The sequence below is a fragment of the Dipodomys spectabilis genome, unplaced genomic scaffold (assembly GCF_019054845.1).
Source record: "Dipodomys spectabilis isolate Male_0828 unplaced genomic scaffold, ASM1905484v1 ptg000039l, whole genome shotgun sequence".
Lineage (NCBI taxonomy): Eukaryota > Metazoa > Chordata > Mammalia > Rodentia > Heteromyidae > Dipodomys > Dipodomys spectabilis.
This window is the reverse complement of record NW_024870716.1, coordinates 2114360-2258538: the sequence shown is the minus strand read 5'-3', so window position 1 is coordinate 2258538 and position 144179 is coordinate 2114360. Positions and strand designations below refer to the sequence as shown.

At 42.0% G+C, this 144179-nt stretch overlaps 3 protein-coding genes across 8 annotated transcripts; 1 reads left to right on the top strand and 2 right to left on the bottom strand.

Moving 5' to 3' along the window:
* Positions 1-27679: 27679 nt before the first annotated feature.
* Senp1 (SUMO specific peptidase 1) lies at positions 27680-85915 on the bottom strand. Of its 3 annotated transcripts, XM_042677449.1 has the most exons (19): positions 85193-85758; positions 81202-81249; positions 80018-80148; positions 78885-78969; positions 77462-77503; positions 69484-69643; positions 65934-66105; positions 55106-55209; positions 54738-55024; positions 53698-53752; positions 51638-51676; positions 49945-50029; positions 49594-49749; positions 47230-47361; positions 34481-34684; positions 32532-32611; positions 31668-31752; positions 31043-31138; positions 27680-29213 (listed from the first exon to the last, which is right to left on the bottom strand). In XM_042677449.1, exons 1-19 carry the CDS (start codon positions 85242-85244, stop codon positions 29151-29153), a joined length of 2076 nt encoding a protein of 691 aa, XP_042533383.1. In that variant the 5' UTR covers positions 85245-85758; the 3' UTR covers positions 27680-29150. The 3 variants fall into 3 exon arrangements, with proteins under 3 accessions (XP_042533383.1, XP_042533385.1, XP_042533384.1); XM_042677451.1 differs by lacking the exons at positions 77462-77503; positions 85193-85758 and adding an exon at positions 85838-85915; XM_042677450.1 differs by lacking the exon at positions 77462-77503 and having other exon boundaries at positions 85193-85757.
* Pfkm (phosphofructokinase, muscle) lies at positions 85119-130245 on the top strand. 3 transcript variants are annotated; one of them, XM_042677446.1, is made up of 25 exons: positions 85143-85210; positions 87488-87578; positions 88155-88277; positions 103014-103106; positions 110950-111023; positions 112361-112438; positions 114019-114208; positions 114429-114594; positions 115858-115902; positions 116327-116435; positions 116573-116668; positions 117017-117109; positions 118003-118128; positions 119419-119483; positions 119905-119968; positions 121399-121548; positions 121978-122048; positions 122862-122949; positions 123032-123184; positions 124482-124646; positions 126576-126637; positions 126861-126972; positions 129164-129263; positions 129345-129450; positions 129704-130245. In XM_042677446.1, the coding sequence occupies exons 1-25, from the start codon at positions 85202-85204 to the stop codon at positions 129846-129848; spliced, it is 2574 nt and encodes an 857-aa protein (XP_042533380.1). In that variant the 5' UTR covers positions 85143-85201; the 3' UTR covers positions 129849-130245. The 3 variants fall into 3 exon arrangements, with proteins under 3 accessions (XP_042533382.1, XP_042533380.1, XP_042533381.1); XM_042677448.1 differs by lacking the exons at positions 87488-87578; positions 88155-88277 and having other exon boundaries at positions 85119-85210; XM_042677447.1 differs by lacking the exons at positions 85143-85210; positions 87488-87578; positions 88155-88277 and adding an exon at positions 98391-98487.
* Positions 130246-134282: 4037 nt separating this feature from the next.
* On the bottom strand, positions 134283-143496 carry Asb8 (ankyrin repeat and SOCS box containing 8). Of its 2 annotated transcripts, none has more exons than XM_042677675.1 (4): positions 143414-143496; positions 139703-139866; positions 137909-138013; positions 134283-136101 (listed from the first exon to the last, which is right to left on the bottom strand). In XM_042677675.1, exons 2-4 carry the CDS (start codon positions 139829-139831, stop codon positions 135469-135471), a joined length of 867 nt encoding a protein of 288 aa, XP_042533609.1. In that variant the 5' UTR covers positions 139832-139866; positions 143414-143496; the 3' UTR covers positions 134283-135468. The 2 variants fall into 2 exon arrangements, with proteins under 2 accessions (XP_042533609.1, XP_042533610.1); XM_042677676.1 differs by having other exon boundaries at positions 139703-139862; positions 143414-143487.
* Between the last annotated feature and the right edge of the window lie 683 nt (positions 143497-144179).

Here is a 144179-nt window from a genome sequence, read left to right as displayed (position 1 = left end):
ATAGTCTTTGCTATTCAGGAGACTGCGATCTGAGGATACTGGATCAAAACCAGAGTAGGCAGAAAAGGCCTTGAGACTCTTATTTCCAACTAATAAGCAGAAGATCTGGGAATGGAGCTGTGGCTCAAGTGATAGAGTGTTATCCTTGAGGAAAAAAAAGCAAACAAAAAAACAGTGTTTCATGACTAGGGAATTTGTTGGCATATTCCCTCCTTCATCCTCATCCCTATCCTCTATGCTCAGCGTAGAGAGAAGGACTAGAGTGTCCAAAGCCATCTTTGTCCAGATTGAGATTCTGCTTAATCTCCCACCAGGAGCTACCAAGTGTGGGGAAGTAGTCACCCAAGGCTCTTGGCTTTCTATCCCAACCTCAGATGAAGCCCCCATTTCCTAGGGGAGCTTTGAAGCAAGGGGCTAGGCCTACGCTATTGAGTTGTGTTTGGAATTGAGAATTCACAAATTCCAAACCCTGATCCCAAAGCAAACCTTTCCTCTAGCCCAGGTGGTTGTACCCATCTCCCTCCAACAGCTTCTCAGGTCCTGGGCTGCCAAGCCGGAGGCTTTGAAAACCAGCTTGTTGTTTGAGTTGTGAAAGCACCAATGTCTGCAGTGTTTGTCCTACGGAGAAGGGCCATATTTTCTCCCTTCCAAATGCAAACTCCGAAGATGCTCCATGGGTTTTTCTTCAGACTTTCCACAGGAAACATAAATAAGGAAGAAAAATGACTGTAGGTGCTGAGACCTGAAGCGGAATTTCAACCTTGAAGGAACTGCGGCTAACAAGCCCTGCTCTGTACCAGGGAAGTCTTCGAGAGCCTGAGTTTGGCATTCCTTTCCTTTGAGCAGCCTCAAAGGGTTCAGAGGCCTGGACTACTTCATAGGTCAAACTCCTGGCCAGGACTTTCCATTCAATGGGTAGCCCATGGTTGGATTCATGGCTAGGACATTCCTTAGCTAGGGTTTTCTCTGTCTTTTATCTCTCTTATTGTGTTCGAGTAGAACAAACTGGTCCATCCCTTAGGTTGGCCCAATACTGTGAGACAGTTGCCAAGTAGAGCATGGAAATGTGGACAAGGACTCTTGTAGAGCCTGAGGTCTGCGGTTGGCCATCCCTCTGCCCTCATCTCCATCTTGAAAGGACACTCTAATCTATTTGTCTCTGCCTTTATAGAGCTTGTGAGCAACACCAGAGCAGGCATAAGGCAGTGTTGAGTGGTGACAGCTGTGATCCAGAATCATAGGTTACAGTTGGCTAATGAACTGCCTCCAATTGGGAATTTACAAATTATATGTTTACAGATCAACTAAGTTCAGTTCCAAGAAATACAAGGCTAAAGTCAGTATTGCTAGTTCCAGGTGGTAAGAATACAACATGCTGATAGATCTGTTATGAGCTATGTATTGAGTGAATACTAAGGTCCTAATCTGAATGCTTGAAAGCCCCTACTTCTGTCCCTGGACATCTGAGAACTTCTTGGAGTATTTTCCTTTGTGACATCTTGCCTTTAGATAGGCTTGTTAGATAGGCCTTATTAAGGCCTATCTATCTCAACAAGCACCAACTCTGCTTAAAAAAAAACGAACAAACATGGGGAGGGAAAGGATGGTAGGGGAAAAACAAAGGAGAGGTAACAATGCTCTATAGGAAATGTACTTATTACCTTACTCATGTAACTGTAACCCTCTGTACAGTATCTTTACAATAATATCTATATATAGTAAATAAAAAACAAAGAAACAGCTGGGTGCCAGTGGCTTATGTCAACAATCCTAGCTTCTCAGGAAGCTGAGATATGGGGATCCTGGTTCAAAGCCAGCCTGGGCAGGAAAAGCCCATGAGACTCTTCAATTAACCACCAAAAAGCCAGAAGTAGAGCTCAAGTGGTAGAGTGTTAGTGTTGAGCAAATAAAGCTCAGGGACAGTGCCCAGGCCCTGAGTTAAAGTCCCAGGACTGGTACAAAAACAATAGCACAAAAGCAAAACATTATCTACCCATGTCACCCTTATGCTAAGACAATTAAACAAAGTTGGTAAGGATCAGAGTGACACAGTAGAAGGTGCCAGGGTATAATAGGCTCCAGCCATGGGTTCTACCATCATACAGATTTGAGCTCAAAGGGCAAACTAGCTGCTTTTATTTAATTGCTAGGTGACAATGCGAGAATGGCACAGTTCTAGTACGATTGAGTGTTCGTCTTCTGAAATGCTTAACTTGAAAGTGTTTTCAATTTTTGTAAATATTTGCATATACATCATGAACTATCTTGGGGAAAGGACCCAGGTCGGAAAAACAAAAACAAAACTCAGGCTAGTGGCTCAAACCTGTAAGCCTAGCTACTCAAGTGGCTGAGATCACAGGTTCAAAGTTTAAAGCCAACCCAGGCAGAAAAGTCCTTTGACACTCTTGTCTCCAATTAACCACCAAAACACTGGAAGTGGAGCTGTGGCTTAAGTAGTAAAGCACTGGTCTTGAGAGAGAAAAAACTAAGCCAGGCGCCGGTGGCTCAGGCCTATAATCCTAGCTACTCAAGAGGCTGAGAGCTGAGGATCATGGTTTTAAGCCAGACCACGCAGGAAAGTCCTTGAGACTCTTATCTCCAATAAACCACTAGAAAACCAGAAGTGGTGCCTGGCTCAAGCGATAGAGTGCTCGCCTTAAGCTGAACAGTGCAGGGACAGCGCCCAAGCCCCAGAGTTCAAGACCCACAACTGACAAAAAAAAACAAAAGCAAAAACAAAAAACCCCAAACAAAAGGATAGTGCCCATGACCAGAGTTCAAGCCCCAGTACAGGCCTGTACACACATGCACACACACACACACTTCATAGGTATTTTACACAAACAATTTAACGATGTTTTTGTCTGTGTTAGGAATTGAATCCAGGTCCTTAAGCCCCTAAGTGACACCACCAGCTCCTTGGAGGTAATTTTATACATCTCCATTTTATAAACTGCAAGTACATTTTGATGGAGATCTGTCACACAAGGTCAGATGTAGGAGGCTAGGGATATTAAACCTGTAGCTATTTTTTTTCCTTTTTGTTTTGTTTGTTTTAGTTTCTATCCCTACCTTTTGAAGTGCCTGTGCGGATTAAGACAGAATAGGAAGAACTTAGAACAGCGGGCAAGCCCTCTGCACTCGCAATTGACAGCTGTTCTAATTATGGTAAAAAGACTAAGGGGAAAGGGGGGTCTGGGAGGGGCAGTGTAGGAGGAGTATGAGAGGGGAAGGGGGAGCATGGGAGGAGCCTGACCCGTACACAATTGCCTCTCACCCAACTCTACCTCTGGGAGCCTGGGACAGCACAGCTCCCAGTCCAGAAAGATGGCTTGGATGTTGTTTATTAAGAAACTGCAGTTCCAGCACGGGCTCCACATGCTGCCTCAACTCTCACCAAGGCCTCAGTCACTTTCCCAGGGGGCCCACCCAAGTCTCACACCCATCAGGGTCCTCTACTGTGTCTTGTTTACTGATAACCATCCCTACTCTCCTGGGCTCCTTCCTTCCCCTGGCACTGAGTGATTTTCTGACCTGCCTTTTCCAAGTCTGTGATCTTCTCTTCAATGACATCACTTGGGCTGAGAGAGCAAGGGCTGTGTCACAAGGCACCTTTTCCAGAGTGCAGATTTAAAATCCTGGGTCATTTTAGTCTCATCCCAGGGACTGGAATGTCTCATTTTAATTAGGGTAAGATAGAAGAGAACAAAAGGAAACTACTAGGACCTAGATTGTCCTTGGATCTGACAGGTAGATCCAAGAACATGGTCCTTTGGATCAGTCCTTCTTTTTTCTTTTTTTTTTGGGGGGGGGGGGGGTTCGGTCATGGGGCCTGAACTCTGGGCCTGGGTGCTGTCCCTCAGCTCTTCAACTCAAGGCTAGTGCTCTACCACTTGAGCCACAGTGCCACTTCCGGCTTTTTTTTTTCTGCTTATGTGGTGCTGAGGAATCGAACCCAGGGCCTCATGCATGCAAGGCAAGCGCTCTACCACTGAGCCACCTTCCCAGCCCGGATCAGTCCTTCTTACCCCGTGCTGCTTCCACATCTGATGAACCCACACCCTTGTTTTGATCTAAATGAGGAAGCCTTATCCCCTGGCTGTCCAGGAAGCTGGGCTAACTCCATGTCCCAAAGATCCAATGATTTGTCCTGGCTTAGTTGGCCATAGTTCTGTTTCTTACCTGTGTGCACCAGCTAGACTCATTCTCCTAAAACACTGAGCTCCCTGCCTACAAAAGAGAGAAGGCAACTCCTTGGATCAGCCCTCAAGGTCCTGCTCAGCCAAGCCTTCCCAACTCTACGCTGGGTTGGCCTCTCCATCAGGCCTGGGGCTAGCAGCTTTCCTCTCTTTGGCTCTGCCATGTTCAGACTGCTCTGTGGGGTGTCAGTTGCCCAATGCCTTCTCATCTTAACTCTCCAGCTCCACCTCCATAGGTTGGACAGCACTGTACGTGTATGAGATCAGTTTAGAGTGGTATGCTGACTACTGCATACCAGTCCTGTCTGTTATACACTTGCCTCCTGCATGATAGCAGATGATAGCAGCAAGTGAAGGGTGAAGTTGTGTCTTTGCTGAACTTAGAGTTCAGCTCTTGCCATAAGTAGCCTTTCAGTGGCTCGTTTTCCAGGGCATAGGCATAGGTCTCTTACCAATATTGTTGATTACTTGGGAAGACCTTAGTGTCTGTTTTCTATATATGTTTTCTCTCTCTCTCTCTCTTTCTCTCTCTCTCTCTCTCTCCTCTCTCTCTCTCCTGTCTCTCTTTCTTTCTGTTCTGAGACCTGGATTCTTTGGTGGTGGTGGGGCTTGAGCTCAGGGGGGGTCCAGTCGTGGGGCCTGAACTCTGGGCCTGGGCGCTGTCCCTCAGCTCTTCAGCTCAAGGCTAGTGCTCTACCATTTGAGCCACAGCACCAGTTCTGGCTTTTTTCTTGTTGCTTATGTGGTACTGGGGAATCGAACCCAGGGCCTCAGGCATGCAAGGCAAGCGCTCTACCACTGAGCCACCTTCCCAGCCCTGAGACCAAATTTTTTTTTTTTTTTTTGGTGGGGTCCAGTCATGGGTCCCGAACTCTGGGCCTGGGCACTGTCCCTCAGCTCTTCAGCTCAAGGCTAGCGCTCTACCACTTGAGCCACAGCACCACTTCCGGCTTTTTTCTTTTTGCTTATGTGGTACTGAGGAATCGAACCCAGGGTCTCATGCATGCAAGGCAAGCGCTCTACCACTGAGCTACCTTCCCAGCCCCAAGATGGGGATTCTTGATCTGATGCTTTCACTCATTAGCTGATGCTCTATCAACCTGATCCATGCCACCAAGCCCTCCACCTATGTTCTCTTGATCAGAGGCTCCAGAAAGCCAGAGATTAGAGTTCCTTTCTATGTCTAAGGACTTAAAGAACATTCAAGGCCATCCCATAATTTGTTCTTCTCTAGACACAGAGAAGTTATGTTTGGTCCCCAGGTCTCTTTCTGGAGTTGTGGCTTCTTCCATCAAGTTTGGTCAAATAGCCAACGTCTTACCAAAAGCCAGCATGGCTGGAGAATGTAGTACATAGACCTTCCACTGTATGGGGCCAGAGATGGTTTCTAGGGTCAGACAAGGATGTCTGTTCTGAGAGTATCTGCATGGACAGACTCAAGAGAGACCAACACATACCCAGTGTCTCCCTGTGTCCAGGGACTGGTTAGGTATGCCCTATAAGTTACAGGCCCTAGGAAGTGGTGCTGTGGCTCAAGAGCACTCACCTTGAGCTGAAGCGCTGAGGGACAGCCGTCCAGGCCCAGAGTACAAGCCCCATGACCAACAACAACAACAACAACCACAACAAAAAGGAATGGAAGTTACAGGCCCTGTTTTTTCTTCTTTCTTTCTTTCTTTCTTCCTTTCTTTTTTTTTCTTTCTTTCTTTCTTTCCTCTTCTTCTCTTCCCCTTCCCCTCCTTTTCCTCCCCCCTCCTTCTTCTTTTTTCTCTTCTCCTTATGCTGGTTCTAGAGCCTGAACGCAGGGCCTGGGCACTGTCCATTAGTTTTTTGTTTTTTGTTTTTTTTCCACTCAAGATTTTGCTCTACCATCTGAGGCACACCCCTACTCCCCACTTTTTGGTAGTTTTTAATTGGAGATGAGTCTCATGAACTTTCCTGCCTGGGTTGCCTTTGAACCACGATCCTCAGAACTCAGTCTCCTGAGCAGCTAGGATTACAGCCATGAGCCACCAGCACCCAGCTTGGGCCCTGCTTCTTGGTCTTGCCCTCTCCAGCCCTTGTCCAGGTGGCTATAAAGTGTAGGGGTTAGGATACATTCTCTGGCTACAGCCTGTGGCCACCCTAGATGATGCCAGAGGAAAACCAGGCCTGGCTTGTGAGCATTCCTTCCCCCAACCCCCAGCCCAGCTCTCAATCTTTTCTGAAAGAAATGTTGTTCCCTCCCTTCCCCCTTGCCACATTCCCTTCCTCTCACAGAGGCCTGGTCCCCCAGGCTGCAGTCCAGCAGTCTCTTTTCCAGCAGACTTCCCGTGCACATGGCTTTGTTAGCTAGCTCATTAGCAGTGACAGAAAGGCGAGGGGCAGCACAGGGAAGCATTCCAGGTGTCACTTAAGAGGGGCCGCAGGAAGAAAAGGCCATTAAACCCTAAGTAAGGTCAGCCCCCCCCCCAAACAAAAAATAATAAACTGAGACTGAGAGAGGGTGAGAGTTAGCTGGAGAATTAGGGGAGGGGAGAGCCGACATTGCCTAAATCTCAGAGAACTCCAAAGGCAAGGTCAGACCACCTCTTGTTATGTGAACTGCTAAGAATGGGTGCTGGGCCCAGGACTCATGGAATCCCAGCATCTCAGCACAGGCTCTCCCAAGTGTGGATGTGTGGGTGAGGACTCAGCTAAAGTCCTAAGGAGTGGGGGTACGGGGGGAAGCAAGGCTCAAGCATGCCAGGCACTAGGCTTAGCAACACTTATCTGCCATCTTTGAGTAGTTCTGTGACATATGTATTCTTAGCTCCAACAGAAGGAAACATAGATCTCTGAATGTATTATGTGGGTGGGGGCGGGGGCAGAGGGAGAGTTTCTCTGACTCTTAGAGATACACTAGATGTCTACCTACGGATGAGAGTTAGAGCTTCTGAACCTGGGACACATTCTTTCATCCCAAAATTAGTCTTTTTTTTTTTTAAGTGGAATGTGTATTGAAGCTGAGGCCACACATTGAACCTCGCCTCTGTTGAAGGGGAATGAGTTGTGAATGTCTGGTATCTGGAATTTGCTATCCCTGCCCTGCCGTTGGCCAAGCCTCAGTGGTGAATAAGACTAGCTGAAGGAGACCGAGGACAGTGGCAGGTCTGTGTAGGATTCTCAGTGTTGCTCCAGGGATCTCTGTTTGCTTTCTGCTGGGCAGGAACCCACAAGGGCCATGTATTTTTGTCATGCTTGATGAGGAATGTACATGATTTATGAAGTCTTTTTTTTTTTTTTTAGACTTGAGGCTGCCTCATAAAGGAGCTTTGAGAAGTCTATAGCAAACCTGGTTATGAAAAGCCTTCCTTTTTGGGGGCAACAAGGTGTTGCTGACTGCCTGTGCTCAGAAGGATTAGTTAGGAACCCTGTGTGCCCCATCTGAGATCTGGACAGCTGGAGATCTCACGAAACTACATGTGCGTCTGTGCCTTGTTCTTCATCCATTCTTGGGGATCCTGCCTTCCACACTTTCTTAACTAAAAATCCTCTCCTTCAAGAAACATGCCCCAGACAGGTACTGGTAGCTCACACCTGTAGTCTTAGCTACTAGGAGGCTGAGATCTGAAGACTGAAGTTCAACACCAATCAGGTACAAAAACCTATGACACTCTTATTTCAAAATAACCACCTAAAAATCCAGAAGTAGAGCAGTGGCTCAGTGGTAGCCTGCTAACCTTGAGGGAGAAAGTTAAGGGATGAAGCTTGCAGGCCCCAAGCTCAAGCTCCAGTACTGGTACACATATGATAAAGAAAGAAACATACCCCCAAGAGATCTTAGAGTCCTGGATGACTTGACTTCAAAGACCTTATAAGCTTTCTGGACAATCACTTGATTCCATCTAGTCTATTTTTCTAACTGAAAAATGAGCATCAAGTTCTGTGTGTGTGTGTGTGTGTGTGTGTGTGTGTGTGTGTGTGTGTGTGTGTGTGTGTGTGTGCTGGTACTCTAGGACTTGAACTCAGGGCCTAGGTACTCTCTCTCTCTCTCTCAGCTTTTTCACGCAAGGCTAATGCTCTACTACAGCAGCCACAGCTCCACTTCTAAATTCTGCTGGTTAATTGGAGGTAAGTCTCACAGACTTTTCTGTCCAGGCCGACTTTGAATTGAGATTCTCAGATCTCAGCCTCCTAAGTAGCTAGGATTACAGGCATAAGCTACTAGCTGAACATCCAGGTCTTGTAATACTGGATTTAGTCGATACCTTTCCAACCAAGTAGAAAGCTCTTGGAGCTCTGTGTCATTTGTTTATTCCTGTCTCTCTAGCACCTAACACAGTGCCTGGCATACAGTGGCAGATAGTACATGGCAACTTGTAGAATTGAATTCTACTATATTGAGTGAATGGAGAATATGGGAAGTGTGTTTGCAAGCGGGCACTTGGGGGGCAGTTAGAAAATCTGGGTTATGTCTGTATATGAATCTGATACCTCCATAGACATAGGACCAGAGACCCTGGCCCAACTTAGGAAGTCCCACGGGTTTCAGCAATCTCCTCCTCCCCTTGCTTGGGACCCCAGAAGACCTCAGTCAGTCACTGCCCGGGCACCCCTCCCCCAACCCCAACACTGGCCTTTGAGAGCTGCGCCTGCGCGCGTAGGCAGCCCCTCTGGGGCGGTGGGCGTCCTTATGCCGGCTGAGCCAGGCTGGGCCTCTCTCCAGGGAAGGGGCTGAGGGGTGTGAAGGATTGGTGTGTGTGTGACTTTGTTTATTTTCTCTGAAGGATCCTGCCTGAGCCCTGCTATAAAAATAACCTGCCTGGAAACCTCATCTCTGAGGGGGAGAAAGAAGCTTTTGTATCCAGGGAAGTGGCTCTAACGGGCTCCCAGTGCCTGCCTTGCCCTGCCATCAAGGAGGGGCGGCTAAGGTGAGGAGGGCCAGGGCTGGAGCCAGGGAGAGGGCTTCGGGAAGCGGGACCTGCAAGCTGGGAAGGCAGCTCCCAAGCCTCTCAGCCCTGGCCCCCAGGGGCCTCTCACAGGCTAACTGGACCCAAAAGGAAGGCAGAGGGGGCGGGGGGGGGGGGGGGGGGGGGGGCCGGGAAAGAACCCATCAAGAGAGAAAAATAGAGGTTAAGAGTATCAAGAGAGACAAAGAAGTTAGGGGCCAGTGGCTCACACCTGTAATCCTAGCTACTCAGGAGGCTGAGATCTGAGGATCTTGGTTCAAAGCCAGCCTGAGGAAGGAAAGTCCATGAAAGGCTATCTCCAATTATTATCTCCAATGGGGTATAAAAACAAAACAAAACAAAAAGCTGGAAGTGGAACTGTGGCTCAAGTGGTAGAGTTCTAGCCTTAAGCAAAATAGCTCAGGGACTACCCAGGGACTTAGTTCAAACCCAGAAATGACACAAAGGAAAGAGAGGAAAGAGAGACAGACAAGAGACAGAGACAGAGAGAGAGATCAAGAGGCGGAGGAAAACCAAACCCCACAGTTGTGGGGAAGATGGAACAGAGAATGAAGTCCAAGGAGAGAAGACAAAGAGATGTCCATCTACAGAGACATGGGGGTGTCTCAAGAGAGAGAACATCTCTATCGATCTAGCCAAAGATTTTGGTTCAATTCCTAGGACCATTGTCTCCACTACTGAGGGAGAATGCAGGGAAGTGCAGGTGGGCCTAGTCACCTGCTGTTTCTGCTTTTCTGCTCTGTTCAGCTCTACTGAGTGGTTCAGGCTATGACAGAAAAGACAAAGGTCCCCAACCTTCTGCCAGGCCCTGGCTAGGCATGAGGTACAGGCCCAACCCAGCACAGTGGCAAAGAAGAATCTATATTCTCCTATACTGCCATTAGACTCAAAAAGCCTATGTTCAAATCCCGAGTTCTGCTGTTCAGCTGGGTGCTTTTTAAAGAATGGTTTAGTATTCATTATTATTATCAAAGTAATGTACAGTTACATAAATCAGGTAAAGAGTACATTTTTTTTTTTGGGAGGGGATCCGGTTGTGGGGCCTGAACTCTGGGTCTGGGTGCTGTCCCTCAGCTCTTCAGCTCAAGGCTAGCACTCTACCACTTGAGCCACAGCGCCACTACCGGCTTTTTTTTTTCTTTTTGCTTATGTGGTGCTGAGGAATCGAACCCAGGGCCTCAGGCATGCAAGGCAAGCACTCTACCACTGAGCCACCTTCCCAGCCCCAAGAGTACATTTCTTTTTGGGCAGTTTTTACCTCCCATCCCCACCCACAAGTTGTGTAGTTCATTTTCCACATAGTGTCCAGTGAGAACCACTGCTGCATTTGTTCATTCTTTATCCCTCTATTTCTGTGCCTCCCTTACCCCTCAAACACAGATAAATGAGAAAACAAGACAAAAAGAAAGGAAAACTAAAACAGCAACAAAAGCTAACTGGATGATTTTGAACAAACCATTCTTCTTTTCTAGTCTGTTTTTCTTCTTATTTATTTATTTTTGGCAGTCCTGGGATTTGAACTTAGGGCCTCATGCTTGCTAGCAGACTCCACTGAGCCATTCCTCAAGCTTGGTTTTTCCATGGGCTATTTTTAGTATTAAGGTCTCACTTCCCACCTGGGCATGTTCCCGAGCCACAGCCACTATTCACCTAATTTAGGCTTCCTGTTGTTGCTGTGGTCACAGGCATGTCCAGCTTAACCTCTGTGGAGATGAAATCTTGTGGACTTTTCTTTTGGCCCCAAGCCACAATCCTCTCATTCTCAGCCTCCCAAGAAACTAGGATTCCTATCTGTGTGAGCCCCTAGCACTCAGCTCCAGGCTGGTTTTCTTATCTGGAAACCATAAATAATGAATCTCCCTTCCAACCTTCCTGGGATGTTGAGCAGGGTTATGATAAAGTATCTAAATGGGCCAGGTCACCAGGGCAAAGAAGGAAAGAAGTAAATGGTCCATTTGGACACATTTCCTTAGGTACTGGTGAAGGGCTGGTGCTGACCCATCAGTCTTAGGAACCAGAACTACTCATGCCTTGGACAGCTGCAGGACAGGTTCTTTGTGCTACAGCAAGGCCAGAGAGAAGTACACATAATCACCATCTGAAGAGGTTCCACCATTAACTATATATAAAGCTCTTTGCTTATGGAACTCTGCCATAGTTTTGTGAGGTTTGTGTTTGTGCGCGCGTGTGCATGTGCCCACACACACACATGCATGTGTTTCCTTTTTGTTGTTGTTGATTATGGGACTTGACTCAGGGCTTCTGTGCTGTCCCTGAGCTCTTATTCTCAAGGCTGCACCCTACCACTTAGAACCACAGCACCACTTCTGGCTTTTGAGTGGTTCATTGGCGATTAGAGTCTTACGGGGACATCCAACCAGATCCTCAGCTGTCAGCCTCCTTAGTAGCTAGGATTACAGGTGTGAGCCACCAGTGCCCAGCCTTTTTCTTTTTCTTTTTTTTTAAATGCTGATGTTAGGGCTTGAACTCAGGGCCAGAGTACTATCCCTTAGCTTTTCTACTCGAGTGATGCTCTAACACTTGAGCCAAGCTTCGCTTATGGTTTTTCTGTTTTGTTTTTATTGCTTATTTGGAGATAGAGTTTCGTGAACTTTCCTGCCAGGCTAGCATTGATCCAGAATTGTCAGGTCTCAACCTCCTTAGTAGCTAGCATTCTAAGCATGAGTCACTGATGCTTGGCTTTGCCCATAGTTCTTCATCACCAACAGTGAACCATAATTCTCCATGGAATTGAATTACCTAGAGTCAGAGATTAGTTGGCAAGGTGTCATTCAAGGTGCTACTAAAATTTCTGTCTTGAAGAGAAGCTTATTTTTCATTGAGAGACAGAGGGATCCACTGAAGGTAGCATACTCTCTGTTCTGGAGATTGGAGATGGTGTTAGAGTGACACAGATCAAAGGGGAGAAAGGAGATGGGATTCAGGATAATGTAAAGCTGTGTTGGAAGAAAGAAATTAAAACATTGAAGCTATAAAGAAAGTTGCCTTGGGGATAAAAATCCACTGCATTGAAGATGATGAACATTTTCTTTGTCACTGCAGTGGGGAGAGGTCTGAGGGGCTGCCCATGCCATTATCAAGAGCAAGATCCCAAAGACTGAGCAGAAGCTCAAGAGAGAAAGAAACAGGGAGAGAGGGTGTAGTAGCATGGCTGCTGAGAAACAGAAAGCATTTGTCTCGGGTCAACGGAGCAACTAGGATTGGATAAATAGGTAAAGAAAATGTGGTATATACCCACAATGGAATATTATTCAACCACAAGAGAAGAATAAAAATCCTATCACTTGCGATAATGTGGATGGAACTATAGGTCATTATGTTCATTGAAATAAGCCAGACACAGAAAGACAAATACCACATGCTCTCACGCTTTGTGAAAGCTAAAAATGCCAATTTTCATATCAGAAAGTAGAATGGTGGTCACTAGAGACTAGGAAAAGGGGTTAGAGGAGGTAGAAATTAACTAATGGATACTGAAATACAGTTAAATAAAAGGAGTTCATTCTAGTGTTCTACAGCACAGTGGAGGAAGTCAAAATAACTAGAAAACAATCTGAAGTTTCCCAGCACACATAAGTGATAGAGATGCAAATGCTAATTATTCTAATTAAGCCACTACACATTGTAGACATGTACTGAATCAACCTACCATACCCCATATATATGTATATATATACACACACATATATTCTACTGTACTCATATATATATGCACATACATATATAGATCCTGCATATATATCCTGCTGTACCCCATATTTATACATATGTCTTGCTGTATTTGTATATATACACACATACATACACATATATATTCTACACATACACATATATATATATCCTACTGTATCCTGTATATATGTACATATATATATATATATATATATATATATATACGTATATTCTACACATGTGGATGGAACTATAGGCCATTATGTTAATTAAAATAAGCCAAACACAGAAAGGCAGATACCATATGTTCTCACTCATTTGTGAAAGCTGAAAATGCTGATATATATCCTACTATATCCACATATATATATACACACATATATATATACATATATATCCTATGATACCCATATATATACATATAATCATACACATATTACATATATATTTATACACATACATATATCTACATACACAAATATATTGCTCCAAACTTGCCCTCAGCAAAGCATTTAAAAATTGTTTCATGGTGTGTATTCAGGGCACCAATAATGATAGTAGTTAATAAAAATGGATTGACATTCACTGTGTATAGGAACTCTCTGTACAATGCATGCATCGCCTCAGTAAACACTGAAGAATGTCCTTTGTAGATGACACTGTGGTTGCTTCCCTGAGCATCTGCCATACACTACCCTCATGGTACAGCAAACTGCAATTTGAAGAAAAGTTGACCACAAATTCATAGGCAGTCTGTGGGTTATCAATCAAAGTTCTAAGATCACAGATAGGCTCTAAGAGAAGAGGGATCTGGACCAATCAGGTTTATTCCATTATCCATGCCAGACATTTTTTCAGATGGGCTTATATAGGAAAAAACTTAGGGAAGAAAACAGCTCTCTTTCCTTTCATTTTGTGCCAGTATTAGAACTTGAACTGACTGCTGTCCCTTAGCTCTTTCACTCAAGGCTGCAAGTCTACCACTTGACCACAGCTTCACTTCTAGCTTTTTGGTGGTTAATTGGAGAGAAGGTCTCATGGACTTCTCTGCCCCACCTGGCTTCAAACCACAGTCCTCAGATCTCAGTGTCCTGAGTAGCTAGGATTACAGGTGTGAGCCACCAGTGCCTGCTTTCTCTTTCCTCGTCATGCAAGCCTATCATGTGTGCAGGTACAAGGTCTGGAAGTACCAGGAGTCTTTTGGGATTACAGCCACCCTGAGTTGAACCAACAAACTAGAAAAAGCCAAGGGAATCACAGAGAATAATCAGCTCAAATTATTCAGGTCTGTGAATTAATAAAAATCCATTATTGTTTAAGTTGGTTGGGTTGGGTTTGAATTTTTGTCATTTGAAACTGAAATTATCTAAACTGATACAGAATAAGAGGCCTGGGGACATTAAATAATTTGTGTAAAGTGAGTGAGCTGGGATCCACCACTGTTCTGATAGAAGCATTGTTCAAGCCAATGTTGGTGCAGGCTGCCTGAGCACCAGCTCTGTGCATCATGGCTCTTCAGGTTATCTCAATGCACCATTATCACAGAAGGTAGAAACTACCAGATGAGAGGATGGAGCTAAAACAGAGATAGTAGCATGTCCACCATCATGTAGCTTTTAAGTAAGTGAATTTGTATTTGAAGCCAGGTCTCTATGTGAAGACACTGTGTGAGATCAGGGTGTGGGACTTCATAATCTGGTAGTCACAGGTTGCCTAAAAGTGATCTGGAATATTCTATGCCACTCCCATTGAGGACAAACTGCTTTCAAAGTTTTTGTTGTTGTTTTGGTTTGGTTTTGGTTTTTTATGCCAATCCTGGGGCTTGAACTCAGTGCTATCCCTAGACTTTTTTGCTCAAGGCTAGCATTCTACCACTTGAGCCAGAGCTCTACTTTCAGCTTTTTTTTTTTTTTTTGGTGGTTAATTGGAGATGAGTCTTTATGGACTTTCCTGCTCAGGCTGGCTTCAAACTGCCATCTTCAGATCTCAGCCTCTTGAGTAGCTAAATTACAGAAGTGACAACAGCACCCAGCTCAATTCCAGTTTTTCTGAGTATTCTAGTCCCTGGTGGAGATTACACAAATAGCTAAGCATTTAAGTGAAGTGGGAAAATGACTTTAGTCCAATATCAGGAAGAATATTTCTATTATTCCAACACCAGAATAGGCTGGAATAATGGGAAGATCTAATATATTATTGGCTGAGGCTAGCAGGCCAGGGCTTGTAGAAACTGCTGTTGCCTAGACATGGCAGATACAGAACAGCAGCCCATTATGCTCCTTACACTGACCCCTCCCTTCTAGGCCTCAGTTTCCCCATTTGCACAGTGGTTTGGGGGCAGGACTGGGGGAAGGCTGAGGTTTTAGCCAGCCCTAACATTCAAACATTCTGGAATTCCAGAGGCAGGAGTCCAGGCTGGCTGAGAGAACAGAGCCATGGCTGTTCAGCCAGCAGGATAGAACAGTGGGGCCCATTGAGCCTGTACAGGTTTTCTGTCACACAAACAGCCATACGGTGCACGCAGGGGAGAGAAATTCATCTGTAGAGCTGGGAAGAGGCCCCGAAAAAAATGCAATGCTCTGGGGCCATCCAAGGAGAGCCAGTTCTCAATTCACAGGCTGCAACAACCCTGTGTCCAATGACAGCCAGAGTATGCTGGGCTTTATTCTGTCATAGCCAGAGGAAGGTGAACACATGGATAATAGTCCTCATGACATCAGGGTGACCAAACAGACCCCTACTAGGTGGGGCTCTTTAAAGTGATTCTGTGCCCCTTGTGGGCCTGCTTGGTTTGGGTTGTGTTTGTAAGAAGCAGTGAGAGATCTTTTAGACATTCATCTTGAGTTCAACTTAAGCCATTATTGTTCATGTGACCAAAAGGGGTTCATTTCCTCAATTTAGATTGCCATTGCCAAGTTTTATGTTCAGAATTGGAGTAAAGAAGTCTGGGGTCTTCATCCCTGGATATCATTCCATTGGACTGTGGAGACCAGTAGGTGGGTAAGATGTCACCATAAAGCTTCCGGTGGTCACTCTGAGGACTTGTCCCTAGCATTTGCTCTAGTGATGATTAAGGTTGATGTACCAATATTGGAGCTGGAACTAAGGGCCTGGGCGTAATCTATTAGCTATTTTTGCTCAAGGCTGGCACTCTATCACTTGCTCTATTGCTCCTCTTGTGGTTTTTTTGTTGGTTCATTGGACAAAAGAATCTTTCGGACTTTCCTGCCCTGGCTGGCCTTGAACTTCGATCCTCAGGATCTCAGATCCTGAATAGCTAGGATTACCAGTGTGAGCCATTTGTGCCTGGCCTGAGGTGGTTCTGATAGTGCTCTTTGACATCTGCAGTCCTGTTTGCCACCATTGTAATCTGCTAGAGTAACTAGTAACACTACACACATAAATAATAGGTAACTATTGTGTCCATCTTAGAGGAGACACTGTGGGTACAGAGAAGACAAGCCTGAGGCATCTCATTTAGCAAGTGATGGCTCTGAGGATTGAAGTCAAGCCCTTAGTCCAAAATTCTGTATTCTTTTTCTATAGCACACTGCCCATCTCTTCACTCCTATTTTGGGGGGGCCATTAGAAAATTGACTTTTCCATTGTGTTTCTCCTCATATTTGAGTACAATGTAGATCTTTACAAGTACTAAGCTTTGAAAAGACTGCTATTCAAATAAACCATGTATAGTCAGGTGTTTGGTGGTTCATGCCTATAACCCTAGCTATTCAGGAACTGAGGAACATGGTTTTAAGCCAGCCTTGGCAGGAAAATCGGTGAGACTCTTATCACCAATTTAAAAAGAAAAGCTGGAAGTGGAGCTGTGGCTCAAGTGATAGAGCACCAGCTTTGAATTAAAAAGCTAAGAGACAGTGCCCCAGCCCATGAGTTTAAGCCCCAGTACAGAGAGACACACACAAATTTAAAGCAATTTATTTATTTATTTAGTCAGTTGTGGGCCTTGAACTCAGCTCTCAGCCCTCAGCTCTTCAGCTCAAGGCTAGCAGTCTACCACTTGAGCTACAGCACTACTTTCAGTTTTCTAGTGGTTTGTTGGAGATAAGTTTTACGGACTTTCCTGCCCGGGCTGGATTTGAACTGCAATCCTCAGATCTTAGCCTCCTGAGTAGCTAGGATTACAGGAGTGAGCCACCGGCTCTTTAAAGCATTTATATTAGCAAAAGTATAAAAGAAGTTCAAGTTCAGGCTTGCCACAATGGTTATTTGATTCTTTAAAAAAAAAATCAAACATTGAAAATTAAATTATTAACTTTTTAGGTCACATCCCTGCCTTTGTGGTAACTTTTAAGTAGTTTCTAGCTTGTGTTTGGATCATCCAACCTTGGCATTTCTCACCAGAACACCCCCCACTCCCCCCCCCCACCCCGCCTCTGCCCCTAGCCTGGGCCCACCCTCCGCATCCAGCTCCCTTTGGCCACTTTAATCTGCACTTAAAAGTTTCTGGGATTGACTATGAAATTGGTCTAGCCTGGCAGGGTAAGAAGAACGCCTGTGTTAGAGCAAGAATAGACACCAGGGCAAATAGATATGTTTCTTGAGAGGGGTCCAGGGAAGCAAGAGGAAACCCATCTGTTTCAGAACAGGTTTGTACATACTCATCCTTTTTTTGTTGCTGTTGGTTGCAGGGCTTGAATTCCGGATTGGGCACTGTCCCTGAGCCTGTTTGTGCTCAAGACACTTGAGCTATAGCACCACTTCCAGTTTTTGAGTGGTTAACTGAAGATAAGAGTCTCACAGGGACTTTTTTGCCCAGGCTGGCTTTGAACCATGATCCTCAGATCTCTGCCTCCTGAGTAGTTAGGATTATAGGTGTGAGCCACCAGCACCTGGCTTGTACTCATTCCTACAAAGACAGGATGGTAATCATGAAAAGGAGGTCACAGAAATCAAGGCTCTTTCTGAATTATAAACCATATTCTTTCCAAATGCTATATACCCACTATCCCTATCCTTTGGAAGAAGACATACCCCAAATCCAGAAGGGACAAGGCAAAGAAATAGGAAAAGAATAGAATCCTGGAAGGGTCTAGGATAGACTAAGGAGAATTGAAGAATTTCTACTTTCTGGTGGAGTTGGTGCCATCTTAGAGAACTCCTCAGGGTCAGGGGTGGGGTTCCTTCTAGGCTCCAGTCAAAGGGGAGGATTGAAATTATGTTCAGGGCATCTTCTGAGGAGATTGTTCAAGGGTTATCTTTGATGGGTTAAAGGTTGGATCCAAAGAGACTTAAGAAGCCAGATGTTGGTGGCTCATGTCTGACAGCTACTGAGGAGGCTGAGATCTAAGGATTGTGGTACAAAGTCAGGGCAGGAAAGTCTTTAAGACTCCAATAAACTTCCAAAAAATTGGAAATGGAGCTGTGACTCAAGTGGAAAGCACTAGCCTTGAACTAAAAAGAAAAGCTCAGGGACAGGACCCAGGTCCTGAGTTTTTAAGCCCCAGGACTGGCACAAATAAAAAAGATTAAGAAAGGCACAGCCCAAGCAAGAGCTATGATGCTTGTGGTGGTGAAGAGTTAAAGGAGTTTGAGTGTGCTGCTGTGTGTATGTGTGCACGCACACATGCTTTAACTGCATGTGCAAAGATGCACGTCGCTCACGTGTGCCTTGATTGGACAGGATCTGGACTGAGGGCAGCCTAGGAGAGCAGTGCCACCACTCTCCTGGTAATGAATGGGCCTCTGTCTGCAAGGCTGTGTGAGCCTCTGTGTGTGCAGGTCCTATTAACTCCCCCTCAGCTACATGTGGAAAGGGGAGGAGAGGCCCAGAGAAGTCCAGAGCACTGGGAATCCTGATTTCAGAAGAAAGGTGAAGATACAGAAAACATCACACAGACTCCCAACTCACATATGGAATAATACATACACACTTGTACACACACACACACACACACTGCTCCAACTCTTCATGTCCTATCCTAACCAACTTATTCTTAACCCTACTGTCAACCTCGTTATCCAACTGGGCATCTTTGTGGTGGCGGGGGAAGGGGAGGAGAAATTTCAGCTAATGTCCTAGGACAGGTTTTAGCAAGCAAAACCCCTGCTGTCCATGTTAGTTTTGTACTATAGGTTTCTGATGCCTGTGACTGTAGGTGCAGCTGCTTTCCCCTGCCTCACCTGTAGTTTCTGCTGTGCACATTTGTACATCCACCTAGCCAACAGGCCTCACTTTGTACCATGGTGCCCACGACAGACAGGTTGGCTCAAGTCCTGTCCAGGGCTCTACATGCCTGCTCCCCCTTTCCTGTTCTCTCTGGGCCCCTGTTACCCTTGGCTGTGGTTTGTTTAACGGAGTGACTCCTGTCTGGGAGCAACCCAGAGCTCAGGACACAGAGAGACAGTTGTCCAGGTTTGCTATTTTTTTCACCCAGGGAGCCAAACCACACTGATGGGCTCAGAGGCCTGGCTGGACGCCTTCTTCATTCCTGCTTCCATTCCCCTGGTTGGCCCCAATTACCAATTGCCTTTGGTTCAGGACTTCTAGTTAACTTTCTGGGAGACCTCTTGGATTGGATACCTGTCTCCCACATAAGGGGAGAAGGGAGATCTGAGTTCTGAGGAAGTGGTGGAAGCAGAGAGAGGACCTGGGGACAAGATGACAGGTCACAGGGACTAACACCATACCATAACTTCCCTGTAGCTCCAGTGGCTGGTGCATAGCGGGTCCTATAAGAATAAGTGAGGAAGCGGTTGAATAGATAGCTGGATGGAGGGACAAATAAATACTTGTAGGTCCATAATGAATTCTGATAACAATTGAACCCGAGGCCCTGGCCTCAGCATCGGGAAGATTTCTGTCAAGGAAGCATAATCCCTAGACATTGGTGCTCACATCTGTAATCCTAGCTATTCAGGAGGCTGAGATTGGAGAATCATGGTTTGAAACAAGCCCAGATAGACAAATCCAAGAGACTTATCTCCTACTAACTAACCAAGAGCCAGAAGTGGAGGTGTGACTCAAATGGCAGCATACCAGCTTTGAGCGGGAAAAAGCCAAGCAAGAGTGCAAGGCACTGATTTCAAGCCCAAGTACACGTACACACACACACACACACACAAATTGTAACCATCTCAGGTCTTTAAGACTCCCTGGAGGTCTGGAGTTGGGTGAAATTGGCCTTTTCTTCATCCTTGTATCTACTTCCCAAGGACCCCTCTTGGAAAGGAAGGTATACCCACCAGAAAAGGCCCTGTGTAGCTTTTGAGCAAAGCAGCAATGAGCTCAAGTGACATGAGAGATAACCTGAAATCTCAGTTCATCCCAGATGCGACTCGGCCTGCTAGGGTGCAAGATCCCACGCGTGGAACCAATGAGGACATTGTAAGCTGGGACTACACAGCAGTGCCATGTGCAGGAGATGGAGAAAGTTTTCTAATCTCGAACTCAGGGGCCTGGCCTATTGTAAGTAGGCACTTAGGGTTGATTGAATGACTAAAATATTTTTATGCCCTTTTCTCTCCAGCTGACCCATCAGATGCCTTTTTCCAAGGAGTAGATAAGACCCTCTGGAGAACTGGAAGTAGAAATAAAGAAGGATCAGCAGCACTGCCAAAGGAGAAAGGACCCGTGTGTGACAGTGCATACATGACTTTCCAAGTTCCCCTCGCCACCCCACTTTCCACTCCCCCTCCATCCTCAGTCTACCCCTATCACCCTGGCTGTTGATCCAGAAGATAAGGGTATACTAGGAGACAGAAACACAAAGTTACCCTAGGTATGTGCTGACTTTGACAATCTCAAACATTAGGAAAAGGCCTGTTCCCTTCCTGGGACGCAGGATGGCATAAGGGACCAGGCATGGGATGGGGTTGGGTAGGTCCTCTACCAAGTTGGGAGATGGCTGATGAGAGATAAGCAGTTCCATAGCTGCTAGACTCGAATGGTGCAGTTGGGGGTTTTATACAAGGGTTCTGTTGTCCCTCCCTCAGCCGACCCAAAACCTTCTCTTCAAGAAACCTTCAAGAACTTCTCAGAATCCAAGCACGAGTGGCTCACACTTGTAATCATAGCTACTCAGGAAGCTGAGATCTAAGGATTGCAGTGTGAAGTTAACCCAGGCAGAAAGTCTTTTGAGACTCTTCACTCCACTAAAAATACATAAATAAATCTGGAAATGGAGCTGTGGCTCAAGTGGTAGAATGCTTGTTAACCTTGAGCAAAAAAAAAATTCTCAGGGACAGCACCTACGTTCTGAGTTCAAGCCCCAGGACAGGCAAAAGAAAATAAAGAGAGCTTCTCAGAGAGCCCTTTTCCTGCCTGAAGTAAAATGCAGTCACTAGTCTCTGCAGCAATTACACTTGGGAGAATTCAAATGTGAAACTTCCCTCTGAATTAAATCTGGAAAGTGAAGGGGTTTTGAGGGCCCACAGCAGCATGCCTCTCATTCACTGTGAGTTGAGCCCATTTTCTGAATAGGCACAGGAGAACTGTTGGCTCAGGGCAGCTAGGAAAGGCATCTTGAGCCAAGGGAAAACAATTAGGAGTAATTACCATCAAGAGAGGCCTCCAATGAGGGGCACGGGTGAGAAAGGCCAACTGTTTGTGAGGAAAATGAAAGTGGTAGACTGGTTTTTTGAGGAAGAAACAGAAGAGAGGGTGGAAAAGCTACGTGATATAGGCTTTTTCTTCTCCAGCCAAAGGGGCAGGACCCCTCCCCTTAGCCTCTTGAACAAAATTGGCCTCTAGAGAGTAGAGGGGGCTCTATGTTGGGGTGGGTAGGGGAGGACAGATGGAGGGCCCTGGGCTCTGCATTCTGAGATTCTCAAACCAGAAGGAATGGCAGCGGAAACTCCATACTGAGAAGAGTATGACACAGAGGTGAAGAGAGAAATGTCTCCAGTGGGGGAGGAGTTTCCCCTTCCCTCTACTGTCTGCATCAGTTCTGGAGGCTCTCTCTGGGACCAGCTGGGCCTACTTCCTATCTGCCTAATCACGACTCTCTGTCCTCAGACTTCTAAGTTAGGACTAGGGAACAGAAGGAAAAGAATTTTGCTAATGTGGACAGTTAAGAGCTGGGGATAAAAATGGAAGGTGAAGAGAAAAGATGAAGTGGAATTCCTTATTATCTGCCCTGCCTGAAGAAACCAAGAGAAATGAATTGAAAAGCAGCTAGATCCTACATCTCCCAAAGGAGGATCAAGAATCCATTAAATAAGGACTGTAATCCTACTGGAGAAAAAAGCAGGATGACTAAGTGACCTCTTCAAAAGTCCTCTTCTAGCTGGGTGCTGATCCTGGCTACTGAAGAGGCTGAGATCTGAGGATTGCAGTTTGAAGCTAGCCCAAACTAGAAAGTCTGTGAGACTCTTACTACACACACACACACACACACACACAGAAATGGAGCTGTGGCTCAATTAGTAGAGTGCTAGCCCAAACTAGAAAGTCTGTGAGACTCTTACTACATACACACACACACACACACACACACACACACACACACACAGAAATGGAGCGGTGGCTCAATTAGTAGAGTGCTAACCCAAACTACAAAGTCTGTGAGACTCTTACTACACACACACACACACACACACACACACACACACACACACACACACACACAGAAATGGAGCTGTGGCTCAATTAGTAGAGTGCTAGCCTTGAGCAAAAGCAGCTTAGGGACAGTGCCTAGGCCCTGTGTTCAAGCTCCAGGACCAATATACACACATACACACACACTCACACACATTTAGTGGGACCCATAAAGTCTATATCAGACATTTTCCCTGTGGGCATGAGATAGGGCTTGCCTTGTAGAAGCAACAGATCCAGCACTGGCTTGGAGACCCAGTTGCTATCACTGACAAACAATGCCCACGCTTTCTGATTTTCTCATCTGCAAAGTGGGGATGCTAACCTCTAGATCAGACTTGTGAGGATGAATGAAATAATGCATAAAGTGATATACAACTATTAATATAATTGGAAGATGGCTCTGTGATTCAAAGATTGGGCTGATGAGAAATGGGCATAAGTAGGTATCAAAGTAAATGTTCCTAGGGTTCAAGAAAAGAATCTGGAGGCTGAGGTGGCTCAGTGCATGCATGAGGCCCTGGGTTCAATTCCTCAGCACCACATAAGCAGAAAAAGCTGGAAGTGGCACTGTGGCTCAAGTGATAGAGAGCTAGCCTTGAGTTGAAGAGCTGAGGCCAAAATTCAGGCCCCACGACCCACAAAAAAAAAGTATCTGGAAAGCATTCCTTAAGGAATAGGCATCCACCCTCTTCTCTGCAGAATTTTCTGCAGAACCAAGACCAGAGTAGAGCAACCACCCAGGAGTTATTGGGGGAGAGGCTGATTCTCATGCCCTAATGTAGATCCCTAATCTGAAGGACCATTTGGTGACAGACAGTGCAGACAGAGGCACTGATCAGCTATTTTTAACCACATTTAGGAATTAGGAAAAGAAAAAAAGGTGGCTTGAAGGTTTCTCTCCTCACCCCAACCACTGTCAGATGGAAAAAAAAAAATCTTAACCATGTCTAAAAAAAAATTAGGAGCTCAAACACATCCCCAGAGAGCTCTTCTAACCTAACCATTTCTCCTCCACCGCTGACTTTTCATTAGCTGTGCTTTTAGTGCTCTTGTTATGAATGTGTGGGGCAGTGGGAAGGATTTGAGGAGAAAGGGTTGTGGGTGAGGGGCAAGGAAGACAAGGAGTACAGTTAGCAGTGGGTTGGAATCCAGACTGGTACGCTTGGCCTCAGGAGGGTTCTTTGGCAGGCTCTACAGACTGGTCTGGGTTTTTTTTTTTTTTTATAAAGAGGGGCCAGAAAGCCACAGATTTGCATGTTATTTGCGTTCCAGGCTTTACTTCCAGGTGTGTGGAATGAAATGAATGAATGAACAGTATTCAGACTCCTGATGAAGGGGTGGACTCAGAAATCCAGACGACACTGAAGATCCAATCCCCTGGTCCAGCTCCGATCAGGAGACACAGGCACCGAGAGACAGAACAAACAGTCACAGAGACAGTCTTAGAGAGACAAATATCATGGAGTCCTTTTTACCAGGATCGTTTCCAAAGGAAGGAAGCAAAATCCACAGAATTTATTTTAAATAAGTCAACTTTTTAAAAACTAAGGAGAATCACACATTGAAAGGCAAAAGCAATATCATTCCTGACTTCTGTGACCTGCCATCTTATATTTTCACATTCATTCTGAACTAGGTATTAAGAGTCAACCTTTTTTGTTTTGTTTTATTTGGGGGGGGGGGGGGTAGGTAGGGTAGAGGCGTGGTCCTGGGTCTTGAACTCTGAACCTAGGCTCTGTCCCTGTTTTTGCTCAAGGCTAATGCACTAACATTTGTGCCACCAGCACCACTTCCAGCTTTTTCAGAGTAGTTTAGTGGAGATAAGTTTCACAGACTTTCCTGCTTGGGCTGACCTTGAACTACAATCCTCAGATCTCTGCCTCCTGAGTAGCTAGAACTACAGGCATGAGCCACTGGTGCCCATCTAAGAGTCAGCCTTCTTGATAAGGCATATTATTATTTGGTGTCTCTATCCTCTCAAATCAGAAATCTATAGACTGAAAGACCCTCAGGAAAAGGTAGATTATATTTCCTTGGTCAACCCATCTCTTCTTTCAGAGCTGTCAAATCCTATGCTTAAATCCATGCTTACAAAACACCGAGCCTAGAGATTCCCTGTGGGTTTCAGCTAAGCAAAATATATTTAAAGGCAAAGAGAAAGGGACCCAGCTCAAGGTGTAAGGAATGTAGACCGTCATTGGAAATAAAAAGGATGGAGAAAACAACCAGAACAGGAAGTTGTGGCTAGTGTAAATGAGCATGACATACCTCAAAGCAAAGCACATGGACTGTCAAGCAAAGTGTTTCTCTTTATTTTGGGGCCAGTACTGAGGCTTGAACTCAAAACCTTTAGTCTTGCTTTACTTTTTCACTCAAGGCTGGAGCTCTACCACTTGAGCCACACCTCCACTTCTAGCTTTCTGGTGGTTAACTGAAGATAATAATCTCACAGACTTTCGGGCTCAGGCTGGCTTCAAACCTCAGATCTCAGCCTCCTCAGTAGCTAGGATTACAGCAGCATGAGCCACTGGCACATGGCAATGTATCTCTTTTAAGGACAAAGTAGGGCATGGAGTTTAATCAGAGATGAACCCTTTGGAACCACAGAGGCCGAAGGCTGCCATGAGCAGCCCTTCTTCTTAGCACAATGTTCTAATTAAGAGCAAACCCTACCTCATTCCTGGCAGGCCAGAAAGCAGTAGTTTCATCCTATGATTTGTGAAAAGCACTAAATCATTCATCTGCCTTCAGTAACTCCATGTCTGCATCCATTCCTGATGTAAAAGATGGATGATAGTACAAACACATGCAGTTTTTCTAATATTGTAATTAGTTTCACACTATTCCCTAATAGTAATAAGGACTACAGATGTCCAGATTAGCAATTTTAAGATGTGACCAGGGAAGGCTTTGAGACAGCATTTAGGTATGTGTGCTTAGTAGTTATTTATGAAGGGAGTAAAATGTATGAGGTGCTGAGCTGGGTAAACTTGGGTGCCTGTATGTTCCTCTCCTTTCCCACTTTCCTAGCATTTGTGTTCTGTCAATTATAGGGCTACCTCAAGAAGTCAAGTGATCAAAGGTGACTCCCCAGCTTATAAGGGGGGGGAGGGAAACATGAAGCTCAGTCTATCACACTTAAAACTTAACTCTAAAACTAAACCAGTGTTAACACTGGCCTTCAACTTCAACCCCTACTGTGACAGCATGTCAGGTCTCAATTATAGCTCAGAATCAGGAAGAGTTTGCCAAGACCCAGGCCATGTGGTCCAACTACTCACAGCCCTGGGACTTTTTCCCTTATCTCCCTGACTGGCTGAAGAGGATAGCCTGTATTAAAATTTCCTCAATTTCACCTTTGAACTCAGCACCTCCTGGTTAACTTTTTTCCCAGAGACACATGCATCCGTTATCCCTCATTTTAATAGGTAATCAAAATGCTCTTCTATTCCACAATTTTCCCCCTCCACTGCCAAAGCTGAGAATGGTGGTGACTTATTTTTCATAGGCAGGTGTTAAAAGTTCAGCACAGGTAAACCTTTAGACTGTGAGGAAGGATGCTGCACTTTCCTTGTCCTTTCACAGATTTTGGGATGCATCTGGAGCTGTGGATATGCTGCTCTCAGACAGGGCCCAGCACGTAGCCTATTTGAGTTAACTGGACCTGACAGCCTGAAACCTTTTATGACTTGCTTGGGTATGTGATCTCCCAGAAAGAATGTATGTTGGTCAGTCTTGCATTGATCCACCTAGGTATAGTAGGAGAAAAGCCAAACCCAACATCAGTCATCTATGTTACTGAAAAGACAGTCTTGGAGCTGGAGGGATGGGACATAAGGACCAGAGGCTAGTCTTCCTCACCTTCTCTACCCACTATAGTCTTCCACGGGCCACATAAAGTCAGGTGACATTGGACAGTTTATGGGATGGCATTTGGTGGAAGTGTTTTTGCAGATTGTTTCTACTCCTGGACCACTAGGGGCAAATGGCAGAAGATGCTAGTATGATTACTATGGTGAGAAGTCAGTAGCATACAACAGTATGAAGTACCTCATATATGAAAGGGTGAGTGACAGTTTCCAGGATGCTTACATTCAGTACTGCACAGGACACAGGACACAGGACTCCTAGGAGTGACAGTGGTTCCAGGTGACAAATGTGCAGGACCAGTATGATTTTTCTCTGTCCCAGGTCTAGGAATAATCATCAGGATTGTGGAGTCTGTATCTCCATCAAGTGCTTATCATCCCTCAAGTACTTCTTTTTAGAGGAGGTAGGTGATTGTAAGCACCAAGCACAGAGGTAGTAACAGGCTTATTTAATTTAAAGCAGGTTAAACAAGATACTGATAACATGGAATGCAGAAACATCTTTTCCCCACTTCTGCACTAAAGAAAAGTCTCCAGATACTAGCCTTGTTCTTTCTGGGTAGCTGTCTGGGAAGGATGACCCATTTACACAAGTCTGTACTTGGTTGCCACTGAGCCACCCTGGGGCGCAGCTTGGAATGATGGGGCAGCCTCAGGGTTCCCTGATTCCTACCTTGTACAAAACTGCATTGGAGAAGGGGGCGGGGGCACGTTCAGACAGGCTCAACAATTCCTTGTACATTTTGCAAAGTGCTTTTGTTTCAGGTTTCATTTTCTACTATACATGGCAATAAATATTTGTTGCTTTGGTCTATACAAAAGTCTGAGGAAGAAAGACAGATGTTACCTAAATGAACAAGTAATAAATACAGAGAACTAGCTTGTTAAGAGCTCCCACAGACAATAGTAAGAGAGCCTGAAAAACTCAAGTCTTTTGATTCATTGTCCAAAATGACACTATAATGCCACCTTTCAAGTTGTCACTTAAATACAATAAGTACCAAAAGTCAAACAACATTCCAGAAGCCCATGTAGCAAGTTTGCATACTACAGCTTCCTAAAGAGAATGTGAAAGGTCCCAACAAGTCATACATAGAAAGGGATTTATTTTCTATAGAAAACAGAGGGGGGGAGGGAGAGGGAGAGGGAGAGCCAGAGAGAGAGAAGAGTTAAGGGAGTGAGGAGAGGGAAAGGAGGAAGGAAACAATACTCACACACATGCACGGGAGCACACACATTACACACGAGCATGCATAAGCACACACACACACACACACACACACACACACACACACACACACACACACACACACACACACACACACACACACACACACGGTGGTCTTCCCCCACAAAGCAGGCAGTTATGAAAAAGGCAGGACAACTGGTTGCTAGAGTGGAAACAGTAACATTCAGTTAACAATGGAATAGTTAAAAAAAATAGTTTTCTTTTCAAATTGTAACTTGTGGTAAAACATAGAAAAATGTACTAAACAAGCTTGGTATAAAACAGAGTAGAATTTTCAAATAAGCCCAAGGAGAAAGCACAATGCTGAAAAGGATGGGGTAACAAGGCGAGAGGAGAAAAGATTCATACAAAACTACCCATTACAATACAGAAAAAAGTATAAAATGTTCCTATTTTGGAACTTAAGTACAAAATGACACTGGCATTGGATCATTTCACTATCTAAACCTTAGGAGCTCTCAGAGGGTGGGAGAGATGGTAGAAGAACAAAGGGAACTGCAGTTTTAAATCTCAAGTTGATCAGTCCCAACTCCAACTGTTTTTCAGCTGAAATTTGCATCTCCCTTGATAACTTTTACCCCTAAACCAAAGCTTATCCAGGCCTCAAAATATTCTGTTAGGAATTCCACAAACACCCTACACATAGGGCTGGGACCTCTATGCTAGAATTTGGAAAAATGAAAAATAAATGTACAGGCTAAATGGTGAACACATTCAGTTTTTTTAAAACCATATCCCTGTGAAATATATATATATATCTATATCTTAGATTTTCTGTGGTTAGAAACGTATTTTAAACTAGCCACAAACCAACTAGACCTGCATTCAGCCAATGTTGAAATTTTATACTCAATACTGAGGCCCTTCTTCTTGGTCAGAAGTAGGCAACAGTAAAAGTGGAGTTTTGTTGCTTTGCTGATGCTGACTACTCCCTGGGTGGGTCTTCCCTGTGGCAGGCTGTGAGCATACACTAACTCCCACACTTAAGGAAGGGACTGCTTGCTACTCTGGGGTCTGTCCAGGGCTCCTGTGCTACACCTCAAGATGGGCTGAAGCTAACCATGATAAAAAGACCTTATAAAAAAAAGCAGGTTTTACAAAGGGGCATATAAATAAGAAAGGTCCTAGAGGAAGGGACTCACACATGTGCCCCAAAGTCCAGTTTACTGTCACACTCCTGACTGCACGTGTTGATCACCATGAATGTATACGTGTATGAATATGCTGGTAGGTTTTTGTCCCTAACTGTTGTTCACACCTTTTCCTACTTCTTAGTAAGGCCTAGCAACTAGTGTTGATATGAAACCAAGATTTGTTCCAAGCTTTTCTGTCCCCCAATTAGGGACTCAGTGAGGCTGGAGCCCTTTGAAAACAAGATGGCAGAACTGAAGAAGTAAAAAGCTGTCTCTCTCTTCAGCTTAGGGATGTCCCTCAACCCTTTCACAGCACCAAAGTTTCTTTGCAAAAATAGTATCTGAGATACAAAAGGAAAGGCAGATGTGCTTGTGAATGCATCTCGCCTGGGCCTGGTCCAGGATCATGGGCTTTTCAAGAACAGAGGGTTGGGAGCAGCTGTTTCCAAGGTCTCTGGCTGTAGACAACAAAGGGCTGGTCCCCCATCAAGTCAATGTCTGCTCACTGAGACAGTCTTCACAAGAGCTTTCGGTGCAGGATCTCCCAGACCATCCGCTTCCGGAAGTATGGCATGTGTTGCTGTCGGAACGTAGAGACATCCTTAATTGTCATTTATCTAGGTCCAACATTCTTTTTCTTTCAAGGCTCTCATCTAACAATCTCAGGAATGTTTCTAGTCTTGTGATTTGTTAATTCTTGATTACATAATTCTTTCAATTGCTTTCTTCTACTGCTATTATCCATTGTTTTTGCCTTGGAAGTTACAAGAATCCCTAGACTTGCCCAAATGTCTCTAAGAATTATGAGAATGGTGTTTGATCATTCTATGCCGAACTTTCTCTCCCTCTCTCTCTCCATCTCTCTCTCCCTCCCTCTCTCCCCCTTCCTCCCTCCCTCCCCCCCCCTCTGTTCTTCATTACTAGGGACTGAACTCAGGATCTCACACTTTAGGCAAGTACTCTACCACTTGAGCCACATACCCAGTCCTTTTGCTTTGTTTTTCAGATAAGATCTTGAATAACTTGGCTTGGACTGGTTTCTGACCCCAATCCTCTTCTACCTCCTGCGTAGCTGGGGTTAGAGGGGTATACCACAGCTTGTTTTGAGGTAGGGTCTCACTAAATTTTTTACCTGGTTGCCCTTGACCTTCAATCCTCCTTCCTCTGTCTCCTGTTCAGATTACAAGTGTGTAGTACCATGCCTGCTTTTTGGGGGGTGGGGTGGGGATGGGGGTCAGTCATGGGGCTTGAACTCTGGGCCTGGGCGCTGTCCTTGAGCTCTTCAGCTCAAGGCAAGTGCTCTAACACTTAAGCCACAGTGCCACTTCCAGTTTTCTTGTGGTTAATTGGAGATAAGAGTCTCACTGACTTTCCTGCCTGGGCTGGCTTTGAACCTCATCCTCAGATCTCAGCTTCCTGAGTAGCCAGGATTACAGGCATGAGCCACCAGCGCCCGGCTGGGTTTTTTTTTTTGTTTGTTTTTTTTGCTGTTGTTCTTTGGGTTTGGGGGGATTTTTTTGGTTTTGGGGGGGGGGGGGTTTGGTACCAGTCCTAGGATTTGAACTTAAGGCCTGGGTGCTGTCCCTGAGTTTCTTTTGCTTAAGGGTAGCACTCCACCACTTGAGCTACAGCTACACTTTCGGATAAAGTTAGAGTCTCACAGATTTTCCCCTCTGAGCTGCCTCAGATCTCAACCTCCTTAATTACAGGTGTGAGCCATCAGTGCCCAGCCTATGTTGATGTTTTAAAAGGATATGAGAATGAAGCCTGAAAATGAACAACTTATTTTAGAAGAGTAACTAAAAGAATTTCAAGAGCCAGATCAGTCTTGTCTAGACAAAGGGCTAGAAAAATTCTGGGAAGGCCATTTATTCAAACAGAAGTAGAGAGTCAAGGGGAAACACATCAAAGTAAACTGTACCTGTAGTCTCAATTCACTTTAACCTCTGAAGGATAATGTGTACAGAAATGATCAATCATCAAGACCAATCACTGAGACAAGACTGACCACTGCATCAAGAGAGAGGCAGCATTAACAACACTAGGAAATCAAGGCAGCGCCTATTCCAAACCTGAATCTTAAATCAAGTTCATGGGAATAGGAGAAAATTTAACTATGGTCTTATTTTCAGTCTTGTATGAGATTTGAGGAAGGTAGAGAAGATGGACAAGAATAAGGCTCTGCTTTTAATCAAGATTCCTTTACTATCTTATGTGATATAGTAAGCCAGGATGTGGCCTATTACTATTTTTCTTCTTCTATGACATGTCATACATAGTAACCATCAGCATTGAGACATAATCTAAAAGATGGTAATTGTTAGGGCGGACTCCATAGCAGAGAATGGCAACTATGGACAGGCTAGAGACCAGGTGGTCCCAGGGGCCCCTCCTGAAGGCTCAGCTTACCTGTGTGAAGTTGATTGGTCTGTCTTTGGTAATACAGTCGGCATATTTGCAGGCGAACATTCCACAGTCACTTCCATTCATCTGCTGGGGAATTTCCTGAAAGAACAGCAACAATAAGGTGGCATTTTGCAAGCTTCTTTCCTTCTTAGATTAAAAAGAACTAAAGGACATAAATCTTACATGTTTACCCAAATGTTTCAAGTGTTACCCTGGTCCTTAACTCAGGACAATAGAAGTTAAAAGGAATACACACACACACACACACACACTTTCAATCAGGTCTATACATTTTGTATTAATCTTACTGGAGTATATCTCATTTTCATGCACAAAGATATATAAAAACTGTACCTTCCCCTAAGGGAGAAGACAGCTCAAATCATCAATGTGTTTCCTACTAGAATAAAAAAACAGCAAAATAGCTGGGCACCTAGAGAACTTAGTTCTATGTAAGAAACCCATTATGAATTTTCCCACAAACAGATAAATCAATCTTTCTCACTGAGCCAAACAAAGTGGTTAGCCACTGAAGTCAGGCTAGCAGTAAGACAGAAGATCCTTGGGGATACTTTCCTCCCCACATGGCCTTCTCTTAGGACTTCTAACACATTTCCATGAAAGGTACCTGGCTTTTCTTGCTGAAGAGCTGCCAGCCATTGGTGTCAAACTCTTTTCTCTTCTTGTCAATACTTTCTTGTTTTAAATATTGCCTAAAGGTATTAGAAGAGAATGAAATGAACTGTGAGGAATTCAGATGACAGCTGCCAGCCTAAGAATGGGGCAGGCAATCAGCTGCTGTTCTGAGAAAATACATATTGCTGGGCAGGAAATGATTACACTGCTAAGCTTCACTTGGGCCTGTAGGTCTCTCAAGACTCTCACAATGAAGCCACTCTGTTACCCCACAAGGGACATGATCTCTGCCTCTGATACACAGACCACTTTGACCTTCTTTCTGAGAAACAATTTTTTATTCTTCTCTTGCTATATATAGTTCTTTAGAATTCAACCTAATTGGTACAAGTGATTCCCTAGCAGTACTGAGATGTGCATTTACCACTAGGTAGGCTTGGTTCTCCTGTGTGAAAATTCAGTCGGAATCAATAATGTAATGAGTACAAGCTTCATCTAGAGCACTCTTTTGAGTGCAAACTACTAGAATCACCATTCTGAAGCCTACCTCCTCCTGGTCATCAAAATGATAAAATGAAAAAATGGTGTTTTGAAAACATTTGAGGTTGAATGAAATGATTTCTAACTAGTGATCCTATCTCTATGTTCTGTACTTTCAGTATATGGGTCAGTAACTGCAACCTATAAGGCATATTCTTTATACTGTATCATTATTATTCCTTATTTAGATTTACAATGTTCATTTTTATTCAATAAGATGGTTTTGTTAACCTCTGTTCTATAGGTATCAAACAGAATTTAACAACAGATCCCATACCCAACACCAAACTCAGTTCTGCCACAATCCTCCACTTACAAGAGAATCTTGCAGGCTTCATTGTTTATTCCACCCATAGAATCATAATAGGTAATGCTCTTCTTTCTAAAGTCCACAACCTAGTGATAAGGAAAAAAAAAAGAATCTGTGTTTATAAAGTGAAAAAATTTGTCTGGTTTCTGGTAGCTCATGCCTGTAACCCTAGCTACTCAGGAAGTTGAGATCTGAGGATTGCAATTCAAAGCCAGCCCAGGCAAAAAAAAAAATCCATGAGACTCTTATTTCCAATTAATCCACTAGAAATGAAGCTGCGTCTCAAGTGGTAGAGGTAACCCTGAGCACAAAAGCACAGGGACAGCCCCCTGGCTGAGTTTAAGCACATACAAAAATAAGGTAAAATTAAAAATAGAAATAAAAATAAAGAAAATTGGCCTTGTAGTTTTTAACTTCTCAAGCTCCTGGAACCTTTTCCTGGACTTCCTGAGAAACTGTGAGAGGAACCACATGCTTGTGGCTCACATCTGCAATCCTAGCTACGCGGAAGGCTGAGATCTGAGGACTGCTGATCAAAGCCAGCTTGGGCAGGAAATCCATGAGACTCTTATCTCTAATAAACTACTCAAAAAAAAAAAAAAAGTCAGAAGTGGTGCTGTGGCTCAAGTGGTAGAGTACTAGCCTTAAGTACAAAGAGGCTCAGGGACAGGGCCCAGGTCCTAAATTCAAGCCCTGGGACCAGCAAAAAAAAAAAAATAAGAAAGAGAGGGAAAGAGAGAGAGAGAGAGAGAGAGAGAGAGAAAGAAACAAAGAAAACTGTGATAAGACTGATGGGTACTTTGTATATTATATATTATTACATTCTGCAGAAACAAGGAGAATGAAGGGATTATTTACAGAAAATTATGCTGAGGGCTGATCAATTGGTGAGTCATTACTGGCCTGAAATCTTTTTCAACTGCTCAGTTTCTCCCTCTGCTGGGTGGGCAACAGTAGAAACAGCATTTACTACAGAGAATGTTGAGTACCTTAGATCATTTCTACAATTTCAGAAAGATGGTACAAAGATCCTGGGTTTTCTATTTTTTTCTATTTTATCTTTTTTAATGGCCTTTATTAAAGGACACATAGTAAAGGATTTCATCATGACATTTCTATACATGTGCATAATGTATCATTACTCTTCCTTCTCCCCTCTCCCACTTTTTTTCCCTTTCTGCCTCCCTAAGTCCCCTTTTATTTCTTGGCCTTGATTTAAGTTTTGCTTCTTTGAGAATTACTTTTTGGATTTATGCCTTTTTTAATTAAGTTTTTTAATAGTGAAAATACTGTACAAAAGGGGTTCCAGTTACATGAGCAAGGTAACTGTAATTCAAAACAGAATGTAAAGCAAATTTATTAACACACTGATGTATCCATATTCTAAGACATTAAAAAAAATTCAAATCACCACATATACAAGGCAATTTATGAGTAGACAGAAAAAACAGTCACAGAATCTTAAGTTGGCAACATCATTAAGAAGCCACTTTTCCTCCCCATTCCTTGCCTTGAGACTGGTTAGATAACTTGTAACTCCCGTTTAAATATTTCCAGAAAAGGAAATTCCACAACTTTCTTCAAAGTCAAAGTGTCTCCCTCTCTAGACAGGAAGTTCATTGATCTATCTGATTTTTAGCCAACCTACTACTACTTAACACTACTCTCTCTCTCTCCATCAAGTGAAGATGTACAAATGATACTCATAAATCTTTGTCTTCTATAGTTATGTAATTTCTCTTCTATTTTAACAGTAATGTGTGAAATGGAAAAATGAAATCTGTTGAAATTGTTTTAAGGGGATGGAGAAGGAGGGCAGAGGTAGAAGAGGTAAGTTTATGTGATTACACAGTATGTAGAAGTAGAAATGTCTCAATGAAACTTACTCTATACAACTAATATTAGCTAATAAAAAAATCTTTAAAAATTTTATCAGAAATAAAGGAGGTACTCACAGCTAGACACCAGTGCACACCCAAGTGAATGGGCACTAGAAGAATGTCAACAGAAAATACATCCACTTTCTTTGTCCAACGTTTCACTGCCTGATAACCAGCTGTTTTTAACTTAGTGAAGAAAAATGTGTTAAATGCATGCACACTTGGCAATCCCTTCTCTTTACTTCGTTCCATTAGCATGTTCATATAGAAATTGATGATCTGTAGGAAGAAATTACATATTAGAACACTCAAAATAATGTATTATAGAGGAACAAAGCAGTTGCTGTAATGAATAGAATTATGTTACTGTTTCCAAATCAATTCTATGAAGATCTCAACATCTGATAGCCTCATGTACCTATATCAACTTCTGGTAGGGAAAGGGTTGAGGCAGTAATAGTCAAAACAGGTAAAGATGATAACTATATTATAGACTTGACAATACAAATAGGTCTATGTTTACCAGACTTAAGAGTGTTAAATCAAAAGACTAGAGAAAACTGGGTGCTGGTGGCTCACGCCTGTAATCCTAGCTACTCAAGAGGCTGAGATCTGAGGATTACAGCTCAAAGCCAGCCCCAGCAGGAAAGTCTGTGAAACTCTGGTCTCCAATTATCCACCAGAAAACCAGAAGTGGAGCTATGGCTCAAGTGGTATAGCACTAGTTGAACTGAAGAGCTTGGGGACAGCGTGCAGGCCCAGAGTTCAAGCCCTATGACCAAAAAAAAAAAGGACTAGAGAATAAGAAGGAAGAGGTGCTAGAAAGTGAGGCTTAAGAGAAAAAGGAAGCAAGGAATACCAACAATTAATAAGGCACATTAGCAGTTACTTTAATCTAGTGGGACTATGTGAGCAATCGGTTCCTTAACTCCATTCAATTCCAGTATTAACCAAACCTTAGGTAAGGATTACTTGGTTTTGAACAAAGAGAATATTCTGTTCCACAATTAATGACTGCCTTCTCAGCCTCATTAGCCATACTACAGAGACTTAGTCTTAGGTAGAGTTGACAGAATCAACATTTCATCAATTGTACTCCATACTGACAACAGCTCAGCAATTTCACCTCTGTAGATGCAGACTTGGATGTAGAACAAAAACCCGGATTATGCCATTGCAGGTGGCTCATGCCTGTAATCCTAGCTACTCAGGAGGCTGAGATCTGAGGACTGTGGCTCAAAACCATTTGGGGCAGAAAAGACCCTGTGAGACTCTTATCTCCAATTAACTATTCAAAAACTAGAAGTGGAGCAGTGGCTCAGAGTGGTAGAGTGTTGGCCTTGAGCAAAAGAGCTCAGGGACAATCCCTACACCCTGAGTTCAAGCCCCCTACCGGCAAAAAACAAACAAACAAAAACCCTCTGATTACAAGAGACCTAAAAGTAAAGCTACAAACATGAAGAATAAAGTTCTCCCTCAGAATCTAAAAGCTTAACTTTAATAACAAGTGTGAGAGAAAGATAATGCTTAACAGATAAGTTGGATAATTTTTTTCTGTTAACCAAACAATGTTTTCTCTAATAGTAACTATGTTGTCTCTGTTCCTCTAAGTCCAGGACTTCTTAGTACCAACATCTGAAAGTTATTGTGCCAGAAGTTACTGCATACTTACTTTATGTGGCCAGTGGAAGCCAGGCTAGAGTCTGTCAACTCCAAGGAATGAATGGTCTAACTGAGCCACAGCTTGGAAATATGACTAAGAAAACAGGCACATTTTTCAGAATGCTTTTTGAGGAATGGGAAAATGCCCCTGTCCTTTGACAAATATTTACACACCAGGATGCCAAAGCAGTGAGCTACTGCCCAACAGTAGGCAGCTACATACTGGGTAGGCAGCAGGGAACACCGCCAGGAACACACTGGAGGCATGGTCTAGACTAGAGAAAGGGCCCATAGATGAAGATGCCTAGGTAGCTGGAGGGAAACCGCGCTCACCATGAGGCAGAGCTCTCAGGAGAGGCTAGCTCTGAAGACAGATACTGTTCTGTCTGCAGCTCTGATGTTTGAGCAGTAGGCCCTGCAGGACCCAGAGGACTCAGGCTGTAATTAATTCTATGGCTTGTGTGTGATGGCCAATAGCTAACTGGTGCATAATTATTTTAAATAAGGAAAATCTATGAAAGCACAATTAGAATAGCAAACTTTTCAAATCTAGGTTTTCAGTTTAACTTTGACCAAAGCTAACGGTGCTTAAGATTGCAACTAGTTTGGTGAAAATAGCTACTAATGGAGGTGAATCTGCCCAGGAACACAGATTTCTAGGACATAAAACTATATCCTCTAGTGAGAGAAAATGAGCCAAAAGGAACAGATAAGATTCCTCTGCAGTATGGAAATTCCTCAAAAAACTAAAATAGATCCAGCAATACCACTTTGGGCATTTATACAAAAGAGTGTAAATTAGGACACAATAAATGTACCTACACACCCATGTTCACTGCAGCACCATTCACAACAGAAAAGTTTAGGAGACAGTACAGAGCCTTCACGATCGAAGTAACTGGATCAATAAAATGTGGTATATATGTACAATGGAATTTTACTCATCCATCAGGAAGCATTATATTATATAATTTGCAAGGAAGTGTATGGACCTAGAAAAAATTTTATTAAGTAAGTCTGGCTCAAAGAGACAAAGGGCACATGTTCTCTCCTATGTAGAAATTAGGCTTGAAATATAAACGTACATGAAAACAAACATAGGGCCATATACACGTATACACAAATGGACTGAAAGGGTGGGTTTCCATTGTGTAACTCCTTCTAACAATGAAAAGTTTAACAAGATGAATACCAGATAGCTGAAACAGGTCTTGTCAGGAGGGCAGTTAAAAGGAGGTGGAGCAGATGGAGACAGAAAGGAAGGGTGGGTGAATATAGTCATAATGTCAATGTACATATATGAAAACTGAACTAAAAAGATGAGCCAGGCGACGGTGACTCATGCCTGTAATCCTAGCTACTCAGGAAGCTGAGATCTGAGGATCAAGGTTCAAAGCCAGCCCAGGCAAGAAAGTCTGTGAGACTCTTATCTCCAATAAACCACTAGAAAACTGGAAGTGGTGCTGTGGCTCAAGCAGTAGGGTGCTTGCCTTGAGCTGAAGAGTTGAGGGAACAGTGCCTAGGCCCAGGCATCAAGGCCCACAACCAAAAAAAAGACAAGTAGGTGAGTAGGGCTGGGACAGATAGGAGGGAGGAAGATGGAAGGGGTAACACCCAATCAAGAAGTTTTGTACATATAAATGGACACATTTGAACTGAAACCCCTTTAGACAACAATTTGAAGATAATAATAATTACTCTGGCCTTCTACCTGTCCCACAATATTAGTCATGTAATGAGGCTATCCTCTCAATGCAAGGAGTAAAGTGAACAGGTAGATGACTTGTCAATATGTAAGACAGCGAGGTAGGCCACATAAGTTATATATTTTAATGGGCAAAAAAGGACAAACAGGAAAGAAAAGAAATTAGGTACAGAGATAAAAAGCCATCAAGCACATCAATGCTGAGCAGATATTTTTCTTCTTCAGGTACCTATCAGAAAGGTTATTATTTCTGGTAATACTTTAAGTTGAAAATAAAAGGTGATGTAAATGAGTGTAATATTACATAACTATCTCATTTTTCAGGAGAGACTTCCAGAAACTGAAAAAAATTTCTCTAGACTTATACACACTGAGATCTTGCCCCTACCTTTAGAGAGTCAACTACAAAGCTAAAGACTAATATAAGAAGAACAGAGACCTAGTGATTGGTTATTACAGAATCTGTTTCCTTTGAGATTCCCTCTTCCATTGCTCTGGCCCTCCCTCAAATCACGGTTTCTCTATGGGGAGGGAAATGGCTTCCTCCAAAGTCAACTAGTTAATTAACTCTAGAGTTATTTTCCAATTCCCCAATATCCAAGTAGGAGAGTGTGGTGGCCTCAATAATTAGCCATTATTCTGTCCAAATGAGAAAAACTGCCATAGTTCAGCCAAGAATCAGTCACACCCAAAATAAGCTAGAGTCAGAGAACAAAAAGAATCCTACATGTCATTTCACAGTGGAGGGCTGAGGATGAAGGAAAAGGAAATGAGAGAAGGGATCACAGTGTTCAAGATGAAAGAGAAGCAGTGATGGCCACCACATTTGCTTCTATTTTGTGAAGACAAAATGTCTCCCCTCCCCCACTGGCAACAGTCCTTTCCGAACACAAGATTTTCTTAGCTCCAAGAGATCATAAATTGAAGAGAACTAAAAGTAGACCTGTTTGTTTCACCACCTCACCATCATCTGAAGACTACTGTCAAGGTTGTAGTATACTTGTCAACCTTTCTGGGACACACACTTGCCTGTTTTGCCTTTATGGTTCCTACTGCCTAAGAAGCTGCTTTTTCTGCTCTCTTCACAGTCTTGGCCAAGAGAGTCTACTTGTCTATGCAGTCCTGTTTGAGGGCGGGAGGTTTGTTTTTAGTGTCTTTGTTCTTTTTTTATCTTATTTGAAGAGTTGCCCAGCTGAAGCTGAAAAAAAGGCTGTTCTTTTTAAAGGAAAACCTACAACGTTCTTAAACTAAGGATTCAATCCTTTTGTGCTACCACAATGACATAAATGACTACTGATAACTGTATCTTCTTTCTTGCTCAGCAAACCAGCCAAACTTGTGTTCTTATGCATCTGGAAGTAAACCATTTCCTAGCAATAAAGACTTGCTATTTAACCTTATCATGCTTATTTTGGACCTCTTTATTTAGTTTAAGAAAAAAAAAAAAAAAAAGCTGTTCTGAAAGTCCTGAGCATGACAGTTTTCCTGAGCAGGGACCAAGACAATTCACAATTCTCAGGAGAACAAAAGCCTTTTCCTTTTCCATTTCTTGACCTTTCCATTCTGATTTTTAAATTAAATTTATCTTAATCTTTCCATTTTCATTGTTTGGTGTGGGGGGGAGGGCGCGGGTGTACGTACATGCATGCGTGCATACATGTGTCCTGGGATTTGATCTCAGGGCCTTAGCTTTTTTCTTAGCTTTTTCTAGTGACTCTACTACCTGAGCCACAGCTCTACTTCTAAATTTTTGGTGGTTAATTGGAGATAATACTATCACAAACTTTCCTGCCCAGGCTGTCTTTGAACCATGGTCCTCAGATCTCAGTCTCCTGAGTTAGGCAGGATTACAGGCATGAACCACTGGGGCCTGGCTTCCACTCTAATCTTGAAATTAAATTTATTTTTGGTAACCACTAAACCCAAAAGAATAACCAAACAGTAACTCCTTATTATTATGGTTTAGAAGGTCACTTAATCCTAAAATCTGGATGAACAATATTATGAAAACAAAGAAGGCCAACTTCACTATAAAATAGATTTTTCTCAAATGCAAATTCAAGCAACAAATTGTTAGAATTACTTCTAGAGTTTAAGAGAAAAGCATGCATTACTTTTATGGAAGCATTTATAGGGAATAATTAATAACATAAATCCCTGATTTACCTGGGCTAGTTCTATTAAGAAACACTCTAGCCAGGCACTGGTGGCTCATGCCTATAATCCTAGCTATTAAGGAGGCAAAGATCTGAGGGTCACAGTTCAAAGCCAGCAATGGTAGGAAGGTCTGTGAGACTTAAATTCCAATAACAATCAAAAAAGCAGTAAGTGGAATTGTGCCTTAATTGGTAGAGCATTAGCCTAAAAAGCCCAAGGACAGCACCCAGACCCTGAGGTTCAAACCCCAGCACTGGGATGCACATACATGCACAAGCACGCGCACACGCACACAACACACACACACACTTCAAAGAAGTAAATTAACTATGAGGAAGTCAATGAGTCACTTTTCACTCAAGAGTGTGTAACATGGGAGATCACACATTTACTTGATTAGTTTATCTCATTTTGCTTTATTTGCTGCTTTTTGCAATTGATTTTCATTCCTTAATGAGGATCTGTTTCCAATATTAGGTTGTCTAGTTAAGAATTAATATTTTATGAGCTGTTTCCTCTTTCACCTGAGCAGTACTCAGATTTAATTACATCTTGGATATAGTTATTAAGCTGAGACCAATATCAACTCCTCATTTCTATGAATTTTAAAAACTTTTCATAAGGGAATGAAAAACATATTCAATTATTTTGATTTGTTTTATTCTTAGTAATTTTTTTTTTGGGGGGGGTCCAGTCATGGGGCCTGAACTCTGGGCCTGGGCGCTGTCCCTCAGCTCTTCAGCTCAAGGCTAGTGCTCTACCACTTGAATCACAGCACCACTTCCGGCTTTTGTTTTTTCTGCTTATGTGGTGCTGAGGAATCAAACCCAGGGCCTCATGCATGCAAGGCAAGCGCTCTACCACTGAGTCACCTTCCCAGCCCTCTTAGTAATTTTTATTTTTAATATTACGTCTTTTTTGTGATACTGTGGGTTGAACTCACACTTGCTAGGTAGGCACTCTATCAGATGATCCATCACCCTAACTCTTTTGGCTTTATTTTTAGGATAGTCTCACATTTATGGCCTGCCTGGCCTAGACTAAGATACTATTTACATTCCCATGTAAGTGTAATGACAGATGCATATCACCATAACCAGCTACTGGTTGAGATGGGGGTCTCACAAACTTTTTGCTCACTGACCTCAAACTGATATCTTTATCTACATTTCCAATGTAGTTGGGATTATAGGCATGAGTCACCACACCTAGGCTTGGTTTTGTTTTGAATAGGATGATATTAATTGTACAAAGAGGTTTCATTGTGCTATTTCATTGTGCTATTTCCATACATATATATACTGCAATTGGATTATATTTGCCCTCTCTCTTACTCCACGCCCCTCAACCTGTTCTGTGGCTTGAACTCTGGGCCTGGGTATTGTCCCTGAGCTCCTTTTGCTCAAGGCTAGCACTCTACCACTTGAGACACAGTGCCAATTCGGCTTTTTTTTTTATGATTAGTGAAAATGAGTCTCACAGACTTTCCTGTCTTTGAACTGCAATCCTCAGATCTCAGCCTCCTAAGTACCTAGGATTATAGGTGTGAGCTGCTTGCCCTTCCTTACTTCCTTACACCTACATTCCTCCTCCTCTTTTCCTTTCCACCTTCCTAGCAGTTACCCATTTTACTTTCATGACCTTTATTTCTTTCCCCTAGCTTCCACAAAAGAAAGATAACACGTGATACTTGTCTTTATGGGACTGGCTAATTTCACTTAGCATATTCTCCAGTTCTATCCATTTTCCTGCAAATAATATAATCCATTCTTCTTTATGGCTAAGTTATTTGTTTTCTTCAGGACAACCAGGTTGACTGGGGTAAGGTGGAATCTCAATGTAGTTTGGACTTGCATTTCTCTGATGGTTAAGGATTTTGAACATTTTTCATATATTGGCTATTCTTAAGAACATTTGTCGAAGGGGAAACAAAGGAAGAGGCAACAATGCTTGATAAGAAATGTACTCATTATGGGGCTGGGAAGGTGGCTCAGTGGTAAAGCACTTGCCTTGCATGCCTGAGGCCCTGGGTTTGATTCCTCAGCACCACATAAGCAAAAAGAAAAAAAAGCCAGAAGTGGCACTGTGGCTCCAGTGGTGGAGCGCTAGCCTTGAGCTGAAGAGCTGAGGGACAGCGCCCAGGCCCAGAGTTCAGGCCCCATGACCGGACCCAAAAAAAAAAAAAAAAAAAAAGAATAAGAAATGTACTCATTATCTTGCCCACGTAATTGTAACCCATCTATACGATATTTTCACAATAAAAAAAAAAAGAATACTGTCTCATCTGATTTGTTATCTTTTTTTCTTTTCCTTCCTTGTTTTGGATTTTTAAGAATATCATTTTATCTCTACTAGCTTCAAACTTATTTTTAGTGGTTATTCCAGGATTCACATTATGCTTTCAAACTAACAGTCAATTATCTCATTTAACATTAAACCACTTCATATAGAATGGAATAAAGTAGTAGTAATGCTTTCTTTGCATATTTTTTATGCATTTTAAGTATTTTACTTCTACATGTTACACTCCTACAGTATGTTAGTGCTGTGTTAGTCAACTGTCTTTTAGAAATATCAAAATTTCCATTGCTCTTCAGTCCCAGAATAGATTGATATTTCCATGATACTTTCCTGGAAAGTATGTATGTAGAATTTGTTATATTTCTGACAGTATAGGTCTCCTGATGATGAACCTTATAAGCACTGTTTATCTGAAAGAATAAGGCTATTTCTGAAACAAATTGCTGGGTATAGAATCTATGTTGACAAATCTTTTCTCTTCTTTATTACTTTAAAGATGTAGTTACACTATCTTCTGGCCTATATAGTTTCTAACAAGCTATTATTGTTATCATTCTCCTAGCAAGCCTAATATATCCTTTTACCTCTGGCTATAGTTACTAGTTTTCCCTTTACAACTGTTTTTCAGCAGTATGACTCCTATACATTTTAGTATGGTGTTTCTTCCATTAGAATATACTAAATTTCGTGGATCTGTAGTTTACAGCTTTCCAACTTAAGCTATCTTCTGCCATTGTTTTTAAAAAAGTTTTTTTTTTAATTGCCTATGCTCTGCTTCCCTCGTCTTGCTTAGACTGCCTGGTGCTGTTTCAGAGCTCACTGATGGTCCTTTCCTCAGTCACTTTTCTGTGTTTTTATTTGAAAAGTTTCAATTGCTTTATCTTTGTGTTCACAACTGTTTTTCTTCCAAAGTATCTATTTATATCATCCTAAGTACATATTATTTTTGATTCATTTTTCCTGAACAAATGTATATTTTAATAATGATTTTAACATCTTGCCTGCTTAATTTATCATTTTACTTGTGGGTATTTTTTTTTTTGGCAGTCATGGGGCTTGAACTCTGGGCCTGAATGCTGTCCCTCAGCTTTTCAGCTCAAGGATAATGCTCTACCACTTGAGCCACTGTGTGTCACTTCCCGTTTTCTGGTGGTTTATTGGAGATAAGAGTCTCAGGGACCTTCCTGCCCGGGCTTTGAACCTCGATCCTCAGAGTAGATCCTTCTGAGTAGCTAGGATTATAGGCTTAAGCCACTGGAACCCAGATACTTGTGGGTTTTTTTTTAGTAGCAATTTTTTTGTGATAAATTTCACAAATTTCACAATATTGTGACATAGTGATACTTAGGTAAAGTCACAACACATTCTAATCTTCATGCGACAAATTGTTTTTATTGTGGTCTAGAAAGTTTGTGAATTCTATGAACAGTTATTTCTTCCACATCGAGTGATATGTAATTTTTTTTTTTGAGTCCGGTCGTGGGGCCTAAACTCTGGGCCTGGGCGCTGTCCCTCAGCTCTTCAGCTCAAGGTTAGCGCTCTACCACTTGAGCCACAGCGCCACTTCCGGCTTTTTTCTTTTTGCTTATGTGGTGCTGAGGAATTGATCCCAGGGCCTCAGGCATGCAAGGCAAGCGCTCTACCACTGAGCCACCTTCCCAGCCCTGATATGTAATTTCTTTCCTTTTGCTTAGTGTCAGCTGTTCCCTCTTTCCCGATCCCTCCCTCCGTCCCTCCCTCCCTCCGTCGCTGCCATTGAGTTGCTTGGTTTGTTTTGATTAATGTACTTGTATTTTTAAGTGGTATGATTTTTCTCATAATGTGAATTTTCCTTCCTCTTCATATGTATAGTCATTAAAAATGTTTTTATTAACATGTGTTAACTATACAGTGCTTAATAACTTTTGATTGGATACTGAACATTTTGAGTTTTATGTTGGGTTTTGTTGTTGCTGCTGTTTACTGTATTACTTAAAATTTAAATATAGCCTATGAAATTGACAGGATATACAAAAAAAAGTAGTAATATCTATTTGAAGAAAGAACAGAATTTAAAAGAGGATAAAACTACTTATAAAAGATAGAATTTGGCTCTGGGGAGGTGGCTCAGTGGTAGAGTGCTTGCCTTGCATGCGTGAGGCCCTGGGTTCGATTCCTCAGCACCACATAAGCAGAAAAAGCCGGAAGTGGGGCTGACGCTCAAGTGGAAGAGTGCTAGCCTTGAGCTGAAGAGCTGAGGGACAGTGCCTAGGCCCAGAGTTCAGGCCTCAAAAAAAGAAAAGACAGCATTCACAACTGAGAAAGAGAATTATGTACTTTTACAATGACTAGCAATGCTTTCTTTGTCTTTTTTATGCATTTCAAGTATTTTACTTCCACATTACAATCCTACAGTATGCTTAGTTCTGTTAGTCAACTGTCTTTTAGAAATATCAAAAGATAAAGAACATTTCCATTGCTCTTTAGTCCCATCAGTCAGAATGATATTTCCAATATGTAGCAAAATTTAAGGCTATGCAATATTTCATCAGAATCTTGACTTCTCAAAGGCAATAACTTTGAAAGCCTAACAAGCATAATTCTTTTTTTTTTTGTCAGTCAAGGGGCTTGAACTCTGGGCTTGGGCACTATCCCTAGCTCTTCAGCTCAAGGCAAGCGCTCTACTGCTTGAGCCACAGTGCCACTTCTGGTTTTCTAGTGGTTTTATTGGAGATAAGAGTCTCATGGACTTTCCTGCCAAGGCTGGCTTTGAACTGTGATCCTCAGATCTCAGCCTCCTGAGTAGCTAGGATTACAGGTACGAGCCACTGATGCCCAGCTGCATGATTCTTTTTTTTTATTATTATTTTATTTTTTTAACTTTTTTTTTTTTGGGGGGGGGGGTCCGGTTGTGGGGCCTGAACTCTGGGCCTGGGCTCTGTCCCTCAGCTCTTCAGCTCAAGGCTAGCACTCTACCACTTGAGCTACAGTGCCACTTCTTTTTTCTTTTTGCTTATGTGGTGCTGAGGAATCGAACCCAAGGCCTCAGGCATGCAAGGCAAGTGCTCTACCACTGAGCCACCTTCCCAGCCCCTGCATGATTCTTTTTAAATGGTGCTTTTTAAAATTGTTCTCATCATTACCGAACATGAATTAGCACTACTTTCAAGGTTAACATTCTGAAATCTGAAGAAAAGCACTCTCTACAAAGTTTTTGCTTGCTAAACATCCAGTGATGGGTTCATGGAATAGAAAATACTATGTTTTGATGAATACTGCCTCTGTTAAGGGTTCTTACTGAGGTGGAATTCACAGTGAAGTGCAAGAACTCAGCTCATATCCTACTCACTCCTGCCCTCTAGAAGGTTTTCCCTGCTTTACAACAAGCAAGCTTCAATCTCTTAAAAATAACTTTCTCTCCAGCAGTGGCCGGCAAAAAAAAATAGCAAATGACTAAAGATCAAAAATACCTTATTAATGGATATTTTTGTTTATTCTTTATTTTCATTTTCCTCCTTGATTTGATGAGCCTCCCCTATTATTTGAACCAATGTTATAATATCTGAGGTGCTAAACCCCCCCCATAGTACCAAAACAGATATTCCTTATCATTCTTGGCAAAAGACTATTACTCAGGAAGTGATGAGTTCCTGAAATTTCCTTATAAACTGACCAGTAGTACCAACAATAAGAGCCCCAGAAAAAAAAATATCAACATCTTGAACATAATGTAAGATTCTTTCGTTCTATATACTTGATCCCATTATGGATCAAATTTAAGATTCTAGAACAGCCTGGTACAGTAGATAAGACCCAATGCTTGGATTAGAATCTTGGCTGTGCTACTTAATAGTTACAATATCTTGTAAATTTCTTAACCTTTTTCTTTTTATCTATATAATAGAGATGTTAAACTATAATATCTATTTCCCAGGATACCTATTTACAAGAGTAGAACATATAAACATTTAAAATAACTCTTCATTCTCTGCTTTATGGTGAGAACATCCTTCTGACATAAAACTTCTGACATACAGGCTTTTATAGGCTTAGAAATAAGATTGATCAGTTTAAAAATCATACTGTAATTAATATACTTAATTGGAATTAGGAGGTGCTGGTGGCTCATGCCTATAATCCTAGCTACTGAGGAGGCTGAGATCTGAGGATCACAGTTCAAAGCCAGCTCAGGCAGGAAAATCCATGAGACTTATCTCCAATTAACCCTAGAAAACTGGAAGTGGAGCTGTGGCAAAGTGATACAATGTAAGCCTTGAGAAAAAGAGCTCAGGGATAGTGCCCAGGTCTTGAGTTCAGGCCCCAGGAGTGATAAAAAATAAATAAAAATATCATGATAAAGACTATACTGAGAAATTTATCACTTACAATGCAAGCAGACATAGAATGGGAAATAGAAAAACTGGATTCTTGTATAAAACCCCTAAAGTATTCCTCCATGTTACAAGACAGTTGGCTATTAAATAAAGATAGGAACTGCAAGGCAGATGCTTTCAAAAGAAGATGAATGTCAATGTGCTTTCTCTTCCCTTCAATGCTCAAAGCCTTAATGAAACAAAAACTGAATCCAATAATTCTATACTTTATAGTACATAAAAATCACCTGAAGTTGGCTCAGTGGTAGAGTGCTTGCCTCGCATGCATGAGGCCCTAGGTTTGATTCCTCAGCACCATATAAGCAGAAAAAAGCTGGAAGTGGTGCTGTGGCTCAAGTGGTAGGGTGCTAGCCTTGAGCTGAAGAGCAGAGGGACAGCACCCAGACCCAGAGTTTAGCCTCCACGACCGACAAAAAAAAAAAAAAAAAAAAAAAATCCCCTGAAATACTGATTAGAAAATGTGTATATCTACTATCTTTCCTCATACTTACAAGAAAAGAAGCTTAAAGTGGTAATTCTGATGCAGATCATCTAAGGACTATGTTTTCAGAAACAGTGAACTAGCACCCTTAGTTTCCATTTGATGTTCAACTACTACTTGTATACAAAAATAAGTTCAAGAGTACCTCATCATTGAGCCAATTCAAATGATTTAGAGTTTGAATATCTTTGCGTGTAATGGTCAAACGGAATGCTTCACTGAGAACTTCATCTTGGTTCCCATTACGAAACACACTCTTTATTTCTTTCTCCATTTCCTAAGAAAACAAAAGATGACAAAAATTAAGCCACATGGCTTCAGACAAACCACCAATCTCCAGACTATATTTATCATTAATCAACTGCTTGTCAACTTACAATTAATTTACTTCGAACATTTTGGTTTACATTCCTCCCCAGTAATTTCCCTGATTGATTCCTGCAATTCCATCTAATCCTCCCCTCTCAGATCTTTGTTTTATATTAATTTCTAAGGTATGAAATAACATTTTGCTATTAAATTTCCTAAGACTATGAAAAGAACCTCCTCATGTTTTACATTTCTGGTCTAAATATTTCTTAAGAAACAAAATTTTTCATAGAAGGTAATAATGGAATAAAGGGTAGTTTTTTAAGATACTATTTTCTTAGAAGATTTTACTTTTTAAAAATGTAAATATATGCCAGGCACCTGTGGCTCATGCCTGCAATCCTAGCTACTCAGGAGGCTAAGATTTGAAGATCAAAGTTTGAAGCCAGCCCAGCAGAAAAGACCCCATGAGACTCTTATTTCCAATTAATCACTCAAAAACAGGAAGTGGTGCTGTGGCTCAAGTTGTAGTGTTAGCCTTGAACATAAAGAGGACCAGGGACAGTGCCCAGGCTCTGAGTTCAAGCCCCACAAATGGACAAAAATAATTTTTAAAAATAAAAATAAAAATGTAAATGTACAATTGGAACAACTATAAACTGTGTTATACTCACCAGCCTCAACTACTTTTTTATTGAAGCCAGGACCCAGACCCTTACACATACAATGAAGTACTTATCCAATGAGCTATATTCTAGAGTATGAATTAAGGAACAGATTGTTTAAGTGCACAGACTTCTTTGTAGTTCCCAAATTTTCCACACTGGGTTTTCATTACTTAAACTCAGCTTACTTTCATTACTTAAACAACTCAGCTTACAATTTGGTTATCAAATTACTGTACATGTGAGGCTGGAGTGTAGCTCAACAGTAAAACACTTGCATAGCATGCAATAGTCCCCAGGTTTGATGCTCAGAATAAAAACTTACAGGCTAGACACCATTGACTCATGCCTATAAGCCTAGCTCAAACAGGAGTCTGTGAGACTCTTATATCCAATTAATCACCACCAAAACCCAAAACGCAAAACCCAAAAAGCCAAAAGTGGAACTGTGACTCAAGTAGACTCAAGAGCACTAGCTTTGAGGAAAAAAATCTAAGGAACAGCACCCAGGCCCTGAATTTAAATCCTCAGTACAAGCACCAAAATAATAAAATAAAAAAATTTAAATTCACCTGCCTTAAATAAAAATGCCCATGAAATGAAATATAAATTTATCAAATGCTTTTTTGAGGCAGTTTAAGGCCACTTACAATTTTTTCAGAAATTTTCAACACACATTTTTTTTAATAGGTCATGGGGTTTGATCTCAGGACCTGGGTTCTGTCCCTGAGCTTTTTCACTAGCACTTTACCACTCTGAACCATGGTGCCACTTCTGGCTTTCTCATGGTTAATTAGAGATAAGAGTCTCATGGACTTCGCCGGGCGCTGGTGGCTCACGCCTGTAATCCTAGCTACTCAGGAGGCTGAGATCTGAGGACTGCGGTTCAAAGCCAGCCCGGGCAGGAGAGACTGCGAGACTCCTATCTCCAATAAACCACCAGAAAACCGGAAGTGGTGCTGTAGCTCAAGTGGTAGAGCGCTCGCCTTGAGCTGAAGAGCTGAGGGACAGCGCCCAGGCCCAGAGTTCAAGCCCCACGGCAGACCAAAAAGAAAAAAAAAAAAAAGAGTCTCATGGACTTCCCTACCCAGGCTGGTTTCAAATCTACAATCTCTGACTCATGGGTAGCTAGGATTACAGACATGAGCCACTGGCACCCGGACATTCACTAAGCTTTTAAAATATAGTGAAGGGCTGGGAAGGTGGCTCAGTGGTAGAGTACTTGCCATGCATGTATTAGGCCCTGGGTTCAATTCCTCAGCACCACATATGCAGAAAAAGCTGTAAGTGGCGCTGTGGCTCAAGTGGTAGAGCACTAGCCTTCAGCTGAAGAGCTGAGGGACAATGCCCAGGCGTAGAGTTCAGGCCCCACAACCAACAAAAATAAAATATAGTGAAAATTGCTATGTAATGCATAGACAGAAGTATACAATAAGATCTAAATACCAAGCATTCTGTTCTTTATGTATGAAAATGTCCCACACATTCTTTCTAAACAAGATTTGTTAACATAGGAATTTATAGCATGTACTTACCTCTGTAATTTCAGGAAAATCATCTTCACTATCAGTTAATTTATGACTTTTTTTTTCTGTTTCTTGTGCGATTGTAACAGGGATCTCCTTTTCAAGAGGTACACGAAGATGCAGTTCTATTGAATCATGTACTGAATGTTCTAGTTCCTGTAATCTCTACAGAGAGAACTTCAGAATAAGTAGGATAAAGAAACCCACTATTTGAATAATGTAAACTGATCAGTTCTATCTGGAAAGACTTATCATAAAATACTATGCTACTATACACTCTTGCAATCAAAACAGCAACTATTCAAATCCAGATAATCTTCCAAAATAGGCTCATTTTATAATCTTACTCAATTTTTTTACCTGGTTTTGCAGCTGTAAGGCTAGTGCTTTCTGCTCTTCAATCTGGCGAAATCTTTCCCGTGCTCGAGAATCATAAACACTAGTTCTAGAAAATGAAAAGTAACATAAATACAGACTGCCCTTTTATCATCAGTCACATTATTTCTGTATAGTGAATATTAAATATAAAGAACTCTCATGTAGAAAGTTCAAAATCCTTACACTAATTTATATCTTACCACAATTACATTTTTTTTTTTTTTTTTGGGTCCGGTCGTGGGGCCTGAACTCTGGGCTCAGCTCTTCAGCTCAAGGCTAGTGCTCTACCACTTGAGCCACAGCGCCACTTCCGGCTTTTTTCTTTTTGCTTATGTGGTGCTGAGGAATCGAACCCAGGGCCTTGAGCATGCAAGGCAAGCGCTCTACCACTGAGCCACCTTCCCAGCCCCACAATTACATTTTAAAACAGTAAAACAATGTGGAGCTGCTAAAACTATTATATCATTTTAACTGAAATGATTATCTATATAGATGGGTTGTTCAGTACATACAGACTAGTTTTATAGGAATTTGTCACCTTTTGTTCTTTAATGAGGGATGATTAGGGTGCTTGAATGTAGAGCCTCAGGCTCTTACTCAGATTTTCCTCCTCACAGCTGGCTTTTTACTATTTGAGCCACACTTCTACTTCTGGCTTTCTGCTGGTTAAGTGGAGTAAGTCAGCCAGGACTACCTTTAAACCATTATCTCCAGATCTCAGCTTCCTGAATGATCATTCCTTTTATTTGGTAAATATTATTCTAATTATGGTAAAAAGTAAAACTTCATGATGGCAATCCCCAAATGGAATTGATCTCAAAGAAGATAAAAGATACTAACAAGTTTCTAATTAATATACTGTATATTTTTTTTTTAGGGCCTGGGCACTATCCCTCAGCTCTTCAGGTAGTGCTCTACCACTTGAGCCACAGCACCACTTCTGGCTTTTTCTGCTTATGTGGTACTGAGGAATCGAACCCAGAGCCTCATGCATGCAAGTTAAGCACTCTACCACTGAGCCACCTTCCCAGCCCAATATACTGCATTTTTGTTTTTATTTTTTAATTTTTTATACCTCCCCCATACTTTATTTTTGATAGTTCATTTTTTCAAAGTTACTATGTCCAGATTTGGAAAAGTTGAAGTTCATGCAACTGGGGGAAATGCTTAAAGAGATTTCTTAAAGAGATTTCCAAAATTATTCAATAAGTTAGTTTTTCCAATTGTCATAATAAAGGTATTTATTAATTCTTTTTAGCTTCAACAACTGTTACAGGCTTAATGAACATGCAAATAAAAATATCCCAACCTTAAGAGAATTTTTTTTTTTTTAATTGGTCGTGGGGCCTGAACTCTGGGCCTGGGCATTGTCCTTCAGCTGAAGAGCTGAAGGTCAGAGCTCTACCACTTGAGCCACAGCACCACTTCCACTTTTTTTTGCTTAGTGGTGCTGAGGAATCGAACCCAGGGCCTCATGCATGCAAGGCAAGCACTCTACCACTGAGCCACCTTCCCAGCCCCCCCTTAAGAGAATTTTTAAAACTCAACAACTTAAAAGTACAAATAGAATTTTTACTCTTATAACAACAGACTAAATACAATTAATTGCTTGAGTTCTTCTAACTGAAAAATAAAGTTACTGAGAAGGAAAAAAATACCAAAAACAATAACGTACAGTTCTTTGATCCACAGCTCTGCCTGGAACAAGGTAGGACTGTAGGTAGAAAAAGAAAAATGAGCAGAAGGCTTAGAAAAAATTCAAATATTTTTACCAACAAAAGCAATCATTTAAACAGTTCAAATACTATTAAACACTAAGACTATTTTACTATTAAGACTATTTTACAAGTATAGAATAAAAAGTAACTGGCACAAATAAATTGTAATTGAGAATGAAAAAACAGAAATATGAATCAAATATAGATATATAAATAAAAAAAAAGATGACCCAAACCTCAACTGAAAAATTGTCTAGAATAGTTTCCTATGTGCATGAAAGAATGGCATTATTTGAAAGAGCACATCATTATGAAGATAATACATTAAGCTAGAAAATTACTCTTCCCAATTGGTTCACACTGACTTAATGAAATCTTAGGGATTCTTAAAGAGTCTTTGTCAGTCTGAGTCAAAATATTCAAGTCTGGACTAGTATATGTCTGAGTCAAGCAGAACAGGTCAGATAATGATGTAAGGGAAATGAACCCTAAGATACGTATTCAATGTTTTTTTCTTTCATGCGATTGTTTCTAACACATTTATAAGATTATTTCTTTGTTGCTTTGTATGTCCCTCCCCCACAGTATAACCCCTGCTTTCACTGTATTGGATGTTGGTATAACTTGTGGAGGGGAAGGGAAAAAACAAATTGTTTAAATAGGGATACAGGTGGACCCATTGCAACAATGAGATGTACAAGTCGTTATGTCGAAAACGAACTTGACAACTTTGGTGGGGGGGGATAGGGGGAGGAGGATGGGGGGGGCAGAGGGAGGATGGGAAGGGGAAACAAAGGAGGAGACTACAATGCTTGATAAGAAATGTACTCATTATCTTGCCCCCTCTGTACAGTATTTTCACAATTAAAAAAAAAAAAAAGGCCGGGCACCAATGGCTCCACCAGTGACCTAGCTACTCAGGAGCCTGAAATCTTAGAGGAACTCAGTATGAAGCCAGCCTGGGCAGAAAAGTCCTCAAACCTCCAATTAACTAGCAAAAAGCAGGATTGGAAGTATTGCCCAAGTGCAAGAATGTGAGCTGTGAGCAAGCAAGTGAGCAAGTGAGTTCAAGCCCTGGTATTGGCAAAAATTTACTACCAAAAAACTATATCCAACCAAATGATAGTAGATACTATCACTCCCCATATCAACTTACTAATAATAATAAGCCAATGAGCCAAAGTACAGAAACAACACAACTCTATTCCAAAGGCTAGTCCCATTCATGTGGCTCTTGTGGACAACCCAAGTGAATAATAGAGTCACAAGGCACGGAAATTGTCCTAAAGCTTTTTGTTTTTCTCAACTTTCTTTCTTCGCAAACCCCAAACTAAGGGGTTTTTAGAGATAAAGTCTCAAGGACTTTTCTGCCTGGGCTGGCTTCATTTGACTGCAATCCTCCAAACCTCAGCCACATGAGAGTAGCTAGCCAGTGGAACCCAGATCCATGTTATTCTTGAGTCATCATTAGGAGAAATCTTATGTAAAGGAAAGGCAGATTTCAAACAGAACCACTGATGAACTCTTTCATCTAAGATCAATTTCTTCCAAAAAAGAATACCTAGTTTTGAATACTTCTTGCAAAACATTTTTCTAAGCACTTTACTGCAAGTTATTCTTCACAACAGTAAGGTATTAATATTAGCATTTTATTGTAATCAAACAGATTCAGAACAATAACTTCTCCAAAACCACATGAAGCCTGAAAGAGCCAATATCAAAAACCAAGTCTGACCCCAAAAACCACATAACAGCTGGGCGGCAGTGGCTGAGCCTGAGGATTGAGATCTGAGGATTGAAGTTTGAAGCCAGCCTGGGCAGCAAAGTCTGTAAGACTCTTATCTCCAATTAACCACCAAAAATCCAGAAGCAAAGCTGAGGCTCAAGCAGCAGAGCACCATCCTTGAGCACAAAAGCTCAGGGACAGTACCCAGGCTCTGAGTTCAGCACCAAGACTGGACCAAAATTAAAAAAAGAAAAAAGAAAAAAAAAAAGACTTTTTCCCCCCTAAGTTTACCTGGGAATTAGAGTCTGTGAGTCTTTCACTTTGAGTAAAATCACGGAGTCTGACCCTAACAAAGAAATATAAAAACATTTCATTAATAAAATTCTTTCAAGTTATATTTCCTAGATGCTTTAAGTTCCTGAACTTTGCATTGTATGTGTCCTTCAGCATCCTTCAGCATGCTGTGCTTGCTCCTTGTGCTTCCACTTCCTGGTTCTGGGAATAAGAATGTGCTGAGATTTCTTAAAAGCCTTGAGACCATGATGGGTTTTTTTTGTGTTTTTTTTTGTGTTTTTTGGTTTTTGGTTTTTTTTTTGGGTCCGGTCGTGGAGCCTGAACTCTGGGCCTGGGCACTGTCCCTCAGCTCTTCAGCTCAAGGCTAGCACTCTACCACTTGAGCCACAGTGCCACTTCCGGCTTTTTTCTTTTTGCTTATGTGGTGCTGAGGAATCGAACCCAGGGCCTCATGCATGCAAGGCAAGCGCTCTACCACTGAGTCACCTACCCAGCCCCGACCATGATGTTTTATAAAACTGAATTAGATGAAATGAGGGAAAAAGGAGGAAAAAAGAGAAAAAAGGCACTACAGGTGAAGTCCAAAAGGTAGAAATTTTATCATCCTATCATTTATTTTCTGTGTAAAATACTAATGAAAGAGAGGAATCATCCTCCTAGAGTGCTATGATTGACTATTAAGTGGTAAAATAAATGTAATTAAACAGTGCAAAGTGGTATATTTGTTCCCATCTAGGATCCTCGTATTTCCCATACAATGTATGTTTCTGTCATACAACACATTTTTTTTTAGTAAAAATAAAGCATTACATGCAATTATTTGCATGTAAGAAAAGAAAAAGAAGGGAGGAAAAGAAAAAAGAATTCTTATTTGTAGTTTTTATTTTCTTATAGCATGGGTAACTGAATTATCTGTGTTTTAGTTTCTTATGTGTTAACTAATATTATATTATGTATATATATTACAATGTTGCCTGTAATCGATCCAATAGAGTTCATTGGTTGTTAGGTTTAAAAATAAATGATCTCCTCTTTACCTTCAGATTGTGTATTTGATGCTGGTAAGTTATCTGACTGATGCAGAATCGAGGGTTGATCACCAGGAGGTTGATGGCCAGGATCAGAATCTTTGGATTTAAATGCAACATCTGGGGTATATGACGATAGGGAATATACACTGTGGGACAGCTGTTCTTGGGGAGTTAAAATGCTGGCAGATCCAGATGATGAAGTATCAGAGCCAATGATATAAGATGCACAAGAATTTCCATTTTTAAACAGTGATTCTTTCAATGTATTCTTACTGGAACTAAGACATCGAGACCTAGCAAGAGAAGCAGTTAATTCAATATCAAATAACAAATTACAAAATTAAACTTATTTGAAAGATGCTTTTAAGACTCACAGGTGTAAAGGAAAATGTGTGGTAGGTTTAGCTACGGAGAACTGTTTCCCTGTTACCATCTGTAGAAGCTGTCTGTAGATCTCTCTTTCTTCTTCTTGAACTGTCTATAAAGTTAAAAAAAAAAGTCTTAAATACATCTGATGAGGCAAGTATTTCTCAAATGAGCATCTAGATAGAATACTAAAAACTACTAAAATTCCAGCAGTCCTGAAGATAAAGAAATATGCTTTTTCTTAGACTAGGGGCATGGCTGAAGTGGTAGTGCATCTGTCTAGGAAGCAGGAGGATCTGAGTTCAAACCCTAGTACTAGAAGGGGGGAAAAAAAAGGTACACTGAAGATATTCTAGGAAGTTACTAAATGTATATAAAAGAGGTTGAGTATAGTAAATCCCTAGCTGGGTGCCAGTGGCTCACGCCTTTAATTCTAGCTATTCAGGAAGCTGAGATCTAAGGATTGTGGTTCAAAGCCCAAGCAGGAAAAGTCTATGAAACTCTTATCTCCCATTAAAAACACCAAAAGAACTAGAAATGGAGCTATGGCTCAAGTAGTACAGTGCTAGCTTTGAGTAAAAAAGCTCAGGGACAGTACACAGGTCTGAGTTCAATTTCCAGAACTCGCACACATGCGCACGCGCACACATGCGCACACACACACACACACACACACACACACACACAGTAAATCTAGATAGTATGTTACAGAAAATTATGAAGCATATTTTTAAATAATAGCACAGAGAAACCAAGAGGTCAGAAAGCAATCGTTTTAAAGGTAGGGAATATCTGACTCAAGCTTTATAAGAGCCACATATTGTCTGATACATGATGGGACAGAAATAAATACTGTTTCTCAGCTTCCCGAGGCCTATTAGCCTATGTTGATCATTTCTACCCTTTGCAGAAAAAAGGTGCTTCATCTCTTTAAATGGTAAGTTCTAGAAATAAAACATTTGAAGACTTCTAAATATGAATTCAAACAATCCCTTAAGTCCTAATGCCTATGAGATCTGCAATTTTTATTATCTTCAAATAGCAGTTTCAATTTAACATGTCCACTTATCCATACAATGCATTTTGATCAGTGTCACCCCTTCAATCATTCTTTCCCTTCCCATCGATCCCATCCTCACTCATTTCCTAAACTTTTCAAATTCCATTTTCATGTATGTACACTGAGGAGCATCAGTGTACTCACTATTCTCTCTATTCACGCACACCCACACCCTTCAGAGAAGCATGTTTTCAGCTCCTTGATGCTCATTTTGTTAAACTGTCTATTAATTGGTCCAAGGAGTTGTATCATGAAAACCCATCCATTCTTATAGCATACTTTAGTCAGTTTCATCATGTACATACGTGTAGGGTCCTGTATGTGCTTTCATCTATGTTTCTTTTTTAAACAGAAGTTAGATTTAACTTCCACATTAGAAAGAAAATATGCACCCTTTCTTAGAAATAAATGAGTATTCCAGACAGATGGTTAACAAATGCAAAGCTCTTTGTGCTCAGTGTGTTCAAGTAGTAAGCCAGTATGAATGAAGAGAAGTAGAAAAGAAATAAGCTCCCTTAGCACAGAAGCAGATTGCATAAGGACTTGTGCTCTTGTAAAGCATCTACACAGATCCCTGAAGTAAGGAGCTGTCTTTTAAAATCTCACATACTGTATAATACAACCAGTCCACAAAATAATTTCAAACATTATGCTACTGTTAGAAACATCTTAGACTTTGACCTTTCAATATGTACATAAGTATGTTATGTTGCTTAATGACAACTGTTCGTTAAAAGTAGAATGAGCTGGGAATACAGTTCAGTGGTAAAGCACTTGCCTATCAAACACCAGGCCCTGAGTTTGATTCTCAGTACTATTTAAGAAAAAGAAAATCAGGGCTGGGAAGGTGGCTCATTGGTAGAGCGTTTGCCTTGCATGCATGAGGCCCTGGGTTCGATTCCTCAGCACCACATAAGCAAAAAGAAAGAAGCCGGAAGTGGCGCTGTGGCTCAAGTGGTAGAGCGCTAGCCTTGAGCTGAAGAGCTGAGGGATAGTGCCCAGTCCCAGAGTTCAGGCCCCACGACTGGACCCAAAAAAAAAGAAAGAAGAAGAAAAAGAAAATCAGAAAGAAGTAAGTAACTCAAAGGGAAAATGATACTAAGTATTTTCTTCTTGAATCTTCTGTTGTTGCTGCACAGTCATAACTACATACTCAGCATAATATTAAATACATCTACTAGAATACTTTATTTATTTTTGGTGCCAGTTCTGGGTCTTGAACTCATCAGGCCTGAGCACTCTCCCTCAGCTTTTTTGCTCAAGGCTAGCCACTCTACTACTTGAGCCACAACTCCACCTCCAATTTCCTTTTTTTTCTTTTTTTGTGCTTAATTAAAGAGTCTCCCAAACTTTCCTGCCCAGCCGGCTTCAAACCACAATCCTCAGATCTCAGCCTCCTGAGTAGCAGGATTAGAGGCAGAAGCCACTGTGCCTGCCTCTAGAATACCACCAGGCGCTGGTGGCTCACACCTGTAATCCTAGCTACTTGGAAGGCTGAGCTCTGAGGATCACGGTTCAAAGCCAGCCCGGGCAGGAAAGTCCATGAAACTCTTATCTCCAATAAACCACTAGAAAGCCGGAAGTGGCACTGTAGCTCAAGTGGTAGAGCACTTGCCTTGAGCTGAAGAGCTGAGGGACAGCGTTCAGGCCCAGAGTTCAAGCCCCAAGACCGACAAAAAAAAAAACAGTGAGGCTGACAATTTCCTATGAGAATTGAACATCTGAATGATAAGGAAGAAATAGCTGAACGTTAGGTAGAAGAATGGACCTAAACCCCATTATCTTATGCCTTAGACATTAATATCCAAATGATGATGGTCTCCTTTTCTAGAGATCGTTCATAGTATTTTGACAGCACAAAAATAATTATTAGAAAAGACAATTTCCAGATAGAAATTATATAGTAAAAGGTGCTCAGGAGCTTATTTTTTGCTAAAAAAGCATTCATTTCTTTCTTGGAGGAGGAGGAGCAGGAGAAAAGCTTGGCATTGCTAACTTTTTTGTATTTGGCTTTGCTCTAAGCCAATCATCTTGGGTTACAGGGAAGGACAGTACTAATCAATAACATCTTTGTTTTGGTAGGGTTTTTTTTGCCAGTCTGGGGACTTGAACTCAGGGCCTGGGCACCGTCCCTGAGCTTCTTTTGCTCAAGGAGAGCACTCTGCCACTTAAGCCACAGTGCCACTTCTGGCTTTTTCTGTTTATATGGTACTAAGGAATGGAACCCAGGGCTTCATGTAGGCTAGGCAAGCACTCTACCACTAAGTCACATTCCCAGCCCTTGGTTTTGTTTTTGTTTGTTTACAGCACTGGGGTTTGAACTCAGGCCTTATACTTGCTAAGCAGGTGCCCTTATCACTGAACCACACCTCTAGCTATAATCAATAACATGTTTATGATATGGGACTAAGATATCTCTAAGGAACAATAGAACCTCATCACAACAGACAATCTGCCAAGCAAAAATGACTCGTAACAATCTCCCAGAACCCCTCCCAAAACTAGGACTATGATTCTTTTCACTGGAAAAATACTTTGACCAGGACTGTTTAATAGTTATGCATATCCTCTCCTTCTGGTTTCAGTTCTTTGTAGTTTAAAACCTTTTGCTCAGCCAGGCATTGGCGGCTCATTCCTGTAATCCTGACTACTCTGGAGGCTGAGATCTCTGGTTTGAAGTTCAGAAGCCAGCCCTGGCAGGAAAGTCCATGAGATTCTTATCTCCAATTAACCACCAGAAAACCAGAAGTAGGGCTGTGGCTCAAAGTGACAGACCAATAGCCTTGAGCAAAAGACCTCAGGGACAGCGCTCAGGCTCTGAATTCAAGCCCTATGACTGACAAAAAAAATAGAATAAATAAAACCTTTACCTCATAGCAGTACCTTGAAGACACCTGAAGATGAACTTAGTATTGTCTTTCCATGGCTATTTGTGCCATGTAATAAGCCTCTTTCTCTGCCCTTTGTTACGTCTTTTTTTGTATGTGTGTGTGGTTTTTTTTGTTATGTCTCTATTTAGAATATAGATTGACAAATCCTTAGCCAATCTAACCAAAAGAAAAAGAGAGCAAATCCAAATTAATAAAAATAAGTGAGAATGATACTATAATAGATATCACTGAAATACAAAAAATCTTAGGGAACATTTTGAAAACTTGTATTCCAATCTATTGGAAAATCTATAAGAAATGGATACATTGCCAACATAGAAACTAGAAATAAACAATAAAGAGATTGAAGTAGTAATAAAAAGTATCTTTATTTTTTTAAAAAATGGACTGACTCATTGATGAATTCTTCCCAGGCTGTTAAAGAAAAACTAAAAGTAACGTTTCTCAAACTATTCCATGAAACAGAAAAGAAACGAATGCTTCCAAGGTCATTCTATAAGGTCAATATTACTCTGAAATAAAAACTGGGTAAGTAGGTCTGGGAAGGTGGCTCAGTTGTAGAGTGCTTGCCTTGCATGCATGAGGCTCTGGGTTCAATTCCTCAGCACCATATAAACAGAAAAAGCAGGAAGTGTACTGTGGCTCAAGTGGTACAGCACTAGCCTTGAGCTGAAGAGCTAAAGGACAGTGCCCAGGTCCAGAGTTCAGGACCCAGGACTGACAAAAAAAAAAAAAAAAAAACTGGGTAAGGACATAATAAAAAATGTACAGAAATCGTTCCTTGATGAACAAAGATTAAAAAAAATCCTCAATAAATTATTTGTAAAATTCAACAATACATTTTTAAAAAATCATACTCATGTTATTTTCATTTCAGAGATGCAAATATGTTTCAACATGCATAAATGATTAAATGTGAACAGCTAGTAAACAGAAAAGGACAAAAATCACATAACCTTTCAAAGATGTAGAACAAAATCTCTTGAGAGAATTTCAACATCCCTTCATGATTAAAAACCCTGAAGAAAATAGGAACAGAAGAACATACCTCAACACAATAAAGGCTATTATGTGACAAACCTATAGCCAACATTGTAATACATTGGGGAAAAATCAGGAACAAGGATAGTCTACTCTTTCCACTCTTATTCAATATAGTGCTTGGAACAATAAGGGAAGAAAGAAATAAAAGATATAAAAACAAAAGTAGTAAACTCGCAATCTAAAGCTGTGATAGAGCCAAACACAGGTGGTTCAGGCCTGTAATCCTAGCTACTCAGGAGGCTGAGATCTGAAGACTGTGGTTCAAAGCCAGCCGGGACAGGAAAGTCCAAGAGACTCTTATCTCCAATTAACCACCAAAAAGCTGGAAGTGGTGTTGTAGCTCAAGTGGTAGAGCACTGGCCTTGAGCTGAAGAGCTCAGGGACAGCACCCAGGCTCAGAGTTCAAGCCCCACAACCAACCAAAATAATAAAAATAAATAAAAATGTGATAGTCCTATAATCCTATAGATGCACAACCCGAGAGAGTCTACTAGAAACTCTTAGATTTGATACTTTCACCAAAGAAGTTTCCCACAAAATCAACATTCAAAAAGTTAGCAGATTTTCTATATACCTATGAAGTCTTTGAGAAAAAAGTCAGAATAACATTTTTTAGAAAAAAAGAATACCTAGGAATAAACCTAACAAAAGAAGTGATAGCCTTCTATAATATAAACAATGAAGAAACTGAAGGAAGACTTTAGAAGATGAAAAGACTCCCTACCTATGTTCATGGACTAGCAGATTTGATTCTGTTAAAAATGTCCATATTGCCACAAGTAACTACAGATTCAATAGACTGCCCCATCAAAAACCCGATATTCCTCCCAGAAATAGAAACAAGTAATTCTAATATTCATATGGAAGAATGAAAGACTCTGAATAACCAAAGCTATCCTGAGCCTAAAAGAGTAATGATGGACATACTACAATACTTGATTTCAAAGTAATACTCCAGAGCAGTAGTAACAAAGAGCACATAAACTAGCAAAAAGAAAAACAAACAAGGGCTGGGAAGGTGGCTCAGTGGTAGAGCGCTTGCCTTGCATGCTCAAGGCCCTGGGTTCGATTCCTCAGCACCACATAAGCAAAAAGAAAAAAAAGCCGGAAGTGGCGCTGTGGCTCAAGTGGTAGAGCACTAGCCTTGAGCTGAAGAGCTGAGGGACAGTGCCCAGGCCCAGAGTTCAGGCCCCACGACCAGACCCAAAAAAAAAAAAAAAACAAAAACAAAAACAAAACCAGACATGTAGACCAATGGAATAGAGTAGAAGAGCCAGAAATAAACCTACACAGAAAAAGTCATGAGTCTCAACAAAGGTGCCAAAATAATATACTGGAGAAGAGTGTAACAAATGATTCTGGGAAAACTGGAAAAGCTGAACTATCACTTACCCTGTACAAAAATCAACTCAAAATTATGAACAGACTCTAACAACTTAAGAAATAGCAAGAATTGGCAAATGGCAAATTTGATTCTATCAAATTTCATTTGCATAGCAAGTGAAACAATTATTGTAATGAAAAGATAGCCTACAGAATAGAAAAAAAAAAAACAAAAAAACTTTTGCCCACTACGCATCTGAGAAGAAATTAACTAAAAGAATACTATAAGAATAAGCCAGATAGGGCTGGGAAGATGGCTCAGTGGTAGAGCGCTTGCCTTGCATGCCTGAGGCCCTGGGTTCGATTCCTCAGCACCACATAGCAAAAAGAAAAAAGCTGGAAGTGGCGCTGTGGCTCAAGTGGTAGAGCACTAGCCTTGAGCTGAAGAGCTGAGGGACAGCACCCAGGCCCAGAGTTCAGGCCCCACGACCGGACCCAAAAAAAAAAAGAATAAGCCAGATAATGGTGGCTTACACATGTAATCTTAGCTTCTCAGGAAGCTGAGATCTGGAGGATTGTGATTAGAAAGAAGCCAATCAGGAAAGAAAAGTTAGCTAGACTCCATCTCCAAAATAACCAGCAAAACCAAACAAGCAAACCAAGCAAGCTTAATAAACAAATTAGGAAACTCTCAAAAGAAGATCTATAACATTTAGCTTTGCTGGAAAAACACAGGAAAAGGTAAGTCACTTGAAACTTGTAACACAATTCTATATTATAAACCATCTGGCACTATAAAGCAAAAGAAAACACCTTTCTCTATACATTATTAAATTGCTTTTGAATAAGAAAACTGGGGCAGCTGGATACCAGAGGCGCAGGCCTGTAACTAGCTACTCAGAGAGGCTGAGATCTAAGGATTGTGATTCAAAGCCAGCCTGGGCAGAAAGTCTGTAAGACTCTTATCTCCAATAAATTACCAAAAAACAAACAAACAACAAAAGTAGAGCAGTGGCTCAAGTGGTGGAGTAATGGCCTTGAGCAAAAAATGTTCAGGGACAGTGCCCAGGCCCTGAGTTTAAGCCCCTGGACTGGCCAAAAAAAAAAAAAAGATGGGGGAAAAGGGAAGAATTAACAGGAAAAGCAGCAATAATTGGATAATTTGTGAGAGTTAGCTAATATTACATTTAAAAAACTAATAAAGGACCAATGATGGTTTTTAAAAGTATAAGACAGTAAATATACCAGATTTTATACGTATCAGATTCCTGTAATTTGGTGACATTTTTATAATAAGCACCAGCATAAAACAACTGTAAGATTACAAAAATTTAATAGCAAACACAAAATAAATTTTAGCAAGCTAATAAATTGTTTGACCAGGGCTGGGAAGGTGGCTCAGTGGTAGAGCGCTTGCCTTGCATGCCTAAGGCCTTGGGTTCCATTCCTCAGCACCACATAAGCAAAAAGAAAAAAGCCGGAAGTGGTGCTGTGGCTCAAGTGGTAGAGCACTAGCCTTGAGCTGAAGAGCTGAGGGACAGCGCCCAGGCCCAGAGTTCAGGCCCCACGACCGGACACACACACACACACACACAAAAAGCAAACAAAATAAATTGTTTGACTATATATTATTTCTTTTTTTTCTTTTTTTTTTGGTTGGTCGTGGGGCCTGACCTCTGGGCCTGGGCACTATCCCTCAGCTCTTCAGCTCAAGACTAGCACTCTACCACTTGAGCTACAGCGCCACTTCCGGCTTTTTTCTGCTTATGTGGTACTGAAGAATTGAACCCAGGGCCTCATGCATGCAATGCAAGCATTCTACCACTGAGCCACCTTCCCAGCCCAAATATTGAATATAAATTCTTGGCTAATTTTTTTGTTTTTGGTCGGTCATGGGGCTTGAACTCTGGGCTTGGGCGCTGTCCCTGCGCTCTTCAGCTCAAGGCGAGCGCTCTACCGCTTGAGCCATAGCACCACTTCCTGACTATAAATTATTTTAACTTTATAGTCTCCCTTTCATTTGGTTTAGCATAAATAAATTTCAAGGAAATTAAACATTTCAACAACTTTTTGTTAAGTCCAAAATACTTGGTTTATGAGAAAACACTAAATAAAAATCACTTAAAAAATAAATTAATCACTGTCATCTATTATGACAGTCTATCACCTTCACATGCTAGTAATCTAGTAACTGTAACTGAAAAGAAACAAGTGTTTTTATCATTTAAAGTTCTTTATGGTCACTAACATTTTCTCTTTTCCAAACAGAACTTTATACCTAAATAACTATAATATCAAACAGAAACTTCTGTAATCATGGAAATGTGTTTTATCTGTATTGTACAGTAACCACTAACCACATGTGGCTAATAAATTCTGGAAATGTAACTAATGTAACTGAGAAATTAAAATTTTAAACTCAACTAATTTAAATAATGCTGTGGCAAGTATTTATCCTACTATAGCATAGATCCTCCATATGGCCTTTTGAATCACTCATTTTGTATAGCCATATTTCCAAATTCTTCTTTGAAACTTCTTATCAGACTTCTATAAGTAGCAACATCTTAACCATAACTTTTGCAACATTATATTACTGACGTTCAAAGACAAATCCAGCACTAATTCTTTATCTTCTTTAACATAAACCAAGATATCTTTCTTGGAGCTACTAACACTTCCATGGGAAATCAGTTTTTCCAAATTTTTAAGTTCCCATCAATGAATTCTAGATAAAAGGGGGGAAAAAAAGCCCAAGTATTTTCTCTGCATAACCAGTGATTTCTGAGACTAAATATCTAAGTAATTCACTGAAAGTCTGATGATACAGTTTGTTCTTATATTTTGTTCTATTCATGAATTCTTCTGGAATACATGTGGCCCACTTTTCATAGTAGACTGTAGATCAAAAATCAACTATGGCACAATTCCTGTACTTCATTTCATAGTTTAGATTTAATTCCCAACATCTTTGTACTCTATAGAGGAATTCCAGCTCCATGTCCTCCACTGACCTAGCCTGTGGCCTAGAGGGTTGACTAGGAAAGAAAGATTACTTGGTCAGCCCAATTCCTCAAGCTGGCAGTAGAAATAAAAGGAAAGAGCGCTGGTGTAATCCTAGATACTCAGGAGGCTGAGATCTGAGAACTGTAGTTCAAAGCCAGCCTGGGCAGGAAATCCACGAGACTCTTATCTCCTCCAATAAACCACCAGAAAACCAGAAGTTGGTACTGTGGCTCAAGTGGTAGAGTGTGCACCTTGAGCTGAAGAGCTGAGGGGAAAGGCCCAGGCCCAGAGTTCAAGCCCCAAGATAAGACAAAGAAAGAAAGGAAGGATGGAAGGATGGAAGGAAGGAAGGAAGCAAGCAAGCAAGCAAGCAAGCATACCAAAGGAGACTTCCTCAGAAGAGCTGGGTTCTAGACCTACTTACTAGCTATGTGATCTGATCTTTCTTTCCAAATTTGTAAAATATGAATATTAACTAACCTTTACCTATTTTACTGGGTTGAAAGATCTGAAAAGAATAATACATGTAGAAAAAACACTAGAAACACTAATGTCATTTAAATGTAGGGTCACTATTCTTCATTTACATCTCCATAGCAACCAGTATAAAACTAACTAGCTGTATAATAAATATGCAATTGAAGAGTTACAAACATAGTTCTTTTTTTCTTTTTGTGCCAATCAGGGGTTTGAACTCAGGGCCCTGTCTTTTACATTCAAGGATAGTGTTCTACCACTTGAGCCACCACTCCACTTCTCGCTTTTTGCTGCTTAACTGGAGATAAGAATCTTACAGAGCTTCCTACTCAGGTTGGCTTCCATCCATGATCCTCAGATCTTGATCTCCTATGTAGCTATGACAACAGGTGTGAGCCATTGGTTCCTGGCATAAGCATACTCCTTATTGTGCAAAGTATATGCTATATTATAATGACAAATTTCTTTTTCTTTTAGTTTGCAGAATGAACAAAACTACTCAAGTATCCAAGAATACAGCTTTCAAGAAAGTCTGTGATCTCAAAGAAGATGTTACCAGCAATGAAAAAATATAAATTGTTTAACTGGCTTCTTTTAAATCATTTTTAAAAATTTTTACATTTTCCTCTTTTAGAGAAAAAAACTTCCTGGTAGATGTTCTATCAAATCAACTATGGAAACAAAAACTACATAGTTAACAGTTTTGCTACAGAAACAGGAAGATTCTAAAACCAAAAAAGACAGAGATGTCATTTGATATATAGAAGTCATTCAGTAATACTGAAGATTAAGTAACTGAAGCCATCAGTTGAGTTCAATAGGAATAGAAGACAGTAAAAACAAAACAAAAACAAAACAATAAACCCACATAATACTCAATCCCATTAGAACAGATGGCAGAATTCAAAAAGAAAAAAAACACAACATTATAAACAGAAGATAGATGTAAACATCACAATCAGGGGCAGCAAACCATTTGATAGAGGATAAGAGCCTAATTTTTAATGGCTTCTGATACAGGTTTTCCTTACTTACCTCTTCTGCTGTACTTATATGTCGTCTCTGAGTTTTCTTAGGGCTTAAAAGACTTCGACGACAGGAACCACTCCAAGATGGACTTGACACAGGCTTAATAGGAAAAGATTTTTCATACGCAGATACATGGCAGTGATGGTTTGACTTTCCCGTAAAAGTGTTTGATAATCCACTAAAAAACGTTTTCAAGAAAGACAAAAGATTATTCTAGTGGTAGCTTTCACTGTCTTGAAATAACAAAAACAACATTACCAGTAGAATGATAGGAACCATTTGTGGGAAATATACTAGACATGATACATGGAGTTGCAGCATTATGTTTTGCCAAATCATATAATTATCAGCCACTTACAATCCTATTAAATCCATAATCTAGAATCTTCTTTGGCCAGAAACTATGTAGCAGTATGGTATAACAGAAAGCAAATATGACTAGATTTCTTTGGAAAACCTAGGTTCTATGAATGCTAAACATCTTCTGTTACTCTCCACAGCACTTTCCTCCAAGTTCTTTTGAGGACAAAAAATATGTAAATATTTAAATATGTAAAGGTGAATAAATCTAAAGTTTTGTAATAATCTTTAAAATAAATTTCAAAAATTTTTGAAAGACCAACAGAGGGCAGTCTCCTTCATTAAAACCAACCTGACTACATCAATATTCAGAATTCTTTTGGCCTTCTCTCCTCTTCTAAGGAGCTTTGTCTTTGTCTTTATACTATGTGTGCCCTAGCTAATGAGAAAATTTTGCAAGAAAATATTTTTGAGAATTCAAGCCCCAGTCTTATTTCTAAGGCTTAATAATTTTTATGTGATCTTTTCATCTATCATTACCCAACAAGTTTGCAAAGTTTGAAGTATTACTCATGCTATATGTATTTTCTTTTTCCTCCTCAGGACTAAAAATAGTTATACAGTTGACCAAACCTAAGCTTAATTCCATGATGCTAATTCTTCAAATAATCTCATCTGGTCTAAATTCAAATAAACTGATTAACTCTAGAAAAAAATATTTAAAAAAAAAGCACTCACGCACTCCTTAATTTTTTTTTTTTTTTGTTGGTTGTAGGGTTTGAACTCAGGGGCTGGGTGTTATCCCTGAGCCTTTGTGCTCAAGGCCAGTGCTCTACCACTTGAGCCACAGCACCACTTTCAGCTTTTTCTGTTTATGTAATACTGAGGAATCAAACCCAGAGCTTCATGCATGCTAGGCAAACACTCTACCAACCACTAAGCCATACTCCCAGCCTCTCCTCTTATCCCATTTTAATGAAAAGAGAGGCAATCTACTTCCTTATTTTCTCAGGTTGGGGAAGAGCAGCTAGAATTATTTAGAAAAGATATAATGGATCTTTTACAATGTCTTTGGTACTGTCTCCTAGGTGTGAGGTGGAGTGAATGAGTGTGTGTGTGTGTGTGTGTGTGTAAAAGAGAGAGAGAGAGAGAGAGAAAATGTGCTTTGAAATGAAACATCCTTAAAAAAAAAAAAAAAAAAAGCACACAGTACAAGGGTATCTTGCAATGCCAGAAAACAGAGTGCTACCAAAAGTTAATGAAGTTATATCAAACAAACAGAGCCAAGTTTGAACATTTCCACTGTAAGAATGTGTGCCTTACATGAGGGAAGCTAGGAGGAGGGCACAGAATCAGAGGGAAACAGATGAAAAAAAAATACAGCAGAGCCAGGCACCAGTAGCTCACGCCTGTTATCCTAGTTACTCAGGAGGCTGAGATCTGAGGATCTCAGTTCGTTCAAAGCCAGCGCAGGCAGGAAAAGTCCATGAGACTCTTTCTCCAATAAAACCACCAGAAAACCGGAAGTGGCACTGTGGCCCACTCTTGAGCTGAAGAGCTGAGGAACAGTGCCCAAGCACAGAGCTCAAGTCCCATGACCGAACAAAAAAAAAAAAAAAAAACTACAGCAGAGAAGTCCATCAGCTGCACTGGACATTGATTAAAGTGGACTAAGCAAATCAAGGACAGAGATGGGAGGGAGGGAATAAGAAAGAGAGGGAATAGCTTACACTAAGCAAAAGTAAAGAAATGTTCATATACTCTATTTGGAAGAAACAGTTGTATTGCCAAAGTTTGTAGAGTTCACAAGCTTCATAGACCATGATAATGACAGTTCACCTTGAAAAGGTTAAATGTGTTTGTGACTTTAAGTATTACTATCCCATAATATTGTGAAGTTTATGTAATCACTTAATCTCAATAAAAAAAAGAAAAGAAAAAATATGAGTAACTGTGAGCAAAAAAAAAAAAAAAAAGAATGTGTGCCTTTAAAAAATAACATTGTAGCCAGGCGCCAGCTGCTCATGGCTATAATCCTAAGGAAGCTGAGATCTAGGATCATGGCTCAAAGCCAGCCTGAGCAGGAAAGTCTGTGAGATTTTATCTCCAATAAACCACTAGAAAACCAGAAATGGCACTGTGGCTCAAGCAGTAGAGTGCTCACCTTAAGCTGAAGAGTGCAGGTATAGCACCCAGGCCCAGAGTTCAAGCCACATGACCAAAAAAGAAAAAAAAAGTACTTTATTAACATAATGAACTACCTAAGGTATCATAGGTACATACATACCTAACCAAGGTTAGATACTTGCTAACCAGTATGTATCTTGTAAAGAAATAGGTCCAGAAGCTAGGCACTGGTAACTCACACATATAATCCTAGCTACTCAAGAGGCTGAGATCTGAGGATTATAGTTCAAAGCAGCCCAAGCAAAGTCCATGAGACTTTTATCTCCAATGAGCCACTAGAAAACTAGAAGTGGAGCTGTGGCTCAAAATGATAGAGTGCTAGCCTTGAGCAAAAGAACTAAGGGACAGGGCCCAGGCCCTGAGTTCAAGCCCCATGACTAAGGAAAAAGAAAAGAAATAGGTGAGGCTTATGAACTAGCAATAGGACTCTATTTGCTAACATAAGTAGCTCAGGTCTAATAAAGCAATACATGAGATGCGGCACTGTTTTGCCTTAAATCAGGTCTGCTCATGTGAAAGGCTATAAAATGTGTTTGTTTCTTTCCTACTAAGGTTGCAGAGATTAACTGATTTTTACTTGAAAATTTGTAATAGCCATATATTCTAAAGTGTCCCAGTGTACTTTTATCCACCAAGATTCTCTCTTCTCTAATGTTAAGATTTGACTATCACCATCAGCATCAAGTAAACTAAAAGCTGAAAACATGGGCTGGGAAGGTAGCTCAGTGGTAGAGTGCTTGCCCTGCATGCATGAGGCCCTGGGTTCAATTCCTAAACACCACATAAGCAGAAAAAGCCAGAAGTGGCACTGTAGCTCAAGTGGTAGAGCGCTAGTCTTGAGCTGAAGAGCTGAGGGACAGTACCCAAGCCCCGAGTTCAGGCCCCACAACTGACAAAAAAAAAGGCTGAAAACACACACACACACACACACACACACACACACACACACACACACACGGTTTGAAGTAAAAAAAAAAAAAAAAAGGTACTACTGCTTTAAAATGCCCATCTAGCCATTTTCTATAAAATCTGATGAAGGGCTTGAGAACTAGGCTGACAGAACACGAACCTTGAGGTCTTTCGAGTTTCGAGGTAAAGACTTCTGCTGTTTCTTGATTTCTGTAAAGTTGAGCTTGATGCTGGAGTAGAATTTCTCCACTGACCATTTGCACTCTGACCAAAGGTTCTTAAGTCATCTGCGCCAAGAAAATTGTCTGAGGAAGGGTTATCTAGAAAAAGAACAAAAAAACAAACACACACACACACACACAAAGTTTGAATAAATTAAACAAATAACGATAGCTAGTTCTCTTTATGACTGTAACCATGTCCATCATTGTATTCCAAAGTAATGTGGCATATCACCATGTCTCTCATGGAAGAAAGATCCCAGTCTCAACTGCCAGTAAGATCTGCAGTAAGGGAATGTCTACAAACTATAATTGATTCAGCCATACTAACCTGAAAATTGATGAAGGAGCTGAATCCTGCCACAGCCATGTGCCTTATCTGCATCAATGTGACTCCGTGGTGTCCACCAAAAGTCAACATTTTACCCCAACTATATCTTGCAAGCACTCCCAGGCCTGGGCCTGAAAGAAGGTAGGCCAGACCAGTAAGAAAGCAGGTGGAGGGCCAAGGAGAATTGTAATTCAAATGAACAACAATTATTGCTTAATAAGCAGCTGGTGTCACTTTCTTTTTAGTACCATGTTCCAGACTCAGGGACTCTCTCAAAGGGCACAGATTATGTAATTGCTGCTTAGACTGGCTGGCTTATGGCAGGAATGACCCATTATATACATCTGGTTCAGGGATGATATTCTTCAATGACCTAAATCCATAATCATCAGATATTATCAATACTTCCAGACTGAGGATTATTTGCTTATAATTTGACCTATATGACTTCTGGATTACAAACTGAGGTGACAAACCCTTGTTGAAGTTTCAGCTAGGAGTGATAGATTAATTTCTATAATCTCTTCTATATCAGCAGGATTAGGCAATTTAAAACAGCTCCTCCAATTTAATTTCAAACATTCAGTTATGGAACTGAGGAGCTTCAATGAAAAAACAAGAATGACAATACTCTATTTCCAGGATTTTTGCTGAAAGCTGACAACATTTTTATTGAAGAACATTACCATAGAACTTTGCACAATAGCATTAAAATATTTAATGATGTATTGTTTGATACTCTATACAAAAAGCAAGGCAGCCTTCAAAACAGACAATTTGTTTTCTTAAGGTTCATCAACAAGCCAGGATATTGAGTAAATAAGAGAAAGATAAAAGGCAATAAGGAACGGTCTTAGTTTCCATTAACTTATCAATACATGAACTTAGTCTCATAATTAAACAAGTAGAATGTACTTTCAAAATGAATTACAACTTTCTTCCTTTGTAGTATGTTAATCTGTTAGTATTACTTTAAAGTCAGAGATATAAAACTACAGGAAATGATTATTATCAAAAAGAAAACCATTATCGCTAAATGCAAAGTAATAAGAGATATGTTTGTGTCTCATACATTTTGGGTAAAATTGAATGAGTTATCTAATTAAAGATGTCTGTTTGAGGAAGAAGTGTGTCAAAATGCAAATCACCCTGACAGATGTGAAATTTGAGATGAAGGACAAACCAGAATAGCCATCTCAAAAGGCATTTGACAAGGGCTTCAGTTTTAAAATCAAAGGAAAAGCATGTATCAGTCTGTTTAATTAGAATAAAGGGTTCCATGTCCTCTCAGTGATATATCACTGAACAATTTTCTATTGCTGATGGGATGTAATGCTACAGAGGAACCAATAGGAGGCTGCTGATATTCTTTTTTTTTTGGGGGGGGTCCAGTCATGGGGCCTGAACTCTGGGCCTGGGCGCTGTCCCTCAGCTTTTCAGCTCAAGGCTAGCGCTCTACCACTTGAGCCACAGCACCACTTCCGGCTTTTTCTTTTTTGTTTAAGGTGCTGAGGAATCGAACCCAGGGCCTCATGCATGCAAGGCAAGCTCTCTACCACTGAGCCACCTTCCCAGCCTGCTGATATTCTTTTTAAAGTAATTATTTAACTTGACAATCTGTCATCCGAATTGCAATGCCAGTGAGTTGCTTATGGCTCTCACTTATAATCTTAGCTACCCAGGAGGCTAAAATATCAGAACTGCAGTACAAAGCCAGTCCCAACAGACAAATTTGAGAGATTCTTCTCTCCAATTACCCAATGAAAGGCTGGAAGTGGAGGTATGACTCAACTGGTAGAGTACCAACCACAAGAAAAAATAGCCAATTGAGAAATTAAGGCTCAGAGTTTAAGTCCTAGTACTGGCACCAAAAACAAAAACAAAAAGACAATGCTAGAAATTCTATTATTTATACCAAAACTAGAAGGAAATACATTGAAATTTCAATTATGATTATATTGTAATGATAAAATGATAGGTTTGTGACTATAAATTTTCTCCATGCACAGGCAATATTTTATGGGAATAAAAATTTTTCTATTAAAAAAGAATATGTCAGATTAATCACTTACTACAAAAGTAACTGTCAAATGCACCTGTCAACTTTACAATATATTTAGTTACTTGAACACGAAACTTTAAATATAATAATTTTAACTACTAAATGATATGTTGATAACCTAATTTAACATAGTTTCCAAAGATTTTGATAATGAGCCTAAGCACTACCAAATTCAATTACTTTCACCTTATTCTTTTTTTATTTAGAGTTTTAAAGTGTCTTTTTCTTTACTGGTGCCAGTCCTGAGCTTGAACTCAAGAGCCTAAGTACAATCCCTGAACTTTTTTGCTCAAGGCCAATGCCCATTTGAGCCATTAACTCCATTTCCAGCTTTTTTTGGAGCTAACTGGAGATGAGTCTCACAGATATTCCTGCCCCAGCTGGCTTCAAACTACAATCCTCAGATCTCAGCCTCTGAGATCTGAGCTAGGATTTTAAGCATGAGCCACTGGTACCCTGGTAGAGTTTTAAATTTTTTTTTTCTTTTTACACTGTCCTCTTTATAAAACTGAGAAACTTGAACCTTGGCCATTACTAAGTCATCACAGTGAAAGTGTTGCATTTTGTTTTCTAAAATGTTTTTTAAAAAATCAATTTTTTGTCAGGCACTGGTGGCTAATGACTATAATCCTAGCTACACAAGAGGCTGAAATCTGAGGATAATTGTTTGAAGCCAGCCTGGGCAGGAAAGTCTAGGAGGTGGTGGTGGTGGTGGTAGTGGTTGTAGGGCTTGAATTCAGGGCCTGGGCATGTCCCTGAGCTTTTTCCCTCAAGGCTAGCCCTCTACCACTTTGAACCATTATACCACCTCTGGTTTTCTAGTGGTTAACTGAAGGCAAGAGTCTCATCAACTAGGCTGGCTTTGTACCACGATTCTCAGATCTCAGCCTCCTGAGTAGCTAGTATTACAGGTGTTAGCCACCAACGGCCAAATTCTGTGACACTCATATCCACTAAACTACCAAAAAAGCCAGAAGTAAAGCTGTGGCTCAAATGGTAGAACATTAGCCTTGAGCAAAAGAAGCTAAGGAACACAGCCCAGGCCATGAGTTCAAGCCCCACACTCAGCATCAAAAATTAAATAAATAAAGTTTTTTAATAGTCTAATCTTTTCTTTCCTATTTAAAACATTGTTCTATGGTGGTAATAGTGACAAAACTTGAGGACCTAAGCTTTCTAGACAAAGCACTCTAATACTTGAGTCACATACCCCCAGTCTTTTCAGTGTTTTTTTTTTTTTTTTTTTTGGTCCGGTCATGGGGTCTGAACTCTGGGCCTGGGCACTGTCCCTCAGCTCTTCAGCTCAAGGCTAGCACTCTACCACTTGAGCCACAGCGCCACTTCCGGCTTTTTATTTTTTGCTCATGTGGTAGGCAAGCGCTCTACCACTGAGCCACCTTCCCAGCCCTCTTTTCAGTGTTTAAAAGTAGGGTTTCAAGTCTTGATTAGACCTTCCTCAAACCTTCAACTTCCTATTCTGGCCTCCTAAATAGTTGGGATTACAATCATGTACCACTATACCTGCTTTAATATTCTAATTATGAGTGGACTTGAACATATTTTTAAGGGGCTTGATCTAGAGAGAGATCTAAAAGCAATAAATAAGATTCTAGATTCTAAAATTTAACATTTTAAAATGTTAAGATTTTTTAAATTAAGATTTAAAATGTTTAATATTTAAGGGGCTGGGAAGGTATCTCAGTGGTAGCATGCTTGCTTTGCATGCATGAGGCCCTGGGTTCAATTCCTCAGTACCACATGAACAGAAAAAGCTGCAAGTCAAGTGGTAGAGTGCTAGACTTAGCTGAAGAGCTGAGGGACGATGCCCAGGCCCAGAGTTCAAGCCCCACGACTGGCAAAATAATAATAATAATAATAATTTAACAATTAAGATTAAAAAATTTTTAGATTCTAAAATTTCTAGATTCTAAAATTCTAGATACTTGATTCTGAAAGTTAAGGTTTTCTTGCTCATTTTCCATCTTGCTAGAAGAGATGGTATGGTGAAACAGGAAACAAACACCAAGAGTCTGGATCAAAGGACTAAGAAAGATAAACTAGATAGATCTCCTACTCTAGCCTCTTTTAAGAGGTTAGGCTCAAGGCAACTGACCATAGAAATCAATGTGAGGCTAATTACAAATGACTGTATCTTTTTCTATTTTTGGTAGTAATGAGATACTGCCTTGAGCATGCCAGACTATATCCACAGGAGATAGAATAGATAAAATTCAATAGGACTTGCAATGGGTATAGTAAGGGAAAGTTTTTAAAAGCACACGGTTATCAAGGAGTTTTTATTCTTTTAAATTTTTCTTTAGTACTGGGGATTAAACCCAGGACCTTGTGCATGCTAGCCATGCATTCTACCACTAAGCTATACCTCTAGTTCCCAAAAGACTTTAGTATAGAAATAACTAAACAGATTCTTTTTTTTTTTTTTGGGGGGGGGGGGGGTCCGGTCGTGGGTCCTGAAATCGGCCTGGGCGCTGTCCCTCAGCTCTTCAGCTCAAGGCTAGCGCTCTACCACTTGAGCCACAACGCCACTTCCGGCTTTTTTCTTTTTGCTTATGTGGTGCTGAGCAATCGAACCCAGGGCCTCAGGCATGCAAGGCAAGCGCTCTACCACTGAGCCACCTTCCCAGCCCAGTAAACAGATTCTTGGCCTTCAGAAAGTTCTAAAAATTAGGGAGCAACTTGGGTAATGTAAGGTAAGGCAGAAGCTTGTTTAATTATAAACTAGATGAAATTTGGCATAGAAACAAATCTGATTCCTCTGTCAATCTGAATAGTTTAGAGACCCACTCCACAGTCACAGTTCAGTATGAGTTTACTATTGCATTGTTATTTTTCTCTATTCATTGACATGTATGAAACTGTTCCGAAGAACATTTTTATTTGCCTATGAAGTTCCTAAACTCTTACAAATGTAAAAAAAAAAGAGAGAAAAAAATTAAAATCAAAACAAAGTTTCTAAACTCAAGTGAGAGGTAAACTTTGGTATGAGATTTCTGATACAGGTATCAACTTGGTATAAAGATAATCATCAGAAAACACAACAATCATGTAATTAAGGAGAAAGCGAGGAAACTGGCCTCACATATTGCCACAGACAAGAAAATGAGAATCTAAGGTAATTGATGATCTAGCCCTTGTGAAAATTAAGGTTCTACTAAAATTAAAGTAAAAAGGATTTAAAGATTTAAGTCATGTTATTAGTAATAGCTAAAAATGGCAAAGGTGAAGTGGTACCTAACCAGAGGATACTAAAGCAAACAAAGGCACGGACCTTTTTTCCCCCCCAGTTGGTCATGGGCTTGAAATCAGGGCACAAACCCTATTCCTGAGCTTTTTCACTCAACATTAGTACTCTTTGAGCCACCTTACCATTTCTGGTTTACAGGTGGTTAATTGGAGATAGATAAGAGTCACATGGACTTTCCTTCTCTGGGCTGGCTTCGAACTGCAATCCTCAGATCTCAGCCTCCTAAGTAGCTAGGATTAAAGGCATGAGCTACCAGTGCCCAGGTCAGTACAGACCTATGGTCCCAAGTTATAAACCTCAGGGTTCAAATGCATTTCTGAACATAAAATTCTTATTTTTTTTTTTTTTTTGGGGTCCAGTCGTGGGGCCTGAACTCTAGGCCTGGGCACTGTCCCTCAGCTCTTCAGCTCAAGGCTAGCGCTCTACCACTTGAGCAACAGTGCCACTTCCGGCTTTTTTTCTTTTTGCTTATGTGGTGCTGGGGAATCGAACCCAGGGCCTCATGCATGCAAGGCAAGCACTCTACCACTGAGCCATCTTCCCAGCCATAACTTCCATTTGTCTTTGTGTGTGTGTGTGTGTGTGTGTGTGTGTGTGTCTGTCTGTCTGTCTGTCTGTCTGTCGTGCAGCCTGAACACTGGGCCTAGGATCAGCTCTTCAGCTCAAGGCTAGCACTCTACCACTTGAGCCACAGCACCACTTACGCTTGTAAGTATAATATTGAACATCATTATTATTATATTTATATTAATTTTTTAATTATATTATTTTATTTATATTAATTTTATATTTTTGTTAATAAACTGATACATATGCAGCAAAATGTATACTCATATTTACAGAGATAAATGAACAAAAATACTAACTGCTTCATATTAATTCATTGTAGGCTTTTCCAAGGAATGAATTTAGATTAGGTCAGGTTTTGATGTCAAATTTAAAAAAAAACTGATTTTCAGATTTTTTTCAGGTTTGGGATCACAAAAGGATTATGGATATGCATATTGATTCCATGGATTAGAAATCAACAGTAAACAATAAATATGAAAACAAGCAAACAGATGGAAAACTAAAAGCACAAATTTTGTTATAAAGATTTTATGTATCAAATCCTACAATGTGTACTATGAATATACTCAAGAAAATAAAGTGAGAAGAAATCAAAACGAGTTGAATCTAGGGACTCTGAGTATATTTCTATATAACATGTATTACTGTGTGTGTGTGTGTGTGTGTGTGTGTGTGTGTGTGTGTGTCTGTCTGTCTGTCTGTCTGTCTGTCTGTCTGTCTGCCTGCCTGCCTGCGTGTCTGTCTGTCTGTCTGTCTGTCTGTCTGTCTCTGTCTGTCTCTGTCTCTCTCTCTCACAGGGCTTGAACTTAGGGCCTGGCAGCTGTCCCTGAGATTTTTGCTCAAGGCTAGTGCTCTACCACTTGAGCCACAGCTGCACTTCCAACTTTTTTGCTTGTTATTTGGAGATAAGAGTCTTACAGATTTTGTTCCTCAGGCTGGCTTTGAACTGTGATCCTCAACTCTCAGCTTCCTGAATAACTAGGATTATAGGTATAAGCCATTGGTACACAGCTAAGCAATTATTTTTTAAAATAATTTTTTATTGTGATTGATTACATAAATTTCACAAATTTCACAGTACTGTGAGGTAGTGATACTTAAAGTCACAAACACATTCTAACCTTCATGAGGCAAATTGTCATTATCGTGGTCTATAAGGTTTGTGAATTCTATGAGCTTTGACAATACAACTATTTCTTCCACATCGGGTGGTATGTACATTTCTTTCCTTTTGCTTAGTGTTAGCTATTTCCCCTTTCCCTCTCACCCACTGCTGCCCTTGAGTTGCTTAGTTCGTCTTCATCAATGTCCAATTAAGCAATTACATTTTTAACCTAAAGCAAACATTCTACTTAACTGTAAAATTACATATGAAATTATAAGCAAGAAGTCCAAATTAAAATGGAAATACTAAGCATATGTTTTTTTAACTATTCAGCTGTGCTTTCTCCAGGTTTGATAATGAGTTTTCAAAACAGATTTCAGGCTTTTTGTTCATTAAAAAGGCCTTTTAATGATAGCAGAGATACTTTCTGAGCTAACTGGCTTTAGTATAAATATTATGCACATATTATGCAGAGGCCAGTGGTTCACCCTAAGAAAAGAAATCCTGTGCCCAGGATAGATAAAATGCCACCCACTTAAATCACACTTAAATATAAAATAAATTTAAAAGAATATTATACTAACATCTTTTTAGGGGAGGAGATCTCATCTTGTTGACAAAGAATCCTGAGGAAGCCAAATAACAATGATTATTATTTGCATTTCATATTTTATCATCTTAGTTTATCCTTATAAAAACCTCATTTAGGCAAGCTCAATGGTATTTTGAGCTTTCCAATATTTGTGGCAAAAGAAGTATGAGGAGTGAAAAGATGTGGGAAGACCACTGTCATCTTCCTGAGTCATCCTGACATGAGGCAACAAAATTCTTTCTGAGGGCAGAGGTAGAAAACTGAAAGTCCACTATGGAGCTAGTAGCTCATGCCTGTAATCCTAGCTATTCAGGAGGCTGAGAGCTAAGGATCACGGTTCAAAGCCAGCCTGGGCAGGAAAGTCCATGAAACTCTTAACTCCAGTAAACCACCAGAAAACCACAAATGGCATTGTGGCTCAGTGGTAGAGTGCTAGCCTTGAGCTGAAGAGCTGAGGGACAGTGCCCAGGCCTAGAGTTCAAGCCCCACAACCAACAAAAAAAAAGAAAGAAAGAAAGCTGAAAGTCTAAACACAGGCCAGTGATAGGAACTTCTGTCATGATCACAAGTTAAATATAAGCTCCTGAATATGCAAACATATGGCTGTGGCAGGTGCTAGAGAAAAACATGTAAATATTTCCTGCTTGATAGTAATAGGGCTAAGTTTTGGTAATAAAAATTTTAGGTTTAATTTTTTTCACACAGAATAGAAATAAACTAGCTTTGTAGTTTAAATCAGTAAGAAACAAATATTCTTTATATCACACATATATTAAAAAAATCAAAACAAAAACAAAGCTCTACTGATTTTCAAAATGGCACAATGGACAAATAAGTGTATAGATTCCAAAACTTTTTCACTAAAAATTAGTATTTGGAAGCTGAGTGCCAGTGGTTCATGCCTGTAATCTTAGCTACTCAGGAGGCTGAGAGCTGAGGATTGCAGTGTGAAGCCAGCCCCCGCAGGAAACTCTGCAAGACTCCTATCCACTAAACTACTGAAAAAGGCCAAAGAGGAGCTGTGGCTCAGGTGGTAGAGCACTATCCTCGGGCAAAAGAAACTCAGGGACAGTGCCCAGGATCTGAGTTCAAGTCCCAGGACTGACACAAAAAAAATTAGTATTTGGTTGAAATTAAAACTTTTAAGTATAGCACCCACATATACATAAGAAGCTTATGTACTTCATGAATAAAGTGTCCTTTTGCTTTGACAATGCTTTCCCACACCCCCACCTAGGAATTGAACCCAGGGCCTTGTACATACTAAACTTGTACATACTAAACAAGCTCTCTACTACTGAGAGCTACACCTCCAGCTATGACAATGTTTTCACTACTAGAAACAGCCCAAAACATTTGCTAGGAAGAAATCTGAACAGTAAGTATGTGCCTTGATGACAAGTAATGTATCATACCTGAGTAATAATTGGGAGTATAAGCTGCACTTCTTGTAGAACACGTAAAAGATCGGTCCAAATTTTCTTGCCTGGAAGGTAAAATCTAAACAAAGCAGAAGATTTTTCTTAAAACATATTTTTGGCAATGAAAAGAATAAAAGTTACATAGATTAAGAAATATATATCACCAAGTAAAATTATGGAATATTTCACAACTCAATATATTTACATGTATTACAAATAAGCTACATACTAATAAACTAGATAATCTGATGAAATATTCAGGCTCAAGGGGAAAAATGAAAAATAAAGATCTGCTATATAACCTAATCCAAAAAAAGTTTATCTGAAGGTAAATATATTTTTTATATATCCTATCTGAAGGCCAGTGTCACATGTATTAAAGAGACTGAGAAAAATCTTCATTTTGATTCTTTTGAAAATATTACAGAGATAGCTTTTAACTACAGGTGGTAGAATACCCACGATGAAAACCAGAAATGTAGAAACAGATATTAAATGATAATGGGGGAAGGATGCTACAAGTATTCAATGTCCACTTTGCAATGCTTAAGTATTTTCAAAAGGAAGAGTGACCTCACCCAAATTTCTAATGGCCTTCCACAGAGAAAGCTTTCTTAACAGCCTCTCAATTTAATATGCGTATAACTCAGCAAGGGGATGCTTTTAACATAAAGGTTCAGTGATAAGTGGTAATTTCTGAGATTGTGCATTTCTTCCAAGCTCCCAAGCAACACCAAAGCTGCTCATTCTGGGCTACACCTTGAGTAAACTTTACAGCCCATAAAAATCGCAAAGTGCATATAGGTTTACTTCTCTCCTCAAACTTAATGCTTAGTAAATATAAGGCATTAGTTTAAAAGGATGCTGATCTATTGTTGACAAGTATAATATTTAGAGAAATGATGAAGTTTTCTAAAAAGTATTGCTGTCAAACAATTCATTCCTAGCCTGTGTTAACTTTGTCTTCACTTCAGTATACCAAGCAGAATTCCAAACACTAAGGTCACATGTATGTGTGTGTGTGTGTGTGTGTGTGTGACAGAGAGAGAAAGAGAGAGACATTTAAACTACATCAGATAAAAACTTACAATGGAATAAAATAATTAAGAGAAAAAATTATTCCTAACCTGCTGGTCAGAAAATGAAAGCTGGTCCTCTGGAAAACCTGATTGTGGCCGGAGGTGGGTTTTGAAGCTAGAGTTGTGGTTCACTAAAGTTACTTCTCCAGAATCCATCCTCACCCTGTCAGCAATATCATCTAGAAAAGAGCACAGATTACTTTGAGTCACATAATTCTTGAATAACTTCTTTCCTATGAACCACTGTTTTCACCTAATGATTTCCACAGTCGAATGAAACCCCTCCTTCACAGCTAACCACTGTCAGGAAATTGCAACACATCATTCTTAAAATGTCACTGAAATTGACTAATATCATCTACCTCACAGTTTAAAATTCTTACCAGAATAAAAACAGCTTAAGGTTTAAAAACTTATTGAAATTTCTTCCAAATTAAGCTTTCATGTTTTAATTATTAAAAATTTAATACAAGCTCCACACTGGTAGCTCACACCTATAATCCTGGCTACTCAGGAAGCTGAGATCTGAGGATCACAGTTTGAAACCAACCAAGGCAGAAAAGTCCATGAGACTCTTATCTCCAATTAAGGTCCAAAAAAGCTGGAAGTAGAGCTGTGGCTCAAGGAGAAGAATGCTAGCCTTGAGCAAAAAAGCTCAGAGACAGGACCCAGTCCTTGAGTTCAAATCACAATACTGACAAAGAGAAAGAGAGGAGAGAGCTAGAGAGGAGATAAAGTTTAATATAAAAATAAATTGAAGCTACTGGTGCATTATTGTAATCTCCACATTCAGGAGGCTAAGGCAGGAGGATCAGAAGTTCAAAGCCAGACTGGGTTAAATAGTAAGATCTGCTTTCAAAACAAAACAGGGAAGCTGGGTATAGATATTGATGGTAGTATCTACTTTGTAAGTACTATTAGGTATTCTAGTAAGGGGGCTGGAAATATTAAATGTATTCATTCATCTCAAATACTTAGGGTAAGTACACAATAAACAGGAAAAAAATGTTTGCTTATATATATATGTTTTTTAATACAATAATAAAAAGTTTGATTGCTGTGTTTGTTATATTTCATATTTAAAATTAAGATTTCTCAATATTATCATTATGCATATGTAACTCTTTACAAATATTGGAAATACCAGGGAACACATCTTTTCACTCCAGCTTAACTCAGCATAACTAATCAGACTAACTGAAATGATCAAATGACTTCATAGTCGATCTTACCCATGTCAGGTCTTTTCACATCACTGACTTTAGCAAAGATACAAAGTCCTATAAAAGAAGACACAAAACAGGAGCATTATATAGTGAAACATCCACTTCATATATTCTAGAACAGGAAGTCACTCAGAAGTGACAACTGCATTCTTGGAGAAAATTTAAGGGCAGATGACTTGATAGGAAGAAAAAAATAAAATTGGCCTAAGATACTTTCAAACACTTCTACAAACTGTGCTAAACAGCAATTACAGACAAGTTACGGAATAAGAACACTAGAGCAAGAAATGAGTTGGAGATCCAACCCTTGGGAGACTGAATAATTTGTAGAAAGTCTTTTTTTTGTTTTTTTTGGTCTGGTCATGGGGCCTGAACTCTGGGCCTGGGCACTGTCCCTCAGCTCTTCAGCTCAAGGCTAGCACTCTACCACTTGAGCCACAGCGCCACTTCCAGCTTTTTTTTTTCTGCTTATGTGGTGCTGAGGAATCGAACCCAGGGCCTAATGCATGCAAGGCAAGCACTCTACCACTGAGCCAACTTCCCAGCCCTTTGCAGAAAGTCTTAAAGTTAGTGACTACACTAAAAACATGGCCTAAAATTTCTTCCCAATTCATTGCTTTCCCTATTATCTCACATTAAACCATTTTATAAACAAACCTTATAATGATCTTACTATGTCCACACATCTTACTTAGTAGCCAATATAAAGTTACTGATTTGTTAAGCATTATCAAACAATGTATTGCAGTTGTACAAGGTATTCCTGCCCCCCCCCCCATCACTGTTTAAACTGCTGAGGATACAACCCAGTGACACAGCATTTGCCTAACAACTAAAAGATCTAGGTTCAATTACCATCCATCAACATCTCCCCTACCCACTGCAACCTGCTTTTAAAAAAACAAAGTTCCTTCACCTTACACCATAGCCTTCTCTTTTTTGCAAGGAATATGTTCCAAGCCCCCAGTGGATGCCTAAAACTGCAGATAGTATAGAACTCTGCATATGCACTATTGTTTTTCACCCATACATATGTACCAATATATGGGAGATATATATATATATATATATATATATATATATATATAGCACAGTAAGAGATTAACAATAATGAAATATAATAAGTTATATGAATAGCCTCAATTTCAAAATATGGAATTTTCCACTTAATTAATTTTGAACCACAGTTGACTGTGCATAACTGAAATTGCAAAAGTGAAACCACAGATAGGAGACTTGCCTTACTTTCTTCTCTGATATATCCCCTTTTCCCAGAAAAAAAAGGGGGGAGTCGGGGGGGGGGGGGGGTTGTTTAGACTTAAGTTACCTTGGAATTGAGGCTCAGTTCAAGTTATAGAACACTCTATCAAGCATAAAACGAAGAGAAGAGAAGAGAGAAAAGAAGGAAAAGAGAAAAGGGAAGAGGGGAAAAGAACTAGGTCTATCAATGGGGAGAACTAGAGATAGTAATCATCACACCCATATCTATTCACATCACTATCTTTTTAAAAGATTGAGCACTTCACTAAGTACATTGCAATACTAGGACTTCATTGTATTCAGGAGACTACCTAACAAGAGGATCTCTCTGTGGTCACTCAACAAAGCGCATACACAAAGGAAGGCAGCTGGACTTTTTTTGAGACAGCTATAGATTAAGAATGATTATCTGATTATCCAAGCTTGCCAGGAAAGACCTCCAATGACTTTAAGCTTTAGATCAAATACACTTTCAAATGCTCAACTTAGCACAGGTTTCTATTTGGAAATTCTCCAGGTCATTTTTCCCTTTCTTCTTTCTTTAATAGGGCAGATTTCTTTAGGTTCCAGATTAAGGGGGGATTGGGGGGGGGGGGGGGGAGAACATATCAGTCAATAATTTAGCAGTACTTTTATTTTTTCAACTCATTTTCTAATTGTCATCATTAGCTTCCTTCCTATCTGTCCCTCCCTTCTTTCTTTATATTGAGAATTTTACAAGTCTGATTCCTAGTAAAAGAATCCCAGGGCTGGGAAGGTGGCTGAGTGGTAGAGCACTTGCCTTGCATGCTCGAGGCCCTGGATTCGATTCCTCAGTACCACATAAGCAAAAAGAAAAAAGCCGGAAGTGGCGTTGTGGCTTAAGTGGTAGAGCGCTAGCCTTGAGCTGAAGAGCTGAGGGACAGCGCCCAGGCCCAGAGTTCAGGCCCCACGACCAGACCCCCCCAAAAAAAAGAATCCCAAATTTCTTTGCCTTTTTGAGTGATGTGAAGAGGAAAACAAGCCAGAAATTCAAACAACTTTAAAAACTTTGTTTAGATTTAGAGAGGTTAAATGCAGACAGGGGAAGAACCTTGACTTCCCAGCAAACACAATATATTTCAAACACATTAACATTATTGTTGGTTAACATTAATATCCATTAAATCATTCTCACTTAGGTTCACATGGGCAATTAAAAAAAAATCTCTAGCTAGCCCTGAGAAATCCAGGCTGATTTATGTTTAATCAGACCAAGTATTTTCTCTTACATTAAAAGAAATATATCTAGCCTCTTCCGTGTGCTTAGTTTCTTTTGGCCTTTCTGCAATTGCACTAGAAGGGATTCTTTTTCGAACCCTAAGAATCCATATTAAATGCTGAATCAGGTAACATTCTGCCATCAAATTCTTATAAAGATTAATTTTTTTTCTTTTAAGAAAATTATCTTAATAATGCATTCCTACTATCTGAATATCATTTAATTTATGAAAAGAACACCAGCACTTAGCTATTCATATGAATCTATTCAGTAGATGAACACAACTGAAAATCTGAAAGTGGAGGGAAAAAAGATGACAAAGAATTTTGATTGAACAGAAATACTAAATGTGGTAAAACATTTATCAGCATACACACTGGCAAAGATAAGATTATAAAAGGAAATGTTTAGATGATGATCAAATTACTAGAAAATATATATTGAGAAGCATTGTACAGTTGTATCCAGGACCAACATGTGGTTAGAACCAGCTAGTTATGAGAAAGGTGTGGAAATAATCATGTGAATTACTCTACCCTGAGCTCTGGAAAACAATTATGCATATAATATATAGTTTGTACATCACATGTTTAGAGTTTTCTTTCCTCCACCATGTTAACTCACTCAATTAAACCTTAATACACTTAATGTTCAATGGCCTAAAAGGTATTCTTTCTTGACACATACATTTATTATGCACCTACTAAGTGTGCGGTATTGGGATACAAAGATAAGCAAGAGCTGTTGCTTGCCACTGACCAGTTTAGTTATCCAGACTTAGCAATCCAGACGCATAAATCCAGATGCAGTAAAGCTGGTTAAACTGGTAGATATTGAAGTCACCAGAAGAGAGGACTTCTAAAGCAGTAGTCAAGAATTACATCACAAGTGGCAGAACCTGTTTTTGTATCCATCTACTCCCTCTAGCCTTAACTCACTGTATGGGTGATATGGTGCTCATCATCTTTGCAGTTGGGACAATTAGGTGAAATCAGGTATACATATAAATGAAGCTTCCTTAAAGAAGCCGAGAGGTAAAGGAGGAATGGCTAACTCGAAGGCAGTTAAAGGATCACACTTAAGAAATACAAGGTTTCACTGTCACTTCAAAGTCAGCATCATCTATATTTCAACACGGAGTCGCTAACACAATTTATCTTTATGAAGAATCAAGACTTAGGAGATGATGTGATCTGCTCCATTCAGCATATCCAACGAAGACCTAAAGTCATATTGTTGGCAGCCTACATACACTTTACAAGAATCACCACCACTCCAGTAGGTAGACTCAAGCAGAACCTACCAAACATGAACTGAAATAATGTTTTAACAAGTCTGACTTAAAAGCGATAAAAGAGCAAAGTAAGCCCAAAAGATAGCAGAAATACTGCAGAGACACTGATAAACAGAAATCACCAAGCTCTCAAGACAAGAAAAAGCAGGGTATAGATAGATCGAGAGACCACGTTAGGAGAGACCAAGTCGAGGAGAAATTACCAGGAGGCGATGAGCCAGGTAAGCAAACTGTGGCTGTTAAGGGAGATTTCATAACCCGGGCAAGAGGGAGGGTCCCGACGTCTCTTTCTGGTGGTTGGCACAAGCAATAGGATCACATCTCGGGGAGATAGCACACACAGTAAAGAGTTGGAGACCTGTTTACGTGAGACGCAGAAGTAGTCGAGAACTATCACAGAGGTCTCAAGGAGAGACGAGAGGTTGAAGCAGGTGTGATGGAAAGGTGAACTTCCCGATGAAAACAGCTCTCCCTTTGAGAGAGGGAGACCCTCTCTTGCTCCGGCGGGAAAGTGGCGGGATTCCACCCGGCCTTCCCGCCGACACAGGGCCTGCGGCGGCGGCTGCAATGATAGGGAGATGGTCTCCCGGCAGTCCGGGAGCAAAGAGGCCTGCAGGAACCGCCCGAGGACGCCTCGCTAACGGACACCGGGCTGACGGCGGCCGTCGGGCCGCAGGGGGGAGGGGAGGTGGTCCCGGGGGGGCGGGGCGGAGGAGAAAGCTCAGTCCCCGCAGCGGTCCTCGCTTCCGCCCGGCCTCGTCCAAGTCCCCCGGGCCGGGTCCGACACAACCTCCGGGCCCAAACTCCCTCCATCCTCACCCCTCCCCCAGCTTCCCGCCGCCACTCACCGAACCGGAACCGGCGGCTATGCAAAGGGGGTTTCCGGCCGAGCGCGGGAACGTCAAACCCGGGAACTGCCCGCGAACCGGAACTGCCTTCACGACGCCGGAAGCGAGCTTGGCGGCCTCCGAGGAAGGGCGGGGGGAGGGGAGAAGAGAGGAAGGGGGGGGGCCGGGCGGGAGGTCAAAGGGCAGAGTTGAGACCCCCCCCCCCTCCCCCCCGGGAACGCCTGGCTGGAGTGGTCGCGGCCCGAGGAAACCCGCGGAGCGTTTGAGGCCGTCGTCTAAAGTCCCCGTGTTACCTTTTCCGTCTGAGCCCTTTTCTCTTTCTTGTGCTTGGAACACCGTTAGTGCAACCTTCGTCCTTCACTTTTCTACGTCCCCCCCGGGAAGCTCGGCTCTTGGGCTTTGGTTCCGCACCGCGGGTTCTTAGGGGAGGTTTTTTGTTGTTGTTGTTGTTGGTTTGTTTTCTTGGGTCTTTCCTGATTCTCGGTTTTCTGGATAGCTTTTTCGGCGTCGCTTTACATGTTTAGGAGCCTGTTGCTTCCCGGATAGATTGGAGACCTGAGATCTAAGAGGATCTCAGACTATAGTATGTCTTATTGAGGATCCCAGGACGTGGGGTGCTAATACAGGGTTTGGAGAGAGAAATATGTGAAGACTATAAACCGGTTCAGAGAAAGGATGCAAGTGCAGGGCCATGAAACAAAGTGCTTAACCTGCAGTCTTATATTCTGCAGCACATCATGCTTGGCTATCTGGCAAAAGAGAGAGAGAGAGAGAGAAGAATGGAAGGAGGGAGAGGGAAAGAAAGAAAGGTGTCAGTGGATCACCCCTGTAATCCTAACTACTCTCAGGAGGCTGAGATCTGAGGATCACGGTTCAAAGCTAGCACAGCAGGTTACGGGACTTTCAGCTCCAATTAACTACCAAAAAGCCGGAAATGGAGCTGTGGCTCAAGTAGTAGTGTGTCAGTCTCTAAAAACATGGGAGTTGGAAATAGAAGCAGTGATCTATAATGGGAGCCACCAAAGACCTACCTTTTCTGAAACAGGAGAGGATTCAGGATGCTCAAAGTCCCCCTTCTGTTGTGTCTGGAACCACTATGATTACCTTTAGTCAATACCAGACCTCTCCTCCCTTTTCATTTGCCATAGTAAAGTTGAGGGCCTCAAAAAGGCTAGACATGTGCTCTACCACCCATCTCCAGCCCTATGTCAAACTTTTTAAAGAGAAAATCATGAAAAGAAGCATATTTGTTCATTCAGACTATTATACCAGGCCCCACAACATAACTAGCCCAGACCTGTGACTTGGAGAATGCTTCCAAGTAGGCACTAGATAACAACTACATTCTGAGCTCAGCCATGAGAAAGGAAAAACTCTGGCAGTCCCCAGCCCTTTCCATACCTTCAGCAGCTGGGAAAATGGAGTGCTTGCTTAGTTCAAAGGGATCCTGCCTTGTCAAGTGTATAAAAACGGATTATATATATATATATATATATATATATATATATATATATTACTTCATATGATGATAGTTTCATGTTGACAAGTTCTAAGGCCTAGCAGTAGTGATCATACTTGGTCAATGTCAGTCATTGGAACCTTAATCACTCCACAGATCCATTCATTTGGATTAAACTCTCTTATTTCTAGGAAATAACCATGCATAAAGAGGAGTTTCATCTGCAATTTTTCATGTGCGTGATTCAATCCCGCCGAGTAGTCAGGACTTCTCAGACAACAGGTACTACTATAGAGACAGGGAATGGGTTCTCTCACAAGGGAGCCTCAATATAGGGTGTGAATTTCTAGTGTAACTATAGTCTTTAGGGACTAAATGACCTTGTTCAGTCCATTTCCATTATAAACTCATTGTCACAGAATTATGTCTTTTCCTTGTACAAATGTAGATGAGATGAGGAGGACTTGGGAACTGGGGAGGGGAGATTTGTAGCCCATAAGCTGTTCCTTGGTTTCGACATCCTTAGGAAATTATGCCAACCTCTCTGGGCTCATTTGTAATTAGCACTTCAAAACTTATGAGCTACATCAAGCCTCTTCTTTTGAGGAACAGAAAGAAAAACATACTAGCTTGAAAGTCTGTACTTAGGTGTTCTGCTTTGCCTCTATGTCAAAGGAATAGAATCTTTTGAAGGTAAAATAATTATTGAGAGTAGTCATCACTTTTCTTGATTTTCCCCCACTGCATTTGTTGAAAGGTTTGCATAGCAGAAAGACAGGGAAAATGAAAGTGAGAAAGGAGCACATTCTTTTCCCTGAATCCCCTCCATGAGGGTCACATAAAGCTATTGCTTCTTAGCTGAAGAAGCTTCAACTTCCAGCATGGTCATACCAAAGCCACCATCAAAGAGAGATTCCTGCAAGAGTCTAGAAATTGTGGAGGAACCAAACATCATGGACAGAATACCTGTTTTGAAAACTGGTGAGGAATGAGGGTGAATAAGGGGAAAGAGTATGAAAAGCAGTATTACTAGAAAGTGAAAGTGAAATGTTTATCCATATTATAAATCAAAGTTTGAAATGTGAATTAAAAGAATGCTCTGTGTGTGTGTGTGTGTGTGTGTGTGTGTGTGTGTGTGTGTGTAAGAGAAAGAGGCGAGGGGAAAAGAGAGAGGGAAAGGGAGGGAGGGAAGAAAGGGAGGGAGGGAGGGAAGAAAGGGAAGGAGGGAGGGAGGAGAGAGAAATCTGGGAAATTACAGAAAAGTAATACTTTTCTCTGAAGAATAGTTTAATTTACTCAGTATTTGTTTTAGGTGGTCTTTCTAGTGTTATAATAAAATGCCTATGGCTAGGTAATGTATGAAGAAAAGAATTCATTTAGTTCTCAGTTTGGGTCCAACACCCAAGATTTGGCAGCTCCAGTTGCTTGGCCTCTGGTAAAGGTTCATTTGATTGTGTCATATAATTTCCGGTTGGCATCACGGCAGAAACATGCATGTGTATGTGAGAGAGAGAGAAGGGGGGGGGGGTCACATGGCAAAAAGGAAGCCAGATAGTAGAAAGGGCCCAGATTGGCTATTTTATAGCAAAACTCTCTCACAGGAACTAATTGAGGTCCTGTAGAGACTGCATTAATTCCTTCCATGATCACTGCCTCCAGTGATCTGGTCACCTCCTACTGGGCTCCAGTCTTTCCTACCTCCCTCTCCCTCCTTCTCTCCCTTCCTTTCTCCCTCCCTTCCTTCTCTTCTTCCTTCCTTTCTTCCTTCCTTCCTTCCTTCCTTCCTTCCTTCCTTCCTTCCTTCCTTCCTTCCTTCCTTCCTTCCTTATTTCCTTCCTATAAAGACAAAAAAGTTATTTAACTCGCAGACTTCTCCTAAATGTTTTACCACCCTTTAACATTGCTGCACTTCTAAACTTCTAACACATAAACCCTTAACAGGGAGATCCAGAGTTAATTGGCGCCCTCATACTATAAGCTACCAATATGGCTTAACCTATTATCAGCAACCTTCATATAGAAAAATGTGAAACTTGTCAGGCACTGGTGGCTCATACTTGTAATCTTAGCTACTCAGGAGGCTGAGATCTGAGGATCAAGGTTCAAAGCCAGCCTTGGCCGACAAATCTGCAAGACTTTCACTTTTTTTTTTTTGGTCAGTCGTGGGGCCTGAACTCTGGGTCTGGGCACTGTCCCTCAGCTCTTCAGCTCAAGGCTAGCGCTCGACCACTTGAGCCACAATGCCACTTCCAGCTTTTTCTGCTTATGTGGTGCTGAGGAATCAAACCCAGGAACTCATGCATGTAAGGCAAGCACTCTACCACTGAGCCATTTTCCCGGCCCAAATCTGCAAGACTTTTATCTCCAGATAACAAGCAAAAAGCCAGAAGTGGAGGTACAGCTCATGTGGTACAACATATCCTTGAATGAAAAGCTAAGCAAGCCAGCATTGGTGCCTCATACCTGTAATCCTAGGAGGCTGAGATCTGAGGATCACAGTTCAAAGCCAACCAGAACAAGAAAGTCCATGAGGTTCTTATCTCCAATTAACCACCAGAAAATCAGAAGTAGCTGTGGCTCAAAGTGATAGAATGCTAGCCTTGAGGGAAAAAAAAAGAGCTCAGCAACAGCACCTAGGCCCTGAGTTCAAGCCCCACAACCAACAAAAATTTAAAAAAACAAAAGTAAATAAATAAAAAGCACATTCAATTAGAAAGTGAAAGTTTATACATATTAGAAATCAGAGTTTGATTGGAAGTGGCGCTGTGGCTCAAGTGGTAGAGCACTTGCCTTGAGCTGAAGACCTCAGAGACAGCACACAGACCTAGAGTTCAAGCCCCATGACCAACCTAAAAAAAAAAGTCTAGAAATCAGAGTTTGAAATGTGAATTGAAATATGAATTTAAAAAGTGTGGGTGTGTGAGAGAGAGGGAGAGAGAAGAGGGAGGGAGGGAGGGAGGGAAGATAAATCTGGGAAATTATAGAAAAAATAATATTTTTCTCTGAAGAATAATTTACTCAGTATTTGTTCTAGGTAGTCTTTCTAGTGCTATAACAATTATGGAGCAACTTTGTTACAAAATGACTCTAAATATTGTAAAAATTGACTACAGAAATCCACTTAACTTTCTCTTGCAAGAATTTAGAGTTTCAGAAACACAGCAATATGTTTCTTCTCAAATACATTTTTATATTGGACTACATTTACTGAAAATACTCCTTGGTTCCCATTGTGTGTTCAGTAAAATACTATAAATGGTATGAAGGTTATAAAACACAGTGTGTTGGTTACTCATTGCTGTGGCCAAATGCATGAACAGCATACAGGAGGAAAGGTTGACTTTTTTAAAATCATGATGTCAGACCATCATGGTAGAAAGGCATGGTAGTTTAGAGCTCATCACATTGTGGGAGTGGATAAGAAGAAAGAGACAGAGAAAAGAGAAGGAAGAAGAGGGGAGAGGGAGGGAAGGAGAGAACATTCTTGAGCTTTCTCTCCCATCCCCTTCCCCATGTTGTTACCACCCTTGATCCCCAACCTATTGGATGGTACTTACCAGCATTCAGAGTGAGTCTAACCCCTTAGTTAATCATGTATAGAAATACCCTCACAGACACACCTGGAAGTGGGTTTTCCTCATCTCCATTGTCTATCCAGTCAAACTGATAATGAAGCTTAACCAACACACACATGTGTAAGACAAATCCTCATCATTGTCCAAGTCACAATTTGAAAAGACCTTTGAAATTATTTAGTCCAACTCCTCTGTATTTTCATAAGGAACTTGGCACTAAAAGTGCCTCTTAAGTTAATTAACTAGAGCCAGACTCTAATTAGGCCAATGCCTATAATCCTAGCCCCCCCAATGGGGCTTCTATTCCTCCTTTCTGGCTTCCTTTCTTTCCATTTCCTTAATTCCTCTCACCCTTGACCAATCATTTCTCTCCCTTTCTTCCTCTTTTCCTTCCAAGAAAATTTGTTGCTTACATACTGTGTCCAGGCATTGTACCCAGCAACGGGAATAGATAGTAAACATATGCATTGTTCTCATGAAATTTATTACCTTGTAGCAGAAAGATAATAATCACATTGTTACATGCTTATATACTAGAACAAGTGCTAATATGTTGACAGAAAAATATTATCATGTGATAAGAGTATAAAACAGAGGACTTAATCTGATCCAGAAAACTCAGAAAGGCCTGGGAATGAGTTTTCCATAGCCACCCAAAGTGGGGAGAGCTTTCCAGTAAAGGAGACAATAGGCTTTGAACAGGAAGATGTTTAGCTCATTTGAGTAGAGTGATCCAGGAAGACTTGAGTAGTGGGAAGAATAGCTGCAATAAATGGTAGTGTAACAAAGAGATCATGCAGTGCTTATGCATACAAGACCTGCCGTGTACAGGCGTGTGCTATGGGAAATCAACAGAACAGCTACAAGATCACATTTATATCTTGAAATGATCTTCCTGGCTCTAAATAGAGGATGGATCAAGGGGACAAGAGTAGTTATTTGCTTTAGTGACACTTGATGCAACTGCCTTGCTCTGGTTTTTTATTTCTAATCTGTACAGCCCTACAGAGCATAGTGAGTGACTTGTGTCATCAAACAACAGAGGTAAGCACAAAGCAGTTGATGCAAAACTGCTGGTCTGGTGTCCTGCTGCTGCTGCTTTCTTAGGGTCTCCCTCCAGGGTGTTCTGTTCTTTGATCAAAGTGCAGCTACATATAGAATGTTAAGCCCTAGTCCTTAAGCAAAATGAGATATGTGTTGTTTCTTATTTCACACTTGGCCAGGAAATCTCTGCATCTGTTGCTTTCTCCAATCTCTTGCCCATCCGTATAAACAGCTCTGCCTATAATATGACAAGGCAGCTGTGTGTTTGTGTATAAAGGTTCAACTCAGTATACATCATTTGGTCCTGAAGTGAGTCACAGCAAGAAAGTGATTTGCACAGGCCTCAACCACTAATCCCCTGTACTGGTCACCAGCCTCTGTAAAGACAGGTGGGGTAGGTTGGGCACCAGTAGCTCATGTCTGTAATCTTAGCCACTCAGGAGGCTGGGATCTGAGGATTGAGGTTCAAAGCCAGCCTGGGCAGAAAATTCCATGAGATTCTTTTTTTTTTTTTTTTTTGTCGGTTGTGAACCTTGAACTCTGGGCCTGGGCACTATCCCTCAGCGGTTTTCTGGTAGTTTATTGGAGATAAGAGTTTCATGGAGGGGTTGGGAAGGTGGCTCAGTGCTAGAGCGCTTGCCTTGCATGCCTGAGGCCCTGGGTTGATTCCTCAGCACTACATAAGGAAAAAGAAAAAGCCGGAGGTGGTACTGTGGCTCAAGTGCTAGAGCACTGGCCTTGAGCTGAAGAGCTGAGGGACAGTGCCCAGGCCCAGAGTTCAGGCCCCATGACTAGACCAAAAAAAAAAAAAAGAGTCTCATGGACTTTCCTGCCCGGGCTGGCTTTGAACCACGATCCTCAGATCTCAGCCCCCTGAGTAGTTAGGATTACAGGCGTGAGCCACTGGTGCCTGGCTAAGTCCATGAGATTCTTATCTCTAATTAGCCAGTAAAAGGCTAGAGTGGAGTAATAGAGTACCCATCTTGAGTAAAAAAAAGCTAAGGGATCACACTCAGGCCCTGAGTTATAGCCCCAGCACTAGCACGCAGCGCACATGTGCACATGTGCTTGTGCGCATGTGTTTGCACACACACACACACACACACATACATACATACACACACACACACAAGAATTATCCTCTTGACTGTTTCTTATTGAACTACAAATGGGAGAGCATTCTAAAGGAGTTGTGTCCCACCCCTCTGCTTGCTGTTATATCTTTTCCTTGGAAGATAAGACCTTACTGTCATATTCTTCCCTCCATTTAGGCCATCTGTTTCAGCACTACCCATGCTCCCTGAAGCCTGTTTCATCTTGTGACAAGTGCATTCACACCCAGATGGTTTATGCAAAGTTATCCTAACATTTCCAATGCAGCTGTTATGTAGACATTGTGACTGTGATCTGTGGCCCAAGTTCCTTCCAAGCAGGTATACTTGCTTGTGAAAATATATTTCCTTGAAAACAAAAACAGAAATAAAAACCACATGGCCAGATATAGTGGTCAATGCTGGTATTCCCTGTTACTCAGGAGGTATAGGTAGTTCCAAGCCAGCCTGAGAAAAGTTAGTACCCTGTGTGAAAACAAAACTGAAAACTGGACTGGGAGCCATGGCTCAAATGTATGGCTTAAGTGGTACAACAACTTTCCAGCAAACATGAGGCCTAACACTAAACATAAACTAACAAAAATAAAAACCCTACTGCATTTCTGTGCCCCAACTGCACAATTTCTGATTCACCAAGTCCCATGTAGAACATAAGAATTTTCATTTCTAATCTATTTCCCAATCTTGCTGATTTCACTAGACTGGAGCTGAGATTCATTGACTTTAACTAGGACACTAAGAGAAACTCAAAATGCGTGCACTGATTGACTGATATGGAGCCTATGCAGAAACTGTAATGTTAATGAGTAAAAAAAGTCGCATGTCCCAGCTGGGGTGAAAGGTGGCTTCCCAGTGCAGATAGTGCTTTCATGCCTGCACTTACAGTCTCCTCATGGAACTCATGAGTCCTATCAAAGTGAGAAAGCCAGATAGATACTTGTTTCAATCCAGGAAGAAGCTCATGCCTGATTGCTACAAGAGTTTCACAACAGGGGCTGGGAAGATGGCTCAGTGGTAGAGCACTTGCTTTGCATGCGTGAGGCCCTGGGTTCGATTCCTCAGTGCCGGAAGTGGTGCTGTGGCTCAAGTGGTAGAGCTCTAGCCTTGAGCTGAAGAGCTGAGGGACAGTTCCCAGGCCCAGAGTTCAGGCCCCACAACTGGACCCCTCCCCCCCCCCAAAAAAAAAGTTTTACAACACTAACCTACTAAATCCTTGCAGTCTATTTATTCTAGTGCAAAGGAAATCTTGGGAGTCTTCTGATAGGACACACCTAAATTGTCACTGCCTTGGACACCTTTGCGCTTTTTTTTTTTTGGTGCCAGTCCTGAGGCTTATATTCAGGGCCTGGGCACTGTCCCTGAGCTTTTGTGCTCAAGGCTAGTGCTCTGCTGGCTTTCTGTGGTTCATTGGGTATTAGAGTTTCATGGTCTTTCTTGCCTGGGCTGGCTTCAAACTGTGATCCTTAGAGCTTAGCCTTCTGAATAGTTAGGATTACAAGTGTGATCCATTGGCCCTTTGCATTTGCTATTTTTCCTGAAAGCTGTCACTCCAGAACTCTTCAGAACTCTTCTTAAATGTCATCTACTTGACACAGGTTTTTTGGCCTACTTATTTGAACACCTTTAGCACTCTTCTTTGTCCAGCTTTACTTTTTTCATAGCATTTATCATTGCATTGTTTAACATATGCTTTGCTCACTAGCATGTAAACACCATGAAGATGGAAGCTTTTGTTTATTTGTTTAGGTTTTTTTTTTTGCATTTTATTTTCCAATTTGGAATTCTTCTGGGTAGAAGAGGGCCTCACATGTAATAGCTGCTCAGGATTTTTGAATGGAAACATGAAACCTCTAACGTTACTTGCTTTTCTCTTGGGTTAGGATCACACTTAGGGGATTGCCAAGCTTGCATTCTGAAATGTCCTGTTAATGCAATTACTAACATCATCATCTAACTGATCATCATCTTCTTTATCTTCTCATCACACAGGTCTTAATAAAGATCTTTACCCATCTCAAATCAAGCTATGCTACCATGCTAGTGGTATTAACTGGACTTAATGTCTATACAAGATCTGTTTCATTGCCCTCATCACTCTCAGATTCTGGAGATCATTGTCAAAAGGTCTACTATCTACATAAACTACTCTACAATCTGGGAGTAATATCTAGTTGTTCCTTTATCTGAAGGGTGTTGGCCAAAACTCTGGACATTTTCATTTACCTATCTATAGCATACAGGGCTGTCAGACACCATAGAAGGCAGGTTAAGGTACCCCAGCTTCTCCCCTCCCATGTGCTATGTTATCTAGTGGCTGGAGAATTCTCTCTGAACATCATCTACTTCTTTTTCTCTTCTTCCATAATGGTTATAATTTTTCCTCTATTATTTACCTAGCATGCTATCTTGGAGAACTCTTGGAAGCCTAACAGAACCTTATAAATGTCTTCCTGTGTACTGAGGAGGTTAGCATAAAGAATATACTTTTCATTGCTGGGTACTGAGGCCTGGTATAAGGTGAGATCATATGGCTCTCCTTTGTGTACATTAGTTTTATTTGCCATGCTGAATGTCCAAAGCACAATATTAGGCAGTTGAACATAGAGGAAATGGTAGACTTGAATCTCATAAACTCTTGGCTCCAACTGAGATTGTCTTCTTGTATATTCAACCCTAAAGTTCAAGTCTTCTCCCCCCCCCCCAACCCCCGCCCAATCCCCCTTCACTTCCTCTCTTCCTCTCTTTCCCTGCTAGGTTCAGCTAAACTAAACTTTAAATTCTAGCTGCTAACTTGAACAACTGAAGAAAGTTGAGTATATATTAGTCAAATATTTAGCTTCCTAGCAGTAATTTCTATACTTTGGTCATTGAAGTAGATAATACATCCCCTCATGGGAAGCTTATCAGAGGGATCCAGGATCTCCTGAAATGTGCATTTCAGCTTTCTTGTTTGGAGGAAGCATCCAATTATAGCCTAATTAAACCAAATAATTTTGGTATGAGATGATCACTATTGGCTTATTTTGGTTGCCTTAAAAATTTGTTAGCACCATATTTTTTTATTCCTTTGTGCCAGTCCTGAGGCTTAAACTCTGGGCCTGCACGCTCTCCCTGAGCTCCTTTTTACTCAAGACTAGCACTCTACCACTTGCCACAGCACTACTACTGTCTTTTTCTGAGATTAATTGGAGAAAAGAGTCTCAAGGACTTTCCTGCCCAGGTTGGCTTCAAACCTCAATCCTCACATCTCAGCCTCTGAATAGCTAAGATTACAAGCAGGAGTCATGGGTACACAGCTTGTTAGCACCACCTTTTGTTTGCCTAACTTGCTGCGTCATGCTGGTAGTTTGTGATCTTCTAAGTCTGCTGATCTATGTAGTTTACTCCTGACACTATTAGGCATCCCAATTTTTTTTTTTTTTTTTTTCTTGGGTCCTCTCGTGGGGCCTGAACTCGGGGCCTGGGCGCTGTCTCTCAGCTCTTCAGCTCAAGAGTAGAGCTCTACCACTTGAGCCACAGCACCACTTCCCGCTTTTTGCTTATGTAGTGCTGAGGAATTGAACCCAGGGCCTCAGGCATGCAAGGCAAGTGCTCTACCACTGAGCCACCTTCCCAGCCCCAGGCATCCCAATTTGTCAGCTTAGTTTTCTTTCTTTCTTTGTGTGTATGTGTGTGTGTGTGGGGGGGGGGGCTTTTTCACTTAAGTTTAGTGCTCTATCACTTGAGCCACAACTCCACTTCCTGCTTTTTGGAGATTAATTGGAGATAACAACGTAGGCTGTCTTTGAGCCCTTGTTCTCAGATTTCAGCCTCCTGAGTCGCTAGTATCACAGGCATGAGCCACAGGCACCCAGCTGCAAGAGTTCTTTATGGAGTCTAGATGCCAGTCCTTTATCAGATGTATGATTTACGTTTTTTCTCTGTTCTGTTGCTTTTCTTCCTTTCTTCTTCTCCCCCTCCTCCCCCTCCCCCTCCCCATGCCCCTCCCCCTCCCCTTCCCCCCTCCTCTTCCTTCTCCTCCTCCTCCTTCTTCTTCTTCTGTGATCTGGAGCCTCACACTCTTGTTAGCTTTTTTGCTCTGGCTGGACCTCAACCACTTGTGCCACAGCTCCACTTCTGGCTTTTTGCTTGTTACATACAGATAAGAGTCTTTTGTACTGGGAAGGTGGCTCAGTGGTAGAGTGCTTGCCTTGCATGCATGAGGCCCTGGGTTCGATTCCTCAGTACCACATAAGCAGAAAAAGCCGGAAGTGGCACTGTGGCTCAAGTAGTAGAATACTAGCCTTGAGCTGAAGAGCTGAGGGACCCAGAGCTCAGGTCCCATAACCGACAAAAAAAAAAAAAAAGAAGAAGAGTCTTTTGGATTTGTCTGTCCAGACTGGCTTTCAACTCAGATCTTCAGCTCTCAGCTTGAATACTAGGATTTACAGAAGCTTGACCCACCAGTGCCCAACATCTTTTTACTTTCCAGTGAACACTTGCACCACAAATTTTTTTTTTCATTTTATGCAGTCAAATGGTTTTAAGGCCCATTCATTTGCAGAATGTGCAGGGGCAGAAAAAAAAAGTAAGCACGAGGAAGATCAGTAGAAAAAATAAGAAAGGAGTTGCCTGTGGAGAGGCATTAAAATAAAGGCCTGGAGTGGAGCAAGGAATGGAGAGAAGAGGATCTGGAACTTCTTGCCCATATTCCCAGGGTGCAGCTTGTTTACCGTGAAGTCCAGAATCCTGCACACAACAGTGTGCTTTTGCTTCTTGGCATTTCTTGGCAAGTAATTGGCTTCTCAGCGTTTTCGCTGAGAAAAACGATGCAAATGTAGAAGGAATTTTGGAGGTTACTATAGATAAAGACGGGTCCAGTGGGTCTCAGAGGCAGGGCCTCCGTTTCGTTTTCCTTTTCATCTGGTACCACCTCACACACAGACTCCTGGTCGGAAGTTTGCTGGTAGAGGAGGGACAGGGCTAGAGGGGGTGATTTTGCTTGCAACTACCAAAGCTATTTGAATAAGAAGCGTTCTCGGGCAATCTGGAAAGGGAAGAGTTGTGTCTGTTGAAAACCAGTCGCAGCAACTCAATCATTTTTGGTTGCCCAGTGTGCACCAGGAGCAGATGGCTCCCAAGAATCGGATGGGGGCTCCCGAGCTCCTCGGGAGCTGGGAGGCAGCTTGAGCGGCTGATTTCACTGGAGTCGAATTCTTGGGGGAGGAGGAAAGGGGCGGAGAGAAGCCCGCAGCGGGAGGCGGAGCCCTCCTCGCCTGCATCTGTTAGTGGAGGTTGGGAAGCCTGGCCTCCTCCTCCTCCTCCTCCTCCTCCTCCTCCTCCTCCTCCTCCTCCTCCCCGCCCTGCGGCCCCCACCTGGCTCCTCCCTAAGTTCTCCACGCTCCCCTCCCCCCACCCTCTTCCAAGGACAATCTGCAAGAAAGCAGTGGCGGCCGAGGAGAGCTTAAGACTAAATAAAAGGCAAGAAGGAAGGGAGGCCTCGGGTGAAGAGCCAAAGTGGGTGGGTGGGTGGGGAGCCGGTGGTAGGAGCGTGCAGGGAAGGAAGCGGTGGGGGGGGGGGAGTGGTGGGGGCCGAGGTGCCAGAAGAGGTGAGATGGCATCGAAGCCAGAGACGGGGGGGGGGGGGGTTCGGTGCCAGGCGGTCGCGAAGGAACCTAGCCGGCCCTTGGGTTATCTCCCCTGCAGTTGCACGCTCAGCTCCATTCCCTGGGAATCCGGGATGGATGAAGCGGTCCCGGTCAGCGTCGCCCTTGTCCGACCGACCCTCGTCACGGGCACTGGTCCAGGGCAGTCTGTGCACCTGTGATGCCACCCTTCTTCCTGCCTCCCTCCCTCCCCCCCCTCCCCCCACACCGCGTGCGCCTACCCACACGCACGTGATCTTACGTAGGGATGGTTAGCATTCGCGTCTGCTTTGCAGCTCTGGAAAGGATGCTTCTATACATGTCTGCATGTGTACCTGTGAAAGTCAGAAGACTGTGAGCTGTGGGGTACGGGGGGGGGGGGGGGTCAGCGCTCCTAACCTCTTCCTTAGCCGGAATTCACCCTGCAGCTGCAGGGGTGGGAGATGTTCGAAGGGGCCCCCTGTGATGAGCCTTCTAACCTAGATTGAATGAGAGGAAAACGCTCAAGGCAAAAGAGATCATCAGCACACTCACAAGTCTGCCTCTTTCCAAATTTTTGGGTTCCCATATGCTAGTGAGGCCATTTCAAGAACAGCACAAGTTTGGACATTAACAGTGTAGTTAAATAAGACAGTATTTGTGTGTATGTATGTTTGGGTCCTAAGCTTCTAAGTCCTAGTTGTGTCTGGGTGTTTGTGTTTTTGTATTGTTTTGTCTTGTTGGGCTCTCTCTCTCTCTCTCTCTCTCTCTCTCTCTCTCTCTCTCTCTCTCTCTCTCTCCCTCCTCTCTCTGAGCTGGTACTGGGGTTTGAACTCAGGGTCGGGGTGCTGTTTCTTAGTTTTTTGTTTTTTGTTTTTTTACTGAAGGCTAGCAGTCTACCACTTGATCCACACGTCCACTTCTGGCTTTTTAATGGTTAATTGGAAATAAGAGTCTCATAGACTTTCCTGTCCAGGCTAGCTTTGAACCCCAGTCTTCAGCCCTCAGCCCTCTGAGTAGCTAATATTGCAGGTGTGAGCCACTGCTCCCAGGCTCTGAAGATGTTTTATTGGTGGTGATGGGCATCAAGCCTAAAGCCTGGCATGAGGAGGCAAATTCTGTTCTACTGAGTTAAATCCCCAGGTCTAAGGTTTTGGAAATAGACTGTAGAGGTGTGTCTATCTCCAAGCCTATTTTAAACTTTTCATGTATTTCTATTTCTTTCAGTGCATCAGTTCATTAATGCTTTCAACAAGTGTTTACTGAGTTTTCTGCTGTGTGCACAGATTTCACTAGTCTTTGATAGACCATGATCATAGTTTCTACTTTGAGGAGGTCTCAATCTAGTAGGGGAAAGTCAGTGGATCAATCCAGTCTAGTGTCAGCAAGTCTTTTTTTTTTTTTAAATAAAGGGACACACAGTAAATATTTTAGGCTTTGCAGATTAGCAGGTCTCTACTGCAATAGAGACTATCTTGCTGTTTTAGCACAAAAGCCGTTATAGATAATATGGGAACCAATGAGGGGAGTATGGACATTACTATTTTTCCCTCCAGAATAGAATCTTGATATGTTGCCCAAGCTCACCTTAAACTTTTAGTCTCAAACAATGATCACTTCATCTTTCTTTGTAGCTGGAATACAGGCATGTATCACCGTGCCTGACAACAACAAAATCTTCATTTCATGTATTTTTTCATGCGTCATGAAATATATATACTTGCAGCCCTTTAAAAACATGAAACTGTTTTGTAGCTTGTTACCATACAAAATCATGTGCGTGGTTGGATTTGGCTCTGCCAGCTGTAGTATGCTGACCCTTGATCTATGCCAACCCTGTTTTAGAACAGAAGAAGCAATTAAAATACCACTAAAGGTACTTAAGCGGTAATGAGTAATCTAATTCCAAACAATATGTGATTTAGAGGTCTAAAGAGAAGCTTTATAGCATTATTCATAACCAGTAAAGGTTGAATGTGTTAGAATGTGTCTAGAGCTAGTCACACTTAAATGATGGAGTTGGGTGTGGATCTGAGGAGAGAGCTAGGATATCCTAGACAAGGAATGCAAGGTGCAGGGTGTCTAAGCACAAAATTGAGTCTGACTACTGTGACTTTCAGATGGAAATGGAGGGGAGAATCTGTAGGTGAAGTGGTAGGCTGGGGCTCCATCTTTTGTAGCTTTGAATGCTAACCTAAGAAGTTGGGACTTGACTTGTCAGTACTGTTGATGTATTATGCTTATTTATTTTTATTTATCTATTTATTTTGTTGATCATGGGGCTTGACCTCAGGGCCCGGGTGGTGTCTCTGAGCTTTTTCCCTCAAGGCTAGCATTCTACCACTTTGAGCCACAGCTCCACTTCTGGTTTTCTAGTGGTTAATTGGAGGTAAAAGTCTCAGGGACTTTCCTACCAGGACTGACTTCAAACCTCGTTGAATCACAATTCTCAGATCTCAGCCTCTTGAGTAGTTAGGATTACAGGCATGAGCCACTGGCGCAGAACCAGTGGTTTGTGTCTTTTTGTTTCTTCTTCTTCTTCCTCCTCCTCCTCCTCCTCCTTTTCTTCTTCTTTTTCTTTTTCTTCTTCTTCTTCTTCTTCTTCTTCTTCTTCTTCTTCTTCTTCTTCTTCTTCTTCTTCTTCTTCTTCTTCTTCTTCTTCTTCTTCTTCTGTGTGTGTGTGTGTGTGTGTGTGTGTGTGTGTGTGTGTGTGTGCGCGCGCGCTGATGGCTTGGACTTAGGCATTGTTCCTTAGCTTTACCTTTCATGGCTGGCACTCTACCACTTGAATCACATCTCCAGTCTGGCTTTTTGCTGCTTAATTGGAGAAAAGAATCTCATGGACTTTTCTGCCTAGGCTGGCTTCAAACTGCTATCCTCAGAGCTTAACCTGAGTAGCTAGGATTAAAGGCATGAGCCATCACAAGTGTAAGCTTTCAGTGCCTGGTTATTAATCTGTGTCTCCTGTCTATCTTACACGTGTCTTACTGCATGCATTTTATCAGTTGGTGTGTGTATGTGGCTTATGTCTGTATAAGTAGCTGCCCTGATTTCCCCATATGCGGTGCAAAAAACATATGCTGTCTTTAAAGCTCTTGTTCCGCTGCACAAATCTCTCCATTAAAGGCTAAGGGGCCAGTGACCATTCCAGGAAAGTTTATTTTGTGTGTCTCTGAAGAAGGGAACCACAAGCTGAGGGATTCCATCTGTCATAGTAAGCAATTTAGGTAGAAAGAGGCCATGAGGACAGAGAAAAGGGAATTGATAAGAAAGCTGATAAGAAGGGAGAGTAATTGGGTTTGGTGATGGTTTTAAATAGCAGATAGTTTGAATCTTAAAAGCAACATGTTTTAACCTGTTATCAGGTTTTAACCTGGGAGACTGATGATTCTATTGGTGTATTAGAGATTTAAAAAGTATATCTTACGAGTTCCTTTGAGATATAATCCCTATCAACAAACATAGGATGATATCTCCTTGAGTCTTGTATACATCTGTGTGCGTATGGCAGTGATTTGGTGGTTACCCTTCCTATTTGATATTATACAGTGGATGGGACAAGACCCAAAGACAAAAGATCAAGACCTAAAAGGGAAAGGAAGACCTATAGAAAGTCCCTAATTCCGGGGCTGGGAAGGTGGCTCAGTGGTAGAGCGCTTGCCTTGCATGCTCGAGGCCCTGGGTTCGATTCCTCAGCACCACATAAGCAAAAAGAAAAAAGCCGGAAGTGGTGCTGTGGCTAAAGTGGTAGAGCGCTAGCCTTGAGCTGAAGAGCTGAGGGACAGCTCCCAGGCCCAGAGTTCAGGGCCCATGACCGGACCCCCCAAAAAAAAAAAGAAAGTCCCTAATTCCTTCCTCTGACACCCATATTTTGCCCAAACTCCAATGTACCTTTTTAGCCTCAAACTCTAGTCTCAGCTCCTTTCCCTCCCCAAACGCTCAATTTCACAATACTGAACCCTAATCTTCACTGTGATTTGTACCCTCAGCAATACTCCTTCCTTCTTTAAAAGGGAAGAATCTCCTAAGCTAAACCTTCTTTGTCCCTTTCCTTCTTCCTAACTCATTGCTGTTAATTACCCTTCTCCTTGACCTTAGCTTATTCTCCAGATAGGTTCCAATTGGAATGGGAGAGAATCAGGAGGGATTAGCCAGACTTCTGCAGTCTTAGGTTTGATTACTGTGACATTTCAGCTAGTCATTCTGAGAGGGTGTAGCTTCCTCCTCTGGAAGAAATCCAAAACACCCAGGCTGTACAGCACAGTGTTAGTGTAGTGGAAGAGCCTGACTTGGTTGGCTCTAACTAGTCTAGCACAGACATTTCTTGAGCAAGTAGCACTTTGATCCAGTTGTATCTTAACTGACTATTGTCTTCAATTCTAGAGTGGATCATGACCCATGAAGAGCACCATGCGGCCAAAACCCTGGGGATTGGCAAAGCCATCGCTGTATTAACCTCTGGCGGAGATGCCCAAGGTAAGGTAGAAAAAACAAAAAAAAACCCTGACTGTAGGACCTGTAGAATTTCTTGACTCCCCTTAGACTAGTTAAATCTAATCTTCTGTAGATTCACATTGATTTTTTTTTTTTGGGGGGGGGAGTCCAGTCGTGGGGCCTGAACTCTGGGCTTGGGCGCCGTCCCTCAGCTCTTCAGCTCAAGGCTAGCGCTCTACCACTTGAGCCACAGCACCATTTCGGCTTTGTTCTTTTTTCTTATATGGTGCTGAGGAATTGAACCCAGGGCTTCATGCATGCAAGGCAAGCGCTCTACCACTGAGCCACCTTCCCAGCCCCTAGATTCACATTGAAATCCTAGGTCTTCCTAAGAAGTCAGGCCGAAGTCCTTAGTACATTTGGATTTTAGTTACTATTTTACTTTCACAAATCTTCCTAAGTCTTCTCTTCAAGTTCTTCTGAAATTTTTGGGACATATTTCATCCTCTGGCACCTGAAAGTACTATTTTCTTGAGAAGCATTGGAAAATAATTAAAGAAACAAAATTATTAAGAAGGCACTTGGGAAATAGTGAGAAGGGGTGAACACCAGGATATGAATTTCTGTGTCCCAAGCTAGATCCTCAGGCTTTAACTCTGACACCTGGAGAGGTCCTATGTGGACCAGCACCAACCAGCAATCTGTTTGCTTAGACTTTTCTTGTTTTTTCATCCTGTAGATCTTAAATAGGAACAGTAGGAGTTAGTACAGACCCCTTGGGGAAGAGAGGAGCAGAAAAAAGAGCCAGAGACACCCTTTCTCTCTCTGTTAGAGTTCAAAAAACCTGGGGATCATAGAATTCAGGTATACAGAAAAAATGAAGTAGGAGAGAAGGAAGGTGTAATTTTTTAAAATTGTGTACCCTTTGATCTTTGTGAATGTTCAAGTTTATAATATATTGAAGAGGGGCTAACAGAACATGGAGACAGTGATGGCATAAAGACAAAGATTTTCTCTAGTTTGCACTCCTCCCCTCCTCCATGCTTCTGACCCTGGGCTTTCCTAGACTTTGCCAGGAGCACCCACTCTGTATCAAATTGTGGTGAAGAAGCCGATTGCCTTTGGCAACATAGTTTAATAGGGAAAGATACTCTGTGTCTTAGAATTCAGGCATATAAGTAAAATTAACCAAGTATGTACCCTCTTATGTAATGAAATGATGGACCCTGATTGAAGTAATCAGGGAACACTTTATGGAGAAGATAGGTTTCAAGAAGTGAATCCCTATTATTTAAGTATGGTGGAGAGTGACTGGCATATAGTAAATGCTCCGTAAAAGGACTTTTAATAACTAGAAATGAATGATTGAGCATGGCCTCAAACAGGATGATAGGTGCTATATTTGCATCAACAAAAGACAATATTAATATTCATGGTTACTGGTATATTAATAAAGATAGACTTTAAATACATTTAAATGAACATTTAATTATTTTGTGGTGTATATTACGAATCAGAGAATTCTAGAAAAAAGAAATTGAGGGGAGAGGGCACAGAAGTCTGAGTTTAAAAAAGTGGCCAGATCACGAATGTAGGGCCCTGGTAGAGCCTGGAGAAGCTGCTGGCCTGGCTTTTATCTCTGTTCCCTTTACCAGCAGAACCTCGTGCCTATACTGAGCTTTACAGGATAAATTTGTGTTGATCTTGGATCCTTGATAGTGTGACCTGTGGTCAGATCAGAGAACCTGCTTTAAAAACAAAAAAATCCTTATGATACACAGTGTATGAAATAATGAAGGAAGAGTGCTTTTGGGGAGGAAGATGGAGGGGGAGAGAGAGAAAGAGAGAGGCTGAGGGAGGGAGAGAGAGAATGGAGAGAGATCACTGTGATTTAACTTGGATCTAAGAGCAGCAAAGTTATTTCAGCTTCTAATGCTGACCGGTGAGACCCTCCTGAATTAGTAATAAGCTTCTTGTGGTCAGGAAAGAGTTATTAATTTGGACATGGGCTCTGGATAAGCTCATTTAAAGAGGGTTCAGTGGAACCAGGGCCTGTAGGACTCTGTGATACAATCTATTAAGGATATATCTCATCTGAATCCACATAACAGGCAAGCATCAGTAGGACAGAGAGAGGTAGAACATGAAATTCTAGGGAGGCGGGATAGGATTGAGAGTCCCAGCTGTGGAGCAGCTCCAATAGAGGTGACTTGCCCAGAGTTAGGTTTGATGGACCTCATTTCTCTTAGGGAGAAAGTACAGAAATGCATTTTTAAAAAATATAATTTTGCTAGGTGCTGGTAGCTCACATCTGTAATACTAGCTACTCAGGAAACAGGATTGTAGTTTGAAGTCAGCCCTGCAGGAAAATCTGTGAGACTCCTATCTCCAATTAACTTCCACAAAAACTGGAAATGGACCCGTGGCCCCAGTGGTAGAGCACTAGTCTTGAGCCCAAAATGCTCAGGGTCAATGCCCAGGCTCTGAGTTCAAGCCCCAGAACTGGCAATATATATATAGTTATTATTAAAAAGTTGTACAGAAGGTTTACAATCTCATCAGTCAGGTAGTAAGTACAGTTCTTCTTATACAATGTCACCTCTTCTTTCAGTTTCCCCCTCCTATCTCTGCCCATAAGTTGCATAGCTAATTTTTTTACATAGTGTATATTGAATATCATGTCTGCATTTGTTCACTCTTCCTTTCTCCACAGGAATGCATTTTCCCCCCTAGGATCCATGGACTAAATGGGAAAGCAAGATGGAACTCTATAAAAATTCATAGACTAGCAAAACTTAGCTCTTGAAGCAGGAAAAGTGGCCAGGAATCAGATATCTGGAACTCAAAAACCAAGACCTCTGAGATGCTAGGCTGAGGCTACTTTCTAAACCCCAACTCACTTTTTAACATAGAAAAGGCCTCAGCCATATTTAGCCTTATGAAATTGGGGTCTCCTGACTCTGGAAAGGACATTAGCCATCCCTCTAGCCCTCTGTCCCCAGAGATGGTTATTCTATGTTTAAATACAAGAATGGGGAAAGGCCAGCCCACAGGCCCAATAAGGTCCCCAAAAATCTTTCGGTACATGATGAGACAGATGCACCATGCTTCTCTTGAGCTGCCTGCTGCCATCTGCCTGTGTTGATAATTTTGTATGGCCTGTAATGATGTCATAAATATCCAAATGGATCTTTTTCTTGGCAGAAAAATGGCTGCTCATACCTGGTAGGTTTGATCTTGTGGTTTGCTCTTCTAGGGTTTATGATGTTTAGTTATATATCCATTAGAAAGTACAACTCACACCTAACAAACATTTATTCCTCATACTTTTTATAAATTTTCATTTCAAGCTCAGGTAGAAGAAACTTTTTCACATTGACTTTCAAAATATTTGTGCCCAAAACATTCACTAATTCTTTTCTGTCTAGTCTCATAGAGATCCATCACCCATAGATCTTCTCCCCCAAATCTCTTCCCCAAAGGCTATAATTGGAAATTATAAACTACGTGCTTATAAAGTTCTCCTGAGCTCCTCGTGGCTGTACCCAGAATACCTTTTGCCTGGTGCCTGTAATATTATACTTTATCTTTCTTTTCATGAGTCAGGCAGCTGCTATAGAGGTTTATTTAGGGAAACATGGAACAGCCAAAAAGTCTGTACTGGCTTAGGGCCAGAATAGGCCAGTGAGGTTGGTTAAAAGAGCCCAGTTATTGGGACTCCTTAGTAGAAACCTTCTCTACACTCCAGTGATTTTTAGAGATCTATGAGTAAGGCACACAGATATCCAGAGTTTAGATAGAAGCACAAGGTGGGGAGAGGGTCTTCAAACTTGATATCTTATTCAACTTAGAGGCAGGGAGGATTGCCTCTGAAGATTGGCAGAGTAGATAGTTCCAGAATGTTCTTTATTGTGAGATTTTTTTTTTCTGCTGCTAAACAGATTTGGGGATACTCTCGGCCTATCAATTGTTCACTTTCTGTTCATTTGTTTCTCTCAATACACCTACTTCTTTATCATTTATTCAGGTTGGGAGCAGGAAACAGTCTCCTACCCAATATATTTTGGAAATTTTTTTTTCTTATTTCCTAAGATTACAAATGCATATTCCAGAGCGCCAGGTAGAGAATTGCATAGGTCTATAGCAGGCTGGAAAATAAACACTTTGCATATCTGTTCTGATCTGTGTGTGCAAACTATTCATGTCTTCTAGAGCATTGATCGCCTTGTATTGATTCCAACTTTGTTTCTGTCATACATGCAGACTTCCTAGCTTCTAACCAACCCCTTTGTCCACAGATGATTGTGATGATAGTGATGATGATGATGATGATGATGATGATGATGATGATGATGGTGATGATGATGATTTGGTTTATTGATTCACACTAAGTGTATGAATGTAGACTTTTAGACTTAGGGATTTGTCTTAATAATGTTGTATGTAAGCTGTGACCTTGGTGCTAATAAGAGCTTGTTCCAGTCCTTACATTAGATCATTTACCCAAACCACTTAGCATTGTTCTCATTTCTTAAAACTGTCTCCTTTGGCTTCTAAGACATTGCTAAGTATTGATTCTCCTTTCATCTTTCCTGGTGCTCCTTTAAAAAAATTAAAGAAATGAATAACAGAAAAACATTTTTCAGGGGCTGGGAAGGTGGCTCAGTGGTAGAGCGCTTGCCTTGCATGCATGAGGCCCTGGGTTCGATTCCTCAGCACCACATAAGCAAAAAGAAAAAAAAAGCTGGAAGTGGCATTGTGGCTCAAGTGGTAGAGCGCTAGCCTTGAGCTGAAGAGCTGAGGGACAGCGCCCAGGCCCAGAGTTCAGGCCCCACGACCGGACCCAAAAAAAAAATTTTTTTTTTCATTAGCATCAGTTCTCCATACAAGGGAATTTCATTCCAGCATGTCCATGCAGGCATGCAAGGTACCTTAATCAGACTCAGCCCCTCCCTCACTCTTCCTCATTTCCCCCTTCCCAAAACAATCTCTAGGAGCCTCATTATTCCATTTCCACACATATTTGTGAAGTATTTTGATCACGTTCATTCTCTTTCACATTCACCTTCTCCACACCCATTAAATCTTAGACAGGACCTATTTTCAATTCTGTCTTTTTAATTTATTGAATATTAATTGTTCAAAGGGATTTTACTGTGGTATTTTATACATGCATATAGTGGGTTAATTAGATGGACTTTCTTTGTTTACTCTTACTTTCTCCATCCCTTTTAGCTTCTGTTCTTCAACAGCTTTTAATGAGATTCATTTTGCCATTTTCATTCAGAGATGTCTTGCTGCTCTTTATTAGCCTTTTTCATGTAACCCCGTGGTTGGTTTTCCTCAAGGTTCTTTGCTTTGCTTTTATTTTTTCTAATTCTTTACATTGTCTTAGGGAGTCTCCTGAGGTTTGAGCTCAGGGTCTGGGTGCTGTCCCTTAGATATTTTGCTCAAGACTGATACTCTACCACTGGGGCCATACCTCCACTTTCAGCTCTTTGCAGGCTAACCATGAGTTCCCATTGCCAGGCTTTAGATGCTCAATTAGTAGGGATTCAATGAGTGATTGGGAGCCAGTAGTCATAATAAATACTAGGTCATTATGTAAAAGAAAAGGAAAGGAAAGAAAGCAAGGAAAAGATACTCTTCTGGGAGTTAGTGGCTCACACTTAAAGTTCTAGCTACTCAGGAAGCTGAGATTTTTTTTTTTTTTTTTTTGGGTCCGGTCGTCGGGCCTGAACTCTGGGCCTGGGCGCTGTCCCTCAGCTCTTCAGCTCAAGGCTAGCACGCTCTACCACTTGAGCCACAGCGCCACTTCCGGCTTTTTTCTTTTTGCTTATGTGGTGCTGAGGAATCGAACCCAGGGCCTCAGGCATGCAAGGCAAGCGCTCCACCACTGAGCCACCTTCCCAGCCCTCAGGAAGCTGAGATCTGAGGATCATTGTTCACAGTTAGCCAGGGCAGAAAAGTCTATAAGAAGCCAGGCACTGATGGCTCACACCTGTAATTCTAGCTACTCAAGAGGCTGAGATCTGAGGTTTGAAACCAGCTCAGGCAGGCAGGAAAGTCTGAGACTCATCTCCAATTAAACACTAAAAAGATGGAAATGAGGCTGTTTCTCAAATGGTAGAATGGTAGCTTTGACCACAAAAGCTCAGGAACAGAGCCCAGGCCCTGAGTTTAAGCCCCAGTACACACACACACACACACACACACACACACACAAGTCTGTAAGACTCTTATTTCCAATTAACTACCAAAAAGCTGGAAGTGAAGGTGTGACTCAAGTGGTAGAGCGACAGCCTTGAGTGAAAAAGCCAAGAGAGAGCTCAAGTTCAAGCCCCAGTACTGCCTCCCCCTCCAAAAAAAGAAAAGACATCTTGATTTTTTTTTATACTGTCCCATTCTAAATAGGTTTGGATCATTCAGTAGTTTGTAATGACTTTTAATCTGGTGCTGCAGATTTTTCTAACTTGTGGCTTCCCGGGTGCTTGCTAGTATATGGTATTTCTCTAGGTAAGGCTTAAGCACTATGTGAATAGATTTTGGATTGAAACAAAAATATATACTGGGATAGCTGAGAGAGAGTATGTGAAACAATTCATTAGAAGTTGATCCAGCCTGTCTATAAGATACTTAATTGTCATCATGAGCCCCTCCATATATTATAGCACAGAACAGGAATGTCTTCCTCTCTCCTACCCAGAAAGTTGTGCTTAATGCAACATCGGTAGCATTGTTCTTAATTTAGAACATACATATGGAGCATGTTATGTGTTGGAACAGGTTGGCTGCTCCAGGTGCTTCTAGAAGAGTTCTTGATTTAGCAGCTACTTGAAAAAGGATGATACTCGGCTATAAAGAAAGGGAAACTCTCTGCTCTCTGTTTTAGTCCTAATTTTTTTTCCTCCCAATGGAAGCAGAGAGAATAATTAAAAGCACATTTGGAAGTTCTCTGTATATATCTTAATATGCAAGGCTGCTGAAGAAGGTCAGCAACTTTCCATTCACAGGCTGAGTGCATGCCAGGAGAAGGCCCCGAGAGAATAAGCGCCCCATTGATTTTTCTGCACTCTTGGTCACAGCCTGTAGAAGCTGGAGAATCACAACTGTGAGGCACACATCGGAATGTAGGCCAACCCAAATGACCCCAAAAATCTGTCTGTCTGTGTGTATGTCATGTATACATGTGTGTATGCACATGTGCTTGGGTTGAGAAAATTCATCATCTGGTAATAGAGCAAGTTGAGTGCATTAGGTCACTGAACCACAAAAAGTCATGTCTTTTCAAAAAACAAAACAAAAACAAACAAAAAACTCCTAAAGCTGGATGTCTAGATACAGGGAGGAAAGCAAAGATAAATCTATGGAGATTGGTAGGATGGAGTACAGTGGTTAACAATGGGATCATAGGTATTTTAGGACTTGGATTCAAATCAGAACTTTCTAAGGGTACAAGTACCCTTGTACCCTTATACCCTTGTATAACCATGACCCTTCAGAGTTTTAGTTTCCAAATCTAAAATGGAAGCAAGTCAAGGGGTGGATGGCATTAAATGACTTGGTATTTGACAAGTTCTCAACAGTGTCAAACCTAAACAATATACATTCCAAAAACTGCTTGCTTGTATTAGTGTGCCAGCAAGGAAAGGTCATGGGAAAGTCATGGTTTGGGGGAATGGAAACACAGTAATAATGAGGCATCTGGAGCCCCACTAACAGTGAATGCAGTAACTGGGAGCAGGGAGACCAGAAGACTTGAGTGAAAAGGGAAAACCCTAGCAAAATGACTGATTCCCATCTTTAGCCAGATGTCAATTATGTGGATTCCAGGCTGCCCTTCTTACTAGTAACTGTTTCCTGCCTTCTTCCCTGCTCCTTGTAGGTATGAATGCAGCTGTCCGGGCTGTAGTTCGAGTTGGTATCTTTACTGGTGCCCGGGTCTTCTTTGTCCATGAGGTTGGTTCTCCATTTTGCACCCTACCATTCTTTCTCTGTTCTGTTAATCTGCCTCCCACTCCCTTCCCACTTTCTCTTCTTTACCTCCTAGTGGCATTGCTGTATTTGCTTTCCCTGGAGTCTCTGTGTCCATGAATCACTCACTCCTTCCCACTCTTGGTTCCAATAATGCTACCAAGACCCAGATTTCTGTAAACCAGTCCCCATGTTACCTATTCAATTTAAAGGAAGAAGTAACTCTCTGCCTTCCTTCCATCTCCTAGACACTGAGAGAAACTCAAAAGGACAGTCTTTTTTTTTTTTGGTCAGTCATAAGGCTTGAACTCAGGTCCTAAGTATTCTTGAGCATTTTTGCTCAAAGCTAGTGCTCTACCACTTTGAGTCACAGTGCCACTTTTGGTTTTCTGGAGGTTAATTGGAAATAAGAGTCTCAGGGACTTTCCTACCTGGGCTGCCTTTGAACTGTGATCCTCAGATCTCAGCCTCCTGAGTAGTTAGGATTATAGACATGAGCCACTGGTGCCCAGCAGGAATAGTCTTTATAGCAAATTTAGTATATATCTTGGGGTAGAACCCCAAGAAAGATAAATCTCATTGTCTTTCTGAGGTTTTTGCCTAACTTTGTGAGGTTCTAACTCTCCTTGGTTCCCTTCTCTCAGTTCCCTCTCATGTTTGTTTTGCCCACCTTTCTTTCTATAAAATGTCTTCTCGTCTCAAATTTTATAATTTCATTATGTCACATTTTTCCTTCCCTCTGCCCAATATGCCCTTTTCCTTCCTGATTATTGTTGTCAAAACCACCTGTTATCTAGGTCTCCTGGAAAGCAGCTTGGAGGAAATGAAATGAGTAAGAGTTATTAAAGTTAAATATTAAGAAGGATATTCTAATGTCTAAAGAAACTAGAACAAGGAATTGCAAAAGTTGATACTTCTTCTTTGTACGGGGTAAATATAATATTCTCAACTGGGTGCTGTGGCTCACACCTGTAATACTAGCTACTCAGGAGGCTGTGATCTCAGGATTGCAGTTCAAAGCCAGCCTAGGCAGGAAAGTCCATGAGACTCTTACTTGCAGCTAACCACCAGAAAGCCAGAAGTAGAGCTGTGGCTCAAAAATGATAGAGTGCTAGCCTTACGTGAAAAAGTTCAGGTATAGCACCCAGGTCCTGAGTTCAAGCCCCACAACTGACAATAAATAAATAAATAAGAGCATCCATGAATCACTAGTGGGAAGAGGTGACTTGATTCTAAGAGACCCTCATTCCAGAGATCCTGTGCTAGTCCTGGGAATTTAGGGGAGCCTAGTGGAAGCTAAATAAGTGTAATGTTCCCTACAGGGTTACCAAGGCCTGGTGGATGGTGGTGAGCACATCAGGGAAGCAACCTGGGAGAGCGTGTCCATGATGCTTCAGCTGGTATGTTCCAGAATACTCCTGAACTATATTTGTTGTCTCCCCATCTCCTCCCATTCTGACTTGGACTCATGGTCTTACACATTCCCTGCCATGTGCTTTGATGTGGAGAGATTCTGTGTTAAGAGAAGAGCTTACATTTGCCCTTTACTGTGTATTTGAAAACATCACCCTGGTCTGCGGGAGTTGGGCTGGGAGGATAGTCACAGGACAGTTTGAACTTTATGGAAAGGTCATAGGCAAGACTTTTGGAACTGGCACATGATAAACAAGTCTCACTGTGGGGTCACGGGGAAGGTCTGGCCCTGAAAATAACCTTACTAGAGGACCAAGGCCAGAAGCAGAGCTAAAATCTGTCTGTCCTCATAGAATGGAATTGAGATGACATAAAACCAGATCAAGGGAAGAAGAAATGAAGCCAGAATCTTTACCAAAATGCTAACAATATACTGATTTTTCATATCCCTGTCTTTATGCTTCATATTCCATGTTATTCTAAACTCTATTTAATATGTAACTACCATGGGCTAGGAACCATTTCTTGATAATGCTGAAAAATTTACAAAATACATTAGTATCATTGTTATCCCCATTCTTCACCAAGATCCCCTAAAAACCCATGGGAAGAAATTTGTTCATGTACAATGCCTTGTGAAGTCTCTATACAAGCAATTTACATCATACCCCCAAGTCATGAGTGACTTGGAGCTTACGTGATTTGTGAACACCTTAACTCTCCTCATCTCCTGTGGGCAATTTATAAGTTTCTGGGAAGTTAAGGTTTCTACCCGCAGAACTGTTTTTGTTTTTGTTTTCCTATGAATACTTGGGTAGTGTGGCTCCTATTCTTAGCATTGTAGATCTGTAGGAGCTAGGGGGAACAAATGGGCAGTGCCTGGTAGTCTTAGTTAGAAATCTCAATGTATTAGAGCGGAAAAGATATGATCACATTGTGATGAATTCCTAATGATAGTTTGGATACAATCCAATAATGTCAGGCCACTAGGGAAAATTCCAGAGACTAGTTATTGCTACTTCCTTCTAAAATGTAAAACATGGAGATAGTTCTAGAAGCTAACACTGTGCGTTCCCATACTCTCTTTGAAAATTGTCACTTTGATGATAAAATCTTCAATGAGGCGGGCATGATAGGTTATTCAAGAGGTGAAGAGGGGAGGACTGTGGTCTGACATCAGTCTGGGAAAAATTGTGAGACCCTATCTGGAAAGCATCAAAGGCACAAGGGCCCAGGGCTCAAGTGGCAGATTGACTACTCCATACACTTGAGGCCTTGAATTCAAGCCCCAGTGCTATTCAAAAATATCTTCAATGAAACGGTTGAGCTTACTAGTCTTGCAGGATATTTAGTAGAACATAGGAATGACCCCTGCTGGTCCCTAGCCAGCGTTATTTCTCTTTCCTTTGGAATACGCAAAAAATCTAGGCAGATCCCAGGAATCTCCTGTGGAATCACATGGTTCTGTCACTCCATTACAGTGTTGGAATAGGGGTGGAAAGCTTAGCACGTGTAGATCACATTTGGTTGTGTCTCTTGAGGAGTCAATTTCTACTTTTTCCTCCAGGGAGGCACAGTGATTGGAAGTGCCCGGTGCAAGGACTTCCGGGAACGAGAAGGACGGCTCCGAGCCGCTCACAACCTGGTGAAACGTGGGATCACCAATCTGTGTGTCATCGGGGGTGATGGCAGCCTCACGGGCGCTGACACTTTCCGTTCTGAGTGGAGTGACTTGTTGAATGACCTTCAGAAATCTGGTGAGACGTTATTTATATCAGTATTACTTGTTTGTATGAGTGTGTGTATGTGTGTGTATTCCTTACCTCCCATTGGCAAACAAGGTTATCCAGACACAAATAAGCAGGGCTTGTCCCCCTTTCTCTGCTGTTGCTTACAATGGCTGCCTTTCTTTTCTTTCTAGTAATGTGCTGCCTTGGCATCCTCACTCAGTGGCTTTTGGTTTGCTTCTCATTGTAGGTAAGATCACAGCTGAGGAAGCTTCCAAGTCCAGCTTCCTGAACATCGTGGGTCTGGTTGGCTCAATTGACAATGACTTCTGTGGCACTGATATGACCATTGGCACTGACTCTGCTCTGCATCGGATTGTAGAGATTGTAGATGCCATCACCACCACTGCTCAGAGGTAAGGGGCTTTGGAGGGTAGCAGTGGAGGACGGTAGCAGGTAGGACAGAAGCTATAGTTTTCTTGGGCTAGCACAGTTTTGCTAACTGGATTACCCCTAGACCATGAAGCTGCACTGTTTCCAAAATGCTGTAAGATTTGTCTTTTGCCATTGCTCTCCGCCCATTGTCTAATCATATAACTGAGGGCCTGAGTACCTGTGGTCTCCTGAATGGTTAATGATCAGACTGAGCCAGATCCAGGGAGTCCAAACCCACATTCTTTCCAGCTGTGTCACACAGAGACTATAAGTGTATGAGACCACTGTTCAGAAATAAGCACATATGAGTTAGGGAGAGGCCGCATGAGAGGATGGGAAGACAGGTAACTGTTTATCCCAGGTTAATCTTCATGATTACCGTCAGTTTAGTGCCCTATTTTCACATTCTTTTACTTTCTCCTTTTCCCTCTTGTGTTATTACTTTTTGTGCCAGTACTGATTCAGGGCCTCTCACTCTCCTTAGCTTTTTCCACTGAAAGTTTGTGCTATACCACCACTTTTCAGCTGTGTGTGTGTGTGCATGCACATGTGCGTGTGTGTGTGTGTGTGCAAGCACATGTGCATGTGCATGCATGCATGCATGTGCATGTGTACCAGTCCTAGGGCTTACACTCAGGGCCTAGGTTCTGTCCCTTTTTCACTCAAAGCTAGCATTCTACCACTTGAACCATACCTCCATTTCCAGCTTCTTTTGGTGGCTAGTTGGCAATCAGGGTCTCCTAGGCTTTTCTGCCTGGGCTGACTTCGAACTATGATCCTCAGATCTCAGCTTCCTGAGTAGCTAGGATTACAGGTGAGAGCCACTGGTGCCCAACTCACTTCCCAACCACTTTTAAGAAGTTAGATATTAGTCATAGACTTTCCTGCCCTGTCTGGCTCCAAACCAGGATCCACAGATCTTAGCCCCCTGATAAGCTAAGATTACAGGTGTGAGCTACCAGTGCTTGGCAGCCCCCCCGCCCCCCGCCCCGTCCCTCTTGTGACCCATCCTTTTAGGAAATGGAGCCTCCATACTACCACCTCTTAACTACTGTGATTTCTCAGTCCTAGAAAGAACAACTAGTGAATAGTATTTTCTCTAGGTCTTCTTGGTTTCTAAGGAAACCTGTCAAGGGACTAGCAGCATAAATACATTTCCCAGGGGTTGTCTAGATGTTGTCAGCAGATAGAACCTGGTTATAGGGACAAGAGGACTATGTAAGCTTTCTATCTCTCTCTTGCAGCCACCAGAGGACATTCGTGTTAGAAGTGATGGGTCGCCATTGTGGGTAAGATCCCTGACCCGACCCATTTATTTATTACATAGATACTGAAATGGCCCTTTCTTCTTCCCAGAATGCCCAGAGAGGTTCCTCATACTTTCAGACCTGGAGGTGTACACATTCCAGGCAGTGTCACTTCCTTTCCCGGCCTCTTTTCCACCTTCCTTACTGACCTGCATCTACTTGTGGGTACACATTTAGGCATCCAAACAGTGTAAAAGGATGGACATTCCCGAAGTAGGGAAGCCTCTGGAGCAGGTGAACATGAATCCTAAGTGTTCTTTATGGAAAACATCTCATCATGGAAAACATGCCCATTTACAAGAATGAAATGTCAGATGACCATACATTTCACCAGCTATGGGGACTTGGAGATATTTCTGGGTATGGTGAGACTCTTTGTGGAGTATATTTCTGATTCTCCTCTCAGATACCTGGCCCTTGTCACCTCTCTCTCCTGTGGGGCCGACTGGGTTTTTATTCCTGAATGTCCACCAGATGATGACTGGGAGGAACATCTTTGTCGCCGGCTCACTGAGGTACTGGCACTTTATGTTGCCCCTTAAAAAAAAAAAAAATCCCTCATCCTATAATCCTGTTCCACTGATGACGTTCCATCATGATTTCTCATCCTCACGCTATTCCACTGACCACGTTCCCTTGTATTCTTGACCAGACAAGGACCCGCGGCTCCCGTCTCAACATCATCATTGTGGCTGAGGGTGCAATCGACAAGAATGGGAAACCAATCACCTCAGAAGACATCAAGAATGTTAGTATGGCTGGGTGAGAAGGTTGAAAGGGGTATTGTTGATCAAATAGCATAAACTGCTTTGTTGAATGGCAATTCCTTTGTACAACTACTGAAAGATAATTTTTAAGAAATTTAGAGTGAGCCACACTAGAGAGGCCTTAACATTGTCACCACCCTAGCCTGTTCCCTTCATAGTTTCTGAGTCTTCTGACAATATATTTCTTCCTGATGATTCCGTACAGCTGTAGGTCCCTGTCCCCCATTGTCCACCATTACAAGACAAAAGGCTGGGCCATGTATGGTTTGCCTCAGCTTCTCCTTCATTCCTTCCCTTGAGTCTGTGTGTTCTTTTCTTGCTCCTTTCAGCTGGTGGTGAAGCGTCTGGGATATGACACCCGGGTCACAGTTTTGGGGCATGTACAGCGGGGTGGGACACCATCAGCTTTTGACCGGATCCTGGTAAGTCACGGAGCTCAGTGGCTCTCAAACCTTCAAACCCACTAACCCTGCTATCCCAGGGCAGGGCTTACATCATTGATCATGCTGTCTTGCCACTCACCTGTAGACTGTAATGGCCTTCACCCATTCCCATTCACTTGGGAGTTGTCTTCTCTTGCAGAAATGGGCTTCCCTAATACTGAGGACTGATATCCTAGCACTCTTAACATCAAGGAAATGATTAAGATCTAATCATAAACAGTTTGATTCCTCTTATCCCAATTTTTTTTTTTTTTTGCCAGTTGTGGGGCTTGAACTCAGGGCCTGGGCACTGTCCCTGAGCTTCTTTTGCTTAAGGCTAGCATCTACCACTTGAGCCACAGCACCACTTCTGGCTTTTTCTGTGTATGTGGTACTGAGGAATCAAACCCAGTGCTTCATAAATGCTAGGCAAGCCCTCTGCCACTAAGCCACATTCCCAGCCCCTCTTATCCCATTTTAATAGAGAGAGAATCCACTTCTTTGTTTTATTATTAAGAAGGGATTAGTCTCTTTTTCATTTTGATGGTACTGGATTTGAACTCGAACCTTGCACTTGCTGGGAGGTTATCACTTCAGCTATGTTTCTAGTCCTGAGAAGGAAATATTCTTAAGTCTCAGCAGTCTTTTTGATCCTTGTAGTGGACATGTTTCTCTGGAGTCAACAAGAATCCTAGGGTTTTGATGGCAAGAGGATAGAGTCATTAAACTTCAGATGAAATCTGGGTGGGGAGGTAAAGCCCAGTAGGTTCTTGGGTACAATCCTTAAATATGGATCTCAGCTCTAATTTAGGAAGACTTTGTGTATCCTGGCTTTATAAGCTGAGCCAGATATTCAGGCCTGATCTCCATTGTTTCTCCCTGGGCTCCTGCAGGGCAGCAGGATGGGTGTGGAAGCAGTGATGGCCCTTTTGGAAGGGACCCCAGACACTCCAGCCTGTGTGGTGAGCCTCTCTGGAAACCAGGCTGTGCGCCTCCCCCTCATGGAGTGTGTCCAGGTGGTAAGTACTGACCCCAGTCCCCTTCTCAACGGTTTCATGCCCAGCCTAGGAGTTGATGGGGCCTGATACGATACCAACTTCTATAGGCAGGATGGCATAGGGAGAGACACCTGGGGGAAAGAACACAATGGGATGCAATCCCTGTAGTGTAGGAGCTGTAACCTTGCCACTAAGCCTGTTTCTTCAGCTACAAAGCATTCCTAAAGATAGAAAATTCTACGTCCTTTCTAGTAGTGAGACCCAATATCTCATAATATCCAACCTCTTAACTCTCTTACTATGTCTTTATTGGCAGAGAAATACAGTATCACCCCTAATTGTGTTAAAAACAGGGGAACATTATTCTGTTATGCCTGGGTAGTTTTTGTGTCCACATGATACCAATCTTGGGTCTGTTTCTCTAAACCAACATGGGGTTACTAACACTCACCATAAGGGTTATTTATTTTTTATTTATTTATTTATTTTTGGGTCCGGTCGTGGGGCCTGAACTCTGGGCTTGGGTGCTCTTCAGCTCAAGGCTAGCACTCTACCACTTGAGCCACAGCGCCACTTCCGGCTTTTTTCTTTTTGCTTATGTGGTGCTGAGGAATCGAACCCAGGGCCTCAGGCATGCAAGGCAAGCACTCTACCACTGAGCCATCTTCCCAGCCCCCATAAGGGTTATTTAAAGGACTGGAGAGAAGATGTAAGGATCTGATGTTGAGTGTTCACAAAATGGTGACTTTTGCTTTGGAAGAATAATTTTTCTGATTCTACAAACCTTCTAGCTGGCAGCTAGGATGTCAGGCCTGATTGTTGGGGCTGAATGCTTCCATATTGAGGCCTGCTTTTCTCTAAGACTCTGAAGTCCTAACAACTTACCAAATGTGCTTAAAACTGTGTCTCCAAATTTTCAAAAGCTCTTACTCATATAGCAGAAATCTATAGTCAAGCAGCAAATTGTAGAGATCACTGCCTCTTCTGATTACCTTTAAGACCTTTCCATTGACTCGGTCATTTGGAGGCCGGGGACCTGGCTATGAGTGGACATAGGTGTGAAGATGCTCTCTTCCATCTGTGAGCATTCTTTTACTCTGCCCAGAATTCTAATAAATAGACTATTGATTTAGCCCTTTTCTGTTGCTGTTCACTGCTCAGAAAATAACAGAGAAACAAATATACTTACATGAAAGTTTTAGGGGAAAAAGATGGGGTGCAGGGTGGACAGGATCCAGTCCTAAATCCAGAGATGAGCCATCTGACTATGGATGGAGATGGTAAAAAATTGTTGCTGTGCTCCTCCCTCAGACCAAAGATGTAACCAAGGCCATGGATGAGAAGAGATTTGATGAAGCCATGAAGCTGAGAGGCCGGTGAGGAAATTTCCTGAAACTTGCTAGCTATAGAACTTAGAAGCCAGAAGGAAGCCGTATGATTTTCATAGCTCATATATGAGCTGCTTTATTGTCTCTGCAACAATTTCTTCCCCAAGAAAGTTAGTTGTGAAATGATCAGAAAGTTTAGTTCATCTCAAGGATGCTGTCTTTGGGATGAACCTTTTATACACAGTTATTTCTAGTTGTGGACCTCAGCTAGATCCAGAGTTTCTCTAGCCACAGGGCTATCTCTTGTGCTAAGCACAGGGCCCGGGAGAAGAGTGCTCAGAAAGTGTTGGATGAATGGGTGAACCCTGGGAAACTTCACTCTGAGACTAAACTTCCTGTCAGAACTCTCAGGACTAGTGGCCCTGAGGAATGGCCTGAAGACACCCCTGTCTCTTTATACTGTTTACAGGAGCTTTATGAACAACTGGGAGGTGTACAAGCTTCTAGCTCACGTCAGACCCCCAGTCTCTAAGGTACTGGTGATTTGCCCACCTTCCTCGATCCTCTCCCTTCCCCAGTCTCTCTTTATTAAGTGTTAACGCCTTGCCAACCTCTTTGTCCCTACTGTAATCTTCAGTGCTGAGTCTCTGACTCAACTATGTTGACTTTCTCTTAGCCACTCCAGATATCAGCCTTGTGTTTTTGGTGGTTCCTGAGTATTTTTAACTCAAAACTCATACCCACTCAAGACTAGCAAGATAGCATGCAAAGAATAGAAAAGAGTTTTTATTTTTTTTAGAGTTTTTATTATGATGATGATAATCATTTTATTGCAATGGCCAGGAGCTAAACCTGCAGTATCTACTGGGTCTGCTGTATTTTCTCTCATCTCATTAAGGCTTAACCTGACTACATTCTTTGATATGTAAGCTGCCCCATCCTACATCATCCCACTCCCTACCTCTGATGCTTCCTTACCCTGATAGACTATACTATTTACTTTGACCACTTAATGTCTTAAATAATATATTTGTGAGTGATATTTGCTCTGTATTGTCTGGCTTTTCTTGGTAGAATGTAAGTCCTATGAAGTCATGTGTCCCAGGTTTTTAGAACAATGCCTAGGATATAAACAACACTTGGTAAATACTTGCTAAATTAAAAAAAAAAAAAAAGTTGCCTTTACAGACCTTATCACATACATTCTGAGAGCTTTTCTTTGGTAATCACATCTACTCTTTCTATTGGAGTAGTGGCTCTCTATATTTACTATTTATAGAATTATATGGGTTGTTTATTTATTTATTTATTTATTTATATATTTACATACTGGTCCTTGGGCTTGAACTTAAGGCCTGAACTTACGGCCTGGACACTTTTCCTGAGCTTTTCTGTTCAAGGCTAACATTCTACCAATGGAGCCACAGATCCACTTCTGCCTTTTTTTTTTTTTTTGGTTGTTAATTAGAGATCAAAATCTGATGGGCATTTTTATGCCTGGGCTGGCTTCAATCCATGATCCTTAGATCTCAACCTCCTGTATAGCTAGGATTAAAGGCATGAGCCACTGATACCAAGCTCAGAGTTGCTTATTAAACTTAGATTCCTTTCTCTTTCCCTCAGAGAGTACTTGGATCTATGGCAGGGGTCAGGCATATGCTGTTAAACAAGTTCCCCAGAGAGTTTATATTGCATGCAGTCCAAGAACTTTGGGGAATACTGCTCTGGAAGGCTATTATATAGAATGATAGTATCTGGGATTTAGAACAGTGGCTTTATTCATTATCTGCGAAAATGAGTTTTGTTTCTATAGGATGAGGAAATACGGGTATAGTCACAGGCAGATGTCTTGATTCCAGACATCCCACAGGAGGGGCTCACCGTTTTGCCTCTCTTGCTGACTCTCCCGCCCCTACCCCTGTGGGGATGTCTGTCCTTTCCTCCCCTGCTTTCTCCTGTACAGGGTGGTTTGCACACAGTGGCCGTGATGAATGTGGGGGCCCCAGCCGCAGGCATGAATGCTGCTGTTCGCTCCACTGTGAGGATCGGCCTTATCCAGGGCAACCGAGTGCTGGTTGTACACGATGGCTTTGAGGGCCTGGCCAAGGGTCAGGTATGTGGACTCAAAGGAGCTAATGGGCAATCTTAGGGAAGATCAGTGTAGCAGAGGTGTCAGATCTGTTGTCCTTGCCTCCTTGTCTCAAAACTACCACTCTTCTCCTGTCCAGAAGTTCAAGAAGATATAAATATTTAATTTTAGCCCAGCAGGAATAGGCAGGAACCACTGGAATTAATTTTTACCAACATCCTCTCATTTGATTCTCCTAAAGCTCAGCATACTTGCCTGGCTTAAGTAGGTGCATCATGCTTTTTAATGAGCAACAAAAGTAATAAGTAAGTAAAAGCCAAGATCTAGTAGTGTTCCTCTTCTGACCAAGGGCATCTTGGGATGGAGTCAGAGGTCAAGAGGTGGCATCAGTCCCACACAGGCTTCCTGGTGCTTCAGCTGCAATGCAGAACTGTGTGGCTTTTTTCCTTTCAGATCGAGGAAGCCGGCTGGAGCTATGTTGGGGGATGGACTGGCCAAGGTGGTTCCAAACTTGGCACTAAAAGGTAAGGGGCATTATAGAAGAAACTCCTTCTCTGCATCTCTTCATGCTATCCCTTGAATGTGGGCATCAGTCCATTAAGTGAGGGTCTGCTTCTACCACTCCTGTGATCTGGATCCTAGCCTCAAGCTCATAGTGGCTTCTGGGAGTATAGACTCACCCACCACATGTTACTTATAGTCCAAATATGGGGTGAGAGTGTGAGAGAGAGTAGGGGTCACAACTCAAGAAATTATAAACAGGGGCTGGGAAGGTGGCTCAGTGGTAGAGCGCTTGCCTTGCATGCTTGAGGCCCTGGGTTCGATTCTTCAGCACCACATAAGTAAAAAGAAAAAAGCCGGAAGTGGTGCTGTGGCTCAAGTGTTAGAGCGCTAGCCTTGAGCTGAAGAGCTGAGGGACAGCGCCCAGGCCCAGAGTTCAGGCCCCACGACCGGACCCCAAAAAAAGAAAAAGAAATAATAAACAAACTGAGCACTGGTTGGCTCGCACCTGTAATCCCAACTACTCAAGAGGCTGAAGTCTAAGGATTGAGACTCAAAGCTAGCCCAGGCAGAAAAGTCCGTGAAACTCTTTACCTCCAGTTAACCAGCAACACTCTTGAAGTAGAAGGGTTACCTCAAGTGGTAGAGCATCAAACTTGAGAGAAAAAGCTAAGGGAGAGTGTCCTGACTCTCCATCCAAACCCCAGTCATGGCACCAAAAACACGTGTGTGTGTGTGTGTGTCTGTGTCTCTGTGTGTCTGTGTCTGTGTCTAACTTTTCTCTTCTTTAATTTTGCTCTTTCTTCCTCAAATTCTCATTTCCGGCTCCTTGCCAGGACTCTACCCAAGAAGAACTTGGAACAGATCAGTGCCAACATAACTAAGTTCAACATTCAAGGCCTTGTCATCATTGGAGGCTTTGAGGTGAGTATCCCCACCATTTCTTCCTCGCTCGCACCCACACTCCCTCTTCCTATGCCAGGTCCTGCCACTCTGTCCTTCTTAGGCATACACAGGGGGCCTGGAGCTTATGGAGGGCAGGAAGCTGTTTGATGAGCTCTGCATCCCATTTGTGGTCATTCCCGCCACCGTCTCCAACAACGTTCCTGGCTCGGATTTCAGCATTGGGGCTGACACGGCACTCAATACTATCTGCACGGTGAGAGTCTACCATTGCTTCCCATCCCTTTTCGCTAGGATTATAATCCCTGGGCAGATCGTGGTCCTGGAAGGTGATCAGGACCATACTCTTTGGTAGCATACAGGTAGCAATAATTGAGAAATGTTTCTTAAAAGTCAGGCATCTATATAGACTTTTGTGTGTGTATGTGTGTATGCACTCACATGTGTGGGTGTATGTGTGTATGCGTGTCAGAACTGGGGCTTGAACTCAAGGTCTGAATGGAGTTCCTTAGCTTCTTCACTCAAGGCTGGCACTCTGCCACTGAGCCACAGCTCCACTTCTGGATTTTGAGTGGTTAATTGGAGATGGGCGTCTCACCAGGACTTTCTTGCACAAGCTGGCTTTGAACCATGATCCTCAAATCTCAGCCTCCTGAGTAGCTAGGATTATAAGTGTGAGCCATCAGCACCCAGCTCCTGGGCTGGCTTTAAACCAGAATCCTCAATCACCTCTACAGTAGCTAGGATTACAGACATGATCTAACAGTGCTTGGCAAAGCTTCATTCATTTTTTTAAAATGCTCGTTTGTCTGATTGAATTAACCCCAAAGGCTTGTTATCAGTTTCCGAAGTTCTTTTTCTGTTTTTTCAACTGCTCAGGAAACTCTTAGATTCCTGATTAGTCCTTTTTATTAGATGAATGTGTGTGTGTGTGTGTGTGTGTGTGTGTGTGTGTGTGTGTGTGTGTGTGTGTGTTTGTGAGAGAGAGAGAGAGAGAGAGAGAGAGAGAGAGAGAGAGTTGGTCTTGAGGCTTGAATTCAAGGCTTTGGTGCTGTCCCTGAACTTTTTCACTCAAGCTGGCACTCTAAGAACTTGAGCAACAGCTCCACTTCCAGCCTTTTGCTGGTTAATTACAGATAAGAGTCTCAAAGTCTTTTACTTCCCTAAGTGGCTTCAAACTATAACCTTCAGATCTCAGCCTCCCAAGTAATTAGGATTACAGGCAGGGAGCATTACACATATTTTAATGGTATTCATTCTCCCCATCTACAGATGCATCAGTTACCATATTTTCCCCTGAGGTCATACAGCCTAATTGCCCTACTCTGAGCAACAGTGAGAGCCCACCATTAATGACAGACACAGCTTCCTCTCTAGAAGAGAAGCTCTGTGTGTAGTTGGAGAATGAACCTACCTGAATGCAAAAATCTGCAGAGGTCTAGAGGCCCTGCTGGCCTGGGAAGATATAGCCATAGAGTTAAGTTAATGTCAAGAGCCAAAGTAGGGCCAAAAATCACAATCAGACCCTTGACCCTCTCTTTCTGACTTTGCAGACATGTGACCGCATCAAGCAGTCTGCAGCTGGCACCAAACGTCGGGTGTTTATCATCGAGACTATGGGCGGCTACTGTGGCTATCTGGCCACTATGGCTGGACTGGCAGCTGGGGCTGATGCTGCCTACATTTTTGAGGAGCCCTTCACTATTCGAGACCTGCAGGTAGATGGCCACCTGAACATACTGAGTGTCTCTTCCTTGTTCCAGGGTGTCCCCCTAACTGTCCCCACAGTGACTAGAGTTCTGGGAAGTGAAGTTTGGCCCATGGAGCCCTTTAAAGACTAGGAAGGGTGGCTGGGAATATGACTCAGTGGTAGAGCGCTTGCCTTGCATGCATGAGGCCCTGGGTTCGATTCCTCAGCACCACATAAGCAAAAAGAAAAAAGCCGGAAGTGGCGCTGTGGCTCAAGTGGTAGAGCGCTAGCCTTGAGCTGAAGAGCTGAGGGACAGTGCCCAGGCCCAGAGTTCAGGCCCCACGACCAGACCCCCCCCCCAAAAAAAAAAAGACTAGGAGGGCTCCTGACAGGCATTGTTCAGTATACTGTCTTACATATGACTGTATTGTTGGAACCCTTACTTTGTCTGATGATTTCTGCCATGCCCTTTATGAGCAGTTTCCCATTTTATCTTCACAACAGACATGCGGGGGGAAAAAAAATCTCTATATTGGAGGCAATAAGGGTTTAGAGAGCCTAAAAAAAAATAACTTTACTAAACTCCTCAGTGAGCAAATGACTTAATTGCTTGAGTGAGTGAATTTTCCACCTCTAGATTCTCTCTCGTTGCTTTAACTCCAGTTTCAAGGGAAACATCTTTACTTCTGTGGTAGGTCTCTGACTCAAATTTCACTGAGAGATTATGCAAATCTTACTTTCCCATGTTCCAATTCACTGGAAAAGAAGAGAGCTACAGGATAGAGGTTTAGCCACAGGAGAAGGGAACTCCCCAATCTAGGTTCCTAGCCAGCCCTTTCCAAAAAGTCGGAGGTGGGAGTCTGCCTTTTCACATCCAACTCAAAGCTCAAATGAAAGAACATATTCTCTCCCAATTAATCACTGCTTTTCATACCATCAGCTCACTTAAAAACTGAGTTTGTGAGCAGATTCAGCCTTCTCAGGCAAAGGGAACCAGAAACTCATGGAAAGAGAGAAATGAAGGCTGATATCTGATGGCTCCTGCCCTTAGCTCTAATGATCCCTCTTTTATCTCTGCAAGTTTCATCTCAGTCTCCACTATACTTTTGTGTGGTGTGTATGCAGGTAGTGGAGCTTGAACTCAGGGCCTGGGTGCTATCTTTAAGCTTGAGCCATAGCTCATGTCTGGCTTTTTGGTGGTTAACTGAAGGTAAGTCTCACAGACTTTCTTGCCTGGACTGGCTTCAATCTGTGATCTTAGATCTCAGCTAGAATAGTAGTTAGGATTACAGGTGTGGCTGGATGCTGTTAGCTCATACCTGTAATCCTAGCTACTCAGGAGGCTAAGATCTGAGGATCACAGTTCAAAGCCAGCCCGGGCAGGAAAGACCAGGAGACTCTTACCTCCAATAAACCACCAGAAAACCGGAAGTGGCGCTGTGGCTCAGGTGGTAGAGTGCTAGCCTTGAGATGAAGAGCTGAGGGACGGTGCCCCGGCCCAGAGTTCAAGGCCCACAACCGACAAAAGGAAAAAAAGAAAAAGGATTACAGGTGTGGAACCACTGGCACCTGGCTTACACTGTATTTCTTTAAAGAACTTAGGGAAAGCTCAAGCTTGAGATTGCAAGCAACTTTCATCTGTACCTGCTTACCTCTGTTTTTTGGTGTCAGTACTAGGGCTTAAACTTAAGGCCTGCATGTTGTCACTTGGCTTTTTCACTCAAGGCTGGTTTGCTACCACTTGAACCACAGTTCCACTTTGAGCTCTTTGGTAGTTAAGTGGAGATGAGAGTCTCAGAGACTGTTCCCACAGTGCTCAGATCTCAACTTCCTGAGTAGCTAGGATTACAGTTGTGAACTACCAGAGCCAAGCTCCCCCACCCCTCTTAGTATAGAAGAAGAGAAATGAATGTGTTTGCCCAACCTTGAAGCTTAGGATTTCCTGTTTCATTTTCAGGCAAACGTTGAACATCTGGTGCAAAAGATGAAAACAACTGTGAAAAGGGGCTTGGTGTTGAGGTACCTCATTCATGGTTTGTCCCTAAGTGTATTGTTAGGCTTTGTCTTAAGCCGTGAAATGGATTGGAGGTTGGGACACCTGAGGAATCTGTAGCTACAAAGGGAGGGAGGCTGCCTATGTCCCCTGAGCCTCGGGAGAAAGTAGCAAATGAAAGAAGAGTGTCTCCAAAGGTAGAAGAGAGAATAGGTCAAGAGTCATGAGCTTTTGGTTTCTACCTGGCAGGAATGAGAAGTGCAATGAGAACTACACCACTGACTTCATTTTCAACCTGTACTCCGAGGAGGGGAAGGGCATCTTCGACAGCAGGAAGAATGTGCTTGGCCACATGCAGCAGGTGGGGAAAAACAATAACCAACAACTATTACCAACAACAGCCATGGAGGCTCCCACTGGCCTTCTTCAATCTGTTGAGGCTTAGTGCCACCATGGAGCAAGCTGGAATCATGAACTCAAAATACCCTTTATCCTGAAAATGGCCTTAGAGATGAAGTGGTTCATCTTCATTTCAGGCAGAGCTCCTTAACTTTGACATCATTATCACTTGGGAATAGATAGTTATTTGCTGTGAGCAACAGTTCCATGTATTGCAGGGTGACTTAGCAGTATCTCTGGACTCTGCTCACTAGAAGCCAGTAGCACTTCCCCTCACCTCAATGTTTATTTTTTGGTTTGGATTTTTTAGTTTGTGCCAGTACTGAACTCAGGGCCTCATGCTGTTACTTAGCTTTTTTGATCAAAGCTAACACTCTACCATTTGAGCCATACCTCTGTTTCTGGCTTTTTGCTGGTTAATTGAGGTTAATTGAAGAGTCTTGGATTTGTGTGCCTCCGGCTGGTTTTCAAATTGAGATCTCTCAACTTCTTGAATAGCTAGGGTTACAAATGTGAGCCACCAGTGCCCAGCTGGTGTGTGTGTGTGTGTGTGTGTGTGTGTGTGTGTGTGTGTGTGTGTGTGTGTGTGTGTGTGTGTGTGTGTGTGTGTGTGTGTGTGTGTGTGTGTGTGTGTGTGTGTGTGTGTGTGTGTGTGTGTGTGTGTGTGTGTGTGTTTAATTCAGTTCTGAGGTTTGAATTCTGGACCTCTGGAGCTCTACCACTTGAGTCACATACCCAGCCCCTTTTGCTTTAGTTTGTCTTTTAGATATGGTCTCAGGCTTTTTTTCCTTAGGCCAGCTTTGAACTTCAATCCTCCTACCTCTGCCTCTAAATAGCCTGGAAGACATACTGGCTTTTGCCTTCAATTTTAATTTTAAAAAAGTCTCCAAATGGGCTGGGAAGGTGGCTCAGTGGTAGAGCGCTTGCCTTGCATGCATGAGGCCCTGGGTTCGATTCCCCAGCACCACATAAGCAAAAAGAAAAAAAGCCGGAAGTAGTGCTGTGGCTCAAGTGGTAGAGCGCTAGCCTTGAGCTGAAGAGCTGAGGGACAGCGCCCAGGCCCAGAGTTCAGGCCCCATGACCGGACCCCCCCCCCCCCAAAAAAAAAGTCTCCAAACATTGCCAGATGTCTCCTGAGGGGAAAAGTCATTTCCAGTTGAGAACTACTGGTTCAGATGAAAACAATGAGATCCAGAGAGGGGAAATAATTTTTTTCAGGGTTAAAGCTAGAATAAGTTTGGTTCAATGCTTTTCTACCATATCATCATACTGCCTTTCATGAAGAACCTGTTGAATGACTATAAACTCTTGTTGGTGTTGGGCTCCATCTCCACTAATTGGGGTTTCAGGGGAGAGAACTTTCTACATGGACAGTCCCCACCTCATGCACAGGTGGTACTAGTTCCCAGTGTCCTAGCTGATGCCTCTGAAGCATTGTCCTTTATCTATAAACGAATCCCAAGAGTGTCAGTTTGAGAGAACTTAGCAGCTCCTACAGAAATGGGGTATTACTGGATAAATATGAAGTCCTCTTTCCTGGTTTTTCTTCCTTCCCACTTTCCAACTTATTTTCTAGTTCAGAGAAAATATGTGTGATTGTTATGTGTATATACATATGCATTTTATATGTGTTATATATGTACTATATACTCATATATTATACATGTTCTGTTATATAATATACTGCTGTATATTATAATATATAATAAAATTTACATGTGTTATACATACATATATAGAGAACTATATATAGATATATTGTTCTGAAGTTCTACCAAGAGGAGTTAGACTGAGGTGCAGAAAACATGTCTTCTATGATAGTAACAGACAGAAGCGTCTAGGCTAAAGACGAGCCTGGTAGTAGTAAGACTGAAATAGGATCTGGCAACTGCAGAGTTAAAAAGGAGAGTGTGGAATTAATCATCTCCTTTAACTAATTGTTCTCACATTTGGCAAATGGCCAGCTCACCTTGGCTCCCCGAACCCTCTCAGTTTAACCTTTCATGTTAAATTTGGGGATTCCTATAAACCTAGGCCTGTTCTTTCCTTTTTTTTTTTTTTCTTTTTCTGTGTAGCTAGATGTCTCTGCTACTTCACTGAAGTCCTTTCCTGTTTTTTTCCTTAACCTTTTTTATGATTTGCCCTTTTTCCAGGGTGGGAGCCCAACTCCCTTTGACAGGAATTTTGCTACCAAGATGGGAGCTAAGGCTATGAACTGGATGTTTGGGAAAATCAAAGAGAGTTACCGTAATGGTAGGTGGGGTAAGACGGTGTACTCCTTCTGTATAGGCTGGCCATCTGGTATAGGAGCTCATTGACCATCCCTTCTTTCAGGGCGGATCTTTGCCAATTCTCCTGACTCAGGCTGTGTTCTGGGGATGCGTAAGAGAGCCTTGGTCTTTCAACCAGTGACTGAGCTGAAGGACCAGACGGACTTTGAGTGAGTAATCTGCCATTGACAGTGGTCCTTTCCCTGCTACTTTACTCCCCCCAACCCCTCCGCAATGTGCTCACTGCCTTCAATGCTTTTCTTTTAGGAGTAATACCTATAGGCTTTTGCACTTCACATTTGACTCCCATGACCTAAATCCAGTTCTTTTTTGCCCACCTTCCTTCTTCCCATGAGGCTTTGGTAGAAATTCAGTGGGATCCTATTATAAGACTACATAATCATCTATCTCATTCTTTTACAGTCACCGAATCCCCAAGGAACAGTGGTGGCTGAAGCTGAGGCCCATCCTCAAAATCCTAGCCAAGTATGAGATCGAATTGGACACCTCAGAGCACGCCCACCTGGAGCACATTTCTCGGAAGCGATCTGGAGAGGCTACTGTCTAGATTTCTTTGGAATGAGAGGAACAGATTACCTGATCATGGTCAGCTCACTGCCTGGTAGATCTAAGGCCATGATTTTTCAGTGTTTTAGCTGTTTTCATTAGGTTTCCTTTGATTCTGTACCTGCCATCATGATCAGCTCTGGCCAGGAGCTGGGGGAAGAGACAAAGAGTAGAATCTCCTTCTAAGTAGAATTTACCATTACTTCTACCCCAGCTTCACTTGTCACACAGGCTACGTTCCTCCAAGTGCTATTGCTAGATTTCAGTTACTACCGTTAGAGTTTTCCTAAAAATAAGCTTTATTTATTTCTTTGTGATAACAGAGTCCTAGTTCCTCTACTACTTTTATTACAGTGACAAACTATAATTACACTAATAAAAACCAACTGGTCACTGTGCTTTTGGTCCTCCTGTTACCTTTACCAGTCTGATGTGACACTACCTACCACCAGCTCTGAGCACCAGACCTGCCCAGACAGAATCCCTGGGAGAAAACAGCCCACGTGAGCATCATGTGCAATCCTCTCTACCTATTCGATTATTTTTCTTGAGCATCTCTTGGCTAGGGACACAATAGCCCAGAACACAGTATTGACCCTTAGTATTATCCTGTATAATCCCTCTGGCATTCTTTGCAGCTAAGAGATGCTCCCAGTCTCCCTAAGCATAAAGTTGTGTTTCACCTCTTATTTTTTTTTTTGGTCCAGTCATGGGGTCTGAACTCTGGGCCTGGGTGCTGTCCCTCAGCTCTTCAGCTCAAGGCTAGCCCTCTACCACTTGAGCCATAGCGCCACTTCCGGCTTTTTTCATTTTGCTTATGTGGTGCTGAGGAATCGAACCCAGGGCCTCAGGCATGCAAGGCAAGCACTCTACCACTGAGCCACCTTCCCAGCCCCTCACCTCTTATTTTACATCCATTACTCAGGGTTGCTTCTTTCCTAGCCATCCAGCACTCTACTCCTCTAACCCAGTATTCTTTCTTCTCAGCTTTCCACCTATATACTATTTCCTGGATGAAAGCTAGATGTCATTGGGCAGAACCTTTGTGGGAAGGCCATATACATTTTGGAAGCCTGGAAAAATAGAGCCTCCCAGTATTGGCCTTGCTTTGGTTGGTTGGTTGGATTATGAGTTTTTGGAACGGTGTTAGGTCTTATTCAACTGCAATTTGTCTTCTATTTCATAACAACGGTTTCATCCGCCTCATTACTCAAGTGCCCATGTAATGCAATTGGCACTGAGATTGGGACTATAGACTACACTCTAGGTTGAAAGAGGGTGTCCTGTTTTGTTATTGTTGTTTTGGGTTTTTTTTTCTTTTTGTATGTGGGTATGTGAATGTGGGGGTGTGGTACTGGGATTTCAATTAACTTGCTTGGCAAGTGTTTTCTTGCTTGAGCCATGCTTCCTGCACTCTTTGCTCCTGCTATTTTTTTAGATAGGGTCTTACATTTTTCCTAGGATGGGCTGGACTGTGATCCCCCTATTCATACTTCGCATTGTAGCTGGGATGCCAGATATGTACTTCTATACCCAGCCTTTTCTGTTGAGATAGAATCTCATCAACTTAAAAATGTTTTTGGCCTGAACTCACCTAGAACCATGATCCTCTCAATCTTAGCCTCCTGCATAACTGGGATAACAGTAAGGGGCCACCAGGGCTCAGCTGGGTGTCATAAATTTAATGCTAATTAAGATTAGCTTACAATTCACCAGATTGTGGCTCTCAGCACACATGTATGTGCATGTGCGAGTGTGCGCCCGCGCGCACACACACACACACACACACAGAACACATACCATTTCCTCCCTTGTGTGATAAAACAGGAAAAAACTAGAGAGAGGATATTCTCTAGTAGATCACTTTTGTTGGTTGTCCGAAGTTACTACTGTGATATCCTTAGAGCAGTTCTAAATAGTAACTGGGAAAGTTTGTAGTCAGAGTAAAAAACTAACACCATCAAATGCTCTGAAGTTCTCTAAGGGGAAGAGAAACCAATAATAAATACCAAATGCTGTTAAGATATTTTCCTTGTTATCATTGAATCCTAAAAATAGTTTTATGTTTTATGAAGGGAGTGGTGACAGCTCTCTTCCAAGAGGACACTGGCTCAGGATGATTACGTAGTGTTTCCTAGGTCTTACAATCAAACAAATCTAGGAGTCAAAAATGGTTTATCGCCCATCCCATTTCTTTTTTCTTTTTTTTGTGCCAGTCCTGGGACTTAAACTCAGGGCCTGCATGCTGCCCTAAGCTTCTTTTGCTCAAAACTAGTCCTCTACCACTTGAGCCACAGCTCAACTTCCAGTTTTTTTGCTGGTTCATTGGAGATAAGACTTTCATGGACTTTGCCACCTGGGCTGGCTTTGAATCATGCTCCTCAGAGCTCAGCCTCCTAGGTAGATAGGATTACAGACATGAGCCACCAGCACCTGGTCTATTCTCATTTCTTATGCTTCTTCTTTATCAGGCTGTTTAAATCCTAAAATCCATGAAAGCTATGATAATGAGAAGGGAAAGCTCAAGAAGTCATCTAGAACATTGTAAATGCTACCTGCTATTAATTTATAGATTCTCTTTCCTATCTTGAATTTCCTAGAATTATTTCTTTGAAAAAAACGGTGAAGGAGGAAGGGATGAGCATGTGGAAAGTTATTTGCAGAAGAAAAATGTTCCTTGCTAAAGAGTAGACTAGTTTTAAATATTCTAAGAATTTAAAGTGATCTAAGAAAAAAAAGTGAAGACCATTCAAAAATGAAAAATCCTATTAAGTACATGTCATTTCCCTAGAACTCAAAAGATAGGTGAAATTGTGTTTTGTGGAGTGGAAGCGGAATTTACTAGCCATCCACTCTATGAATGATTATGAGTTAAGAAACAGAATACTTTTCCCACATGTACAAAATATTTGCCCCTTTTAGAATATAAACAGGCTATATAAGAAGAAAGAGTAGCATGAAAAGCAGTAGTTTATAATGTAGTGTATATCACAATAGAATCATCTTGGGCGCCATTAAAAATACCAATACCCTGTCCTATTTTAGACTGACTAAATCAGTTTTAGGAGGTGGAACATAGGTCTTAGTATTTAAAAATTTCTCTATGCTGGGCACCAATAGCTCATGCCTATAATACTAGCTACTCAGAGGTTGAGGATCAATTAGAAACCAACTCAGGCAGTAAAATCTGGGTTTTTACTCAAGTAGCCACCAAAGATAAAGCTGGAAGTAGAGCTATAGCTCAAGTGGTAAAGTGCCAACCTTGAACAAAAAAGCTAAAGAACAATGCCCAGTCCCTGAGTTCAAGCCCCAGTACCAGCACAGCACACACACACCACACACACACACACACACACACACACACACACACACACACACACACACACACGATTTCTCTACCTGCCTGTAATTAATAACTAGGAGCTCATTCTTTGCTACCCCTTAGAAAAATCTGAAGGGAACTTAATAAGCCAACCCTCCCCCAAGAAATTCTAAACAATTAGTTAGTATTAGGTTTTAAACTGAATTGGTTTGGGGCCTTAGTATGTTGAAAATTTTCCTAGGTACCTGATCGCTAGGATCTCATTCCTGACCACACCTAGGAACATTTGAAGGAACTTAATGAACTTAATCGCCCAGGCCTACCCACAAGAAATTCTCAACAATTGGTATTAGGTGAAATCTTGGCACCAATGTTTTTAGTTTCCTTGGTGATTTAATGTGCAGGTAGAGTGTGTGTGTGCACGTGCATGCGCACACATGCGTGTGCACTTGCCAGTCCTAGGGCTTGCACTCAAGACTTGAATACTGTCCCTGAGCTTAAAGTTGTAAGTCTACCACTTGAGCCATAGCTCCACTTCTGGATTTTTGGTGATTAATTAGAGATAAGAGCATCATGGACTTTCCTGCCAGGCTTTTTGAGCTGGCTTCAAACCGATTTAGGTGTGGGGGATTCAAGCCCAGGGCCTTATGCCTTAGGTAAGTACTCTACCACTGAGCTGTGGCAATAATTCTAAACTCAGGGTAAGGGTAGATATAAAGGGGAAGCTTTTTTAAACACAGTGCCCAAGCTCTCTACCACCCTACGCCCACAATCATGATGGGAAAGGTTGGGTTAGAAAGATAGACTGAAGGGCTGGGAAGGTGGCTCAGTGGTAGAGCACTTGCCTTGCATGCCTGAGGCCCTGGGTTCAATTCCTCAGCACCACATAAGCAAAAAGAAAAAAAGCCGGAAGTGGCGCTGTGGCTCAAGTGGTAGAGCGCTAGCCTTGAGCTGAAGAGCTGAGGGACAACGCCCAGGCCCAGAGTTCAGGCCCCACGACCGGACCCCCCCAAAAGAAGAAAGAAAGATAGACTGAAAAGCCAGGTAGTAAATAACTTTTCATAAATGGGAGGAGGAGGAAATGGAGAAATGCACAAACAGAAATGATCAAACTTGCCTCTAGAACTATTTATTTCTTCTTTTAATGGGCAAAAAACAAAAAGCTCCATTAACAGCAAAAGGACAAAGGAAGACATTTTCAAGTTAGCTGGTAACAAACTCCATTTTGTAATTCCCAACCAGTTTTTGAAAACGGATTTTCAAATATGCATACAGACCATTTACAAAAAAATTTAACTTGATCTAATTTCAGAACATGAAAAGCAAGAGTATTGTAGATAAGTTATTGTTCACTGAATCTGATCTTTTTTGGGCAGGAGGTCCATCTCCAAAGTAACTCTTTTATGTTCTTTCCCCATTCCCTCAACTCCACTTCCAAAGAACAATGAAAGGCAAAGATTCCAATACAATAAACGCTATCTCTTAGTAGAGCAAGCTTTCTACAGAGAATGGAGAAGACCCATGGGGTTTAAGCATCCCATCTCATCCTCCTGATTAAGGCAAAGACACCTTTGTCGAAAGCACAGGAAACACCTCCTCAGCTCATTAGTGAAAGAACCACATCAAAATAGTTCAGGACTTTCAGGACTTCTTAGGATTGCTTCGAACCTGCTCTCTCCTCAATGTGGGAACAGCAAGGTATCTGAAATAATCCCTGGACACATTTATGAAGAGAGGCAAAGCCTGTTGTTTCCTTGGGTAAGGGGACAGTCCCTTCCAAATGCTCAATTCACAATCTATGATACCCTTGCAGGCAGGAGTATCTTCATCCCAGCATGCCAATTGTTGCTTAGCTGGAACTGTGATTTTTCTTAAATCTTTTTCACAAATCAACTAAAAAGCTTTCTAGAAGGATTCTTCTGTACTATTAAATCCTATCCCCAAAGGAAAATCACACACACACCTTACTTGCCATCTTCCTAGAGAAATTTTAGTTGCGTGGTTGACTCTCCCTAAAGGGGCAGGTGTTGGGGAGACCTCTTCTTTTGCAGTATAAAACGCCAAGTAAGCAATAAACAGCAAAGAAAAGTGACGCATTTTTGTGGGTTTTTTGGGGAGGTTTGGTTGCTTAGCGTGGGGAGGGGAGGTTATGTGGAAGTTACTGCTGTGACATGTTGCTTTGAAATGTTTAAACCACATAACAGGAACAAGTTCTTTTCTGTGTTCCATGATTGAGAGATAGTATTGCAGGGAAAACCTCACCCAGAGTTGCCTGTGTGATGATTCAGGGATCTCCAGGCTATTCTACAAGTAGCAGGTATTCTTTCAAAGAAGCTGGCAGTGGAAGGCCTTTCACTGCATCTGGCAGATACTGGAGGCCCAGGCTGTGGCGCACAGCATAGCGAGACAGTGTTTTTAGTGTTCCTGGGGCGGAGCAGAGCACAGTCAGTTTTTCACATAGCTGTTGGTCTTTGGCCACCTCTCGTGGCATGGTGCCATTTTTCCTTAATTCAAAGTGTCCAACAGCTCTGTGGAGGAGCTCAAAGCAGGAGTCCTCTTTCTCTGTTCCAAGTCCCCTGACTAGCAGAGCGACTAGGCGGGAGATGGGTGTCTGGCCTTTTAGGTTGATGACCTTGACCTCTGCACCATAATCAAGAAGGATGCTGACACTTTCAAGATTCCCCTTCATAGCAGCCCAGCTGAGTGGTGTATCATTGTTGTAATCCAGGGCATTGACAGAAGCCCCACTCTCCAGGAGAGCCCGCACGCACTCAGCATTGTTCTTAAAGGCTGCCCAGTGAAGTGGGGTGTCTCGGTTGCCATCCAGAGCATTGGGATTTGCACCATACTCTAACAGGACCTCCACACACGCCTCATCTTTCTCTGCTGCATAGTGCAGTGCTGTTCGGTTGTAACCATCCAGGGCATTCACCTGTAAAAGGGGGACGAACTATATTACAGTGGACAGACAACTGAAAGAAAGAAGTGCAGCGAAGAATCCTCCATATATTTACCCATTACTTTTGCTGTGCAGTGTTCTGAGCAAGAGGTTCAACAAACAATTCCCAGGGGGCCTTAAGTGATCAAGATGGAGGTATGACAGGAGCTTAGGTACAAATATGAAAGGAACTATCCCAGGATAATTGATACTATTCTGTGCATTAACTAGCTGGCCTGGCCTTATTTAGGGTTTTGCTGTAATGTTCATGTCTCTATTCACTAGACTCTCTACCAGAGAATATAGAATAAGGCAAGGGAAAGTGACGTTAGAGTCCTTAACACTGCTTTGTTTGCAGGAAATCCCTCTGGAGAACTGCTTGTTGTCCTGACTCTTTTTGTATCCTGTAGCTAATGGAAACCAGAATGAATAAAGAGGTCAAAGCTCAGCCTGAATAGTTTTGCTATGTTCTCTAATCCTATAGAGCACTCGAAATGTGACATTAAGCTCTTTGCAAAACGTGCAGTGAGTTCATAAGAGATGAAAAGCATGTGGAGGGAAGAGCACAAATCTTCCAATACTTGAAAAGGCAGCTTTTCAAGTGCGTATCATTTTTTTTTTCAAATTCTCAAGTTTAATACATGGCATATCTCCTCTCATAAAATGAGATAAAAATTAAACCATTTAAGTAAGTGTAACTTTTTAGTTTGGCTAAGCTTCATTTTCCCCCTGGATATTTTCACTTTGATCACTTCACGGTATAATTGGTTTTCACTCAGGCCACTCACAAGGAAGTTTAATCCTGGGAGTTGGAATTGCTAATGGCAAGTTAGAGAACAGCTGGACTTAATAGACACAGGATGAGGGGCTCTATCTCAGGTTTACTGTCCAGTGTGTTTAGAACTGCATACAGGCTTCATCCTGATTAAAAATAATATCTCAGCATATACATCCTCAAGACTGTTCACAAATAATCAAGAGTGCTAGTTGAATAAATTAATATGTACTTACTTAGCAAATACCCCATACTGATTTTCCACACCTTATGGCATAAGATACCACCTTATAGCATAAGATACCACCATAAGATTCCACCTTATGGCATAAGATACCACGATCATTCCCTTTTTATAGATGGGGAAGGTGAGGCAAGGAAGAATTTAAGGTTTTTTTTTAAGGTAACACCACAGGAAGTTACTGAGGTGGAATCTTAAACCATAAAGTCTGGCTCCAGAGTCTTTTCTTTCAGCCATTTATTACACAATGCTGCTTCATGCCAATGCCAAGGATCGACTTCCAAAAATTAATTTTTGGTTTTTGTCTTAAGATACATTAGAAGGAAAGCAAGAGCAGATGAACTAAAAACAATTTGTGAACAAAAAAATAATACAAGTAGCCCAATCCCAAGGAAGGGATTGCCTCATTAAATTCTGTGTGATAGATGGTCTCTAGTGGTTTAGATTTAACCAGAGTTGAAGGGTCTCTGCTTCCAGCACCTGACAGTCCCTAAGCAAAGACGATTCAGTGGAAATATAAACAGCCCTTAGGAAATGAGCTGGGAAGAAAGAGATAAAACTCCTTCTGGGAGACAGTTTAAATGAAGAAGAAAGAAAGGCAAAGGAATGAAGTCTGTAGGATCACTTTAGGGATTCACGGTTAGACTTTTCCTTAATATTGGCTATGCCGAAGATGAGTATCAATTAGAAGGTCAATCTGGAGGATAGGAGGAGAAATTCAAAGAAATGGTGAAACTCAAATTCTAGCAAGTCAATAATAGCAAAGTGTTGAAAACAGTAGTTACCTCAGCTCCTTTTTCCAGGAGTAACTCCACACAGTCAGCATCTGACACCATGCAGGCGCAGTGAAGGGGCTTCAGGGTGCCGTGGGTACAGTTCACATCTGCTCCCTGAGGCAAAGAGGAAATTCAGTCTGTGATCAGCTCTGGCTCACACAGTCGCATAAGACTCAGAACTGAGTCTGAGGGAAGAGAGTACTAATCTTGACAATAGCATACACAAACTACTGGTTCCTAGTTTCCATTTCTACTAGGTAAACAATATTGTAATGTCCATGTCCAAATCAAGGACTTACACAAAAGAGGAAGGAAAACACTGTCAGTTCCTCAGATCAAGTGATTACATTTCACCACAAGGTAGTATGCTAAAATGACCACTTGGACATTCTTTTCTTTGGTTTTTGTTTTCTTTCTGTTTTGAGGTTCACGATCAGAATTCAAACTTGGTACCTGACATTTTGCTCATTGGCTAGCGCTCTACCAATTGAGCCATGCCTCCAACACCCCCCTTGGGCATTCTGAGGACATAACCTTATGTGTAAATGCTGAGGGAATCCTTTATCATAGGCAAGAGAGCTGGACCAGCCATCTGCTTTCTATAGACACCCTGCTCTGAAAGCAAAGTGTGATAATGCCAGACTGAGGCCAGACCCGGCACATTCTTTTTGCCATTCAACGAATGACCCTTACTAACAGTATGGCCATCTTCATATTTCCTTATAACTCCTTTTAAGGTAGCCCCTCAGTCCTGGCATGCTCGGCCACATAGTCCAAATCTGGTGTTTCGATTCCTAATCTGATGAAGGTGATGGAGATGCCAGTCAGACCAAAGTCATTGAGTGACTCAGCAGCAGAGCTAGAATTAGAACTGACAAAGTTCCTACTGCTGAGTCTTCTTGATCCCATTTTTAACGGGAACAAGCTAAGACCTTCCTTCTGCAGCTGTGCAGCATAACTTGGAAGCCATTACCCCACCCCAGGCTATAAAGGAGGATCCTAGCTTATCTTCTACAGGGAAAAATATACAAAATAGGTAATCAACTACCATCTAGTATTTCAGTCATGTAACCATTGAACAGAAGTGGTTAGGGATATATCAGATCAAAGTATTTTAGTTACTAAGCAGATCTAGAACTGGCAGCTGTTAAGATAGAAGGGAAGTAATCATGTCATCTCTCCAAGTAATCACTGTAATCTAGATGTGGAGAAAAGCTTATAAAGATTTGAAAACACCTCTATTTTCTCATTTCCGACCACTCTTAGCAAAACATGTATGGAAGATGGAGAGCTTGATAGCTTCCTCATGTACCATATTCAGAGCTTTTTTGTTTTGTGTTTTTTTAGCAAGAGCATGAAGCTAGGGTTATCTACAACATATTTCACAATACACAAAAAAGTGAGCAAAGCAAAATATTGAGGGAAATATATTTTAATATCAACTGAATACATTTTAAAAGACTGGAAGAGGCTGGGAAGTTGGTCTGTGGTAGAGCGCTTGCCTTGCATGCATGAGGCCCTGGGTTCGATTCCTCAGCACCACATAAGCAGAAAAAGCTGGAAGTGGTGCTGTGGCTCAAGTGGTAGAGCACTAGCCTTGAGCTGAAGAGCTGAGGGACAGTGCCCAGGCTCAGAGTTCAGGCCCCATGACTGGACCCAAAAAACAAAAAAGTCATGTAAAAGACTGGAAGAACTTCTTGTGATCTAATTCCAAGTTGCAAGCCTGTAATCTCTTCCGATTGACCAGAAATGTTCCCCTCCCACCTCTTCACAGAGCAATTGCATCAACAGCAGCACACTTACCCCTCTGATGAGGTCCTCTACGTTATCATGTGGGAAGGAACGGATGGCAGCAATTGTTCGGATCAAGCGTTCTGAGAGAGAGTATTTGCTCTGAATGCTCTGCATAATATACCACATACTGGAACTCATCAAGGCTCAGAGTGTGTTTACATGCTCCAAACTGCCTGAAACAAAGAAGTTTTAGGCATATACAAAATATCACTGAGCACGCCTGTCCTTAGGGTTAAGTGTTTTCTGAGGTTTCCCACCACTAAAAGCACATGTCAAGGAGATCAGTGGTTCATTAATACCACCTTTTATTATCATAAGGTTGCTGGAGGCCTGAGTAAACCTGCATGTAGCCCTCTATTCTACCCTCTAGGCGCACAAGACTTCCCTAGAAGTTCAATTCTAAGATTTCCGTGAAATTCTTTGGGTTTGCAACCAAGACTAGTAAAATGGAAATATTTTTGAAGGCTTGAAGATTCCATAAACAATGTTTTCCTCTTCAGAACTTCTGTTACTTATTAACAGCATCCACATGTATGTGATACACATTACCTTGCAGTATAGCTGTGTACATAGTGTGTCTCCATCTACACTGTAATCAACTAGAAGGCAAGGACTTTGTTCTTTATTATTTTGCCCAGGTAAGTAAGGCCAGCCACAGAATCTCCCAAAATACAGATATTTAACAAGTACACAGCCTGGGAAGGTGGCTCAGTGGTAGAGCGCTTGCCTTGCATGCCTGAGGCCCTGGGTTTGATTCCTCAGCACCTCATAAGCAAAAAGAAAAAAGCCGGAAGTGGCGCTGTGGCTCCAAGTGGTAGAGCGCTAGCCTTGAGCTGAAGAGCTGAGGGACAGCGCCCAGGCCCAGAGTTCAGGCCCCACGACCGGACCCCCCAAAATAAAAAACAAGTACTGGTGGTTGGCTGACTAAAGAGTATGGAAGTGATTGCTGCTTGTGAGAAGAGGGAGAAGGCTATGGAATAAATACATCTGTCTTAATAAGGGTAAGGCACCTGTGCTATGTTTTTAAATGCGTCAGTCAAGGAGAAAAAAGGGAAATATGTGAGATAACATAAAATTTAAAAAGAATAAAAACCATACTTTAGAGTCATCTATATATAAAATCTGAAAAACAAATCAAAGTTCACACCAATAAAACATGTTCCAGTTGTAGAAAAACAAGATTTAAAATTTATTAAAAATTTAAATTGGCTATTCATGACAGCTGAGAAATATATTGCAGCACATTTATGTTGAAACTATGATGGAAATTGTAGGATACATCAATTATATTTTGACAATTAAGATATGCTAGGGAACATGTAAAATTGTAGCCAATTACAATGGTACATTTTTAATGAAACTGTACCTATCAAAGCTGTAAATAGCTGGATGCAGGTGGCTCACGCCTGCCTGTATATATTATTACAGTGTACCAACTCTCTAGGTGTAAAAACATGGGCTCTTGGGGTTGGGAATGTGGTTAAGTTCTAGCTTAACATGCATGAACCCTGGGTTCAATTCTTTAGTGCCACATAAACAGAAAAAGCTGGAGGCGGCACTGTGGCTCAAGTGGTAGAGGGCTAGCCTTGAGCAAAAGAAGCCCAGGCCCTGAGTTCAAGCCCCAAGACAGGCAATTAAATAAATAAATAAAATTAAAAATCTGGGCTCTTATTAAAATACAAGTTCCTTAGGAATAAAGATAGTGACATTTATTTTTTCTCCCTGTAGTTCCTGGCACATGGTAGGTTCTCAATATTTGTTGAACCAATGTAAAGCTTATCACATTAGTTCCTAATAAGTGTGAGATTTGCAACAATTAGGCATATTATGTGTATTATTTTGGTCATTTTATAACATCATTTTTGAAATCTATCCCTTCACACATTGTACAATGTTTTATAAAGTCTACTAGTTTCTTTTTTTGCTAATCAGTAGCCATTTGTATCTGGTTAAAATATATCAATAGGGCTAGGAAGGTGGCTCAGTAGTAGAGTGCTTGCCTTGTATGCATGAGGCCCTGGGTTCGATTCCTCAGCACCATATAAGAAAAAAGAAAAAAGCCAGTAGTAGCACTGTGGCTCAAGTGGTAGAGCGCTAGCCTTGAGCTGAATTGCTGAGGGACAGCGCCCAGGCCCAGAGTTCAGGTCCCACGACCGGACCCAAAAAACAAAACAAACATAAAATATATCAATAAAGAAAACACAGCCAGGCAGTGGCTCACACCTGTAATCCTAGCTACTCAAAAGCATGAGACCTGAGGATTGTGGCTCAAAGCTAGCCCAGATAGGAAAGTCCATGAGACTCTCAGCTCCACTGAAGCACCAAAAAAAAACAAAACTAGAAGTAGAACTGTGGCTCAGGTGGTAGAGTACTAGCCTTGGGCAAAAAAGTTCAGGCCCCAGGATTCCCCCCCCATATATAATATATATATATTACATATTTATAGCCATATATATATATATATATATATGTATACACAGCCATATATTCAGTTCAGTAAAAGAGCACATGCTAAGCACCTGTAAGGCTGTGGTTTCAAACCCCAGCACCCCCTCCTAATAATAGGTATATAGATGTATAGGAATATGCATATTCACACCCAACTCCTCAAAGACAAGAGTCTGTAGCTTATACTTCTTTGCAGCAAATAAAAGCGGGGGAGGGTAAAAATGAGTCGGGATTCCAAGGAAGAGAGCAAAGGACAGAGCGTAAAGCTGGAGGCATGGACTGGAGTGGTTCTCCCAAAAATTTCTGCCCCATGATAATCTGATGAATCCACACCCTACTCTCGTTTTTGTTTTTTGTTTTTGTTTGTTTGTTTGTTTTCAGGATGCTCTTGGACTCCCAACTTAAGAGGATGGCCAGTGAGTCCTTTGCTGTCTCAAAGCCCCAGGTAAAACAACGAAACTTCAGAGCAGACTGACAATATTAGTAGTCTAACTCTACCTTCTCTCTAGATGTTAGCTAGTACACGGTTTATGGAGTCCTTCCCTTGGTAAGGGCTGAAAGCCCTCCTCACTCCCCATTTCTAGAATGTAGAGCAAACACCAAAGGGTTATTTATTCGCTTGTTTATTTTTGTGCCTACTGGGGCTTGAACTCGGGGCCTGGGCGCTGTCCCTGAGCTGGTGTGCTCAAGGCTAGTGGGCTACCGTCTGAGCCACAGCTCCGCTTCGGTCTTTCTGATGGTTCATGGGAGAGAAGACTCTCTCTCTCTCTCTCTCTCTTTCCTGCCCAGGCTGGCTTTGAACCGAGATCGTCAGATCTCAGCCTCCTGGGGAGCTAGGATTACAGGCGTGAGCCACTGGCGCCCGGCTTTTGATTCTTTGCTTTTCTATGGAGACCCTCAAAGCCAGGTGAACAGTGGGCGAGCGGGAGGCGGCCTGCCGTTTCCCCTTCGGCCCTCGGGGAGAGCCTAGGCGGCGCCGCGGGGCGGAGGCCCGCGAGGCCCGCGGAGCCCCGCGGAGCCCAGCGGAGCCCCGCGGAGCGGAGGGCGCGCAGAGCCGGGAGCGCGGCGGCATCTCCCCCGCCGTCCCCGCAGCTCCTGTCCGGGTCCGTGCCTGGGCCGAGGCGCCGGCCTACCCCCACCCCGCCCCCGCCACGACCCTCCCCCCCCCAGCCTGGAGGCTCGCGGACCTCAAGAGGGCCGAGGGGACATGGGTGGGCGCGGTGCAGGGGGAGGGGGCGGCCTGCAGACCGTCCCGCCAAGGCCCGCACTCACCGAACAGCCGGGTGACGTTGAGCTGGGAAAGCCGCTGTCAAGACGTGACCCGGAAGCACAAGCTGTGGGCCGCGGGAGGCCGGGCTTACAGCGCGGGAAGAGCGGGTAGGATCTGCGCTTGCGCACTGAGCAGCGCCGGAGACCCGGCCCTGCCCTGCGCAAGCTTGCAAAACAGCTGCAGGTTGCTTTGGCATGGCTTTGGGCATGGGTGCAATGTTCGGCCACGGCCCTAGAAGCTCACCAGTCCAGGCCCCTGTGTGTGTGTGTGTGTGTGTGTGTGTGTGTGTGTGTCTGTCTGTCTGTCTGTCTGTCTGTCTGTCAAGGCTAGCACGCCACTGCCACAGCTCTACTTCTGCATTTTGGCATTTAATTGGAGATAAGCGTGTCCTGGATTTAACTGCCAGAGCTGGCTTCGAACTGCAATCCTGAGCTCTCAGCCTCCTTCTCAGGAGGATTACTTCTCAGCAAGGATTACAGGTGTGAGCCACACGTACCCAGCCCTGGCCTGTTTTTGTATGGCCATGCCTATATGGACCATTCCAACGGTGCAGCCATCACACTGTCCTTTGCTGAGATCGGGCTTGCACTTCTCCTACCCACATTATTCCCAAATTCACTGACCCAAGATTGCTTTTGTCCACTAAACTCACAATGGTTTAGTTGCTTAGGAGACTAAAGAGTTAATGAGGAGGGTCTTTAGTAACCAAAAATCTGGCATTATTCAACTGGTCTGTGCTCCACCGATTTGTTATGGATATTGCCACTC

Coding starts and splice junctions, on each gene's coding strand:
- Pfkm (XM_042677446.1), top strand. Junction 116,669..117,016: donor CCTCAGAAGACATCAAGAAT/GTTAGTATGGCT, acceptor TGCTCCTTTCAG/CTGGTGGTGAAGCGTCTGGG. Junction 119,484..119,904: donor GCCATGAAGCTGAGAGGCCG/GTGAGGAAATTT, acceptor TACTGTTTACAG/GAGCTTTATGAACAACTGGG.
- Asb8 (XM_042677675.1), bottom strand. CDS start 139,831: ATGAGTTCCAGTATGTGGTATATTATGCAGAGCATTCAGAGCAAATAC. Junction 138,014..139,702: donor TAGAGGACCTCATCAGAGGG/GTAAGTGTGCTG, acceptor TCTTTGCCTCAG/GGAGCAGATGTGAACTGTAC. Junction 136,102..137,908: donor TCCTGGAAAAAGGAGCTGAG/GTAACTACTGTT, acceptor CCCCTTTTACAG/GTGAATGCCCTGGATGGTTA.
- Senp1 (XM_042677449.1), bottom strand. CDS start 85,244: ATGAAATCTCCCTTAACAGCCACAGTTTGCTTACCTGGCTCATCGCCT. Junction 34,685..47,229: donor TGAATTGGCTCAATGATGAG/GTACTCTTGAAC, acceptor TTCTTCCTACAG/ATCATCAATTTCTATATGAA. Junction 31,753..32,531: donor GAAGCCTGCAAGATTCTCTT/GTAAGTGGAGGA, acceptor TAATACCTTTAG/GCAATATTTAAAACAAGAAA.